Consider the following 144,179-nt stretch of genomic DNA (forward strand, 5'->3'; position numbering starts at 1 on the left):
ACTACGAGATGACAATGCTAGTTCACAGTGCTAGTTAACATTACTACTTTATGCTTTAATACTTCCTAGTGCAGCTTAGCTATGTTAGTTGATAGTATTATTAACACTATTAGATCAATCTTACTAGAAATTGGAACCAAATAAGCCTGAAAACATGTATTTGCACTTGAACTACGATGGAGATCACAACATCATCAGAAAATCTCAAAATGAACTGCTTAGATTGCAAAGATTAACGACGCACAACTGTGTTTGATGAATTGTCGCAACTAGTGTCTCAATAGAACAAGAAAATCCATGCATAAGCATTTCGTCAAGTGTCTCCACATTTTTAAATACATTCAAGGCAATACTCATCTCTTGAGATTCTATCTCAAGCGGGTTGCATGGCAATTTCATCACTCTTCATGAAGTACATTAAGCTATTATTCAGTTCCAATGGTGGAAGGTATCCTCATTCTATTTTGGGCACAATATCAACTCCCAAAGTACAATGACACCTTTGTACGTGTGATCAATCGATCCATTACTTCTATTATGACCCCCATAAACAATGCACTCACACTGATATGAAGGTACATGGAGACTGAAATTGCATGAGCACATCTGGTTGAAGGAATCTTTCAAAAGGACAACTGCACGTGGTATATACAACAGTATATATACTTCTTGGCCTCCCTTCCCATGCATGTTGTCCTCTCACGGAAGAACCTAACCATTTCAACACAGATCCTCCAGTTTATCTACTTCTCAACAGCATCAACATTGTGTGTTTTGCTTGCACCTCATTAGTTTTTTCTATGCCAGTTCTTTCTTCTTTGCAATTTCATGCTGGCCTAATGGTGGCACGGGAGTCTAGATCAACCATTGTGTGTTTTTCTTGCACCTCGTTAGTTTTTTCTATGCCAGTTCTTTCTTCTTTGCAATTTCATGCTGGCCTAATAGTGGCACGGGAGTCTAGATGCTTACGGCATAGACCTGTACTATTTTCCATGAGCAACAACAAGCATATTCTAAAATACAAGAAAGCACAAACTGTATATTATAGGAATATAAAAAAATAGTGAACTCGGCTTCATAGCTCTTACAAGCCAAAATAACAAATTGAACCACCTAAATCAAGAATTTCAACAAGGTGAATGCTCTCAAAAAACAACTAGAATGCAATTGAGGGGGAATACTTCTTGTGAGAAGACTATTTCCTCGAAGCTTATAGTGTCTCTTTCATAAAACGTTCAAAAGAAAAAAATGACGATTTTCAAAACACAACTTTTTAGTCAATAGTTAAATCCCAATGTTAATTTATTGGATTTTTAAGTGTTAAAATTTCATTCCTTCCTTTCTTCACATGCAGTGATTCATGTCTATGCATTTTTGTGTGAGAGTACTTCCACATGATCATCGCTACAACTTGAGGATCCTCATCTAACTAATATGTTCATGCATGCGTATCATCTAATGAGATGAATAGTTACCTTTCCATATAGTAATTGGTATTTCCTTTATGTAGTCTTGTGGACTCTTTGTGGTGATCGTATGTCATTTGATGATGGTAAACAAGTGAAGTTGTATCAATATTGAATTACCCTCTACTTAGTTGTGGACCTAATTATATGATCCAACATGTAGATCATATGCTCACCTATCCAATACATCTACGTATGTGGGACCTTTTGTGTCCCATTTGTGTCACCAAGACCTTCAATGGATGGTTTTATGAGGTATGACTGAGGTCATTTAGAATGGTGAGTGTAGTGGCACTGGACTCCAAAATTATTCGAGACAAGTGTCATTTGTCTAAGATAACCATTAGGCACGACACTTTGATCAAACCCTTGTAAACTTATTTTAAACTTATATGGCAACTTTGGATTAACCTTGAGTACCATGGCTTACTATTTTTAGCCCTAGATGTTGAATCAACCCTAAGTTTGCCTTACCTAATTAAAGTGTAAGGATTTTAAAGAATTTGCCCAACCTCTAACTAGTTACGATCTAGTTTAAAGATCCAACCCAACCAATCAAACTACACTTAGGTTACCTTAATCCTACAACCATCTCTACCTAGGTTGATCCTAAGGCTAGGCCACCTAAGCCTTATAGGCTATTTCAAGTTAAAGCTTACTCTTTATATAGCAAAAGATTGTCTTTTCAAGTCAGCTAATGTGCAACTAGTGTGAGGGCTCTTGTAGCTCAATCACAACTTTATGCATTCATTATCTATTGCTTCAATTTTCATGTTGTTTCCTCTAATGTGTGCCTACCATAGAGGCCCAACCTTGTGCATGTAAATGCTTCGAGGATGTTTATTTTGCAACGTTCTAGTTTATCCTACTTCAAAAGCCCTAACTAGAATTGCAATTTGTTCCAAGGGCTCTACGTCTTCACAAGTTCGTCACAACGTTTGAAGACAGCTTTTACGTCACAAAAAAACCTGCATTTCAATGGTAACGAGGCAACAGAGCATAAAAGAAAGGAAAGGAGTGGAAACTTCCATTACACAATTTTCTCTATAAGACCAATTACTGCTTGCCATTTGAAAAGTTGAGTCCAAAAATCAAGCTTATAGAAGATCAAAAGGTCACAAAACGCACCAGTTTTTCAGAATACCTTTTCATAAAAGTACTGAGGGCTATAGCTTAGTACAAACAATACATTGGAATGTCCTGTACAATTGGCTTCTTCACTGCTATAGGTAACCCAAAAATCATCCATTTCCATTCATCCTCACAATTATTCCACTGTGCCCCTTTTCAAAGAAGGTAATTTACTGCCTTGGAACTTAGGAGTTGGACGCTTTGCCTTCGACACAACGTTGTCTGCTCCCTTTGTGCCTTTTCTAGTATGACGAGGTATAACCCTTATGGGAATGCCACCAAGGTTGAAATCTTCACGCAAGGCCGATGCCAAAAAACGTAGATCAGTCTCTTCTACATCTCCTGCTCCGGTTATAAACACAACGAATGTTGGAGGCCGGGCTTTGACTTGGGTAATGTATCTCATCTTTGCCCCATAACCACCTTCACCTTTCCTTGGATGGCGACTCAACACCTGCAAAGGAAAAGATGAGCTTATGACAGTATGTGAAATGAGGAGGTCATGTCTCACGAAAAAGCACAAGAAAAAATAAACCTTTTGAAGCCAATTGTTGAGCCGTGCAGTTGGAAATCTTGCATTCCATCGTTCGTAGCTCTCAAATACCTTCCTCATGATTGCTGAGCGTCCTTTTCCCTCCAAAGCTGACACAAAAACAATAGGAATCCCTTCTACCTACAGTACAGTTACAAAACAAATGTTTCCAGTATTTTCACCCTGAACTAGAAATAATAATCTTGAAGAGTTTACACATCTTGAGACATCAGTCATTGGTCCCTCCAAAGAAAACCATGAGTATCAAAAATTCCTGATGTTTCACACATGCGCCAAACAAAAGGAAAGAAGCAATGCTGAAACCATTAGAACCAAAGCTTGAAGGTAAACTTCCCATTTCTCAGGACTACACTGCCATTGACCAACATATCCACACCTTTTATAAATACAATCTGCTTCTAATGCTGCTACATCTCCAATAAAAACCTCTTTCTCCTTACCTGGAAGAGATTGCAAAGGATGTTTCATCATGAAGGGTGCCTTTTGCACTTTTCTTCTGTAAAATTTTATGGATAGATAAACGTTGAGATATTCTATCAATAGTTGGGAAGGAGATATCTACCTAAGAGAAACATATGATGATCAAGTTCAAGGATGCCAAAACAAGATAAGAGGTCTAAGCAAATAGGATACATTTGAAAGGGACTCCTATCTTCATTAACAAGCACCTCGCACACCTGAAAATAGAACAGTAAAAAGAGAGCCTAAATAAGGTCATGGAAGCCAGGCCTCAGGGCAAATGGGTAGCCTACAGGAATGGAAGAGTCATTATTCAAAAACGGAGGCTCCCTCCCTTTACCAAATAAGGGTATGAGGCCTACATGATCGCCAAAATAGAATACAAACGGAGGCCTCTACTGCATGCCAGGCAACTCCCAGGAGCACTTTGCAAAGGACAGTCATGCACTGATGGAGGGGTACACGGGTCAGGGGGAGCAACAACCTTATTCCACTCACAATTACAGCCATACATCACTGTGCTAAACAGAGATGAGCATGCTGGCTATATGGATCTGCCTCAAGAGACCTTCCACCACAAGGGTCTATAATGCAGCATGTTACTCCGTGCTCCAGTCGTCCAATTATGCCAATGCTTCAATAGGCAAAGTGCAGATATCCCCTTCCTTGGCACTGTATGATATCTGTAAAAACGTCCTGCTCTTTGCAACCACAAAACACTCTCTTGCTCTCCTTCACTCCCTCTCTCTACAAACACACTAGGGCCCAAGACAATCGTCGGGCTGGACCCCCTGAAGGTTTTTATTCATGAGGAGAAACTGAGTACAAGGGTTCAGCGTGGAAGCTGCTGTTACAAATTCAAAACGTGAATAAATTACATGAGCTCTTAGGCTCTCTTTCTTGGCAATAGGCCACTTGTCAAATTCTAAATTACTTTCCTAATTACATGCCACTAAGGGCAACTTTGGAGTCTTCGAAGCACTTGGTCACGCGAATAGCCTCCTAGATGATTGTTAAGCTCCATAGCGCTTCGGAAAAATAACCCTTCCTAGTACCTGCAACAATTAATTAAAGCGCACCACCATGGCACCCATTAATTGTTAGCGCTTTGCATGCAAATAATAAATTGTGGACTAATTCTAGTCACGGTGGGCGTCCCTACTGAACACATGTGCACACATAACAAATATATAAATATATTTATTCTCTGGTTGACTGAAGTCAACACTCTTGATCATGATTAAGGGGCTTTGACCAAGGGTCGAGGAGCCCTAATTATAGTCAAGTCTTGTTGGCACATCTTTGTTAACCGTAGTTAACCTTCTTAGTATAAACCAAGTCTTCCGAACCGAAATCAGGCTTACTTGACCGAAGTCAAGTATCTTTGACTGTTGTCAATTCTTTGACCAATAGAAAAACTCTTTTGACCATAATTAACCTAGATGGAAAATTCTCTAATTATGATCAAATAAATGGTCAATTGTACTTTGACTTAGGATATTTACATTGTGGTGACATCCCCTCGGCTTCTATTCGGTTGACCTCAAGTGAAAAGCTTCCTTGTAAACATCCAAAAGCTGTGGATGATCGGACAACATGTCTTCATCCATCCACTTGGCAATAATTCTTAAATTTTACAAGGTATCTGTAGAATTCATTGCCCTGAGGGTCTTTGCGTACAGTATGATACACAATCTGCTCTGGCTGAAGGACCTCCTCCAGCTCACCCACTTCTAGTGGATCCTATGATATTGGCTCTATAGGCTCTGGCCCCTGGAATTTCTTTAGAAGACTCACATGGAAAGCATTGTGAATTCTTCAATGCTCTGGCAATGCCAACCTGTATGCAACCTCATTTATTCTTTCTGTAACCCTGAAAGGGCCATAGTACTTGGGAGATGACTTTGCATACACTTTCTGTTTGCCTTTAAACTTGCAGAGCCTAGCTTTCTCGAACTTTAAAAGTATCCAATCCCCTTCTTTGAGAGCTAACTGTCTCCTATGCTTATCTACAGCTCTTTTATGCTTTTCTTGAGACCTTTCAATAGCTGTCCGGACTACGCTGAAAGCTGTCTGGAGGTCTCTCACAAACTAATCAGCTGCAAATATTTCATCTTTGGTCCTTAGGATAGGTAGCAAAATCACCTTCCCATAGATGACCTCAAAGGGGGCTTTCCCTGTAGACCTGTGAACTCTATTATTGTAAGCGAACTCTACCAATGGAAGATACTTTACCCAGCCTAAACCTTGGTCACCCACGTAGCATTTCAGCATATCCAATGCTGTAGAATTTGCTACTTCACTTTCACCATCTGTCTGGGAATGGAAAGAAGAAGAAAAATTCAGATTGGTCCCCATATTATCAAATAAATCTCTCTGGTCATTCTCGGATCTCAATCACTAACAATGGACTTAGGCATACCATGGTGCTTAAAGATATGTGCCATGAAAAGCTTAGCCATATGATCTGCCTTTATGGTTTTACGAACCGGAATGAAATGAGCTTGCTTGCTGAATCTATCAATGATAGTCCAAATCCCATCATTCCCTAACTTTGATCTTGGCAAATAAAAAATGAAGTCCATTGCAATACTTTCCCACGGTGCCTAAGGCACAGGAAGAGGCATAAGTAGGCCAGGTGCCTTCCGTCTATCATACTTTACTTTCTGACACGTAAGGCATTCAGTAACAAACTGATGTATACCTTTCCGCATCCCTAGCCAAAAGACATACCTCTCTAGTGCTTGAGTTGTTGCTATAATTAGTGCTTGAGCTGTTGTTGTAATTCCTCTATGTCCAGCATAGGGAGATGCATGGCATTCTTCCAAAATCTTTTTCCTCGTCTCTTGAGTGATGCATAGGCAGTCATCTTTCATTAAATACCCATCTTTCAAGGAATAATGACTAGTGGACTGCCCCTCTTGCATTTGCTGTAAAATTTCACCAAAATCTGCATCATTAGCATATTGCTCCCTCATGCCTTCTAGGTCTTGATGATAAGCAATAGTCGCGTTGTTGACCTGGGGTCTTCGGGACAAGGCATCTGCCACTCTGTTCCGAACTCCTGGAGTATGGACAATCTGAAAATGATACATTGACAGCATATTTGCCCATTTCATATGCTTCTTGGAGAGTTTTGTTTGAGTTAGAAAATATCTCAAACTTTAGCGATCTGTTTTAACAGTAAAATCTGCACCCAAAAGATAATGCTTCCATGTATTCAGAGCATGAACTACAGCCAACAATTCTTTTTCATAGATTCCCAAGTATCTCTCAGCATCACGCAATCTTCGGCTTTCGTATGCTACTACATGTCCATTCTGATGCAATGCAGCCCCAACACACTCTCCACAGGCATCACAATCAACATCAAAAGGTTGATAAAGATCCGGACTACAAGAATAGGCTCTGTAGTCAACGTCTCTTTGAGTGTATTGAATGCTTTCTTCTGTGACATTCCCCATGTGAAGGCTGCATTTTTCTTAGTAAGATCATGTAGTGGAGCTGCAATATCAACAAGATGCCTCATGAATTTCCTGTAATAGGAGCAGAGTCTCAAAAAACTACGGACTTCATGCATAGTTTTCAAGCTGAGGCCATTCTTGGATGGCTCGAATCTTTGCACAATCCATCTGTATCCCATTCTTGGATATTATGTGCCCCAGGTAATGGATCTCTTCCAAAAAGAATTCACTTTTCTTGCTATTGGCAAAAAGCTGATGATTTCGAAGTTCTTGAAACACCAAAGCAAGATGTTCTCTGTGCTCTTCTTCTGCCTTTCAGAAGACTAGGATATCTTCAAAGAAAGTACCCGTGAAGTGCATGTACTTTCAGAAGATGCGATCCATCATTCTATTGAATGTGGCTGAAGCATTTGTCAACCCAAAAGGCATCACTAAGTATTCATACAACCCAAATGTAGTGCGAAAAGTTGTCTTATGCACATCTTATGGTTGTATTCTTACCTGATGATAACCACTCTTTAAGTCTATCTTTAAGTCTATCCTGCTGAAAACTGTTGCTCCTTTGAGCTGGTCAAGCACATCATCTATGCGTGGCATCGAAAATCTATTTTTGATGGTCATCTTATTTAATACACAGTAATTAGCTCCTGTGAGCTTCCCCTCCCTACCGCAGCTCGCTCTACCTCCCCCTAGCTCCTCCCCCCGCCGCGACCACCTCCACTCCCTTCCCTCCCCCTCCGCCCTCGCCCCCCGCCCCCCCTCCCCCTCACCCGCCGGTCACCCCACCCCGCTGCGCCCTCCCCTCGCCTCGCCTCGCTCTCGCCCCCCCCCCTCGCTGCTCTCTCTCGCCCTCCGCTCCGCTCCATCCCGCCCCCCTCACTGCTCTCCCACCCCGCCCCGCCGCTCCATCTCCCCTCACCCCCGCCGCCTCCACTCCCCCCTTCCCCCTCGCTCCTTCTCACCTCACCCTCGCCGCTTCCTCCTCACGCCTCCACTCCCCCCTTCCCCTCGTCTCAGCCGCTCTCTCACCCCCCCTCCGCTCTCATCCACTCCGCCCCCTCCGCCCCACCTCGCTTCACCCCACCCCCCCCCTCGCTTCGCCTCACCCCCTCCCTCCCCCGCTCTCACCCACCAGCCGACCCCTCTCACTTCACCCGCCCCCCCGCCTCCATTCCGCTCTCCCCGCCCCCCGCCTCCATTCCGCTCTCCGCCCCCGCCACCCCCCCCCCCGCCCTCCCGCGCCCCCCCGTTTTTTCCCCGCACCCTGCTCCCTTCACCCCGCCCTCCGTTCCGACCCCCCCGCCCCCTCACCTCGCCTCACCCGCCTCACCCCCAGGCTCCACCTCCCGCTTCGTCCCCCCTTTTTGGGGTGGCAGCCTGTTCATACTCCTCATCGGAAGCTTGCAGTTAGTCTTGGCGGTATGGCGGCCCCTCGCCCGGATCCGGAGGCCCAGTCGGACTCTCCCTCTCCAGATGCCTACCGCGTTATCCTGACAGAGCGACAATCATCTCGTGTTCAGGAGGTTGCCATTGACTTTGCGCGTACCTCTGTTTACGGTAGAGTCATTGGTCACTCCCCCTCCAGGGTAGCCATCAGGGACTGGCTCCAGTCCACTCTCCTGCTAGAGGATGGGCATATTGAGGAGGTGGCCCTTATGGGAAGGGGCATCTTCTGGCTCAAACTCTCCACTGAGAAAGCTGCGAGCAACCTGATTGCCAGTTCCCCCACCTCGGTGGATGGGAAGATTATCATGATAGTCCCGTGGTACCGTGGATTCAGCGCAGCGGAGTTCGATGCTCGGTTCCGCATACCTCGACACCCAGTGACACTTGTTTTTCCAGGGCTTGCTGCAGAGTTGCGCCCGATTGTCAGGGACTTGGGCTCCCATTTTGGCTGGGTTATGCACGACACCTTTGCCGACGCGGTGACCACGGCAGGAGCCCCCCGAGTCCGAGTGGCTGTGGCAGATCCTGCGACTCTCCCTGCTGTGATCGAGATTGTGACAGGTGCCGGCAGCATCACCCAGAGCATGATAGTCACCGGACAGCCAGGTCAGTGCCTGCGGTGCCACGGCTTTGGGCACTTGGCGGCTGCTTGTCCACGTTTCGCCAGCTCGTCTCGACCCCCCCCGACCCCTCCGCCTCCACCCCCACCCCCTGGACAGCCACGCTAGGAGGAGCCGGGACAGCAGGAGTCTGGCCCAGAGGTAGTGGGCGGTTGGACCGAGGTTAAAAGGAAAAGGGGAAAGAACAAGAAGACTTCGGATAAAGGCAAGGAGGCAGAGGTTACCCTTCCTGCAGCAGCACCCCAGAGACCTGTCAGGCAGCCGCCCCAGGGGTCTGGGAGAGCTTCTTCCTCGACGGCAGCCCGCCCTCCACAGCCTCAGTTCCCCCTCTCTCCCGTTCCCCCGCCCCTTTCCTCCCCGCCCCAGCCCCCTCCCCAGTCTCCCCCCCCCCCCCCCGTCGCCTGACCCGCAGCTTCAGTCCCCGCCTCCTCTTCCTCAGTCTTCTCTTCCTCCCTCTCAGCCCCAGTTCCAGTTGCACCCCCATCCCCCCCCCCCCTGGTCCCCCTCGCCTCTCCCGCAGAGTTAGCTGCACCACCGGCTTCCCAGCCGAGTGCAGCCCCCGCTCCACCTCCTCCACCCTCTCCGCCAGTCGCCTCCGTGGAGTCAGAGCTGCCTATCCCTCAGCCTCCTCCCCCTCCCCCCTCGTTGGCAGGACACCCGGAGTCTACACCACCAGTGGAGCAGGTTTCCCTTCCCGCTAGCCCCTCAGTGGCAGACTCAGTTGGGTCTCAGCTCCAGGAGAGAGAGCTTCCTCGAGACTTTTACAGATCTGGCCCCTGGGACTACCTGGATGTGGCCGACCTTGGGACCTTCCCGGCTTGTCTCGACATCAGTATTTTCCTGCTCCGCAAAGGGGCGGATGGGAGGATTGGTGCCTTGGCTCCCAGGGATGGCCCTAGCTTCGCATTCACGTTCCTCAGCGATGGCACCGAGACCTGGACAGACGACTCGGTTTGGGAGGCTCTCAGAGAGCAGACACACGCCCAGGTGTGCTCCTGGATAGGCCCGTCCGGTGGGCAGCTCCTCGAGACTCAGTGGTCCGAGGGCGATGTGCGCTTGCGGTGGCATTGCGCCGCCAAACGCTTCCGACTGATCGTGATCCTCCGACCTCCCCTGTCATGGCCTCTCCCCCAGGATGTCAGAGCTTGGTCCCAGCAGAAACTCCGAACCTTCTATGGGATGACCTCTTCAGAGATCTCGAGCTGGATCGAGAAAGCTTTTGCTCATGGCACCAAAGGCCTCTCGCCTTTGCTGAAGGTGTTGAAGAACGGGCAGGACGACCCCGTCTCCCCCTCCAAACCTTCTCATAAGCGGCAGCGCCTCCTTTCCGATATGTCTGGTTCCTCTTCGACTTCGACCGCGAGCAGACAGCTGTTCGCAGCCCCCCATCCCTCTCCATGAGCTTACACCTCGTATCCTGGAATGTGAACGGGTTTCACTCTTCTGGCACCCGTGGTCCCAGGAAGCTCATGCTGCGGCAGGAACTTCAGCCTGCAGTGATTGGTCGTTTGGATGTACTTTTGCTCCAGGAGCACAAGCTTTCTGCGGCTCATTCCCGTAGCTGCGGGAAGGTTCTCCCTGGACGGTCCTACACTTATTGGGAGCCCTCGATCGGCGCTCAGGGGAGGAGTGGGGGTGTTTGTACTTCCGTGTGCGAGCAGTTAGCCCAGGGAGTTTTCGGTCACGGCACGTTGATTCCTGGCCGAGCCCTTTGGGTAGGCCTGGACTTGGAGGGGTCCAAAATAGGCATCCTCAACATTTATGCCCCCACAGACCTCCGTTGCAGAGCCACCTTTTGGAGGACACTTACAGGGCTTCTTCCAGACATGGATTCCTGGATTGTTGGAGGAGACTTCAACAACCTGGAGACCTTGGAGGACCAGCAGGGCAGAGGTCCGGAGTTCACAGGTATGGCCCAGGCAAAGCAGTCAGCTTGGGACTCTTTCATCTTCGAGACGGGAGGGAGGGACAGTTGGAGAGACCCGTCCTTCCGACGTTGGCACGGGAGCCTGGACTTCTCTTGGGGCTTCCGCAGGGAAGGAGGCAGACTCCTGGAGAGGCTTGATAGATTTTATGTCAGTGATTGGGCCATCAGCAGAGGCGGCCAGGCGGGTATAGTTCCAGGGACGACACTCTCCGATCATGCGCCTGTGCTCCTCTCCTTAGATTCGGCAGCCCAGACCCTCCCCTCCCGATCATGCAGGATTCCCGACTCCATCTTCTCGAGGGTGGACGTGCGCAGCAGCATATGCAGTCTTTGGGACAGAGATTGGGGGGAGGGCGTGGATCTGGTAGACTCAGTCGCACAGGCTCTGCAAGAGTCTAGCCAGATCTGCCAGCTCGCAGCTTTACAGGTTCGACAGGATTGGTGGGGCAGAGAGAGAGCTCTTCGGAGGGACCTCGCCTCCATTCAGCGACTCCAGCAGGCTTCCCCGGGTTCGGAGGAGCTACGGATCCAGGCCCTTCGAGCCAGAGCCCTCCTGGAGGAGATATTCCAGCGTCGTTCCGAGTTTTCCTTTCACGCCTCTCGCTCCTTTTGGGCCCGAAAGGGTGACCGGATGTGCAGGGAGTTCTTCAGGACGCATGGCCAGAGAGCTGCAGGTGATCAGCTTCGGAGTCTCAGGACAGCGGATGGTCACATCGTTACGGATCCGGGGGAGGTCCTGGGGTTGGCCACTGACTTTTACAGGACCCTCTTCCAGCAGGATCCGCTTGCCCCTCGTGCCAGTCGTGCCCGTGAGGAGGTGTGGAGGCACATTCCATCCCTGGTCCAGCCTAGCATGCAGGCGACGTTGATGGCGCCGTTCACCTCGGATGAGATGTTGGAGGCCTTGATGGCTATTGACGGACAGAAGTGCCCAGGTGAGGATGGGCTATCCCGAGCTTTCTTTACCTCCTTCTGGGACCAGATCCATCAGCCCCTCCTTGCAGCTCTGCAGGGGATTTTCAGCAGCGGTCGGATGCCAGAGAGCCTCTCCTCGGGACTGATTTGCCTCATCCCGAAGGGAGGAGATAGACAGGAGATTCGCCAGTGGCGTCCGATCACTCTCCTTACCTCTGCCTACAAAATCCTCGCCAAGATGATCAGTGCCAGAGTTCGGCCTCTACTCCCAGACCTCGTCCATGACACTCAGACAGGCTTTGTCCAGGATCGCAGTATCCTGGATAACGTCTTCACCTTTTCAGAGGCGGCGGAGTGGGCTCAGCACAGCGGATCACACCTTGCCATTCTACTTCTCGATTTCGAGAAGGCCTATGATCGCGTGGATTGGTCCTTTTTGGAGGGGACTCTGGAGCGGCTAGGTTTCCCGGCAGGTTGGATTCAGGGTATCTCAGCTTTGTACAGGACAGCGTCTAGCAGAGTTATCATTGGAGGCAGGTTGGGCGAGCGCTTTAGCTTGGAGAGATCAGTACGTCAGGGCTGCCCCCTGGCTCCTTACTTGTTTCTCTTCTTCGCTGAGGCCATGACTTACTACCTTCGGGCGAGGTCCACAGGGCTCAGGGGTATTCGCCTTCCACTCCGGGAGGACACGGAGCTCTTGGACTCGGAGTACGCAGATGATACAGCCCTTTATGTCCAGGACGACGAGCGGATGCTAGAGAGGGTGCGGATGGCCCTGGAGGTTTTCTGTTCGGCCGCTGGGGCGAAAATCAATTGGAACAAATCCGTTGGTTTTCTCACAGACCCTGGGGCGTGCTCTCAGTGGGGGCGATTTCTGGGCTTCAGATGGATTCCACGTGGACAGGCAGCTAGATACCTTGGCTTCCAGGTTGGCCTAGACATCACACCAGCTCAGCAGTTTCTCCCGGTGTTAGATTCCATCCGACGGAAGCTGGCTTTCTGGAGCACTGCTAAGCTCTCTCTTGCAGGTCGTGCCTTGGTAGTCAACCAGGTCCTCCTAGCCACGGCTTGGTATGTGGCTTCCTGCTGGTGCTTCTCGAGATCCAGCGCGGCACAGCTCAGGAGGTTGGTTCGGAACTTCCTTTGGTCTGGGGAGGATGGTCATAGAGATATCAGAGCCAGGGTTGCGTGGCAGACAGTCATTCTTCCACAGGCTGAGGGTGGCCTGGGGGTCATTGATCCAGAGCTTCAGAGTCAGGCCTTGTTAGGCAAGCTTGTCATTCGCGGTTTGACCCCAGGGGGGCAGACGTGGAAGACGCTACTTCAGCAGGGAGTCGGCTCCTGTGTCCCGCGCCGAGGTGGAGATTGGCTACCGTCCTTCAGGTGGATCTTCACCTCCGCCCCGCTCACTCAGCCCCGCTCCCCTCTCGTTCGTAGCCTCCTCATGGTTTGGAGGCGGCTCCGTCTCAGTCTCATTCAGTCCCCTCCCAGCTGTCAGGAGGAGATCGATCGCCAGCCGCTTATCTGGAACAGTCAGGTCAGAGATGCCGAGGGCCTTCAGTTGGGGGAGAGATCACATATCAGGTGGGACGGTTGGATGAGGGGGCCAGCCCGATCCCTCCGTGTTTGGAGGGATACGTACAGACATCTAGAGATGGCAGATCTTGCAGACGCAGCTGGAGGTGCACGTGGAGCCCAGGCGAGACGCACGGAGATCGACGGGGCGATCCCAGCGGCTTGGTTGGCCCCACCTGAGTCCCAGATCATCATGCCTGGTGACACCCGATGGCTGGGACAGTTCACCCCCCGTGGCATTCCACTGGTGATCGCAGGACGTTTGGATGACTCTTCTATTTCCTTCTTCGCGGTTTCTGGGGAGGGACGACTCAGGACAGAGGGTGCGCTCATCGACCCCCTACTCCCGTGGCAGAGGGTTCGGATCGTAGGCCTCTTGGGGAAGGTCTGGCGTACCGACCCTAGCATCGAGCAGGACCAGGTGCAGCTCTGGCGTCTTTGGCTTTGGGAGGGGCGGGCATTGGCAGAGCTTGATTGGGACCCAGGAGAGTGGTGGTGGCCAGAGATTGTGACAGGTCAGGGGCCGACCTCTTTCTTCGCCTACAGTACGACTTTGGGCAGGCGAGTTCTCGGGAGGATGCAGAGCCGCCCCCCCACCCAGCGACCCAGCTGGTACGCACAGGGTCTCTCCAGGTTCTTTTTACAGGCATTCTGGAAGGCCTTGTGGGAGAGTTGGCGGCCACGGAAGATCTCATACTTCCTGTGGCTTCTCGCCCACAAAGGTCTTCCAGTGGGGAGCTGGTTGAGGCAGATAGGCCAGGACGGATGCTGCCAGATTTGCCATGCGGATGAGGAGACACCAAAGCACTGCCTGTGGAGCTGCACTCGCGCCCAGGAAGTGTGGAGGTGGACTTTTGGGATTCTTACTCGCGCAGCACCAGAGCTAGGATTGATCACTTGGGGCGCGTTCTGTTGGTGCAGCACTGCACCTGGTCTTCATCACCTTTTTGAGGCATGTCAGCAGGACCCCACTTTCCTTATCACACAGGGGACGTGGGGACCGCTCGAGGGTATCCCACAGCACCTAGCAGAGGCTGATACAGGAGTTCGGGAGAGGCAGCCAGTCTGGGAGATTATTAGCAGCATTACAGGGTGGCACATCTGGACCTCGCGCTGCGCGCAGATCCTCGGTGGCACCTCCTTATCGACTGCCCAGATCATGGCGGAGATTTGGAGTGAGATTATTCATACCCTCAGAGGCCAGTGGGACCAGATTCAGGGAGACTCCCGGGCCGGTCAGGAGAAGCGGAGACGCTTCCTCCGGACTTGGGACACACAGGGCCTCTTCTTCGAGCAGACTACGCAGGGCCTTCGGTGGCACTACTCACCACCCCGATGGCTGTTCGCTCATACTCGTTTTCTCCCTCCGTGAGAGGATGGTTTTCTATTTTGCTACTTGTTAGGGCTGTGTCCGATTTGTGAACGCAGCCCGTCAGCTATAAGCTGACCCCTTGTATCTTGTTCTCAAAGTAATATAATTAGCACTGTTTTTTCGGAAAAAAATAATACACAGTAATTAATGCACATTCAAAAAGAACCATCTTTCTTCTGCACTAAAAGTACTGGTGAGCAAAAAGGAGATGAGCTGGGTTGAGTCAACCCTTTGGACAACAAGCCCTGCACCTGAGCCATAATCTCCTCGCACTAACTCTATAAGGTGGTCTATTTGGTGGCTCACTACCAGGCATTAACTCTATCTAATGATCTTCTAGTCTCTCTGGGGATAACTCCCCTGGCAAAGCATCTGAAAAACAATCTTTAAAGTTCACAAGAAACTGAAATTTATCTTTGTCTGCATCATTCATTTCAGCATGCATATCATTTTCTTTTTCTTTTACAAAAACCATGTACACGAAAATTGCAGACTTTATTGCTTTACCACATGTAACATCAGATACAATGGGGATAGTTTCCCCTTTATTCCTAGCAACTAAACGTTAGTTTTTCCCTCTATGAATAAAACTCAGCACCCTCTCAGGGTATTCTATCTTTACTTCCTTTCGATGAAACCACGGTGTACCAAGTACAACATCATGTTGCTTCAGAGGAGAAATTCCTCCTGGTCTACATAACTCTGTACATGGACACGAAGCTTTCCAATCAAAGAAGTAACTTGCACTGGATTCCCATGGAAATTTGATCAGCATCAAGAGCTTTGCCTAGCTCTTCAGTTTTAATCCCTAATCTCAGGGCTAAGTCTTCGGATATGAAATTGTCTATAGACCCTGGATCAAATAGGATTAATGCTTGTTGATCTCTTACCTTTCCCCATGATAGCAAAAGATCTTTTTCCTTTGGGTCTGAGGTACTACCCAAAACATCTGGGACTACTCCCACCATTGGTCTCGGTGATACTTCTGGCTTTTTCTACTCCCTAGAACCCGAAGGCTTCTCATGGCACTGGGCAACCATATGCCCCTCTTTCCCACATCTAAAGCGTTTCCCATCTCTGCGGAATTCAGCTATATGTTCAGGGGTGAATTGGAATTTGCCTTTATATGTCTTTGAAGGCTGAGTACCCCTCCGCTTCTGTGGCTGAAACCCTTTCTTCTCAACCTTGGGATACTCTTTCTTTTCTGATTTTAAAAAATCAAGTTTCTTCCTTTCAGTACCTCCTGCTTGCAAGGATGGCACTGTCACTGGATCTTGCATCTGCACGAGACTAGTTACTGAAGCTGAATGCATAATGTCTTGAATGCTCTTCGCCCTCAAAGCATTCACCACTGCCTGAATTTTTAACCTGAGACCTGCTCTGTACTTTCTCATTTGGGTTCTTTTGGAGATCTTTTTGAAAGGTGCAATGTCATGTGCACGGATTGGTGTCTGACTTGTACTAGGTACACAGAACTAGCTCAGGTTAGCCTGGGGAGGCTTAGAGCTAGGCAGGCTTGATTCTCGGGTTGAGTGGCAAGGGTACGAACTATTTATAGGTCTTCACTATTTTTGGCCCCGGGGCCCGAGTCTATAAAAGGGGCCCAGGGGGTTCAGTTCTCAGTATGCAGTTGGGAGCAAGTCTCGTTCCCAGGTGCAAGGTCTGATCCTGGATTGTGTCGCGGACGTGCGCCTGCATCTTAGCGTAGCCCAAGGCCCAGTGGCAGATCCAGGGCTTCACAGCGCCACCTGGTGGTATGGGACACCAGGCTGGTTGGGATCTGATTGGGAGTTCGTGCCAGTAGCTCAGCTCGTGGCTCGGAGGGGACATCTTCTGATTCGGGATCACATCCCGTAGATGTCACGGTTGGGTGGTGAGCAGCCTGCTCAGTTCTGATGTTGTGTGTGGTTGTTTTGCAGATCAGGGGTTTCAGGAGTGCTGGAACGTGTCAGTTGGTATCAGAGCCAACTCCTGAGGTAGGAACTTCTGATGCGAGAATTTTGACGGATTTCTCTTCCAGGTATACCCTAAAATTCGAAATTTCCTGCTGCGTTTTTGCTGGCTACCTGGGGTAGAAGGGGTGAAGAGATATCTGGAAAAGGTAGGAAGAAGGAGAGACTTGATTTCGAAATTGCTGAAGGGTCTAAGTGAGAGAGGGAGTGAGGTTTTAGCTAGGAGAGTGTGGAGAGAATTGGAAGAGAGGCGAAACAGGGGCTGTTAGGTAGGAGATGGAATCGGGTTGCTGGTCAGGGCTGCGCAGAGGTAGGTGTCGCTGGTAGGAGAGGCTGAGGGGTGCGCCATCAGTTGGCGCAGGATTCGGCCCAGGCAAGGGGTGCGCCAGGCTGAACAGGGTGCGGCTAGTTGCTGCTAGAGGAGGCTGAGGTGCGAAAAAAGCACCATCTTCCAAGTTTGGAAGGTGGGGCAGAAAAAAGCATCGACCCTCCAAGACTGGAGGGTGTGCATGCTAAATTTAGCCTCAAACCTCCAATTTTGGGAGGCAAGCTTTTCTGGAAAGCGTGGCTAAGCTTTCCTAGAAAGCATAGCTTCTAGAATAGCTGCGCTACCTTCTATAAAGTCTGGCGAGATCTCAAGTCCAGCCACAGCCTCAAGCTAGACAGCGCAAGAAAGGCCTGCCCCTACCAGAGATTCGCCATCAAGATACGGCTGCAATAGCAGCACATTTGCGTCCTGCCTCTGCCTGAAATTCGCCACCAAGAAACGGCTGCAATAGCAGCAGATTTGCGTACTGTACGGCCTGCAGCGGACCAGCAGAAGCAAACCATCACCTACGCAAGCTGATCGTCAGCTTACGGCATCTCTTTTCGAGCCAGCTTCTCTGATTTCGTCACATCTTCGAGGGACGGTTTTTTTTCTCTACTCCTCTCCTTCCAGCTTCGATTCTCCCAGTTATTTCTCTCAGTTTGTATTCACATCAGATTTCAGCCATGTCTGATGCTCCAAATCCCGAGTTCACCATGGGAGAGCAGGACTTGGATTACACTCCAGTGGGAGAGGACGATCAGGGTCTCTATGACGACCTGATAACTAAGAAAGCCTTCAGTGAGTTTACGACGGCTCTTGATGGCAAATTCGAGCAGGTCAATGCTAATCAATCGGGGTTGACACAGCAACTCCAAGGGATACAAGCAACTCTGACTCTTCTGGCTAGCACTGTACAGGCACTCACGCACGTGGATGCCATGGCTTCAGTGCTAGGCCCGAATATAACTCCAGATCCTTTTCCGGGTGACCAAAAGTCAAGAACAAAGGAGGTGGTTGACACTTGGTTGCACAAGTGGCAAGTACACTTCCAACTTCACCCCTATCCAGATGAGAAAAAGATTCAGCTTGCAGCAGGGTTTATGTCAGGTAAAGCCTTGCTTTGGTGGAAAGAACTCCAGCCTAAGCCTGATACTTGGACAGATTTTGAGGGCATCTTCAGAAAGGAGTTCCTGAAGAAGGAAGATGACTACGATATCGTCGGCAAACTCAAGGCCCTCGATATGTCAAAATTGAATTTAACTTTTGAAGTTTATCTTAAAAGATTTAGGGATCTGCAAACCAGGGCCACTAAAATGGATCCTGTAACCTTGTTAGGTTTTTTCGTGGATGGTTTGCCAGACTCCTATAAGTTACAGATTAAGAATAACAAGTGCACAACATTGCAGAAGGCCATGACATATGCGCGCATATATGATGATACCATGGCTGGTACCAAGGCAACCACAGTTACCGAGACGAGCGGAAAGAACAAACGCAAGTTCTTTCAGCATGCAACTGGTATTGGGGAGACGAAGTCTACGGACAACGCCTCCAGGAAAAGCTTAACTCCTGCGAAGAATGGTAAGGCCCGTTTCCTTCGCACTCTCAGGCTCAAGAAAGAAGGCCGATGTTTTTATTGCGAGGAGCGGGGCCACACAAAGAATGAGTGTCCTAAGCGGAAGAACCAAAAATTGGTGCTAGGACCGAAGCTCCAGGCGGGTCCACGTACCGCAGCCAAGGGAGCCAACCAAGTCACGATGACAGGTATTTCAGTGAATGTCATTACCTGCCCCCTTTCTTGTAATTATACCTTTAACACTTCGTTGTTTGGTTCCCATGACCTTTTCCGAGTTTATGGAGAAGTTAGGGACCAACAGGTTCACATTCTCTTTGATCCGGGCAGCTCTCACAATTTTGTTAATTACAAATTTATGCAGAAGATGGGGCTGTCCACAGTACCTAGCGACCACACCTACGAGGTGCAGCTTCCAGCTGGGAAGCAGTTTTGGGATCGCAAGGTTGAAGCGCTTCCCATCCGGATTCAAGCCTACACAGGAGCTCTCACATGTTATGTTATGCATCTAGAGCATGTAGACTTGCTGATCGGGATAGAGTGGTTTAAAACCCACAATATTCAAATCGGATGGACGGAGCATACGCTTTCTTTTGTAGATAAGGACACCCAATTTTGTATTCAGTGTGATAAGATTCCCCCTTCTCAGGGGCCTATTGTATCTGCGATGCAGCTTCGGAATATATTAAACAATTCTCATTATGATGTCTATCAGTGTGTTTTGATTCCACTTTCTTCATTTGTTGTTTCGGTAATTAACAAAAATAAATTAAGTGTGTTTGAACACCGGGAATTGAGAATGTTGTTAGATAATTTTAAAGACGTATTCCCAGCTCAACTGCCGGAAGATTTACCTCCAGAACGGGCAGTAGATCATCGCATAGACTTAGTCCCAGGGGCTCAACCTATCTGTGTACCACCTTATAGGATGAGCCAGTTAGAGGAGGATGAGTTAGCTATCCAGCTTCAGGATTACCTGAATATGGGCTATATCCGCCCAAGTAAATCACCTTGGGGTGCACCTGTCCTCTTAAGAAAGAAGAAGGATTCTTCCTGGAGAATGTGTATAGATTATAAACGACTAAATAAAGTTACAATTAAGAACCGCTATCCTTTACCTCGTTCTGATGATTTGATAGACCGTTTGGCCGGAGCGAAGTATTTCACTAAGATTGATTTGCGTACGGGTTATCACCAAATCCGTATCTATGCTAAACACATAGATAGGACCGCATTCCGGACTAGGTATGGCCATTACGAGTTCCTCGTATTACCTTTTGGTTTGACCAATGCTCCTGCTACTTTTCAGCAGATGATGAACGATTTGTTCAGAGATTATCTGGGCAAATTTGTTGTCGTGTTCTTAGATGATATCTTGGTATATAGTAAAACGCTTGAGGATCATATAGGACACCTTCGGGTTGTCTTACTTGTTCTAAGACAGCATAAGCTTTATGCCAAGATGAGTAAATGTGACTTCTTTATGAAGGAGATCATTTACTTAGGACACAAGATTTCTTCTGAAGGTATTAGCATTGATCTGGATCGTATCCAGAAGGTTTTAGAATGGCCTATCCCTCAGACTGTGAAACAACTTCGCTCTTTCCTAGGATTTACGGTATTTCTTCGGAAGTCAGTGCGTGATTATTCACATATCACGGCACCCTTGACCAACATATTGAAAGGTCGTGGACGCAGGTCTATCCAGCCGATCTCTTGGAATGATGCAATGAACAAGGCTTTTGAGACCTTGAAGTTTTCTATCAAGGAAGCACCCGTTCTTGCATTACCCGATCCTACCCGGCCTTATGTTTTAGAGGCCGATGCGAGTGATTATGCGATTGGGGCAGCTCTATTCCAAGAGGGCAGACCTGTAGCTTTCGAGAGTAAGAAGCTAGACGACACTCAGTATCGTTGGCCCACACTTGAGAAGGAACTTTATGCTGTAGTGTATGCTCTCAAGGTTTGGAGACACTACTTATAGTTCAAAGTTCCTTGTATTGACTGATCATCAGTCAATTAAGTATGTGTGTGATGGATCAGAATTGAGAGGAAGGAAAGCTAGATGGGCAGAGCTACTGCAGGATTTTGATTTCGAAATACGTTATCGTAAGGGTTCGTTGAATAGTGTGGCGGATGCCTTAAGTCGAGTTAAGTTTGTAAATGCTTTGTCATTTACGGAAATATCCTCAGACCTATTTCAATCCTTAAGAGGGCTATACGCAACTGATAGTCATTTCAGTTCTTATTGGCAGAGAGTCCAGGATGGGAGCTCCATGGTTGACCAGGACTCAGGGATTGTGCCACCTAGGATACAGGCGGCGGGAGGTCAGTGGATGATTAGGAATGGCTTGCTGTTCCGGAATGAAAGGATTTGTGTGCCTGATGTTCTGGACCTTAAATCCAAGATTCTCTGGGAGTGTCATGATGCTCCTAGTGCTGGACATCCGGGTATACATAGGACTCTGTCTCTTGTGAAGCATACCTTTTATTGGCCTAAGATGCGTGCATTTATAGAGAACTATGTAGTAGGTTGCCGGGTTTGTCAGGTTACTAAGGCTGAATGCCTTAGAAGCGCGGGCTTATTACAGCCATTACAGATTCCAGGTAATAATGGGAAAGTATTTCCATGGATTTTATTACTGGTTTGCCTCGAACGCGCAAGGGTCATGACTCTATTTGGGTCATAGTCGACCGTTTGACAAAAATGGCTAGATTCTTACCTACAAGAACAACTATTTCAGCTGTTCAGTTGGCTCACGAGTTTGTGGACCACTTGTTCAAGCTGTATGGTTTGCCATCTGACATAGTCAGTGACAGGGACTCAAAGTTTACAAGTAACTTCTGGACACTTGTATTTGAGAAGTTAGAAACTACTCTAAGTATGAGTTCCTCGGATCATGCACAATCCGATGGCAGTACAGAGAAGGTCAACCAGTTGGTTGAAGACATGCTTCGGGCATATGTATCTAAGAGACAGTCTTCATGGGAAGATTATCTACCCATGATTGAATTTGCTTACAACAGTGCAAAGCATTCTAGTACAGGTTATAGTCCTTTTATGCTTATGTACGGGTTTCAACCTAAGTCACCAGTTATGGTAGGATTAAAAGGGATTCAAAATGATGCTGCTAAGAACTTCTTGCAAGATATGCAGGAAATGTTGCAGTTTGCCAAGGAGTCTATTAGAAGTGCCCAAGATCGGGACAGATTTTATGCTAATAGACATCGTTCACCCAGAGAGTTCTCTGAAGGAACGATGGTATATTTGAGAATTCCTAAGGAATCCAAGAGCCTAAGTACTGGTTTGGTTCCGAAATTATCCCCCAGATACTGTGGTCCTTTCAAGGTCATTAAAAGAATTGGACCAATTACATATCGACTAGAATTGCCTCCTGATGTTAAAGTACATCCAGTCTTTCATGTCAGTAGACTGAAAGAAGTATTGGGTGCAGATGATCAACTTGTTTCTCCTCATGAGATTATAGAAGTTACAGATTTGACTTTTATTCCTCACGAACCTGAATCTATTCTTGAATTTCGTGAAAGACAGATTCGAAATCGTACTATCACGGAATACAAGATTAAGTGGAAGGATCGTGTTGAGGAGGATGCAACATTGGAGACATTACAAAACCTCCAAAGAACATTTCCAGATTTCTTAGCGAACTCAGGAGTGAGTTCTTAGAGGAGGGGGAGTATGTCATGTGCACGGATTGGTATCTGACGTATACTAGGTACACAGAACTAGCTCAGGTTAGCCTGGGGAGGCTTAGAGCTAGGCAGGCTTGATTCTCGGGTTGAGTGGCAAGAGTACGAACTATTTATAGATCTTCGCTATTTTTGGCGCCGGGGCCCGAGTCTATAAAAGGGGCCCAGGGGGTTCAGTTCTCAGTATGCAGTTGGGAGCAAGTCTCGTTCCCAGGTGCAAGGTCTGATCCTGGATTGTGTCGCGGACGCGCGCCTGCATCTTAGCGTAGCCCAAGGTCCAGTGGCAGATCCAGGGCTTCACAGCGCCACCTGGTGGTATGGGACACCAGGCTGGTTGGGATCTGATTGGGAGTTCGTGCCAGTAGCTCAGCTCGTGGCTCGGAGGGGACATCTTCTGATTCGGGATCACATCCCGTAGATGTCACGGTTGGGTGGTGAGCAGCCTGCTCAGCTCTGATGTTGTGTGTGGTTGTTTTGCAGATCAGGGGTTTCAGGAGTGCTGGGACGTGTCAGGCAACCTGCAAATAAGCATCCTAAAACTTTTGATTGTACACCTCCACTGTATCCCCTACATCCATATGTAAACTATCCCAACCTTGACATGATCTATGAACTGTTTAGGCATGAACTACTGGTAGAAGGCTTTCTTGAAGCTCTTCCACCTCTTTGGGGCTGACCCATCTGTGGTCTGTGCACTCCACCATGCACTAGCTGTCCTTGTCAAGTGCAAGCTGACCATTTTCAACTTGGAGGATTTTGAAAAGTTTTATGTACCAAATGCAGCATCAAACTGCCTAATGAACTGCAGTGCCTTCTCTGTATGACCATATTGTTCATTATAGGTAATTAACCTAACAGATTTACCTCTCTTTGAATTCCTTGGTCCTGGAAGACTTGTTCTTCCTAGACTTCTTGTGTTTCCTCCTTTTCTTGGATGATTTATCTGATGAAGAAGAAGAAGAAGATATAGAAGTTGAGCTTGAAGCAGACGGTGAAGGGCTTGGAGATCGATGATGATGCCTCGATCTCTTCTTGCTATGAGACCGTCCCCTATGAGATCCCTCTCTCGGGCTGTGCACAAGAGTGTGCCTCAAGCTGCATCAGGCATAGTTTCCGCTTGAAACAGATGCCAATCTCTTCTGAGTTTTTCCATCTGCATACGAATGCGTACCATCTGCTCAAATTCTTGCTGAGTTTGCTGCACACTTCTTTGTCTTGGATGTGCATCCCTATCTTGTGAATCCCACTGGATAGGTGATTGAGCCATTTTCCTACAACTTGTCTGAGATCTGCAAGCTCTCATACACACTGTGTATGCAACTGATGCACGCAGCCTTTGCTTTTCAAAGAGAATATTACCTCAGCAAGAGGTGTCTTGCATTCACAACTTGTGCTAGTGCCGGGCTGTCAACTCAAGCCATAAACTCAAAGCTGTATGCCCCTTTTTCTGGCTACTGCAAATGACTTCAAAAAGCATCTGCTTTTCCCCTTTTTCACTGCTCAAAGGCATGCATATCTTTGTTTTCTTCTGCGAATCTCTGATTTTACTGTTTTTCTGCTGCTTTTCTGACAGGAAAAGTCTGACAGGTAGGTGAAAATTGCTGGCAGAAACAGTCTCTGCAATCGTCTTTTTTTTTTGACAGTAACTGGATGAGTAACTGCTGGTTACACTAACCAGATCAGTCCTGTTCTGGTCTGATTAGATTGACAGACTAGTTAGTCTGTAACTTGGCCACTAACTTAACCAAACTGGTTAACTGAACCAGTCTAGTCTAGTTAATTAGACAGTCTGGTTAGACTGTCCTCTGACCAGATCTCTAACCAGGGTCAACTAACTGCAGTTAACTTGACCAAGGCCACACCAGCCATAGGTCTGCCAACTGGCTGCCACGTGTCAATCACCCTGCCACGTCAGCTCTACAAGCCTGCTATGTCATCACACACGTGTGGCCACCATGTCACCTGAACTGGCTGCCACGTGTCCTACCACATCAGCATCTGAACTGGCTGCCACGTGTACTGCCACTTTAGCACCCCTCAGGCCTGCATGCCATGTCAACAACCTACACAGTGTTAGAATTATAGATATAATTCAGCAGTGACCAATGTAATTTAATAAGCTAGTTAGGGGAACTTTTCCCTCTTTAAGAGGTTTTTCCCCCTAACCGCAGTTAGTTCACTAACTATGGTTAGTGACTACTAAGGTTTTGTCACTAGGACAAAACCTTATCTCTAACCTTTTTAGTTGTACACTCTTACACTCTTCTATTGCAACTAAGCTATCAAGCTTTCAGCTCTCAAGCTCACTCTCTCTTGCTCTCTCTCTCACTCCCCAAACACTCACATTTGGTATCAGAGCCAGGTTGAGCTCCTGCCTCCAGCCCACGCCCCTGCTACTACATCCCGTCCGTACAGCTCGAAGCAATCCAAAGACTGTCTGTACGACTATACAGAATCTGTACCCTGCACGTACCGTACCAGCTATGTAATCGCCGTTCGTACATGCCGTACCCTGCATCACTCCGTACCTGCCATACGTGTAGTACCTGCACATTTCGTGATCTGCAGCGCCGTACAGCTCGTACCTGCAATCACGCCGTCGCCGGTAATCATCGCCGTACCAACGTGTACCTGCTGTACCTACTACGCCATCGCCGTACATACTTGCTTCACAGACCTACTTCCGTACAACGTCGTACCTGCTTCCGTACAACGTCATACCTGTTGTCCGTACCTGCTTCCGTACGTCATACCTACTTCCGTACATTGTCCGTACCTGTTACCGTACAAGTCCTGATACCGTACGACCTGCTTATCCATACAATCTGTACTTGGTCGTCTGTATTCATTGTACCAGCAGACATTTGCAGTCCTTTGCAGTTAATAAGGTATTTTCAGGTTCACAATTGCTTGTGAAGCAAACATTGCAGACAGAACTGCAGATTTGGTCTGAAATTTGGGGCTTTCTGCTGAAATTGCAAAATTTGGGGCTTTCTGTGCTTTTGCCCCTTTCTAGTTGCAATTTCAAGCTCGAAATTTGGGGCTTTTGATTCTGCAATACAATTTCTTGAAGAAATTTAGGGATTTTGTAATTACACTGCAATTTCGCAGTGAAATTTGGGGCTTTTGCAGACAGAGCGCAATTCTTGCAACAGTTGGGGCTTTTGATCATTTCGCCCCTTTTCGGTTGCAATTTCGGGCCTATTTTGGGGATTTTGTGTTGGGAGAGCAATTTTGGAGATTTCAATTCATACTGTCTTTCTTGAAGTGTTTTGCAGCACTTTTGGCAGATTCTGGAGAGTTTTTGATGCTTGGACAGATTTCTGACAATGCAAGTGCAGAAATCTGAGTTGCATTTACAGCCAGTGCTTGGCTGTGTTTTTTTGGGAGTTGTGTATTTCATTCCCAGTAAGGGAATTCAGTTTTGTATCTGCTTAAATCTCTTTCTCAGATATGGCCCAGCAAAATCAGAATGCCTTCCAGTTCGGTGGTCTTTCACAGGAAGACAAGTTGGATGGTACCAACTACTCCCTCTGGAGTTTTATGGTACGCAATATTCTGATTTCTCGCAATTTATGGGATTATGTGAGTGGGGGTGAGATCCGACCAGCAGGTATGGCACCTAATACCCCTCCTCAGCAAGGAGGTGGAAGAGGTCGTGCACAGAGTGCAGCTGCAGAACAAGTTGTTGGTGCAGCTATAGCCACTACTCCAGAGCAGAAGAGATGGGATTCACGAGATGCCTTAGCTTTGTCATGCATCTCTCTTTTAGTGAAAAAATTTATCATTCCGCATATCCGGTCGTGTAAGACCTCGAAGGCAGCGTGGGATATCTTAGAAAGCATGTATGGAGCCCGGAATGATGCAAGGGTATCTTTCTTGAAAAGAGAGTTAAGTAATACACATATGGAAGAGGGTGACTCCATGTCACTCCACCTCACAAAGCTACAAGATCTCAGAGAGCAATTATCCTCTCACTTTTCATGAGTTGATAGGACTTCTGCTTCAGGAAGAGCAGACCAGGAAAAACTTGGCTTCACGTGCAGGTGAACAAGCTATGCTCTCAAAGTTTAAGTCAAAAACAAAGGGACAGGCAAAGACATCAGTAAATCAACCTTCCAGTGGGTCAGGACAGCCTTCACAAAAGGCTAAAAATGATGCAAGTAAGCCCAAGAAGAAGGGTTTTTGTCATTACTGCAAAAAGCCAGGTCATCACATTGCAGAATGCAGGAAAAGGCTTGCAAAAGAGAAGAAAAACAGCTCCGGTCTGGCTGTTTCGGATTCAGCTCCTCATGCACCTGACAGCGGGGATGCTACAGCCAACTTTGTTGGATAGGATTATGCCTTTTTATCTTGCATTTCAGACTCTAGGCTGGCTGCTTCAGATGCTCGGGATAGTACAGCCACTTGTAATGATGATACATATGCATTTTTGACTTGCAATTATGACTCTTCTACGGATGCATCTGCTTTCAGTGTCAATGAAACACTAAACACTTGGTATTTTGACAGCGGTGCATCCAAGCATATCACTTCTAGGAAGTGTCTTTTTACTTCCTTGCATCCACCTCCCGTCGGTAAGAAAGTCACTTGTGCCAATAACTCGTCATATTCAGTACGTGGCACAGGAGAAGTTGAGCTTACTGCCATTGATGGCTCAGTTTTCAGACTTTCAGATGTCTTATATGTCCCTGGTATCACCAAGAATCTTCTTTCAGTGTCCACTCTTAACAGAGCTGGATTTCAGGTCATCTTTGAGGATGACAAATGTGCTGTCCGAGACAGGGAAAGTGATTATGCCTTAAGATTATCTGGTACTCTGCTGCGTGGGCTTTTTCAGCTTGACCTTTTTGAGAAAAGAGCAGCCCATGCTCTTGCAGTTTCTACCCCTACTGCTGCCATGCAGAATGCAGAATTATGGCATGCCCGATATGGCCACATGCATTACAACAGCTTGATGACACTTCAAAAGCACTCTATGGTTGATGCATTGCCACCTCTTGAGATACCTCCTCCACATGCCTGTGAAGGGTGCATTTTAGGCAAGATGCATAGATTCCCCTTCAAAAAGGATGGTTCAGTTAAAGCTGTAAGCAAATTACAGCTTATACACAGTGATGTCTGTGGTCCCATCAGGACTCCATCATTGGGTGGTCATCTCTACTTTGTTACCTTTATTGATGATTACTCCAATTTCACTTGGGTCTTTGGGCTAAAGCGCAAATCACAAGTGTTCATGGTGTTTAAACACTTTTCAGCCATGGTTGAAAATAAAACCGGACTCAAGATACAAACATTGCGCACAGATAGAGGTGGGGAATACTTGTCTGCAGATTTTGATGCTTTTCTGAAAGGCAAGGGTATTGTGCATCAACACACAGTGAGACTGACCCCTCAGCAAAATGGCAAAGCTGAGAGGAAAAATAGAACTCTTATGGAGATGGACAAATGTATGCTGAAAAGCAAACACATGCCTCACAAATTCTGGCTTGAAGGTCTGATGTGTGCCAACTACATTTTAAATCGGGCTCCCACTAAGGCTTTGAAAACAAAAACTCCCTATGAGGTCTGGAATGGGAGAAAGCCTTCAGTGGATCATTTCCGAGTCTTTGGATGCCTTACATATGCTCATGTGCCAGTTGAGTTTAGGCACAAGTTGTCAGATAAGGCAATTAAGTGCATATTTGTTGGGTACAGTGCAGAAAGCAAGGGGTACCGTCTCTACAATCCTACTACATGCAAGATCATTGTCAGTAGAGATGTGATATTTGCAGAAAATTCAGCTCACACTCAGGCTGAATTTCATATGCCTTCTTCTTCAGAAGATGTTTTTGAGGGGTTACTACCCATTGCCTTGGGTTCCCCTGCTGATATTTCTGATGCAAATCATAATTTACAGACACCTCCCGATGCTTCAGTTCAGCCACAGAATGTCTTGCCACCTCCACAGGCAGTGAAACAGGTGGTGCAGCAAGAAATTGCAGACATACATGCAGCAAAAACAGTCCCAAACTCGCTGTTACAGACTCTCAGGGAGAGTAAGATTGATGCTCCATTACCTGGCAGGACTCGCAGTGCAGCAAGGCACATGGAAGGTGCTAAATCGGTGGAATCAGCATATGCAGGTACTCTTCTTGATGAGGAGCAGCCTGCAACATTCGAAGAAACAAAGGACAATGTGCATTGGATGAATGCCATGCACGATGAGTTGCAGTCCATTGAAAAAAATCAGACTTGGGATGTTGTAGACTTGCCACCAGGTAAACATGCCATTGGCACACGATGGGTTTTCAAGGTGAAACGGAAGCCAGATGGCTCCATTGACAGATACAAGGCAAGGCTGGTTGCTAAAGGCTATGCTCTGAAAAAAGGCATAGATTATGAGGAGACTTTTGCTCCTACATCCCGGATGACCACCATCCAATCTATTATTGCAATGGCTGCACATTTTGAGTGGAATGTTCATCAGTTGGACATAAAAACAGCCTTCTTAAATGGAGACTTGCTGGAAGAGGTGTATGTCAAGCAACCTCCAGGCTTTGAAATTACAGCAAATGCACTTCAGGTATGCAAGCTAAACAAAGCTTTGTATGGGCTGAAACAGGCCCCTCGTGCATGGTATGCCAAGATTCATGCCTTTTTGACCAGCAAGGGGCTGCACAATAGTCCTACTGAGAGCACCCTCTACATCAAGATGGATGGGGGGGAAATTTTAGTCATCCTTCTTTATGTCGATGACTTACTGCTCACAGGGTCCAATGAAGATAAAATTGCAGATTTCAAAGCTGATTTGCAGACCACCTTTGACATGTCAGATTTGGGGCTGCTTCACTTTTATTTGGGGATCCAATTCTCTCAAGAGATGCGTGGCACTGTTATGTCTCAGTCCAAGTATGTGCAGAAACTCTTGGACAGATTTAACATGCATGATTGTAAGCCCATAGCCACTCCCATGGAGACGGGGCTGAAACTCACAATGCATGATGCAGGAGAATCAGTTGATGCCACATCTTACAGTCAGGCTGTTGGATGTCTCATATATCTCTGCAACACTAGACCTGATATTCAGTTTGCAGTATCTCAGGTGAGCAGGTATATGCACAGCCCAAAAACTATGCATTGGCAAGCAGTTAAGCACATCTTCCGTTATTTGCAGGGCACAAAGTCATTTGGCTTGTTATTTCCCAGGGGGGGTGACTTGCAGATGCATGCCTACAGTGATTCAGATTGGGCTGGTGATTATGACACTAGGCAGTCCACTAGTGGCAATTGTTTCTTTTTGGGTGAATCTTGCATTTCCTGGCTGAGCAAGAAACAATCTACAATGGCTACCTCATCATGTGAAGCTGAGTACAGGGCAGCTTTCACAGCAACAGTTGAATGTGTCTGGCTGCGACGTCTATTTGCTTATCTTCATCTGTTTTTGGAGGGGCCTTCTCCAATTCTCACTGATAGTCTGAGTGCCATTGCAGTGGCAAAGAATCCAGTTTTTCATGCTCGCACGAAGCACATTGAGGTTCACTATCACTACGTCAGAGAGAAGTTGCATGCAGGAGAGATCAATATGATCTTTGTGTCCACACATGACAACGTTGCAGATATTTTCACCAAAGCACTACCATGTGTAAAGTTTGAGGCATTTCGCAGTGCCCTGAACTTATATCCGTTTGGTGATTGATCAGCCTTGTACATGACATTGGCACTGCAAGGGGGTGTTAGAATTATAGATATAATTCAGCAGTGACCAATGTAATTTAATAAACTAGTTAGGGGCACTTTTCCCTCTTTAAGAGGTTTTTTCCCCTAACCGCAGTTAGTTCACTAACTATGGTTAGTGACTACTAAGGTTTTGTCCTAGTGACAAAACCTTATCTCTAACCTTTTTAGTTGTACACTCTTACACTCTTCTACTTGCTCTCTCTCTCACTCCCCAAACACTCACACACAGGCTACGTGTACACCCTGGCCACATCAGCATCTGTGTCCTTGGCTGGCTGACCGACATCGTCCATCGCGCCTTCCGGAGAGCTCTCTACGTGCGCCTATCTTTCCCAAGCATCCACAAGCACTTAGCGCCGTGACACCCTTAGCCTGGATTGGTGAAGGTCTTGAGATCGACTCCTGAGTCCTTACGTAAGAGCGTCAAGCGACTCGCAATGGAGGTCTAGAAAATGTGATTCACTAGAAAATGAGATCGAATCAACGGAAGCAATACACGGGTACAACGAAGATGACAAGGAACTCGGAATTTCTCCTAAACTTTCCGTCCGCTTTTTGAACGCTTCAAAGAGCAAAGCTTAACAGGGTTTTCTGTTGACACAAATTCTGTTGGGTGTTGGAAGCAATGGAAGCTCAAAAATGGAAACACAATGGAGAAAAACGAGATGCTATAATAGATTGCTGCAAAACTGAAGTGTGGAGGCTCAAGGAAGAGCCAACATAACAAAACCCTAGGACTAACTGCCCTAACTGGACTAGTGTCCTAACTGACCTAGATGGTACATAAACTAATTGTACCAATAGTCATAACTGACTATAACTAGGCCTACAAGGCTCATACCAAGGTATAATTGGCATCTATGGATAGCCCATGAGATAGCCTACAAACCCCCCTCCATGGTATGGACTGAAGTATCCTGAACATGGCTCACGATACCTATATATCTAGTGTCATGGTTGCACATGTTCGTCCCGTAGGATATAGCAACCTATGACTGTACAGAGTACAACAGATCAAGTTACAAAAGGTACTAAGGTTAAAGCTTGCCGAAAAGACTCAAACTTAGGTAGAGGTAGAGCCTTCGTAAAAAGATCTGCCAAGCTGTCTTCAATGGGAACATAAGACAACTAAATATCACCTGCTGATAATCGCTCTCTGACATAGTGATAGTGAACCTCAATGTGCTTTGTGCGAGCATGGAAAGCTGGATTCCGTGCCGCAGCTCAAGCACTCTAACTATCAGTGAAGATGACGATAGGAGCAACCTGATATGCACAAAGATCTGCAAGTAGCTTCCGAAGCCAAACACACTCCACTGTAGCTGTAAAAGCCGCTCTATACTCAGCTTCACAGCTAGAAGTAGCAACTGTACTCTGCTTCTTACTAAACCAAGAAACACATGAAGGACCAAGCATAAAACAATTACCACTATGTGACACACGAGTGTCAGAACAACCAGCCCAATCACTATCAGTGAACCCATGCATGACAAGTGAAGTATCAGTCCCATAAAGAAGGCCAAAATGCTGAGTGCCTTTTAGATATCTGAAAACACGCTTCACGGCATGCCATACATGCCAATGGTGCATAGATGGACTGTGCATATATATCATACCTTTAAGATATCTGAAAACACGCTTCACGGAATGTCATACATGCCAATGGTGCATAGATGGGCTGTGCATATATCTACTCAACTGTGAGACAGCATAATGTAGATCACGTCTCGTATGGCATAGGTAAATCAAACAACCAACTGCCTGCTGATAGAGAGTGACATCACATGTACCGCTGCCATCCTCAGAAGAGAAGTGAAAACCAGCCTCTAATGGTGTGGATACTGGCTTGCAATCCTCAAACTGAAAACGCTGTAAAAGCTATCCAATGTACTTGGGTTGTGACATCAAAATGCCCCCCTCACTGCTAGCAAATTGAATGCCCAAATAGTAGTACAGAAGACCAAGAACAGACATAGAAAATGTCTGCTGCAAATCAGTTTTAAAATCTGCAATTTGTTGAGCATGTGTCCCAGTTACAAGCATGTCATCCACATAAAGGACTAAATCAGAAAATCTGTCCCACGCTTGCGCATGTAAAGGGTAGCCTCTATAGGGCTGTTCTGAAAGCCAAGTGTAAGCAAATGAGAATGAATTCTCGAATACCAAGCCCGAGGTGCCTGCTTCAATCCATAGAGGGCCTTTTTTAAGCGGCATACCTTGCTTTCAGAACCTTCAACCTCAAAGCTAGGAGGTTGGGAAACATAGACCTCTTCCTGCAAATGCCCGTGAAGGAAAGCTGTCTTAATATCAAGCTGATATATCTGCCAATGAAAGTGGGCAGCAAAGGCAATAACAATGCCAATGATAGTCATCCTGGAAGTGGGAGCAAAAGTCTCCTCAAAGTCAATGCCATGCTGCTGAGCATAGCCCTTAGCAACAAGACGGGCTTTGTAACGGTCCATTGAACCATCAGCTTTCCATTTGATCTTGTAAACCCACTTAGTTCCAATGGCATTCTTGTCATAACACAACTCCCAAGTGTCATTCTGATGGATAGAATCCAATTCAGCTTGCATGGCCTTCATCCAACAATCATTCTGAAAGGCATCTTGATGACATAATGGCTCTTCATTGCATGCTGTAGCAACAAAACTAGCATGCTCTTTCCGGACAGCTGCTCTCGTACGGGCTGGCAAAGGAGTGTCTTGTTTCCAGTCTTTTAATGTGTCAAGGAGCCAACGGGGTACCTTTTTAGACTCCTGAATTTCTGCTCTTTCCTAGTCAAGAGCCCAGTGCAAATGATCCTGATCAATGATAGGCATATTAGGCTGAATTTATGCATGCACATGTGGCTGCAAATGGCCAATAGATCCTCAGATGCAACATCATCCCAAGCATCGGATGGAAACAAAGGCATCAAGCTGTTAAATATGTCTGGGGCATCAACAACGGGCTGTTTTTGACAGTCCAACAAAGGCATAGTGGAAGATTCATCAAACACAACATCCCGACTGACAAAACACTTGCCCGTGCAGGGCTGATATAGCTTATAGCTCCTGCTCTCTAAACTATACCCAAGAAAAATGCATTGAACAGCTTTATCATCCAACTTCGTGCGTCTCTATGAAGGCACATGAGCATAAGCTAAGCATCCAAAAGTCCTCGTGTGGTAAATGCGAGGCTTACGACCCGTCCAAGCCTCATAAGGTGTGATAGTCTGCAATGCCTTTGTAGGACATCTATTCAAGATGCAATTTGCACACATGACCGCATCCAACCACAACTTATTAGGCAAATGTTTGCCTTTCAAAATGCATCTCGCCATTTCCATCACTGATCTATTGTTCCGCTCAGCCACAGGATTCTGTTGAGTATAAGGCACCATGCATCAATGATTAATGCCACGGGAAGCCAAAAAAACAGCAAAACTCCTTCGGCACCCCCCTTGTCTGTATAAATGTGAGCAATGTGCAGCCCACTCTCATTCTCAACCAAGGCAATAAAGTGCTTGAAGCATGAAGAAACATCAGATTTGGATTTCAATGTGAAAATCCAAGTGTACTTGGTGAAATCAGCAATAAAAGTAACAAAATAGTAGAATCCCCCGAGAGTTGCAACCCTCATGGGTCCACAAACATCACTATGAACCAAGTAAAGCTTGCGTGAAGCACCAACTCTCCCATCCTTGGGAAACGTAGCACGGTGCATCTTACCAAGTAAGCATGGTTCACAAACATGTTTGGTAGTCATATGCATTTTGGGAAGATCCACAACCATATCTTCCTTATATAACTTCACCAAGGCTCCAAAATTGAGGTGTCCAAACATCTCATGCCACAAATGAGTATCTGCCATGGTAGAATCAATAGCAAAGGCATGTGCATCAACAAGTGCAGCATCATCATCTAAACATCTGTCATAAGCATCAAGTCTATAAAGACCGCTAGACAATGTGCCAATCAAAACCAAGGTAAAGGCATGTGTAACATCATACACTGCACACCTCACACCATCAAAAATAACCTGAAAGCCACATGTAGCAAAGGCTGAAATAGAAATGAGGTTCTTACGAATGTCTAGAACATAAAGCACATGCTCTAGAGTGACAATACCACTAGAGACAGAAGTAGAGCAACTTGCCCAATACCTTTCACGGTATATGATGCATTATTGGCACATGTGACACTGCTCCCCTTTGTTGTAAGCTCCAATGAGCTGAATAACTTCCTGTAGGAAGTAATGTGCTTGCTAGCACCACTATCAAAGAACCAGGCATCACGAACATCTGAAGCTACCATACAAGCATCATGAACATCAAGATTATACTAACATGCAACCAAGAAAGCCCAATGGTGGTCTTGTGTGAAATTAGCGGACCCATGTCGATCTTCTGCACTAGAAGAACCAGATACTGCAAGACCAAACTCTTTCTTTTTCTTTTCAAATGCTATGCGCTTCCTGCATTAAAAAATATCATGCCCAGGTTTCCTACAATAATTACATCTCTTCTTCTTTTTGTTATCCCCTGAAGAAGAGGCACCATGTGAATGATCAGCATGGGAATGAGAGGGCTTTCCAGTTGAAACCTTGCCTTTACCTTTTTGTTTGTGATGGGCAGCAAATGCTTGATCACTAGCCATAGTAGCATTGCGATTCACACGACTTTGCTCCTCCTGAAGAAGATGAGAAATAAGCTGGTCAAATGAGAAATGACTGGCATCACCCCATGCAACCAACCTCAATGTAGTAGCAAAGCCTTGATATGAATCAGGCAACCCATCAAGGGTATTAGAAACCAGCTGAGAATCAGGCATAATCTCATCAATGTTGGCCAACTACTTCAAATCCTTCACATTAGAGAGATAGGCATCCATGTTACCACCCTCACCAAGCTTTAAATCTTTCAACTGCCTGCGGAGATAGGCACTCATTCCGCACCTGATACAAAGATACAAGCTGATCCCATGCTTGCTTAGCTGTCTTGTAAGACCGAATATGAGGGATAATAACCCGTTTTACTGAAAGAGCAATCAAGGCATGTGCTTTGGCATCACGACCATCCCATTGTATTTGCTCCTGTGAAAGAGGCAAAGCACCTGGAGCAGGAGCTGCAGGAGTCCTAGCTGTAGCACTAGAACCATCACCTGAAGACCCATCACCTGAAGAAGCACAGGCTGCAGGCGTAGCACCAGTAACAATGCATGTAGGCCTGGCCTCAAAACTTGAAACAATATGCCATAGATACTTGGCAACCAAAACATGTCCCATCATGTATGACCACATGGGGTAATTGGTGCCACCAAGCTTGTCATCGGCCCCAATCAGTCCAAACAAATCATCTTTGTGGCTACCCATTGATGCATATAGGGGAGCAATAGCTCAACAGAGGAAGTCAAAGTAGTAACTCTACTCTCAACTGCAAGGACTGATGATTGCACAAGCCTCAAGGCTTTCACTGCAAAAGTGCAATAAGCAGTCCCAAACAAAGCCCAAACACCAAGGTAGGCAAAAAAAGTTGTCCCCAAATGCTATGGCAGGCTCCAAACTGCTGCAAAAGCTGGCACGCTTCATGAGGCAACACCAATCTGCTCCAAAATGAAGAAAAATGCAGAAAAACAGCTCCAAAAACTGACACGCAGTTCGAGGCAAACTGAACTGACTTCAAAGCCTGCGGCAAATCCCGTACAGGGCCGTACAGCAATGAATGCACCTGTCAGAAATCCATACTGCAATTAATGACTCTAACACAGGCCGTACAGCAATGAATGACTGTCAGAGATCCGTACTACAATTAATGACTCTGACACAAATCCGTACACAGGCCGTACAGCAATGAATGACTGTCAGAGATTCGTACAGCAATAAATGCATGTCAGAAATCCCCGTACTGCACCATACATGAGTAAATGCACCACCAGCAGGTCCGTACAGTACTGTACAGCAATAAATGCTTTCGTACAACAGTCCGTACTGCTGTACGGACCACACGTGCGAGCTTGGAAGGAGTAAATGCAGCCGTACAGACCTGCGACAGCCTTTAAATGCGTCCGTACAGGGCCATACAATTGTACGGATTCAGTACAACAGTATTAATTCCACACGTGTGACGCCATACAAATGTAGAAGAGCTCGGGGCTGGTGCTGCAGGTCCGAAATGCTCCCAAAAGCTCCGGAATAGATCTTCCTTTGTAGCAGGCACTCCAAAATGCAAGCTTCCCACGACGGAAATGCTTGGAGAGGCCACAAATGGTCACAGGTATATGGAAAACCAGCAAACCAGCAAGAAACAGGCTGCCAAACAGCTCCCAATGGCTCCAGAAGGGTTCCAGGTTGCTGGAAATGGCTAGAGGGTGGATCCCTAACCTGCTCTGATACCACTGTTGGGTGTTAGAAGCAATGGAAGCTCAAAAATGGAAACACAATGGAGAAAAAAGAGATGCTGTAATAGATTGCTGCAAAACTGAAGTGTGAAGGCTCAAGGGAGAGCCAACATAACAAAACCCTAGAGCTAACTGCCCTAACTGGACTAAGTGTCCTAACTAACCTAGATGGTACATAAACTAACAATACCAATAGTCCTAACTGACTATAACTAGGCCTACAAGGCTCATACCAAGGTAAAAGTGGCATCTATGGATAGCCCATGAGATAGCCTACAAATTCTTCAGCCAGCTATTCAAGCATCCTTCACCGCTTGCAAGTAGCTCCAAGAACTTTGAATTATTCACGTATGTAATCAGCTTCGACCTGCAAACCTTGACTCTCCGTAAAATCTTTTAACTGTGAAATACAGTACCTATGGGGGGGTCCAGCCCAATTTGGCTCTGGGCCCTAATGTGTGCACGGAGAGAGAGAGAGAGAGAGAGAGAGAGAGAGGCTGAAGAAAATTTCGTCGTCTGGTTTCTCACGAAAGATAATCATCGTCTGAATTGCCTTCACATCGTTGTATTGGTATCAGAGCTAGCTTCAACATCTTTTGTGGTGGTGACGGTCCAAAAAAGGAAGGCTCATAATTGCTATAAGTCCCAGGAGCAAACTGAGCTCACCCTAACTCAACCTAGTCCTCAACTATATATATGTCCATGATACATGAATACAATCACTTCTTCTTGGAGCAATCTTGTGTCTCACTCCTCTCTCCCTCTTCTTCCAGAATGGTATCAAAGCCCGGATGCTTGTGTTTCCCAGATGATCCTTATTCCCGGTTGTTCTGCACTTCCGGATGCCTGGATGCTTGTGTTTCCCGGATGATCCTTATTCCCGGTTGTTCTGTACTTCCGGATGCCTGGATGCTTGTGTTTCCCGGATGATCATCGGATGTCCGGATGCTTTTGTTTCCCAGATGATCCTTATTCCCGATTGTTCTGCACTTCCGGATGCCCGGATGCTTGTGTTTCTCGGATGCCCGAATGTTTGTGTTTTCAAAAATTCCTTTAGAGGATCTCTCCTATTCTTTTGCTTACTCTTAGTTTCTCGATTGCTTTACATTCTTGACAACATGTTTTTGTTATCTCCTGTTTACTGATTGTTCATCGATTGTTTTATATTTTTTACGATAGATTTCCGTCATCCTCTACAATAATCTATAATTCGTGACGACGGATCTTGTTAGAGAACTTGTTAGATGGCAAGATGGAAGAACATGGCACTATGAAGAAGGAAGAAGATGGCGATGTGTAGCTGGAAGGAGATCGTGAATCTTCAACAAGAGAAGAAGAAAGAAGTGCAGCGAATTTTACTGTAGAAGAAGAATGGCAATCTTGAAAAAGATAATTGATCAAAGCCTGGGGTTGAGAAAGATAGCTAGGCATGCTATCTTTGGCTCACTTTTCCTCTTCATAAAGCTAGGCATGCTATCTTTGGCTCACTTTTCCTCTTTATAAAGCTAGGCATGCTATCTTTGGCTCGCTCTTCCTCTTCATAAGGCTAGGCATGCTATCTTTGGCTCGCTTTTTCCTCTTCATCAAGCCTGTTTTTCCTTCTTTTAGAGCCTCAGCTCTCTTTGGCTCGCTTTTCCTCTTCTAAAGCCTCCTTCCTTTTTCGGAGCCTCCAAGCCAAAATTGCACCCCTCTCTCCCCATATGGTGCCAAAATTCGCCCTTTCTCTTGTCCCTTGCAAAGGCTTGCAAAGTCCTCCACCTCCTTCCCATCTCTTGTAAATGGCGCCCTCTTCTTCCGGAGTCCCTTTCCATCCTTGCCCTTCCTCCTATCTCTTGCAAAGTCTGCAACTGGCACCCTGCTCCTCCTCCTTCGATCATCGCCATGCTTATGAAATTTGCCTCTCCTCCTCCTTAGCCTACTCTTGCATCCTCTAAATCAACGACAAGTCAACAATACTCTCTCATGAACTGAAGCCCCAGCCTTAAGGGCACTCAATTTTCACATCGGTTATCAACTATCTCAAGAAAATATGGCCAACGCCGTTCTTGTAAATGGTTATCCCTCCAATCAACGATCCATCCCCACTTTCCAAGGATCTTACTTCTTAGGATGGAAGGCCAAGCTAAGCATGATTCTGGAAGGGGGTGATCTCTAGAAAATTGTTCAAGGCACGACTCCTTGTCCTGCCTTGCCAGTAGATGGCTCCTGTAAACATTACTTAAGGACCCGCGCTTCAATATTGGCAGATAATGTTCCCTTATGATGGATTTCTTTCATTTGACAACTTCACAAGAGATATGAAACCAGCTCCTATCTACTTTCGAGAAAAAGTCAATCACTGAGCTTCTATATCTCTGCACTACCCTCCACAATCTTCAGTACAGGTCTTCTACTTCGATGATGGCTCACATAGCATCCTTCAAGGAGATTCTTAATCAACCGATTGCTACTGGGACGCCCATACCTCAATCTCAACTTGTGGCTCAACTTCTTCACACTATCAAAGACGACAAATATGATAATATTATCATTATTATTTCTGACAAAGATGGTGTCACTTTTGACAGTGCATGCCTGTCAGTCATCGAGTACTCACAGAGGCATGAGAGGCGATCCAAGTCTTCCAGTTCGGCACTGCCTGCTAATACTTCTCAAGATTCTGCTCACCTGGTTTCAAAGAATCAGCTGATAGCTCCTCGCTACCAGAATTTTCAGAACTTCTCTCGCAACAATTCACTAGGTCAAGGAAGCAAATTTTGTGATTATTGTCAAAAGTCTAAACATGTAGAATCTGATTGTTTTGCTAAACAATACAATCAAGAATCTTCTTTACCAAGGACACACCTCCGGACCGCTCAATCATTGAAATGTGATTATTGTGGACATTCTCGTCATTCTTCTTCCAGGTGCTACAAGAAGCTTTATAATGATCAACGTAATCAGGCAGATGACGTTTCAGATACCACTCAAGAACAACTCAAAAGATTGCAGATATACTCACAAGGTAATCAACATAATCAGGCAGATGATGTTTCAAATACCACTCAAGAACTACTCAAATGATTGTAGATATTCTCACAAAGTTTTTACCACAGGCTGGGTTCTCAGCTCTCTGCGATGAACTTGGCATTTTGAAGATCGGATCTCCTTCCTTTATGTTATTCTTTTGATAGAACATCACGACGTGCACTCACAAATTGCACTATTTTGGCTAAGGCCATCTTTGTATGTTTTCTTCTTTTGACACTATATCACGATGTGCACTCACGATTTGCATTGCACTTAGCCTACAGTCCACCCTTTACATACTTCATCACACACCACCACTGTAACTTTTATTTTTCCTAGGCATCTATGTAGTGGCTCGGGTTTTTCCCTTAAACTCCCCAAGGGATTTTTCATCCGTAGCCAAAGGGCTTGGTTTGAGCAAGGGCGTTACAGCTATATATAACTCGCCCTAACTCAACCTAGTCTTCAACTATATATGTGTCCATGATACATGAATACACTCACTTCTTCTCGGAGCAATCTTGTGTCTCTCTCCTCTCTTCTTTTTTTCCAACACAAACGACTAGGTGACAAGTGAAGAAGTTATACCAAGTCACAAGTGAGACATAGAAGCGGCTAACGGAATTGGGCGTGCAGGAAATTGCAATCAACTGAAAACCATGACACACCGAGGTCAAGAAGAGGGCACCGTTCAACGTGAACAGTTCGCATCCTCACCACGAGCCTTGACGATTTCTTCGAGTGATCCGAGGAGAGAGAAAGTCTTAGAGTGGGGTAATGGTGTAGGAAGAGGGTGTTATAGCTGCTCCAAGATAGGGGGAAGAGAGAGAGATGTGGCTGCTGATCTAGGGATGAGAAGAAAGAGAAATTTCTGTAGGAAGAGAGGGCTGACACTGTAGAGAGAGAAATTTTGCACAGTAGAGAGAGAAATATTGGCAAAGGAGGGAGAATGCTACTGCTGCTCTCCATGGTTCAGAGAAAAGGCTGGAATTGTAGAGAGAGAAGCATGCACTGTAAAGAAACAACAATGCAAAGTAGAGAGAGAAAAATTGGAAGAGGAGGAAGAAGGCCTGTTGGAGGGAGCTTGTCTGCACCAAGAGGAGGAGGGGAGGTTGTTGCACCAAGAGGAGGGGAGGAGCTGCAAAATGCATGGTGTGTAGCAATGGGGTGAGGAGCCTCTCCTTTATATATGTAGGAGGGCCACCTTCCCTTTCTGGTAAGGGAGAAAAGTTGTGCCCCTTTAGGTAAGGGAGAAAGAGCTATGCCCAGTTTTAGAAAACAAGAAAAAGTGTTGGCCTCATTTGGAATGCATGGAAAAGTCCATGCCACCTCATAGATGGCCAAGTCAGCTTGCCACATCAGCCTACCACGTCAGCATGATTCACCCTAAGACTAGAATCGAAAAATTGCGATAACTTCATTAACATAACTCTGATTTCACTTGGGATTTCACCGTTGGAAATCCTGATAACTAGCTCTACAACATAACATAGTCCAAAGTCAGTTTGGTTGGCTTTCTCAGACAACCTATAAGCCATTAGTTTGTCGTCTTATCTTGTATCTGTTGGAAATTAATTGCAATATTTTCACCTCACCTCCCTAAAGAACTAAGGAAGGGGAGCTATGGATGGAATTGCATGACTATCCTCACAGATTGCAAAGGAATCACCAACCTCCGTATTGCAAATAGCTACACCTGTGACTCTAGTTATAAGGGTACTCCCTCTTGCTAGGCCTTACACTAGTCTGGCAAACTCCTACGACGCCCTCTCTTACTGAGCAAGTCCAAAGTCAGTTTGGTTGGCTTTCTCAGACAACCTATAAGCCATTACTTTGTCGTCTTATCTTGTATCTGTTGGAAATTAATTGCAATATTTTCACCTCACCTCCCTAAAGAACTAAGGAAGGGGAGCTATGGATGGAATTGCATGACTATCCTCACAGATTGCAAAGGAATCACCAACCTCCGTATTGCAGATAGCTACACCTGTGACTCTAGTTATAAGGGTACTCCCTCTTGCTAGGCCTGACACTAGTCTGGCAAACTCCTATGACGCCCTCTCTTACTAAGCATCACAGCCAGTGGGACAGGAAACTGAGTCATCCTAGTCCTGAACACTCCTGATGAGAAGGTGAAATGTGAGCCATGACGACTAAAACTGATGTGGCCAACTGAGCTTCAAGGGTGGAAGCCATATAGGAACTGACCAAAGCTAATGAAGAGGCTTGATGGGTGGAAGACCCATCACACCTATCTAATGCATCTAGGGTGTCCCCTTGGGTGGAAGCCCCAAGAGAACTAACTATGGAGAATAGACAACTCCCTCGGGCGGTGGACCAAGAGGCTCATCTAGGGCAACTGCTGATGGGACTAAGATATCTCCAAGGATGGAAGACCCATCACTCATAGCTGTGAAAACCATATGCTCCCCTGCTAAAGCTGATCCAACTGATGGAGCTCCGGGGGTGGAAGACCCAAAGAAACTAACTGGACATGGTAAAGTTGCTGGACAAGTAAAAGACCCATCCGACGCAACTGCACAAACTGACTAATCCCCTCGGGTGGGAACTCCAAGAGAATAAGCTGCTGAAGCTAGATGATCCCCGTGGGTGGTAGACCCAAGAGTCTCATCATCTAGGCGTGCGGAATGAGCTGAGCTGGCCTCAGGGATGGAAGACCCCTAAGAGCTGGCTGTGGGAATGGCTGCACTACCCCCATGGGTGTAAGACCCAGAGGCACTGCATGTAGCTATTGTGGAAACTGAATGGTCTCCTGGATTGGTAGACCCAAGGGAAACCGCTCTCTGAGCTACTGCAAAATAGTCCACTAAACTGGCTCGGAGATGGAAGATTCCTGAGCAGATAAAGGACTGCCTGCCGCGGTCTGTGAGTAATGCGGAAGAATAGTCCACCATACTATGCTCTAGGGTGGAAGACCCCTTGAGCGGATGACGGACTCACACGGTAATTGCGGATTGGGAGAGGAACTGTGAGCAGGCCATGAGAAACCATTGCTGCTATGAAAGCATCTGCTCTCAGTCTCGCCTGCGCTGGGACCTGTTTGCATCGATGCGCGGCCGCCTCAATGCGTTCTTATTCCAACAGAAGCCGAAATGGTCCAATGTCGTTGCATCTGCATTTGTCTTCTTTTTTTTCTCAAGCTGCTCAGAAAAGAGCCTATTCTGCTCAAGGATATGATCCTACTCCCTGAACACTTGCTTGAGAGCTGGTTTACCGGACGGGTCCAAACTAGTAGACCCATCAATTGCTGCCACAATGACTGTCAGGGAAAAAAATTCAAGGTGTAAACGCCATACGGGTGAAGACGGCCGATGCGCAATGAAGGTTGGGAGAGAGAGGCTAATCGAGTATGGTACTACCACGTAGGTTCAAAAACACAAAATTAGATTAATAACCAAGACATGCTCCCTCCTCTGCTCGCTAAGTCCCCATAACTAAGCTCTGCTGCCAGGACTGACTCCAACCTACTTCAGATCAGGGCAGAGAATCCAGTTGGAGGGCTGCTGCAGACAAGTAAAGAGAGCAGGGCTAAAATGCGTCAACAGGGTGCCTCTGTTGGGGCCATTTATATGCCTTTGTCAGGTCGGTTGGCTGCAAGGAAGTCATAGACTGAGTCAGCCCAGTCTGTGAGAAAGTCGGGCCATTTCCAGGCCGTCCAGTCCTATAAAAAGGGCCCCCAAGGGAGGCATTCTTCATTCCATTCTATAAAGACTTTGATGCCTCGGTCTGAGCTGCCACCACTTCAGCAGGGATGTCCAAAAGACTTGCAGAAGATCCTCACCATTGGCTGCCTACACAGCCGCAAGGAAGACAGGATTCATGGGAGACTTGTGCCTCACCATTGGCTGCCTACATAGCAGCAAGGAGGTCTCTGGTGGAGGATGTTTTTTGTGCAAAAGCAGCTCACTCCTGAGTTTTGAAACATGAGGCCATCATAATTGATTATTGAAATGTTTTCTTCTTTCTTGAGCGTTCTTGGTGCCATTAGTGCATGAAATCTTGCATTTTAGAACCTAAGCATGTGCATTTTTATACTAGGCATAAAAAAATTCATAACACAGGCACTTGGAAAAAGTTTTGATTCGAAACACGTTTGGAAATTTAATTTCCAAACGTTTGCAAACATTTTAAAATGTGTTTTCCCAAACGCCACATTTCCAAATGTCTGGCAACTATGTCATATATTCCTGGGTCCTGCAGGTCATTAAGAAAGCAAACCTGTGGCAAATTTGTTTTAATTTCTTCTGGCACTGCCTTCATAACTTTAATCCTCAGCTCAGCTTGATCTTTCCCTTTCAAGCGGTCCATTTTGTTCACCACCACTACAAGACCACGGCCTTCTTGTGTAACCCAACGTGCAAGCCCTATCTCTGAGTGCAGCATACTTTTCCTTGATTTAGCAACCTGAAATTTCCATTCATCATTAGTGTTTACATGGTTATATCGAATCTTTTGAATTGATGAATTTTTCGAAAGGTAAAGGAAGAAAGCACACACACACACACACAGAGAAATTTTATTAACATCTACAAAAGACCAAAGTGTCTATGAGACTAAAAAGAATCCAGATACAATAAAACCTAAGGGTGGGGCCACTAAAATGGACACCCCTACCCAAGGCTGATCCCTGTGACGAGAAATAAAAGTAGAGATGGCAAAGTGATTATTCGAGAAAGACTCGACAAAGGTGACAAGGGAGAAGGGGAGAAAGGAGAGAAAGAAGAGGGTGAACTATGATGGTGCCAGAGCCGGGAGAAGAGTGCACAAAACAAGCTGAGTATGGCTGTATGGAACTGTAATGGCACACTTTGGTCTGACCCAGGTGGCTTCTCGGAGACATACACAGGCAGAGACATCATCTTCTACACTCAGACACATGAGAGCCCAGAGAAAGGGCTGCCCATAGTGACACGATAGACCTGGGAGTCTGCTCATAGGAAAGAAATGAGGAGAGATAGTGGGGTACGAGGCTCTGGAGGTGTAGCTGCCCTTTTCAAAACACACTTGAGGCCACTCATATCTGTGGTACGAAGAGAGGAACATGCACGTCACATGTGGATACGAGTGCAACCACTAGATGCCCGACCTATCTTCGTTGCAGTATGCTATTTCCCTCAGCACACGTCATCATATGCCCATGATGTCACCACAGAGGGGCACAGCCCTTATGAGACGATACATGAGGATATCATAGAGTTCTCCAGACAGGGAGACACCCTCCTTCTGGGGGATTTCAATGCAAGGACAAGGGACAGGCAAGTGGGCTTACTTGACTTCACATATGAGAGAGATCCCCACATGATGCCAGAGTTAGATGCAGTAGAACTTGGGATTCATAGACTCTCTACACATACTTCGCATGTGACAGCATACAGGCAACACCTACTTGAGTTGGGAGCTGTCCACGAACTCATCATCTACAATGGCCTTCAGAGATGGCCATCATCTGAGGGATTCACATGCTTCCCACATGGAGGTGGGACTAGCACAGTGGACTACCTACTGGGCCCACTAGCTTTTGTCTCACGGATACATGACCTCACCATCCCCCCCCCCACTTGGAGCTGATCACTCATACCTAGCCTTCGATGTTCTTGTTACCACACCAGGCATAGGGAGAGTTCCTACCGCTACCCGTACCCAGATCCACTTTGACCATGCTCTTGATCCAGTGTATGTGTGCCACTTAGCCAGAGAGCTTGCGGCCTTATTGGAGGCTGATCTAGACCTCGCCCACGCCTCAGCTACCATTGTCACAGTGATAGCCACCAGATCCTTTCCTACAATCCAATCTTCACGGGTACGAGATGGGAAGATGCCTCAGAACCCCTGGTTTGATGATGAGTGCAGAGAGATGCGAGCCCACCTCACACGAGAGCGAGCCTTGGGTCAATTGACGCCACACGAGGCACACAGGATATTTCAGCGGCTGACATGCCGCAAGAGACGAGCCTTCCTCACACACAGGATGGATGAGATCATCAAATCATTTTGCGAAGGAGACCCAACCACTGGGTGGGGAAGCCACCCATCCCCATCACCGATCCGGGCGTGTGGCACACCTATGCATGCTCCTTATATGATGTCCCAAGGCAGACACCGCCAGACATGTCCACTATGCCCAGGCCCACTACTTGTCATCTATTTACTACGCAGAATGTGCGGGCTGCACTTCGCCGGCTCCACAACCGGAAAGCACAAGCTCAACGAAGGACTTCGGACAGAGCACTTCACACATGGGCAAGAGGTCCTAGCACCGATCCTTGCACATATGTTTAACCTTGCAGTTTGCCACGGCTTCCCACCAGCATGGAGCACCACTACTATCGTACCGATACACAAAGCAAGAGACTCCATGGACACCGGGAACTATCGTACCCTCATGATTGGCCACACACTGGCCAAGATCTATGGATCGGTGCTAGAGAGAGAGAGATCCAACAGTCACACAGAGACACGGGGGCAACGAGCACTAGGGCAAGCAGGATTCAGGAGGTAGCACTCTACTCTCGACCACATTTTTACTCTGAGGGCTATCATTGAGGAGGCGAGGTCCAGACATTAGAAAGTCTACACATGCTTCGTAGACTTTCGAAAGGCCTTCGACACTGTTCCACGATCCCGCATGATCAAGAGACTACAGGAGATGCAGATCCCAGAGATATTGATTTGGGGTGTGATGAGCTTATATGAGTCAGTCAGAGGCAGGGTCCGTGCCCCTGGCGGCCTATCAAAGTGGATCGAGAGCACCATTGGGGTAAAGCAGGGCTGCCCTCTCTCACCGACTCCTTTTGGACTCTACATTGATGAGATCACATCTTTCATAGATCGCATAGGTGGTGAGGGCTCATTTGAAACGTCATGTGTCACAGGGACGTGATGGTGAAGTGATTAAACTAACTGTCACTGAATTTGGCCTAGGGGAGATAAGCTAGGAGCATTAGTTAATGTCCAAAGGGCACCTATGATTTTATGTGCAACAAGTGCAACTCCTAGTGCTATTAGAGTAGTTCTATTCTCTAAGGTCAATGGTTTAGTTCACTGGGGTCATGCTTTAAAAATTGACCCACTAGAGGTCCTATATACTAGCATTAGGATCATGGTTTGCCAAGTGACCCCTCCTAGGGGCATTAAAATCCCACGCCTTTTTTGCCATGTGTTTGTGTGTGAGCATGTGTGGTCTCTCTCCTTGACTTGTAGCACCTGTGTGTCACAACTGGAAGAACCTGGAAGGCCTTGGAGCCCTTCCCTAGTCTTCCCTGCTGTTCTAAGTCTTCTCCCCTACCAAAGGAGTCTTCAAAGGAAGATGGGTGGATTTTTGCAGCTCTCTCTTGGCTGGCTGAGGTCATTTTTGAAGCTTTCTCCACGACAGTTCTTCTCCCCTTGGTGTTTCCTGCTGCTAGCATGCTCCCTGGACCTGGGCCCTTTCTGAATCTTTTCTCGACTTTCTTCGAGATAGAAGTTCTCCTTTTCTTCATCTGATGTCATATTCTTGGACGCCTCACTCCTAGCTCCTGTCTAGTGCAAGGCGCACTGTTTTCTGAGGTTTCTGTGGGCTGGAATCTTAATTTTGGTGGACAAATTCATGACGTATTTGCTGCAGTTTGCTGTACGCTCTCTCTCATGACCTTTTCTGGTGCTGGAAGGCAGTCAAGGACAGCTCCCTCCTACCAAAGTCTGCTATCTGCTATTCAACCATCTTCTGAGGCTGTTTCTAACTGAAACAGGCTCCTTTTGTTGGCCGAATTCTTGTCTTCTCCTTCTACTTTGTGCTACTGTCATTCTTGCTGAGTTTTTGGAAGGTTGGATGCCCTGCCGTTGGCCCAGGACAGGATTGGGGCACTGGATGTGATACTCTCTTCCTCGGAAGAAGTGGCGAGCCTTGGGCTCAATGATGGCTTTGATGTATGTGGATGCATTGCTTGGCTTGACGTTGGGTTCTTCTGCTTGTGATATGCTTGGCTACTGAAGGGAACCAAGAGGATAGCACTGGGAGTTGGTCACTTACACAGCCACGGGTTGGCATTGTACTGGGTTGCACCTGCAGGAAGGGAGTCCCTTGTATTTGAACTAACCAATGAATAAATAAATACTGCAAGGGGTGCCAACTCTTGGGGCCAACAAGTGGTCACTATGTATGCTATTGAGTAGGGGCATTCTAGCCTCCCTTGTTTTGTTTGGCTCACTGATGCTATGCTGTGGAATTGTATGCTCTAAGGTATGTCACGGTGACATGATGGTGAAGTGATTAAACTAACTGTCACTGAATTTGACATAGGGGTGTTAGGCTAGGGGCATTAGTTAATGTCCAAAGGGTACCTATGATTTTATGTGCAACAAGTGCAACTCCTAGTGCTAGTAGAGTGGTTCTATTCTCTAAGTTCATTGGTTTAGTTCACTGGGGCTTTAAAAATTGACCCACTAGAGGTCCTGTATACTAGGGTTATTGGTTCCAAGGGTCATGGTTTGCAAAGTGACCCCCCCTAGGGGCATTAGAATCCCACGCCTTTTTTGCCATGTGTCTGTGTGTGAGCATGTGTGGCCTCTCTCCTTGACTTGTGGCACCTGTGTGTCACAACTAGAAGCACCTGGAAGGATTTGGAGCCCTTCTTTAGTCTTCCCTGTTGTTCTACGTCTTCTCCCCTACCAGAGGAGTCTTTAGAGGAACATGGCAGATTTTTGCAGCTCTCTCTTGGCTGGCTGAGGTCGTTTTTGAAGCTTTCTCCGTGACAGTTCTTCTCCCCTTGGTGTTTCCTGCTGCTGGCATGCTCCTTGGACCTGGGCGTCTTCATTCTTGGGCTTTTCTGAAGCTTCTCTCGACTTTCTTCATGACAAAAGTTCTCCTTTTCTTCATTTGATGCCATATTCTTGGATGCCTCACTCCTAGCTCCTGTCTGGTGCAAGGCGCACTGATTTCTAAGGTTTCCATGGGCCGGAATCTTCATTCTGGGGGACAAATTCATGGCGGATTTGCTGCAGCTTGCTGGACGCTCTCTCTCACGACCTTTCCTGGAGCTGGAAGGCAGTCAAGGACAGCTGCCTCCTACTAGAGTCTACTATCTCTTATTCAACCATCTTCCGAGGCTGTTTCTAGCTGAAACAGGCTCCTTTTGTTGGCCGAATTCTTGTCTTCTCCTTCTTCTTTGTGCTACTGTCATTCTTGCTCAATTTTTCGAAGGTTGGATTCCCTGCAGTTCGCCCGGGACAGGATTGGGGCACTGGATGTGATACTCTCTTCCTAGGGAAGCAGTGGCAAGCCTTGGGCTTAGTGATGGCTTTCATGTATGTGGATGCATTGCTTGGCTTGACGCTGGGTTATTCTGCTTGTGATATGCTTGGCTACTGAAGGGAACCAAGAGGATAGCACTGGGGGTTGGTCACTTGCACAACCACAGGTTGGCATTGTAACTAGGTTGCACCTACGAGTGAGTTCAAGAAGGGGGTCCCTTGTATTTGAGCTAACCAGTGAATAAATAAATACCGCAAGGCGCGCCAAGTCTTGGGGCCAACAGGTGTCACTATGTATGGTATTGAGTAGGGGCATTCTAGCCTCCCTTGTTTTGTTTGGCTCAGTGATGCTTTGCTATAAAATTGTATACCCTAAGTTTTGTGTTTGGGTAATGGCAATGGTACTGTAAACTACTCGGTGCTTTCTATCAATTCAAACAACGGATTTTGCAGAGGCATTTGAATGAGATGATTGCGAGTTGCCAAACACATATACTTAAACTTAAGAGTTTGCAATTAAGCTGGAATTAAGACTTATACAGCTTAAACACAAAGTGACATCATTGGAGAATGCAATATGATTGAGGGGCCAAGACGGGGCCCCCCCCTTATCCAGGCTCACTTTATTCTTGAAAATGGAGATACAAGACCAAGGTGCAATGCACCTTCCAAACTGATGAACTCAGTGAAAACCTAGGACCTAGATACAAGACTCAAGAGCATATGTACAAGGTAGACAACAAAAGGAGGACTCCAAGCTCAGGTTTCAGCTCTTGGCTTGCCCAATCCACAAGGAAGAAGCCTGCAACAATCACCACTTACATCCAACATTAGAGACAAACACTAGTTTCTAGAAAGATAGTAGAAACAACATGAAATAGTGCTGTAAATGAGATAAACTTGACAATACAGGCTCCCTTCGTGACTTGGCCCTTTTGTAGATGAAGTCCTTGATGCCTCTGAAGCTACCTTGGGTGAGGAGAGTGTGGAAATGGGGCTGGAATGAGAACAGCTTAGAAAAACAGCCTGTGGCTAGAGAGAGAAAGCTTTTATGGAGTGATAGCTGTAGAGAGAGAGTGCCAATGCTGATCCCAAGGGAGGAGATGTAAGAGAGGAGCTGCTGCTGTTCCAGAGGTGCACAGAAAGGCAGATTTCTGCAAGGGAAATGGGCTGGAACAGTAGAGAGAGAAATTCTGCAGTAGAGAGAGAAAGACTGCAGCAGGAGAGAGAAAGGGGCTGTGGCTGCTCCAGGCTAGGTGAAGGAGAGAGGATGCTGCTGCTGTTCCAGAAGAGCTGAGAGGGGGCAGATTTCTGGAGAGGAGGGGCTGGAACTGTAGAGAGAGAATGTGCTGTTGTAGAGAGAGAAAGTGCTGCTGAGGTGAGAGAATGGCCTGTGGAGAAGCTGGCTGCACCCAAGGAGCTGGAGAGGTTCTGCTGCATCATCTAAAAGGAGGGAGAAGAAAAGTGACGAAATTTTCATGTGTGGAATGAAGGGGAGAGGCCTTCTTTTATAGGCTCAGCCCCCCTCCTAGGCCTAGAGTGGAAGGTGGACACTTGTCCCAGATTTTTGGTGGGCTGCAGTCCCAAAGAGGACAGCCCACCACTTGCCCTAAATCTACCAGATTTGGGGCCAAACACTTGTCCTGCATGCCCTGCCACTTGCCATGCATGCTGCCACATGTGTGGGACAGGTGGACTGACCTGCCAGCTCAGATTCCATGTGGCAGTCTGCCACGTGTCAGCTGCCACGTCACTCCCAAAAACCCTAAAATTTCAAAGTTGTCAGAATTTAATTCTGATCGCACACACGGGTTCCTAACAGCTTAGACTATCTATTGACGTACTCTAAGGTCATAATTGAGCCATACTGAGCTCATTTGTTTGTCGTCTTATCTTGTATCTCCATTACTCTTGGCATGCTGCCAGGCCCACACCCAAAGCTCAGGGAACATTCTCTTGAATGGTTCCTAGGTCGGCATGCAATCTGTGCATTTGATTGGTCCCATGTTTGGGTACTCAGGTGGGGTGTGGTTTCTAGATGTCCCTCTCAAAGAGAGGCCATCACTCTTGTGGGTCACTAATGCCCATAACCCCAAGCAAGGGGGTCCACCCTCAAATGCTAGACCTAGTCCCCATTGTCCGTAACTGAACAGAAGGAAAACATTTCATTTCTTAATAAGCATACTATTGAAAAACAAAAAGAAATAGTACCAAGCAAGTGGATACATGTTGAAGCAGGATGACAGGTACATGGTGGTTGCATTTTGGTGTTGTGAGAAAATAGAATAAGATATGCTAGCCGTTGTCAATCAAAGGCCGGTTACAGTGGTTCTATTGCCAGGACCCTCATCTAATCATCCACATGAGTCCCTGGGCAGCTTGGGCAGAGAGAGTATCTACTGATTTTTCTTGGTACAACCACCCATTGCCTTTAAAATGGAGCATATAAAATTTGGTTATGATGCAAACTCAAGAGTCTGGGCCAGAGCAGCACATAAGGGGAGCACACCCTGGAATAAGAGTGCAAGATGCAGCCCATGAAAGGCAGAATACTCAGGTTGATGCATCGGAACGGCCAGCTCCACAAGTACATAACCCTACTAGTATAGTTGCATTGGGTGCAGACCCAAGTGTACAGCCAAATGCTATGGCCATGATGCAAACTCAAATGGCTTCTGTGTTGCAAGTTTTAACTGAGCTCACTCAGAGCTTTGCTGAGATTGTACATAATCCAGCTCTATTGCCAAGGGTAGAGACCCAGCCCATACAGAATCCACAAATGCATGTGGGACAGCCACTACCAGAGCCACAGAAACCAGTGGTACAGCCACTTACAGTGCCACCAAGGCAGGGACCAAATGGGAATGAGCATGGTAGCAATGCTGAGAATGTGCAGCAAGGGCAGCAAGCCCAACCACAACATGTCATTCAGCCAACTCACTTTGGAGGAGGATCTATATTTCAGGCCATGACTACACAGCCAGCCCTAAATCCTTTGTATGCTAATGTGGGGATACATCCTGGAATGCAAGGAGGCAGTCCCATGGTGTCTCACACTCAAGCGGTACCACCTGTGCCACCAAATCCAGCTGTGGGGAGTGCTATACAAGCTCCAGAAGGACCCCAAGGACAGCAGCCTCTTTATTTGCAGCCCCCTGGCTATGATCATCTGCAGCCCAGGCTTAAGATGAAAGATTACAAGGAGGGAGGGGCAGCAGTGAAGTTTGAGACCTTCAATGGACATGGCCTATGCTGGAGGTTATTTCACAAAGTCCTCGAAAATCAGGAAGGCAGCCACATTCCTCAAAGGTAATGCGATGTAGTGGTGGTCTAGCCGCCTTCTTCAGGGGCAGACACCTGCTACGTGGGTTGATTTCAAATTCTCAGCCACATGGCTCACCACTACATTTGAAGTGGATGTCATGACTCAGTGGCATAACCTGAATGCTAGAGAATGCAAGAATCTAGAAGACTACATAAGAAGTTCTGGGATGCACTTTTGCTTGTGAGCTCCTACAGAACAGTCTCCTTTTCAGAGCAGGTTGAAAAGTATTGTTGTGGTCTTCCTAAAGAGTTGAGGGACTATTGCACAAAGACACACATTTCCAGCATGTCACAGTTGATAGAGAATGCAAACACAGCTTACTCACTCATGCAGGGTAGAGTCTCAGGCTTTAAAAGAAACTTTAAAGAGGAGCACAAGAAACCACAGCAAGCTGGATGAAAGGCCTGAAGGGGGAAGAAGAGCAAGAGGGAGAGAGTGTGAGTCAGAGAGAAGACACAAGTGTGCGGGTGTGAAGTGATGAGCCACACCACAAACTCATTAGTTTTATTAGGATTAGGTTTTATCCTATGACTGTCTTAAGACAGTCATAGATGTCTTAACTTTAATAAAGGGGTGGCAATGTGCCTTTACCCCAACAACCTCCCACCTAAAGGCCAATGTGCCTAAAGGGGAGAAAAGAATAAAAATTACAGCAATATACAGTTACTGTATACAGGACCATAAAATAAGAATGGTCTCATCCTAATCCCATGATGTGGCGGCAATGTGCAAACCGCTCAGTAGGCAAGCTCTTAGTGAGCAAATAGTATGCACCTTCACAAGCTCAAGTCGCTTGTCTTCCAGTACCTCCCTGATGAAATGATATTTCACATCTATGTGCTTGGTCTTCTGATGAAAGACCGGATTCTTTGCCAACATGATAGCACTCTGACTATCACAATGCAAAACTGGCATATCTCCTGTAATGCCCAAGTCTCCCACAAGCCGAGTAAGCCATATTGCTTCCTTGCAAGCCACAGTGGCTGCAACATATTCAGCTTCAGTAGTTGACAGTGCAATGCATTTCTGCAACCGAGACACCCATGATATAGCACCTCCTGCAAATGTGAAAATATAACCGGTAGTAGACTTCCGGTTATCTGCATTCCCTGCATAGTCTGAATCTGTAAAACCATGCACCAATGCATCCTGCCTACCATAGCATATGCACAAGTCTTTGGTACCCTTGAGATACCTCAAGACACCTTTCACTGCTTCCCAGTGCCGCTTGCCTGGATTTGCCATATACCTGCTGATGACTCCCACCGCAAAAGCAATATCCGGACGAGTGGCAACCATGGCATACATCAAAGATCCAACTGCAGATGCATACGGAACCTTGGCCATTTCAGCCTTATCATCATCTGATCTGGGGCTGTCCTTACTGCTGAGTTTTAAATGTGGAGGCAACGGGGTACTAATAGACTTCCCCCCCTCCATTTTAAAGCGCTGCAGTACTTTGTCAATGTACTCTTTCTGTGACAGAAACAAAAGTCCCTTGGACCTGTCACGAGTAATCCGCATGCCAAGAATATGATTTGCATCACCCAAGTCTTTCATGTCAAAAGACTTATGCAGTTGTTTCTTCAAAGCACTAATCTCATGCTGAGATTTACTGGCAATAAGCATGTCATCCACATATAGAATGAGTAGCATCAAACTGCCATCCTTTGCCCGTTTGGTGTACAAGCAATGATCGGTCTCACACCTATGATACCCTTGGGACTGCATGAAGGCATCAAACTTCTTGTACCATTCTCTTGGCGCCTGCTTGAGTCCATACAAGCTCCTCTTGAGCTTACACACAAGCTGCTCTTTCCCTTTAACAGCATATCCCTCTGGCTGACTCATATAGATCTCATCATGGAGATCTCCGTGAAGAAAAGCTGTCTTCACATCCATCTGACATAAATCCATGTCGTCATGAGCAACAAGAGCTAACACTGCTCTCAAAGTAGTCATCTTGACTACAGGGGAAAAGATCTCATCAAAGTCAATGCCCTTCTCCTGCTTAAATCCCTTGGCAACCAATCTGGCCTTATACCTCGGTAAAGCATTTGAATCCACTTTGACTTTGTAAACCCACTTGCATGGCAAAACCTTTCTGCCTGCAGGTAACTGCACCAAGTCCCATGTATCATTTTGAAGTAGGGAGTCCATTTCTGACTGCATGGCTTTCTCCCACTTCTTTTTCTCTGTTCTTCCCATAGCTTCCTTGAAGCTGGAAGGCTCACCACAATCTGTCAGCATGATAAAATCAGCCACATTATTGGCTCTTGGAACAAACTTGGCAGGAGGCCGTTGTACACGGGTGCACCTCCTAACAAAATGTTCCGGATTAGGCTGCTGTCCAGCCTGTTCTTCATGCATGACGGGTGGCTGTACCACCATATCTGGCTGTTCTACAGCCCCATCTGCTGGCATATCCAGTGGTGCATCATTGGCAAAATTATCTGGCTGATTTTCAGCCTGTATACCCTCTTGAACAGGGTTATCTGCAGCAGCCTGCTGCTGCATATAAATGGGCATTCTTTGCTGTCCAACATCATCATAAATAACCCTCCTGTATTCCATAGGTTGCACGAGTTCCTTGTGTACACTATCCTCTTTAAAGATGACATCATTGCTGCGTATAATCTTCCGTTTAACGGGATCCCATAACCTGTACCCCATTTCACCTTCGTCACCATAACCCATAAAGATGCATCTGATAGACTTTGGCTCCAGTTCGATGCGCAGTTCTTTGCGTACATGAGCAAAGCACTCGCAGCCAAATACACGTAAGTGCTTATATGAAGGTGGCTTGCCAGACCACACCTCCTCTGGCACTTTCAACTCCAAAGCCTTGTTTGGCGACCTGTTAATAATGTGAACTGCTGTTTGCACGGCTTCTGCCCAAAAGCCATGGGGTAATGCAGCATAAGACAACATACATCGAACCTTCTCCTGAATAGTTCGATTCATCCACTCACTTGCACCATTTTGAGATGCATTATGAGGGGCTGTGAGTTCCTGTTTGATGCCCTTAGCTTGGCAAAACTGCACAAAAGCATGTGACACATACTCACCCCCATTATCGGATCTGAGGCATTTCAGCCTGCGACCTGTCCGATTCTCAACCTGAGCGACAAACTTCTTGAAAGCATCTAAGGCATCGCCCTTATGCTTCACGAAATAGACCCACACTTTGCGTGTGGCATCATCAATGAAAGTAATAAAATATTTTGCACCCCCTAGTGATAACTGTGGCATCTCACACAAATCAGTGTGCACTAGATCAAGTGGTGCTCTATTCTGGGGAGTTCTCCTCTTATGAGGAGTCACAGAATGCTTGCCAAATATGCAATGATCACAAGTAGGCAAATCTGAAAAAGAAAGAGACGGCAGATAACCCAAACGTGACAGTTCTTGCATTCCTTTAACAGACATGTGTCCCAACCGGCTATGCCACAATGAAACCTTTGGCAGCTCGGTTATGGCAACAACATGATTACCCACACTGGAAACATAAAGAGGGTACAAGGTATCACTCTTAAAACCCTCAGCCACTACAGCCTGGCCATCAGTAATCACCCATTTGGAATCCCCAAATGTGGTGTGGTAACCACTGTCATCCAATAAGCCAGTGCTAATCAGATTTTTCTTGATTTGCGGCACATGGCGGACACCATCAAGCATGAATATGCGTCCATCAGGAATTACTATCTGTACACTGCCAATCCCTGCAATCTGACATGCATAGTTGTTCCCAAGATGAACAACTCCATGAGTACCTGTGTAGGAAGTAAACCACTCCCTATGAGGAGTAACATGAAAAGAAGCACCTGAATCCAAGAGCCAGGTGTGCATGTCATGGCCATCAATAACCAAAGCATGTGCTATTACAGCAGAAGAGCATAAAACATCATGTATGTCACTGTCACTGTCCTCTGTTGCAACATTCACTGCATCCAAGTCATCTGCCTTGGCCTTGCCTTTGCCTTTGCTTCCATTGCCTGCATCCTTTGTTTCAGCCTTCTTGGCTTTCTGATCCCGTATGAACTTGAAGCACTTAGACTTCACATGTCCCTTCTTGCCACAGTAAAAGCATTCAATATCCTTTTTGCCACGGGACTGACTGCGGGATTTGGACTTACTAGCAGATCTCCCCTTCTGCTGAGTCCTGCCTCTATCCTGTACCTGCAAGGCATTTGAAGACTTGCTGCTCGCATTATTCTTCCTGCTCATCTCCTCCATAAGGAGAGAGCTCTCTACATCAGCATAAATAAGAGTGACATTCGAATTTGACAGGGTGGTCTTAAAAGTGTCCCAACTCTCAGGGAGGGTACACAGCAAGAAAGTAGCCTTGAACTCCTCATCAAGATTCAATCCCTGTGCAATCAGCTGTGTAAAGATGGCATTGAACTCACTCAAGTGTGAGGTCATAGCTGTACCTTCCTTCATGCGAAGATCAACCAGCTTCTTCAACCAATAAACCTTACTGGCTGAGCTCTTTTGGGCATACAATTCTTCTAGCCTTTGCCATAGACCATAAGAGGTCTTTTCAGCCTGAACATTGAACACAAGAGTGTCAGAAATAGTGAGCATGATAGCTGCCCTAGCGGACAAATCAAGCTCTTCCCAGTCATCACCTGCCATGTCAGATGGCTTGACACCCTTCACCCTTATGGGCTTAGAAATCTTCTTTAATAGAAGTACATTCAAGCACTGTTCTGCCCATAATGCATAATTGTGTGCTCCTTCCAGTTTCTTTATGTTCAGAATTGAAGAATCACTTCCCCCTGATGCCATATCAGATAAGGAAAGTATCTGTCTCACTAGAAGTAAAAAAGACTGAAAAAAAAATTCTGATTTCTCAAAAAAAAAAACCTGCTCTATCAAGAGCCAGGAGCACTCACAATAGTGCTGTTTTTTACTGTCAGGAAAATCTGCAGCAAAACAGTAAATGTCCCTGCAAATACTGTACCTTCTGACACACTGTACCGTGCTCAAAGAGGCATAAACAGTAATTTCAGAATGCTGCAGCTGCTCAACAAGTGCTTAACAGTGCATAATCAGCTGACAAGGCACAAACACTGCTGTAAACACTGCTGTACTGGCTGTACTGATCACTTCTCCCACCTCAGATGAGGTATTGCACTGAGTTAATATGCATAAACCACTTGGCAAACACCCAAAAAAAAATGACACTTCAGCCTGTCACAAAACCTGCAACAGAAAATGGGATAAATCCCAAGCAATCACCCTTCTGCCAAGGGGATAAAATGCATCTGAAGATCTCTGTCGGTGACCCAAGTGCTATCAAACAAAATCTGGGCAAAAGCCCCTTGATCTGACACCTGAACCAAGTGAAAAACACCTCAACACTGAGGTAGTATGCAATATGAAAGTCTCTCTGACAAAATCAACCAACAGTGTAATGCATATATTGTCCTGTGTAGAAATGACATACACAGATCCCAACGTACAAACACTCAATGAGGAACCTTTTGAGCACTGTCAACGATGGACAGTTAGGGACCGAGTAAACTCAATGCGCCCTGGCCAAGCGTGGCTCAACTGAGGTTCTCTGAGTGTTGCACAAGAAATGTGACCTGCAAGAAAATGTCACCTCGACACTGCGGAAATCGAGGCAAATGTGTGCTCTCTGGCACCACACTACCTCAAGGCATACAAAGCATCAACTGCCAGGCAAAAGCCCTATGATCTGCTCACCCGGAAATTGAGATTCAAGCCCAGTAAAAGCATAAAAGTCCTCTGCAAAATCAAGGCATTTCCTTCACGAAAAACAGATAACTGTGCAATCAACCACACACTGTGGTTCTCTTCTCCTCAAGCACGAGGTAGATGAAGGTACTTGCTGTACTTTCAAGAAAACACAGTTCTGTGAACTGAAAGATGATCCTGAATCAAGAGCAGAGAGCTCTTTCTCCTTCTTTTCCTCCCACAAAAAAAAACTGTCTGCTGTACTTGATGTACCTTCACAGTGTACGGAATCCCAGAAGAGAGAAGAGAAAAAAAAATCTCGACGATCTCCCTGATGCAGCTCCATGTACCTGCGGGGTGTAGATCCGTACGGACGTACGGCTCCTGTACGGAGTCCGTACAGCAGGTATGGATGTCCGTACCTGAGCGCGCGCTGCGCGCTCTGGTTCCGCGCAGCCTGGTGCAGTGCACAGGCTGCCCCTGCGCAGGCTAGCAGCTAGCAACTGCTGCCCTGCTCTACGCCCGCGACCGTGCCGTGCCCTGTGCCCTGCTCGATGCCCGCGCCCGCGCCCTGATCCGTGAAAAGCCCGCGCCCGAGCCTGCGCCCGCACCCGCGATGCAATGCCGTCGGTGTGCTCCGCTTGCCGCCGGTGCGACGCCCGTCCGTACGGATGTACGGACGACGTACGTCCGTACGGTGCTGCCGCTTGCTGGCTAGGTAGAGGTCGAGGGGGGTGGGTAGGCAAGGGTAGAGGGGAAAGGTGGCTCTGATACCAGTTGAAAGGCCTGAAGGGGAAAGAAGAGCAAGAGGGAGAGAGTGTGAGTCATAGAGAAGACACAAGTGTGCGGGTGTGAAGTGATGAGCCACACCACAAACTCATTAGTTTTATTAGGATTAGGTTTTATCCTATGACTGTCTTAAGACAGTCATAGATGTCTTAACTTTAATAAAGGGGTGGCAATGTGCCTTTACCCCAACACTGGAAAAGTACCTTTCAAATCAAAGTTTGTGGCAGGTCAAAGAAGAAAACAACAGCCCTCTTCTCTCACCTCTGAAGAGAGGAATAAACTGTTTGCTGAAGGGAAGTGTTTTCTCTGCAAAGAGACTGGTCATAGGGCAACAAATTGTCCTAACAAGAAGAGAAAAGAACCTGCAGCAACAACTCGGGCTGAGTCTAATCAGGGCACAAAAGAGGACCCCAAGGGCAAGAAACCCAAGCCAAGTGCCCGCCACATTCCTGATATCATTGGGGGTGAGCATGATACGAAGAAGACAGAGATGTGCAGAGCATGGGGCAAGCTACGGGATCAGCATTGTTTGTACTTCTTTGACTCAGGGGCCAAAGCAAATTTCATCACTCCTGAACTTGCAGCTCAGTTGGGTCTTCGACCAGAGGAGATTGGCGCTCTTTGTGAGGCCAACATGGCTAATCCGGAGCTCAATACCCCTGTCACTCCTATCATAGGGAAGCTACGGATTCACATCCAAGGCTATGTGGATTATGAGGATTTTTATGTGATGCCTTTACCTAAGTGTGACGTTTTGCGGGGATGCCTTGGATGTACCGTGTTCATGGTATCATTGATACACATGATAAGAAGCTTACCTTGACTTACACGGGTAAAACCCAAGACATAGATGTAAACATGAAAGGGAAATCAATCCCAGTTGTGTCCGCTTCGGCGATTTCCTCCATAATGAAAAAGCATCTTTCAGCGTATTTGATATTTGTAAAAGAAAAGGAACCAGTAGAGGATGAATCTAATTTCTCCAAGCTGGGAAAACAGCAAACTGAGTTTTTATTTCAGTTTCAAGATTGTTTCTCAAATGAACTCCCATAGGAGTTACCTCCTGAAAGGCCAAAAGATTGTACCATTGACATCATTCCTAGCAGCTCTCCACCGAACCAACCCCCGAACAGAGTTAGTGCAGCACAACAAGAGGAGATCATGTGCCATGTGAATGGATTGCTACAGAAGGGGCTGATTCAGCCAAGCTCTTCTCCATCTTGTTCCCCCATCCTACTAGTGCAGAAGAAGGATGGATCTTGGAAAATGTGTATTGACTACAGGGCTTTGAATAAGATCTCTATCAAGAATCAATTCCCCATCCCACACATTGATGACATCTTGGATCGATTAGAGGGATCAGCCATCTTCAGTCGCATTAACTTAAAGAGTGGTTACCATCAGATACGAATCAGGCCCGAAGATGTACACAAGACTGCCTTCAGGACTACTTTTGGGCTTTATGAGTTTCTTGTTATGCCATTTGGTCTGACTAATGCTCCTGCTACCTTCAATAGCATAATGGATCGCATTTTCAAAGAGCACAAAAAGTTTGTGGGAACATTCTTTGATGACGTTATTGTGCACTCGAAAGATGAAGAGGAGCATAGGCAACACTTGGCAGTTGTATTTGCAAAGCTCAGGAGACGCAAGTTGCTCGTCAACACTAAAAAGAGTGAGTTCTTCATGCCAGAGATCCATTTCCTGGGACACATCATCTCACAGGATGGAGTAAGGATGGACCCTGCCAAGATAGAGGCAATCAAGAATTGGCCTCCATTGAAGAACCTACATGAAGTCCATAGCTTTCTTGGCTTGTGTTCATATTACAGGCGTTTCATACACCATTTTGCTGAGATAGCTTCACCTTTACATGCTTTGCACAAGGAGGCAGTGCCTTTCCATTGGGGGAATAAAGAAATTGCAGCATTCAATGAGCTGAAGGAAAAGTTATGCTCTTATCCTGTTATCATTCTTTTAGGTGCTGATTTTTATGTGCAAACCTCTGTCACCAGAAAACACGTTTCTAGCAGTAGAAACGTGAAGAAACGTTTCTGCCCGAAACGTTTCTAAGAAACGTGCGAAACGTGAAAGTTTTTTTGAATTTTTTTAAATAAAAAATACACTATTTTTATTATTTATATAAAATACACTAACTTTACACGTTTCTTGACAAAACGTCTGTCAAAATCTCGAAACGTTTCTCAAAACGCGTTTCTAGAAACGTTTCTTGTGACTATGGTGCAAACTGATCACCAATCGCTGCGGTACTTTCTCACTCAAAGAAAGTTGTCAAAGAAGCACATGAGATGGGCAAACTTCCTTTCCATTTTTCATTTTCAGATTGTTCATGTGGTTGGAAAGAAGAATGTAGTGGCTGATGCACTTTCCAGAAGGCCACATACAGAAGCTATGTCCAAGAAACCACAGGTATCTGCAATTACTATTGCTTATCACAATGAGCTAGATGCCATGAAGGAGCAGTATGCTACAGATGATGCTTTTGCACATATTTATGATCAGCTTATGGAGGGCAATCGGCATAATCATTATACACTCAAGGAAGGATTCATGATGATGCATGGTAAGCTGTGTGTGACGCAACCATTGAGGCATAAGGTGCTCACTGAAAGTCATGCCCCACCGTATGCAAGGCATAGGGGTATTGAAGCTACAATCAAAGCAGTGGAGCACTACTTTTATTGGCCTTCTCTACGGAAGGATGTTGAGGCTTATGTCAGTGAGGTCCCCATGTTATCAAACAAACCTCTCCAAAACATATTGGTCATCCGTGGATCTCTATCGCTCATGATAGACTCATGCATCCCACGGTACTTGAGAATAAACTTAAAGAATTCCTTTGCCATCTGCTCGGCTGTTATCTTCTTCCTCACTGGAATGAAGTGAGCCATCTTGCTAAATCTGCAAAGTATAGTCCATATGCCATCATGACCAAAAGGAGTGCGAGGGAGATTTTTAAAAAAATCATAGCGATGCTCTGCCATGGTCTATCTATAGGCAAAGGCTGAAGTAAACCGGGCTGCTTTTGCCTGTCATACTTCACCTTCTCGAAAATGATGCATGTCCTGCTATTTTCATCTTCATATCATCCACAGTCTGATGACCAATCAGAAGAGGCAAATTCTACAGGATTGGATTCGCTGTGTTGTTATGTGTCTGAGCACAAAGCTAAATGGGAGGAGTATTTGCCGCTGATTGAGTATGCATACAACAACACAGTGCATTCTTCCACTGGTAAGGCACCGTTTGAAATAGTGGAAAGTGCGAGAAAGGTTCCTCCTATTTTGCATACAAAAGAGAAGATATTTGTGGCTGATCAATATGTAGAAGACTTGCGGAGGACAGCGTATGAAAAGGTTGAGCATGCCCTTCAACACAGTCAGGGCAAGCAGAAAAGAGTTGCAGATAAGCATCACAGGAACCTGGTCTTCATGGAAGGTGATTGGGTATTGCTGCGTTTTCTAAAGGCACGCCTCAAGAGCAAGAAAGGGAAGGTAAAGCTGTACACCAAGCTGAATATGAGGTACTACGGGCCCTTTCAAGTTCTTGAGAAGATCAATGAGGTAGCTTACAAGCTGAAGTTACCAGAGAAGTCGACCATCCACAATGCTTTCCATGTTAGCTTGTTGAAGCCTTTTCATAGAGAAGTGCCACAGAATATGCCAGTTGAAGAGGAACCTGAAGTTGATGAGCAAAATGAGGCCTTGATTCCTGAGCAGATTGTGGCACATAAGGATCGAAAGGTTAACGGTAGAGTTGCCAAGCGCTATCAAGTGAAGTGCAAGAATTATCACGCAAACGATGTGATCTGGATGGAAGAGAATGAATTGGCAGATTCACCACAGGTTTTGCAGCTCTACCTTGAGTCATTTGGTCTCCAGCCTACTGCGGTGGCGGCTCATTCCCGTTCAGCGGAGCACAGGTCTGAAGCATTACCAGATGTTCATGGGGGGTAGCACCTCCGCTCCGGCAGTGCGGACAGGCTCACAGGATATCTAGAGGTTGCTTGGTGACACTGCAGTTCACCCAAGGCATTGATGCTGACAGTATGATGAGTGGTCATGACCCTCCAGACGGTTGATACACTACCATATGGATGGATCTGCAATCCTGCCGTATGTGCATTGTATTTTTTTTTGGTACTCCATGTGATGTACTACTATGCTATTTATGCCTAATGTAATACCCTTTTTTATTTGCTGTAAGTTTGGGACAACAAACAGGATAGTTTGTTGTTTCAAGAGGGCGGTATGTCATGGGGACATGATGGTGAAGTGATTAAACTAACTCTCATTGAATTTGGCCTGGGGTGCCAAGCTAGGGGCATTAGTTAATGTCCAAAGGGTACCTATGATTTTATGTGCAACAAGTGCAAGTCCTAGTGCTATTAGAGTGGTTCTATTCTCTAAGGTCATTGGTTTAGTTCACCGGGGTCATGCTTTAAAAATTGACCCACTAGACGTCCTATATACTAGGATTATTGGTTCTAAGCATTAGGATCATGGTTTGCAAAGTGACCCCCCCTAGGGGCATTAAAATCCCACGCCTTTTTGCCATGTGTCTGTGTGTGAGCATGTGTGGCCTCTCTCCTTGAATTGTGACACCTATGTGTCACAACTGGAAGCACCTGGAAGGCCTTGGAGCCCTTCACTAGTCTTCCCTACTATTCTCAATCTTCTCCCCTACTTGAGGAGTCTTTAGAGGAAGATGGCGGATTTTTGCAGCTCTCTCTTGGCTGGCTGAGGTCGTTTTTGAAGCTTTCTCCATGACAGTTCTTCTCCCCTTGGTGTTTCCTGCTGCTGGCATGCTCCTTGGACCTGGGTGTCTTCATTCTCGGCCATCTGAAGCTTTTCTCGACTTTCTTCACGACAGAAGTTCTCCTTTTCTTCATCTAATGCCATATTCTTGGACGCCTCACTCCTAGCTCTTGTCTGGTGCAAGGCACACTGATTTCTGAGTATTCTGTGGGCTGGAATCTTCATTCTGGTGGACGAAATCATGGCAGATTTGCTGCAGCTTGCTGGACGCTCTCTCTCATGACCTTTTTTGGTGCTGGAAGGAAGTCAAGGACAGCTCCCTCCTACCAAAGTCTGCTATCTGCTGTTCAACCATCTTCTGAGGCTGTTTCGAGCTGAAATAGGCTCCTTTTGTTGGCCGAATTCTTGTCTGCTTCTTCTACTTTGTGCTATTGTCATTCTTGCTGAGTTTTTGGAAGGTTGGATGCCCTGCCGTTGGCCTGGGACAGGATTGGGGCACTGGATGTGATACTCTCTTCCTGGGGAAGCAGTGGCAAGCCTTGGGCTCAGTGATATGTGGATGCATTGCTGGCTTGACGCTAGGTTATTCTGCTTGTGATATGCTTGGCTACTGAAGGGAACCAAGAGGATAGTACTGGGAGTTGGTCACTTGCATAGCCACGGGTTGGCATTGTACTGGGTTGCATCTGCGGGTGAGTTCAAGAAGGGAGTCCCTTGTACTTCTTGAATCCCTTGTATTTAAACTAACCAGTGAATAAATAAATACCGCAAGGGGCGCCAAGTCCTGGGGCAGGTGTCACTGTATATGCTATTGAGTAGGGGCATTCTAGCCTCCCTTGTTTTGTTTGGCTCAGTGATGCTATGCTGTGGAATTGTATGCTCTAAGTTTTGTGTTTGGGCAATGGCAATGGTACATGGCGGTTGTACTTTGGTGTCGTGAGAGAATAGAATAAGATATACTACTCTTTGTCAGTCAAAGGCCAGTTACATCAGGCATGTGCAAACATATTCTTCAACATCACGACGCAGTGTAGGCCAATAAAAGAAATGCTCCACCGCCTTAACTGTAGCATCAATACCTCCATGTCCTGCATACAGTGGATCATGACATTCACTCATGACCTTCCGCCTCAACTGCTGAGTGACACACAGCCTACCATGCATCATCATATAGCCATTCTTAAGCACATAATGCTCGTGCCTCTATCCATTATTAAGCTGGTCATATATTTCAGCAAATTGCTCATCTTCCACATAGTAATCCTTCATTACATCCAACTCATTGTGATAAGCAATTGTCACATCTAAAACTTGTGGCTTCCTGGACAAAGCATCTACAACCACATTCTTCTTGCCTTCAACATGTACAATCTGAAAATGAAACATTGACAAGAAGTTTGCCCACCTCATATGCTTCTCGGATAAGTTAGATTGCATCAGAAAGTAGCGCAAAGATTGATGATCCGTCTGTAGTGTAAAATCAGCTCCCAATAGATAATGTTTCCAAGTGGATAAAGCATGAAATACAGCCAACATCTACTTCTCCTAAATCTGTAAATGTAACTCAGCTAGATGTAAAATGTGACTCTCATAAGCTACAGGATGCCCATCCTGTGTGAGGACAGCTCCATTACCATTTTTGCCACAAGCGTCCGCATGCACATGAAAAGACTTCCTCAAGTCACACAAAATCAGCACCGGATCTGTTGTAAGCTTGTGCTTCAGGTCCTCAAAAGAGTCATTCTCCACTTGTGTCCACTACAAAGGTCTTTCCTTCTTGAAAAGAGCATGCATAGGGGCTGCAATTTCTGCAAAGTGACACATAAAACCACGGTAGTAGGAACACAACCCCAAGAAACTACGAACCTCGTGCAAATTCTTTGGTTGTGGCTGACTCCGTATTGCTTTAAATCAATGCGGCTGAAAACAGCTCCCCATCCCGAATGTCATCAATCCTGGGTATAGGGAAGCGATTCTTAATGGTGATCTTATTCAAGGCGCAGTAATCAAAACACATACGCCAAGAACCATCCTGCTTCTGAACCAACACAACTGGAGAGCAATAAGGCGATGAACTTGGCTGAATCAACCACTTCTCCAAAAGTTTAATTACCTAGCTCATGATTTCCTGCTATGCCGCACTAACTCTGTAAGGTAGTTTATTGGGTAGACTACTGCCAGTTATGATGTCAATCTCATGGTCATCCAGCCCTTCTGGTGGAAGCTCACTAGGCAACTCATTAGAAAAGCAATCTGAAAATTCAGTTAGAAAAACAGTCCTTTGCTTTTCCAAACGGAAAACAATATGCTCTTCATTTTCAAGGGGTTCTCTCTAGCAAAAACCATGTCCGCAAAAATACAGCTTTTCATTACAGAATTAATGGCAGAAGCCGTTACAACTGGGACAAACTCCCCTTTTAATTTCACATCAATTACATGGGTCTTCCCCTTATGTGAAACTGTAACTCTTCTCTTCTTGGCTTCTATCACAGCATCCTAGCGATGCATCCATGGCATACCCAACAAAACGTCACAACCTGCAAGGGGCATAATGTAAAAGTCTTCGCTGTCCACGAAAGACTGAATATGCAAGCACAACTTCCCTATGATAGATGTGACAGGAGTGGTGAACTCCGGGCTAGCCATACTAGCTTCATAGCTCGCTCCCATCTCTTCGGCTCGAATGCCCAATCTCGCTGCCATCTCTAGAGAAATAAAGTTTGCCTTTACACCTGGATCAAAGAAAATAAGGGTTGTTTGATCCCGAACCTTACCCCAAGCTCTGCATAACTCAGTTTCCTCACCCTGGGACTATTCACTTATCACATCAGGCATCAAACCAGCCATGGTCTTCTCTTTCTTCCCCTTCTGATCACCTTTGCCTGCATCAACCTTCTCCTCATTCCACTTTTGGCAATCCCGAGACACATAACTTGGTTCTTTGAACATCTCTTTCCTTCATAGAAAGTTTTCAGCTCTTCTGTACTCAAATACGCAGCTGCCTTTTTATTGTTTTGTTGACTCCCTGCAACAAACGCAGCCTTCTGATGATTAGCCTTCTTCTCTATTTTTAAAAATCGGAACCCAGATCTCTTGTCTATGCCAACCTTCTTAGATTCCTGCTTCTATCCACCTTTGAACCCAGAAGTCTTCCCCTACATCAAAGCATTGGCCATGTTAGCATTCTCAATAAGCTGAGACATATTTGAGACTTTAGTCTTCGTGCAATAGTCTCTCAACTCCTTAGGCAGCCCGTAGCAATATTTCTCAACTTACTCAGTGAAAGGAACAATCCAGTAGGAGCTAACAGGCCGCAAAGCCGCCCAAAACTTGCTGTTATACTCCTCTAAATTACAGCAATTATTGGAATTCAGCTCATGCCAAGCAGTCATGATATCCACCTCAAAAGTCCTGGTAAGCCACGCAACTGAAAACACCTGTTTAAAACCTACCCACGTGTTTGGTGCGGTGTTTTGCATGAGCATAGTGGTCCACCACTGAAGTCCATTCCCCTTTAGAAAACTTGCAGCCCGGCGTATTTTGGATGACTCTGTGAAATTCCCTCCTGTGTAGGCTGCATCAAACTGCTGCAAAAAAGTCAAGGCCTTAAGTTTATCCTGCACCCCACTGAATGTCTCAAATTTTACTGCTGCGCCAGCCTCTTTAAAGTCCTTCATCTTCCCTTGAGGAGCCAAATTATCGTATACAGGTGCCTGGGCAAAAGGGACAGCAGCACTCACTCTATCTCCCACACCACCAGCCTAGGGAAAAGCTGTATTATTCAGACCAGCACCCATATTTTGCATATTTCCCAAACCAAGGTAACCTGCTGTTGCATTAGGCATACATGTTTGCATCCCTGGGGCTGCTCCAACATTTGCATACATCAAATTCTGTCCCATGGTCTGTAAACTACTGTTTGACTAGCGGGCATACCCAAAAAATTGGGCTTGTGGGCTGACCATGGCCTAAAACACTAAACCACCACCAAAATAACCTGGTTGCAGTGGTTGTGCCATAACTCCTTGCTGTCCGGAAACCATGCTCCAACATTTGCATACATCATATTCTGTCCCATGGTCTGTAAACTAGGCTGAAACCCAACTGTTTGACTAGCAGGAATACCCAAAAATTGGGCTTGTGGGCTGACCATGGCCTGAAACACTGAACCACCACCAAAATAACCTGGTTGTAGTGGGTGTGCCATAACTCCTTGCTGTCCGGAAACCATGCTCCAACATTTGCATACATCATATTCTGTCCCATGGTCTGTAAACTAGGCTGAAACCCAACTGTTTGACTAGCAGGCATACCCAAAAATTGGGCTTGTGGGCTGACCATGGCCTGAAACACTGAACCACCACCAAAATAACATGGTTGTAGTGGGTGTGCCATAACTCCTTGCTGTCCGGAAACCATGGACTGAAAATTATTACCTTGAGTTGGCCCCGGAATAAGAGGTTTTGAGAGGGCTGATCCTGAAAGATAACATGCGGTCTCTTGTTAGCTTCAACATCCTTATCCCCATCATAGGGCTTCCTTTTCTTCGGCTGCACATCAGAATTCAGCATTTTCTGGAAGCGAGGATCCTGAGTAAATTGCGTGAAAGCACTCGTGAAACTCTGCATCTGTGCCCTCAATAAATCCACATCCTCCTCATCAGTCCGATCATCCTGATACTCGGTAACATGCTGGGACTCCTCTCTTGCACCTTGATCATCATCATGAGTCTGAGATCTTCCTCTTCCTCTTCCTCACTCAGAGATCTCTCCCTGTGAGACATTTTTACTGAATAGTTTGTTGTCTTCTTCGCCTAGGTTGTTGGACTTGCACCAAGCCAACCACAAGCTCCCCTCTTTAAGAAGTTAGGTGGATCCCGGCAATGGAACCACTGAAACCAGCCTTAACAATGTAAAGGATGGTAGGATCCACTTAATTATAGCATACACCATAAATTAACAAATAATTATGCACCACAAATTAAATCACAAGGGAGCTAGAGCGCTTCTACTCAAATACAAGGACACAGAGTGGCCCCAAGCGTTGGCGCCCCTTGAGGTATTTATTTAACATTCATTTGAAGCCAAGCGGCTGATTACAAACGTCTCTGGTAAGCTGCACCATAGGCAAACCAACGCATGCAGACTCTCTGTCAGGCCCACCCTATAATTCCCTGCTTAACTCCAAATGGTGAAATGGCATCCAATTACTAGACAACCCTGTGTCCTCTGCCAACCAAAGCATGCAACAGAGACCCCAAAAGCATCCACTGTATGTGCCACACCTACAATTGCACAGCCAAGTGCCCAACCAGCCAAACACGGCTGTAGAATTGCAAGACAACTCCCACACAGCTAGATTCTAGTGCAATCAAACCAAATCGCTATTCCAAAAGAGGTCGAAATCAACCTGGAGCCTTCCTGGCCACAAACCACTGCATAAATCCACCTTCCCCACAAGGAATCAATTCCAAACGCAATAACCAGCCAGCAACAAGTCCAAGAACGACAAAAGCAAGCAAAGAGAAGCCTTCCTTCACCAAGAATCCTCTAAAAACAGGTCACCGGGACTGGAAAACCCTAAATCCAACAAGCAACAGTAGATTCAGCTCTGGCTTGGCCTAGAAACAGCTTAGGAGAAGTCTTCCAAGCCGGGAGAACAAAAAAACGAGCAACAACAGCCCAAATAACAAGTAGAAAAGAGGTCAAAATCCCCGGCACCTGGTAGCAGCTCCAGGACAGCCCATAAACCAATCGCAACTCTTGGAACAACCATTGATCAACTGCAACATTCCCAGACAGGCCCCTGGGCAAATTGTGATTTCTCTTGCAACTCCCTGAACCTCCTGGCAGATTGCGAATTCTCCTAGCAATTGGCCATTTGGATCTGGCAACACTTGGCAACTCCTACAGGTCATGACTGAATCTGGCTCCTCTGGGCTGATTCTCGCCTCCTATCCCCAAAAACAAGGCTCTCACCTCTTTTTGGAATCCTGTGCTAAAATTAGCAATTTTTAATTGCACCACTCTTTTGACACCTTGTTGCACACTTTGGCCCTAGGAATTAATTGCCTAGTAACTGGGCACATTGTTGCACACTTTGGCTCTAGGAATTAATTGCCTAGTAACTAGGCACACATTCACAATTCCCAAGGGCCCACTAGGAAATTTTAATTCCCCAAGTCCCGCACACATGGCCACACCCTCGCGCCCCAGAGGCTCAAGGCAATCACGCACAAATTACGGGAGTCACAAATCAAAAGTCCCATAATTTCACATCCTCGTGACAACTAACACATGAAGGACTCAAGCTCATAGATATACAGGACAAACAAGGTCGATGATAACAGACAACCTTGCTTGACTCTGATCGTGCAGTGAAGCTGAGTTTCTACAGAGATTACTATCTTCATATTTCGGAGGACACACCACCGGGGTACACTGAGCTTCATATGCCTCACTCACTACGGATCTCCATCAGAGAGTTTCGGGTATCATCACACCGCCTCTGCATAGAGAGGAGGTTGAGTCGGAGGAGCATTTTATTTTCAGGTGCCCAGTGTACTACGAGATCCGAGGTCGCTACCACTGTCTCTCCAGAGACGGCTCCGGGCTCCTTTCCAGATTCCTCGCCTACCCAGATCAGAGATGCCTCGCGGCCTTCATTCACGAGGGGGTCCGACACAGAGAGGACTTACCCAAGCGACAAGGCTTGGCCACACCATCAAACACCTCTCAGAGCAAGATCACAGAGTTCTTCCCATCGAGTGACATTGATCGTCCAGTCTCTAGCCGCAGACGTGACGGAGACCCCTACCCGACGACCGTAGCACCACACACGAGACATCAAGGGGACACACAGATCACTCTAGGGGACCTCCCGTCATTGTTTAGACCCGAGATACGTCCCACAGGAGTTATGGTGACTCTGGTCTTGCGTCGAGCCTGCTCCAGGAGACCGAGACGCACAGCACCCCTTGACGGACGCTAGCGTCCCATCACCGGCTATGCACCAACCAGGGCAACATGACATACGGAGAATTCCGCTCCGCTCCAGTCTTTTTTCTTTTCATTGTCACACCCAGATGTATTTGATTATGTATGATCAGACTTAGGATTCAGCACGGGTGATAATGCTCGTTTTAGTAGCTCCACCCTTACTGTGATTTGTATCGGGTTTTCTTTCAATCTCATAGACCCATCGGTCTTCCGAAGACTCTAATAAAATTTCTTTCTTTCTTTCTATCCACCCTATCGAAGTCCTATCTCTACCTAAAACCCGCTCATATAATGCCCGGACTGCCTAGATAATGTCTTGACTATACCCAAGATCAGGTAGGCATTTGAAAAGTTAGGATTGTAGTGCAGTTTCGAAGGCTTTGCGAAAATCCACAAAGCAACAATAAACCCTCTGCTTCCATGCTCGGGCCTCCTCAATGACAGCCCTCAATGTAAAGATGTGGTCCAATTTAGCATGATGTGCTTGAAAGCTTGTTGCTCTGAGTCCCGCGCACTCTACCTTTGGAGTAATATGAGTGTCAAGTGCTGTTGCATAAACCTTGGACATGACATGTCCAATCATGATGGTCCTGTAGTTTTATGGACTCATGGGATCCCCTGCTTTGTGTATTAGAATAATAGTGTTGAGGGTCCAAGTGTGGGGATAACCAATGCAAATTGCTTCATTGAATAGCTATGCCAAGATCGGGACTAGTGTACTAATACTATGTGCAATGTACTCCGTACAAAATCTTTGGCTTGTCCATTATGTCGCTCGAGGGTAGCATGTTTGATATCACCGGTAGTGAAGACTGCATGGGAAGTAGGGCATGGTAGATGTGGTAGAACAAAACAAAACAAAACATCGAAAACCCTCCCAAAAAAAAGGGGGTGAGGCCCATCTGAAAGTGAACTTTTGGGCAATGCCATTCTATCACAAAACTTCAATAAAAACAAGTGCATCCCACTACACTGTTATCGTGCCAACTGCATCTGCCTTCATATTGCACTTCTAGATTTGTGTTCTATAGCACGATCTCCAATCAAAGTTTATTTTTGGCATCTCAGCTCCTCTTACGCTCTTCTATTGGTCATCACAATCTAACCAAGACCCTTCGGTCCTTTAAATTCTACTCTTGAAAAGTATCATTCTCCCACTCCAACTACAATGGTTCCTCAAATTGATAAACCATATCATTACAAGATCGCACGAGTCATGATTCATCATTCGAATCTACTCAAATGCAGCCGCAAAATCCTTTCATCTCTAAGAATATAAGAACCAAGAGAGAAAATACTTCATGAATACCTTGCGCGAATTTCGTTCACCCGGATCTAAAGAAAGAGGTATAGCAAGAGGCTCAAATGCCTTTCACGTTCATCTTTTGTGGAATATGCAATGCTTGGTTGTCTTTTCTCTTATAAAAGAAAACTTGTGTTTATTAAATGCATGTGGTACTAAATGTCCATATATCACTTGCGGCTCTATAGCTATAGGAATACACATGTTTGCATTGCAAAATGTGTTTATTCATATTACATAGGCATGTTTACTTTCACGTACATACCATAAAGATATGATGCATACAAAACCATAAACAATGTTTTGATCATCTAATGAGGATACATTAAATACGAGAAAAGATATTACTTTCACCCAGATTCCATAGTTATCTTGGATTCCAAGCAAGTTTTGAAATTCCCTAGTCAACAAACATCTTCCAATTTGGATAGCATCAAGCCAAGATTAGATGTTGTAGCAGAACAAACCTAAGCATTGGCCTTGAACTAGGTTTTACTAGCGAGTCGCGACATGAGCACTAGAACTTTGTTTCCTTTCTAGTGAGCTTGTAGAAAAGCGCACCTACTCGAGCAAAGTCTTTGATGAACCAGCTTTTGGAGAAGACTCAAGGACCAGCTCCATAAATGCCTCTATAGAAAACAATGGCTCCTAGGGCAAAACATTGAAGGGGAGGTCAAAGAACTCCTCCTCCTCCCTATCATCCCTATCAAGGACCATAAACTAAGATTATGTCCTAGCGCGATATCAACATGGTGCCACATGTACGTTGCAAGAAAATAATATTGCATTCAACCTATAAACTCTTTCATTGGATTTAGATTCCACATCTCCAAATGTCAAAGGCCTATATAGTAGTACAGCATACGCCTGACAAATGTCTACAATTGTCCAAACTCCACATGGGATTGTTGCCGACATTGATGTGGTGTATTGCTACCTGGCAGCCTAGCGTGTTGATGATATGGCCATGGACTGTGGTATTTGTTGTCCAATCAAATAATCAATGACAAGGCATCCATGCATGCAATGGCTGATGTAAGGCATCACCTAGCCGGTTCCATCTGCAGGCATATACAGCCCCAATTTTGCTTCAACAACTGGCACCTTCACTGGGCACAAGCACTTGGTGGACACAATCCAATGCACACTTCCATACCATCTGGAATCTAGGTTCACAACCAAGTCATACCACCTAATCACACCCTTGATAGTTTCTAGAAGTATGCGAGTTACTTTCAAGAGGAGGCATGTCACACTTGAGGTGGCCTTTCGGTATAACACAAAGGAGAAAATTGAGCACATGTTACGAAAGAGCATCTACGTTCTCAAAGAAAGAAAGAAGAGAAGCTTATTACCAACATAGCCTACAAGACCAAGTACAATACAATGCACGAAAAACCAAAAGAAGGGCATCAATGCTTCCCCCACGCACTAAAGAAAAATAAACATAAGTTTGTTAATGTGTAGGAGGCTAAGTTTGGTGCACCAATAAAACTGCCTTCGAATGCATCTTCCTATGCATATTAAGTAGAAACAAAAGCCCACATTCAATAGGTTCAATGTGGCATGTCTATGTCCCTAGAGAAGGTCTATGATTTGCTGATGTTGGTTGACGATACTATGTCTATGTCATGCTTGTGAAAATTTGACAACTACCAATCTCCTAGACACATTGACTAGGATCACTCTCACTGGACAAGTAGCCACGATGGAGTAGTTCTCTAGCACATTTATCATAGATGAGGTGGTATGTGTGCTAGTAGGTGACGCATTACATGCATGTGGCTTGCCTAGGCTTCTTGTACATGGAATTTACTCGATGGTCAAGCCCTCTAAAGCCCTGCTCCCCTCATAGTTTTCCATCTGATAGGAAGAGTCTACGTGGTATCAGACTCTCTAAATACATGATTCATCTGTCACCTATATCTCCAGAATGAACAGGGCCAAACATTTTGATATGGGCATCCACAGCATGAAAACCTTTCAATGCTCTCTTAACAAGAGTTGGATTACTCAAATCACCAAACTTATATTGTCGAATTTATTTTGCTTGGGATAGAGTAGATGACAATAAAGTACACACGATTAAGGGACAAAGACAGGGGCCTCCTCCCCCCTCCCTTTTCTTTCATCCAAGTACTATAATATAATATGCTACCATCTTGAGATTTAAAAGAACAAGCTTTGAGAATGAGTTTTGTTGAAGTAAAGGGCTCTACTAAGCCCCCAAATTCGGGGATGATAGGAGAGCTGTCATGTGGGCATGAGAGGAGATGCCACAGAGCAGATCCGAGTGGAAAGAAACTTTCACTAAGGTTGCCATATGGTCAGCATATATGCTGACTTGTGGACAACATGAGGATGCTATCTGTGTGAGAACAAAGAGAGCAAGAGTGAGCAAGAGTGAGAGATGAACATAGGTCTACTGAATAGTGGACTGAAATGAAGTACAAAAAAGAGATGAGGGGTTTTGTCTAAGTGACAAAACCCTATCTTATCCACTAACCGTAGTTAAGGATTAGACTGTGGTTAGGGAGGAAAACCTCTAAGAGGGAAAAGTGCCCCTAACCCACTTATTACATTACATTGGCCACTACCTAGAATATAATAATAATTCTAACACCCCTTGCAGTGCCAATGTGGTGTACAAGGTAGTGATCAATCACCAAAAGGAGATAAGTTTAGGGCACTGCGAAATGCCTCAAACTTCTCACGTGGAAGTGCTTTGGTGAAGATGTCTGCAACATTGTCATGTGTTGACACATAGATCATATTGATTTCCCCTGCATGCAACTTCTCTCTGACATAATGATAATGAACCTCAATGTGCTTCGTGCGAGCATGAAACACAGGATTCTTTGCCACTGCTATAGCACTCTGACTATCACTGAGAATTGGAGAAGGACCCTCCAATAAGAGATGAAGATCAGTGAACAAACGTCGCAGCCAAACACATTCAACTGTCGTTGTGAAAGCTGCCCTGTACTCAGCTTCACATGAGGAAGTAGCCACTATAGATTGCTTCTTGCTCAGCCAAGAAATGCAAGCTTTGCCCAAAAAGAAACAATTACCACTAGTGGATTGCCTGGTATCATAGTCTCCAACCCAATCTGAATCATTGTAAGCATGCATCTACAAGTCACCCCCCCTGGGAAACATCAAGCCATAAGACTTTGTGCCTTGCAAATAATGGAAGATGTGTTTTACAGCATGCCAATGTGTTGTCTTTGGGCTGTGCATATATCTGCTCACCTGAGATACTGCATACTGAATATCAAGCTGTGTATTGCACAAATAGATGAGGCATCCGACAGCGTGGCTGTAAAGTGTTACATCCACTGATTCACCTGCATCATACATAGTAAGCTTCAGCCCCGGCTCCATGGGAGTGGCTATAGGCTTACAATCATGCATGTTGAACCTATCCAAGAGCTTCTGCACATACTTGGATTGAGACATAATGATGCCACATTTGTCTTGTATAAACTGGATCCCCAAATAAAAATTTAACATGCCCAAATCTATCATGTCAAATTCAGCTTTCAACCAAGCTTTAAAATCTGCAATTATTTCCTCATTTGGCCCTGTGAGTAGCATGTCATCTACATAAAGAATGATGACCAAAATATCCCCCCCCATCCTTCTTGATGTAGAGGGTGCTTTCCGTGGGACTATTATGTAATCCCTTACTTGACAAGAATGCATCAATTTTGGCATACCATGCACGTGGGGCTTGTTTCAACCCATATAAAGCTTTGTTAAGCTTACAAACCTGAAGTGCATTGCCAGAAAGTTCAAATCCAAGAGGTTGTTTGACATAAACCTCTTCCTATAAGTCTCCATTAAGGAAAGTTATTTTTATGTCCAACTGATGGACATTCCAAACAAAATTTACAACCATGGCAATAGCTGACCGTATGGTGGTCATCTGGGACGTAGGAGTAAAAGTCTCCTCATAATCTATGCCCTTCTTCTGTGCATAGCCTTTGGCAACCAGCCTTGCCTTGTACCTGTCAATGGACCCATTTGGCTTCCTTTTCACCTTCAAAACTCACTTGGTATCAATGGCATGCTCACCTAGTGGCAAATCCACAACATCCCAAGTCTGATTTTTCTCAATGGACTGCAATTCATTGTGCATGGCATGCATCCACAATGCACATTATCATTTTCTTCTTCAAAAGAGTTAGGTTTTTCTTCATGACGAAGAGTACTTGCATAAGTTGTCTCAACTGAAAGAGTCCCCCCTGCGTGCCTTACTGTACTACGAGTTCTACCACTCTCCTTGAGAGTCTGTAGCAACCAATTCGGGACTGTTTTGGCTGCGTGTATCTCTTGAATCTCTTGCCTGACAACTTCATCCACACCCTGTGGAGGTACAAAATCAACCTGTGGCTGAATCGGGGCATGTGGATGAGGAGGTTCCTGTAAATTCTGATTTTCAGTATGACCCTCAAGTGGGGAACCAAATGCTATAGGAAGCATCCCCTCAAAAACATCATCTAAAGAAGCTGGAATTGCAAATTCAGCATGTGTATGTGCTGAATTTTCAGAAAATATAACATCTCTACTCACAAAAATCTTGCGTGAAACAAGATTGTAGAGACGATAGCCTTTGCTTTGTGCATTGTACCCAATAAAAATGCATTTAAGTGCCTTATCTGACAACTTATGTCGAAACTCCACAGGCACGTGAGCATATGCAACACAACCAAAAACTCTGAAGTGATCCACTTGCACACATAAGGCCTTCAAGCAAAAACCTGTGAGGCAACTTTTTACTGATAAGCATGCATCTATCCATCTCCATAAGAGTGCGATTCTTGCGCTTAGCTTTACCATTTTGCTGATGTGTAAGCCTCACTGTAAGCTGATGCGTGATGCCTTTCTCCTTCAAAAATGCCTCAAACTCATGAGACATGTACTCCCCCCCTTCATCTGTGCAAAGTGTCTGCACCTTGAAACATGTCTCATTCTCAACCATCGCCACAAAGTGTTTGAAATGCATAAACACTTCTGATTTTGCCTTAAGACCATAGACCAAACTGTAGATGAAGTCATCTATGAATGTAACATAATAGAGATAACCCCCAAAAGCAAGTGTCCTTATGGGACCGCTGACATCACAGTGAATGAGCTGTAATTTATGTGTAGCTCTCACTGCACCATCCTTCTTGAAAGGAAATCCATGCATCTTTCCAAGGATGCAACCCTCACATGCATGAGGAGGAACTGACTCCAAAGGAGGCAATGCATAAACCATAGCATTGTGACATGAAGTTGGGGCTAATAAACTTCACACACCTCTTCACTTCCCGCTGCTTTCGAATTGAGTGATAGAGATATTCATCACTCAGAAATGGACATTAAAAAGAAGCTTTTATACCAAGAGACCACACCATACTATCCTCCCTTATATAAGAATGAAGATGCTAACATCCCAAGTGATGTTGTACTCAAGCATAGGGAGAAGAAAAGGATCAACGGAGGCCATAATCTCAGCAAGCCGATCTACGCTAAAGAGAAGAGCAATACGTTGTTGAAAGAAGATCTTGCAACTCAACATGACATGAATTGATATATATCAAGGAGTTTGAAGAGGCTGATTAGGTCGGATGGGTAGGTTCCAGGGAAACATTGCACCTCCTTCATAGATACCTTTACAATTAGCACAAAACACTCTGCAAACTGTCATTAGGCACAGAGGCCTATAACTTTCAGTAGAGACATGATATCAAATATTCAAATCCATATTGAGATGCGCCTTGAAATAGGCTTCGCTCTGATATAAGTTTTGTAAGAAATAGAGAAGCGGTCGGAAAGATATGGGCAATTTACTCGATGGGTAAAAACTCTCTGAAAAAGAAACAATCACATACAAAGAGTCATAGATTTTTCATTTAACATCTAATACAATAACTGAAGACATAGGATGATTGTCATGTGCACGGATTGGTATCTGACGTGTACTAGTTACACAGAACTAGCTCAGGTTAGCCTGGGGAGGCTTAGAGCTAGGCAGGCTTGATTCTCGGGTTGAGTGGCAAGGGTACGAACTATTTATAGGTCTTCGCTATTTTTGGCGCCGGGGCCCGAGTCTATAAAAGAGGCCCAGGGGGTTCAGTTCTCAGTGTGCAGTTGGGAGCAAGTCTCGTTCCCAGGTGCTAGGTCTGATCCTGGATTGTGTCGCGGACGCGCGCCTGCATCTTAGCGTAGCCCAAGGCCCAGTGACAGATCCAGGGCTTCACAGCGCCACCTGGTGGTATGGGACACCAGGCTGGTTGGGATCTGATTGGGAGTTCGTGCCGGTAGCTCAGCTCGTGGCTCGGGGGGACATCTTCTAACTCGGGATCACATCCCGTAGATGTCACGGTTGGGTGGTGAGCAGCCTGCTCAGTTCTGATGTTGTGTGTGGTTATTTTGCAGATCAGGGGTTTCAGGAGTGCTGGGATGTGTCAGTTGGTATCAGAGCCAACTCCTGAGGTAGGAACTTCTGATGCGAGAAATTTGACGGATTTCTCTTCCAGGTATGCCCTAAAATTCGAGATTTCCTGCTGCGTTTTTTGTTGTTTACCTGGGTAGAAGGGGTGAAGAGATATCTGGAAAAGGCAGGAAGAAGGAGAGACTTGATTTCGAAACTGCTGAAGGGTCTAAGTGAGAGAGGGAGTGAAGCATTAGCTAGGAGAGTGTGGAGAGAATTGGAAGAGAGGCGAAACAGGGCTGTTAGGTAGGAGATGGAAACGGGATGCTGGTTAGGGCTGCACAGAGGTAGGTGTCGCTGGTAGGTGAGGCTGAGGAGTGCGCCATCTGTTGGTGCAGGATTCGGCCCAGGCAGGGGGTGCGTCAGGCTGAGCAGGGTGCGGCCAGTAGCATCTAGGGGTGGCTGAGGTGCGAAAAAGCACCACCTTCCAAGCTTGGAAGGTGGGGCAGAAAAAAGCATCGACCCTCCAAGATTGGAGGGTGTGCATGCTAAATTTAGCCTCAAGCCTCCAATTTTGGGAGGCAAGCTTTTCTGGAAAGCGTGGCTAGGCTTTCCTAGAAAGCAAAGCCTCCAGAATAGCTGTGCTACCTTCTAGCCATAATCTCAAGCTAGACAGCGCAAGAACAGCCTGCCCCTACCAGAATTCCGCCATCTAGATACGGCTGCAATAGCAGCAGCTCTGCGTCCTGCCTCTGCCTGAGATTCGCCTCCAAGAAACGGCTGCAACAGCAGCAGATTTTCCGTACTGTACGGCCTGCAGCGGACCAGCAGAAGGACACCATCACCTACGCAAGCTGATCGCCAGTTTACGGCATCTCTTTTCGAGCCAGCTTCTCTGATTTCGTCACATCTTCGAGGGACGGTTTCTTTCCTCTACTCCTCTCCTTCCAGCTTCGATTCTCCCAGTTATTTCTCTCAGTTTGTAATCGAATCAGATTTCAGCCATGTCTGATGCTCCAAATCCCGAGTTCGCTATGGGAGAGCAGGACTTAGATTACACTCCAGTGGGAGAGGATGATCAGGGTCTCTATGATGACCTGATCACTAAGAAAGCCTTCAGTGAGTTCACGACTGCTCTGGATGGTAAATTTGAGCAGGTCAACGCTAATCAATCGGGGTTGACACAGCAACTCCAAGGGATACAAGCTACTTTGACTCTTCTGGCTAGCACGGTTCAGGCACTCACGCATGTGGATGCCATGGCCTCCGTGCTAGGCCCGAATATCACTCCGGATCCCTTTCCAGGTGACCAGAAATCAAGAACAAAGGAGGTGGTTGACACTTGGTTGCACAAGTGGCAAGTACACTTCCAATTTCACCCCTATCCAGACGAGAAAAAGATTCAGCTAGCAGCAGGGTTTATGTCAGGTAAAGCCTTGCTTTGGTGGAAAGAACTTCAGCCTAAGCCTGACACTTGGACAGAATTTGAGGGTATCTTCAGGAAGGAGTTCCTGAAGAAGGAAGATGACTACGATATCGTCGGCAAGCTCAAGGCCCTCGATATGTCAAAATTGAATTTAACTTTTGAAGTTTATATTCAAAGATTTAGGGATCTGCAAACCAGGGCCACCAAAATGGATCCTGTAACCTTGTTAGGTTTTTTCGTGGATGGTTTGCCAGACTCCTATAAGTTACAGATTAAGAATAACAAGTGCACAACATTGCAGGAGGCCATGACATATGCGCGCATATATGATGATACCATGGCCGGTACCAAGGCAACCACAGTTACCGAGACCAGCGAAAAGAACAAACGCAAGTTCTTTCAGCATGCAACTGGTATTGGGGAGACGAAGTCTACGGACAACGCCTCCAGGAAAAGCTTAACTCCTGCGAAGAATGGTAAGGCCCGTTTCCTTCGCACTCTCAGGCTCAAGAAAGAGGGCCGGTGTTTTTATTGCGAGGAGCGGGGCCACACAAAGAATGAGTGTCCTAAGCGGAAGAACCAGAAATTGGTGCTAGGACCGAAGCTCCAGGCAGGTCCACGAACCGCAGCCAAGGGAGCCAACCAGGTTACGATGACAGGTATTTCAGTAAATGTCATTACCTGCCCCCTTTCTTGTAATTGTACCTTTAATACTTCGTTGTTTGGTTCCCATGATCTTTTCCGAGTTTATGGAGAAGTTAGGGACCAACAGGTTCACATTCTCTTTGATCCGGGCAGCTCTCACAATTTTGTTAATTACAAATTTGTGCAGAAGATGGGGCTGCCCACAGTACCTAGCGACCACACCTACGAGGTGCAGCTTCCAGCCGGGAAGCAGTTTTGGGATCGCAAGGTTGAAGCGCTTCCCATCCGGATTCAAGCCTACACGGGAGCTCTCACATGTTATGTTATGCATTTAGAGCATGTAGACTTGCTGATCGGGATAGAGTGGTTTAAAACCCACAATATCCAGATTGGATGGACGGAGCATACACTTTCTTTTGTAGATAAAGGCACCCAATTTTGTATTCAGTGTGATAAGATTATCCCTTCTCAGGGGCCTATTGTATCTGCGATGCAGCTTCGGAATATATTGAACACTTATCATTATGATGTCTATCAGTGTGTTTTGATTCCACTTTCTTCATTTATTGTTTCGGTACTTAACAAAAATGAATTAAGTGTGTTTGAACACCGAGAATTGAGAACGTTGTTAGATAATTTTAAGGACGTATTCCCAGCTCAACTGCCGGAAGGTTTACCTCCAGAAAGGGCAGTAGATCATCGCATAGACTTAGTCCCAGGGGCTCAATCTATCAGTGTACCACCGTATAGGATGAGCCAGGTAGAGGAGGATGAGTTAGCTATCCAGCTTCAGGATTACCTGAATATGGGCTATATCCGCCCAAGTAAATCTCCTTGGGGTGCACCTGTCCTCTTAAGAAAGAAGAAGGATTCTTCCTGGAGGATGTGTATAGATTATAAACGACTAAATAAAGTTACAATTAAGAACCGCTATCCTTTACCTCGTTCTGATGATTTGATAGACCGTTTGGCCGAAGCGAAGTATTTCACTAAGATTGATTTGCGTACGGGTTATCATCAAATCCGTATCTATGCTAAACACATAGATAGGACCGCATTCCGGACTAGGTATGGTCATTACGAGTTCCTCGTATTACCTTTTGGTTTGACCAATGCTCCTGCTACTTTTCAGCAGATGATGAACAATTTGTTCAGAGATTATCTGGGCAAATTTGTTGTAGTGTTCTTAGATGATATCTTGGTATATAGTAAAACGCTTGAGGATCATATAGGACACCTTCGGGTTGTCTTACTTATTCTAAGACAGCATAAGCTTTATGCCAAGATGAGTAAATGTGACTTCTTTATGAAGGAGATCATTTACTTAGGACACAAGATTTCTTCTGAAGGTATTAGCATTGATCTGGATCGTATCCAGAAGGTTTTAGAATGGCCTATCCCTCAGACTGTGAAACAACTTCGCTCTTTCCTAGGATTTACGGTATTTCTTCGGAAGTCAGTCCGTGATTATTCACAAATCACGGTACCCTTGACCAACATATTGAAAGGTCGTGGACGCAGGTCTACTCAACCGATCCCTTGGAATGATGCAATGAACAAGGCTTTTGAAACCTTGAAGTTATCTATCAAGGAAGCACCCGTTCTTGCATTACCCGATCCTACCCGGCCTTATGTTTTAGAGGCTGATGCGAGTGATTATGCGATTGGGGCAGCTCTATTCGAAGAGGGCAGACCTGTAGCTTTTGAGAGTAAGAAGCTAGACGACACTCAGTATCGTTGGCCCACACTTGAGAAGGAACTTTATGCGGTAGTGTATGCTCTCAAGGTTTGGAGACACTACTTGTATGGTTCAAAGTTCCTTGTATTGACTGATCACCAGTCAATTAAGTATGTGTGTGATGGATCAGACTTGAGAGGAAGGAAAGCCAGATGGGCAGAGTTAATGCAGGATTTTGATTTCGAAATACGTTATCGTAAGGGTTCGTTGAATAGTGTGGCGAATGCCTTAAGTCGAGTTAAGTTTGTAAATGCTTTGTCATTTACGGAAATATCCTCAGACCTATTTCAATCCTTGAGAGGGCTATACGCAACTGATAGTCATTTCAGTTCTTATTGGCAAAAAGTCCAGGATGGGAATTCCATGGTTGACCAGGACTCAAGGATTGTGCCACCTAGGATACAGGCGGCGGGAGGTCAGTGGATGATTAGGAACGGCTTGCTGTTCCAGAATGAAAAGATTTGTGTGCCTGATGTTCTCGACCTTAAATCCAAGATTCTCTGGGAGTGTCATGATGCTCCTAGTGCGGGACATCCAGGTATACATAGGACTCTGTCTCTTGTGAAGCATACCTTTTATTGGCCTAAGATGCGTGCATTTGTAGAGAACTATGTGGTAGGTTGCCGAGTTTGTCAGGTTACTAAGGCTGAACGCCTTAGGAGCGCGGGCTTATTACAGCCATTACAGATTCCAGGTAATAAATGGGAAAGTATTTCCATGGATTTTATTACTGGTTTGCCTCGTACGCGCAAGGGTCATGACTCTATTTGGGTCATAGTCGACCGTTTGACAAAAATGGCTAGATTCTTACCTACAAGAACAACTATTTCAGCTGTTCAGTTGGCTCACGAGTTTGTGGACCACTTGTTCAAGCTGTATGGTTTGCCATCTGACATAGTCAGTGACAGGGACTCAAAGTTTACAAGTAACTTCTGGACACTTGTATTTGAGAAGTTGGAAACTACTCTAAGTATGAGTTCCTCAGATCATGCACAATCTGATGGCAGTACAGAAAAGGTCAACCAGTTGGTTGAAGACATGCTTCGGGCATATGTATCTAAGAGACAGTCTTCATGGGAAGATTATCTACCCATGATTGAATTTGCTTACAACAGTGCAAAGCATTCTAGTACAGGTTATAGTCCTTTTATGCTTATGTACGGGTTTCAACCTAAGTCACTAATAATGGTAGGATTAAAAGGAATTCAAAATGATGCTGCTAAGAACTTCTTGCAAGACATGCAGGAAATGTTGCAGTTTGCCAAGGAGTCTATTAGAAGTGCCCAAGATCGGGACAGATTTTATGCTAATAGACATCGTTCACCTAGAGAATTCTCTGAAGGAACGATGGTATATTTGAGAATTCCTAAGGAATCCAAGAGCCTAAGTACTGGTTTGGTTCCGAAATTATCCCCCAGATACTGTGGCCCATTCAAGGTCATTAAAAGAAGCATATCGACTAGAATTGCCTCCTGATGTTAAAGTACATCCAGTCTTTCATGTCAGTAGACTGAAAGAAGTATTGGGTGCAGATGATCAAATTGTTTCTCCTCATGAGATTATAGAAGTTACAGATTTAACTTTTATTCCTCACGAACCTGAATCTATTCTTGAATTTCGTGAAAGACAGATTCGAAATCGTACTATCACGGAATACAAGATTAAGTGGAAGGATCGTGTTGAGGAGGATGCAACATGGGAGACATTACAAAACCTCCAAAGAACATTTCCCGATTTCTTAGCGAACTCAGGAGTGAGTTCTTAGAGGAGGGGGAGTATGTCATGTGCACGGATTGGTATCTGACGTGTACTAGTTACACAGAACTAGCTCAGGTTAGCCTGGGGAGGCTTAGAGCTAGGCAGGCTTGATTCTCGGGTTGAGTGGCAAGGGTACGAACTATTTATAGGTCTTCGCTATTTTTGGCGCCGGGGCCCGAGTCTATAAAAGAGGCCCAGGGGGTTCAGTTCTCAGTGTGCAGTTGGGAGCAAGTCTCGTTCCCAGGTGCTAGGTCTGATCCTGGATTGTGTCGCGGACGCGCGCCTGCATCTTAGCGTAGCCCAAGGCCCAGTGACAGATCCAAGGCTTCACAGCGCCACCTGGTGGTATGGGACACCAGGCTGGTTGGGATCTGATTGGGAGTTCGTGCCGGTAGCTCAGCTCGTGGCTCGGGGGGACATCTTCTGACTCGGGATCACATCCCGTAGATGTCACGGTTGGGTGGTGAGCAGCCTGCTCAGTTCTGATGTTGTGTGTGGTTATTTTGCAGATCAGGGGTTTCAGGAGTGCTGGGATGTGTCAATGATGCTCCTCGAAGAGAGCTTTGCACTGATATAAGTTTCGTTTAAATCGGACCATCGAGCGAAAAGTTATGAGCAAAATACTGACAAGGGGTCAAACTGTCATGAAAAACACATGCTCCTTATACTGGTGCCAACTTCGGAGAATACTACCTCCATGATTAGACTTCATCAACGATCCAAGTCCCATAGAGATCACCTAGGAGGGAAGGAAGAGCTCTCTTCGTGACTTGGAAAATAGATAAACCATGTATGCGCAATAAGCGGCCTAATAGACAACACTTTTGAGCACTTTGGAAGAGAAAACAATGGAAAAAGGGAAGAGACACTCAAGAGAGAGAACCTGAAGTGACCTTCATTACCAATAGAGTAAGACTCCACTTTAATGCAACTCAAAATACTACAAACACAAGGGAGAAGAAGAGGTTTCATACGTACAAGAGGAAGCGGAAGCTCCAAGACTACTCATAGAGAGAGAATGAACTAGAGAGAGATGAACTCAAGAGTCTACATAAGAGAATATCTACAAGAGGGAGAGAAGGCTCATGGAAGAGGCTTGAGGAGAGTAGAGCTACAGCAACATGAGACCTAATGGTGAAAGAGATGATGAACAAAGGAGAGAAGGGCTCCTTTTATAGAGATTTTATCACCCTCATTCACCCATTTACAATTGCTGCCTGTAGATTCCTTTTCCCATGAATCACATAAGCCCATATGTCACCATCCATGTCCTTTTTTGCTATTCTTGCCATGTGTCCCATCAAAAGATGCTCAAGACTCTTAAAGTATTGAGAAAGTCAAGAGTCTCTCCACATAGAGCCCATAGAAACCCTCTCTTTTCCATATATCCACATCCTCCTTATTCCACATAGGAATTCTAGAAGGATTCCTCTTGACTCCACACTCCTCCACATGCCTTCCACACGCTTGGCATGTGGCCTCTCTTATATTATTGGAACACATGGACATGAGCCCACTTCTTTATATGACTCACTCTTCCTATTTTCTAAAAACCCCATAATATTCCATACACAAATAACTCTCACCCTATACCAAGGTATTTATCATTCATACACATGGTATTTACAATGATCCATTCCACTCATCCTCTCAATCCCATACAATATCTTAGAAAATAAAAATAAGTGAGGGCCGCTAAGCTATCACTTGATACTCAAACTCTTATCAAACATAGAAGAAAACAATACCAATGCCAAATAAAAAATATCAACTTTTGGCGTCACAGCATGCTTCTAAAGTGTCATTAAGCTGCCATAGCTAGAGTGCCCATACCTGGCATGCCATAACTACGCATTCTGCATCGCAACAATGGGAGTACTCACTGAAAATGCAAGATCGGATCTTTTCTCATATATATCAAGCTGAAAAAGACCCCGATACAAAGTGCCACACAACATCAAAGCATAGTCATTCTCTTTGTCTCTGACTGCACACTTAGCATCATCGAATACAACCTGAAATCCTCCTCTATTAAGAGAGGACGCTGAAAACGAATTATTCTTTATACCTGGCACATAGAGAGCATCTGAAATTCTGAAATCTCTGCCATCAGTGGATGTGAGAATAATGTCCCCCACTCCACATACTCAATAAGAAGAATTATTTGCACAAGTCACCTTCTTTTTAGTAGGTGGAGGATGCAGAGATGTAAAAAGGTTCTTCTTAGAAGTGATGTGCTTAGAAGCACCACTATCAAAATACCAAGTATTCAGTGTCTCATTGACACTGAGAGAGCATGCATCCTTTGAAGGATCATAACTGCAAGTCAAGCAAGCATAAGGGTCATCCTCAATAGTGGCTGTAGCATCTGAACTATCCACTGAAAAATCTGAAATGCAAGACAAAAAGGCATAGTGCTCTTTCACAAAGTTGGCTATAACATCTCCCCCATCATGTGCATGAGGAGCTAATGCATCTGACAGAGCCATACCTGAATCCCTTTTCTTTTCTTTAGCTATGTGTTTCTTGCATTCACCAATATAATGACCTGGCTTCTTGTAGTAATGACAAATGCCCTTCTTTTTAGGCTTATCTGCATCACCCTTAGCCTTATAAGAGGGCTGTCCTGAATCATCTTTATGCTGATGTGTGGCCTGATTGGCATGTTGCTTTGGCTGCCCTTTTCCCTTGGGCTTGAACTTACAAAGAATGGCATGCTCGCTAGCCCGTGTTGCCATATTTCTTCGTGTCTGCTCTTCCTGCAAGAAGTCCTACCAACTCGTGAAAAGAGAGAGGATTACTGCCCCCCTCAATGACAAATTCAGCGAGGTGTGAAAACCAAGATAGGACTCGGGAAGAGAATTCAGAGTGGTGGTAATCATCTCTGAATCCGGAATAACTTCATCAATATTTCGCAATTGCTCCCTCAAATCCTGAAGCTTTGTGAGGTGAGTATTCATGGAATCTCCCTCATCCATATGCGTATGAGAAAGCTCTCTCTTCAGAAAGGAAACTCTGGCATCATTTCTTGCTACAAACATACTCTCCAATATCCCCCGAGCTACCTTTGAGGTCTTGCATGACCAAATGTGAGGAATAATGTACCTCTTGACAGAAAGAGAAATCACTGATAGAGCTTGTGCATCTCTAGAATCCCATTTTTTCTACCCCAATTACTTGTGCTGCATTTTGACCTCTACCCCTGCCTCCAGTTGTAGGAGTGATAGGTGTAGCCACAGAATTTGGCCTTGCTTCATCTCCATTGACATAATCCCAAAGATCTGTACCAACCAAGATGTTGCGAAACATAAAACTTCACAAGGAGTATTTGGTGCCATCCAACTTATCCTCCTGTGTGAGGGCTCCAAACACCTCATTGGGGTTGTTCTGAGCCATTTTTGCCAGATAAACTCAAAAATACAGCAAACTGAACAAGTAAAATCCTTTCCTAGGATGCAAAATGCACAAGTAAAATCTACCAAAGAAAATGTGCCCACAGTGACAAATACTGTCACAGCCTATCAAAGGCTCGAAATGCATCACAATGCTCTGCTAATGCCCAAAAATCTGCAAGAAATCTCTGCAAGAATTCCCAAATATCTGCAATGTGACTCAAACTGAGTCCAAAAAAGGCCTGCAAAACTCCCAAATTGCTTTTTCACTGCAAAATTGCAACCCAAATGCAAAAGCCCCAATTTCTCTGCAAAAATTGCAAGCAAAACCACAAAGCCCCAAATTCTAGAGTGGATCTTGCAAACTGATTGCAATGTCTGCAAAAGAATAAAATGCCCAAGTGCCTGACTCCCGCGAAAGGGCACCTGCAAAGACTTCCTGGCTGTAGTACAGATGACACGTGTCTGTACGGCAGCAGGAACACAAATGTACGGACAACTTGCAACAGGTACGGTACAGACAACTTGCAACGGGTACTCAACTGTACGGACTTACAGGCGCTAGGCAAAAACAGTCGTATGACTATACGGCGCTGGTACGGACAGAAGAGTACGGACGGGAGCAGGCAGCAGTACGGATTTGGTACGGAATGGCCATAGGAGCCTGCTGTACGGTACGGATGACCCGTACTATTGTACAGCAGTATGACAGATGGTGATGCTGCAGGTGTATGGAGCAGACTGTGCATACAGGGTACGGATGGGCTGCAAGCTGTACGGGCACCATACGCTTGTACACACAGAGTTCAGCTCTTGTGTACGGACGACTGTGCACGGAGTTCAGCTCCTGTGTACGGCAGCTGTATGGCACTTGTACGGAATGTGCAGCTCGGGCTGTACGGACGAGAGCTGCATGCGTGGGAGCTGTACGGACGGGAGCTAGCTGAGACCGAGAGCAGGGAGCTGGGAGAAGATCCGGGAGCTAGGAGCAGGTCCAAGAGCTTGAACTGCTCTAATACCAAATGTGAGAACAAAGAGAGCAAGAGTGAGCAAGAGTGAGAGCTGAACATAGGTCTACTGAATAGTGGACTGAAATGAAGTAAGTACAAAAAAGAGATGAGGGGTTTTGTCTAAGTTACAAAACCCTATCTTATCCACTAACCGTAGTTAGGGATTAGACTATGGTTAGGGGAAAAAACCTCTAAGAGGGAAAAGTGCCCCTAACCCACTTATTACATTACATTGGCCACTGCCTAGAATATAATAATAATTCTAACAATCTGTAGGGCAGTAAGGCACAGCTTCTGTGGAAGATGATCTGCCCATAGGGGCTGCTGATGAGGGCCAGTAACAATGGCACAGATTGTAGCAAATGAGGGTCAGGGGGCATATATAGCCCCTGTTCCGCATCAGCCAGCAATCTGCTGGCCGGCCATCTCTTAGACTGCCGATTGAGTTTTATATATTGCATAGTCTGTGGATGTGACGTCAGTTGACCAGATCTCGAATGGGGCACAGACCAGCCCCTCCCCTTTATAAGGGCCATTTGGGGCCCTGCCAAGACAGCCACTGAAGCTCACAGGAGCACACAGCCTAAGGAGTTCAGGGCAGGGTTTTGACAGTAGATGTAGAGCCTCACACTGAGGTACATATGTAGTAAGTTGCTGTAGTACTTATATACCTTCACGTAAGACTAGAATACAAATTAATTGTTTTATAAAACAAGCAAAAGGTCAAGGAAAAAAAGGGAATTGTAAGTGACTTTACATAAAATTCTTTGTATACAAGAAAAATAAAAAATAGAAAAGTTAATTGCTGCAGTACTTGTGTATGAGTTGTCATCTGTCTTAATGCCATATACATTTGGCATAAAGTTGGCTGTTCATAATGGCTCTCATTTACTCCAGAGCGATCTTAATGGCTCTGAGAGTTTATTCTTGTGCACACAATTGTCGATTGCAGTTGGATTTACATCAGGGTTTCTTTTGGTTCAAGATTTTTCCACTGAGGAGTGGTCCAGCTAGGTATCAAGATGGTAGGGCATAACCATAGCTTTCTCCAACAACTTAGCACAATATATTTACATTTGTCCTACTTGCACCTTCATGTGCTTTCCAAAAGCCTTTGAGATGTGCTAGCATTTTGAGAATGCCAAAATGTGCCTTGCAGTAATTGCATATCTGTTTGAGCATTGGAAGTGAAATTGGCTACGGCCTTCATGTAGGTTTTCAGTAAAACGACTGTGTTAGGCGATGTGGACAGCTTAAGTTAACAAGCTCATTTTGTTTCATAGAAGAAAATTGTTTCCACTCCTTTTCCCCCACAATCATACCCATCTTATAATGTTTGAAAAATATTTCAAGCTTTTCTTCTTCAATGTCCACATCCTGACAGATTTAGGGGGGCAAAATAAAAAAATAAAAAAAATATCATAGCTATGATAAGCCTTGAGAGCCACTATTTGTGATTGGATATGGATCCAATACACATCCACAAGCATCTTCCACGACTGACATATAACTTCTCACTTACTCAAGAGATAGGATGTGCTGTCCAATGGGTAATCTCTATCTGTTGCAAAAGATGGTCCATTATTAGCTGCTCCAGAACCGTATAAGAATAATAGAAGTGGAATTCGCAGAAGAAATATCAGTTGATACAAAAGGTCAATCAAAGCTGTTGACGGTTACAACAAAGTTTGGGTAAAAACCAGATCTATTAAAGGGTGATTCAGCCTCCCACCTGAAGAATGGTTCTAATTTACCTGATTTGAAGGACTTCAAAAGTAAACTACAATTGTTGCATCTTGACAAAATGTTTGCCAAAGACTTGTAACGTCTCACAGGCACTTTATGTGCCTAATGAATTTATCACTGGCTATGACCTATATGTAAAATGGACAAATTGGATAGTACAGTTAAAAGCACACATACACAAACAAATTAAAAATGCGCACACACAAACAAGTTCATATCATAGTGATAAACGTCACTGATCAGAATGCATTTTTAATAGTCTAGTGGACCTTGGTAAAGAGATTTATTGCAGGCCCAAGGGCCATGTAAATAGGTTGAATCATCACTAATAACAGAGGGATGCCTTTGATTAAGATTCAAACCAGATTCCTGATTACAAGTTCAATTTCCTGTAGCAATAACCTATATTCTTAATGACTGTGTGGTTCTTATATATGGTGTTGGTTTTTGGTTTGTATGCACACAAACACACACGTTGCCAAGGGAAAGTGCAAACCTCCTCTCCATCTAATACTAGTGCAACAATATTTGCCCTCATGAGACTCCGCCTCGCATGCATGGCACTTAGAGCTGCTGGGCCTTGCTTGTTGAGTTGTGCCCTCTGCATCCACCCTGCTGTATCCACCTGCATATTCACGACAAGCTCATCAACTTCATTGAGCCTGCATGTGCAATCAAGACTACCATGCTGAATGAGGACTTACAAGATATACAGTTTTGTTGTCATATTCAAATTTGACCCTAACAGCATCCCTGGTTAAACCAGGTTCTGGCCCAGTAAGTACACGCTCTTGTCGAAGTAAAGAATTCAGAATTGTTGATTTCCCAACATTCGGGCGGCCTGCTATGGCTAGCTGCAACGATAATGAATCTCCACTTTTATCATCAGAACTCAATTCTGGCTTTCACCACACAAACACATCAATTAGATGCCACAGAATCAATCATCCCCGTAAGTTGCATTAATGACAAACCAAAAGCCACCCAGAGACAATGACAGTAAAATGAGACCAAAGAATTTGAGTTTCCCTAGAACCAAGCAACAGAAGGGATGCTTCAAAAAGGAAGGCAGCAATGCCTATATTTCTTCTTTAAAGGATTTGTGAAGGCAAAATAGAGCACCTTGAGTTGCATTTACATACTCTTGAGCCTCTTCAATCAGTGGCCGTAAAGTTTGATAGAGATCACTCAGGCCTTCCCCAGTTTCAGCAGATACTGCAACTGGATCACCAAACCCCAAAGTATGCGCTTCACCTAGGTTAGCCACAAGCATTCCAGTAGCATCTGCATGCATGCCTTCAGCTTTGTTCATTATCAATACCACAGGAACAGGTGGACTTTGCTTCCGTAACCATTTTCCAACTTCTTTATCCAGTGGCTGCAGACCAGCTCTGGAACATGAAATCAAAAGGTTCAGTGTGACAATCTACAACACAGACTCTATACTAGGATGTATATATATACTAGATGAATCCAGGGACATGCCCAAACTCATCCTCTAAAAACACAACACATAGTGCAGTTTCAATCTCATGATAGTCACTCATAAGGTTAAAAGCCATAAACTCCATCACGCATAGCAAGGACTACCTACTATGACATCCCCACCGACGTCATCAGCACCCAATGGTGGGTGTAGATAATAGTATAGACATATGCTCACACATACAAATCCACACACCCACACATACTTGAGCATCCATTTATACAAAGGTCTTTGTACTGAGTTTCTGTTGGCACTCCAAAGGTGAAGGCAGACTCAGCCGTGACAAAGACTAGCACTAAAGAACAAGGCTAATAAAAAACTAGTCCACATTCTCTTCATTCAAGCTACAACTGCTTGTGAAGACTATATGATTTCATTTAAGGAGCGTCTAAGTGAAAAACGCTCAGAAAATCTAGCTGATACGACAACGCACCACTTAAGACAGATAGAATTTATTGCAATATCAGCAAGCCACAACATGGATGAAAACTTCACAAGCTGAAATTTGCATGTCTGCTAATACGGCGGGAACATATACTAGTGAATCCCAGGACATGCCCAAATAATGAAAATGTAGAAAGACCAAACCTTCCATCAATAAGAAACAGAGCCAGATGGCAACGGGATAGGGCAGTGGATGTTATTCCAGCCGTCCGAACAAGTACACTTTCAGGATCGGCTTCTGTTTCTAGACCTGCAGTGTCGTATATGACAAAGCGTAAGTCTCCAATTTTTGCAACACCCTCTCGGACATCACGAGTGACATGCGCATCTGGTGTGTTATAAACTAAGGCTTCCCTCCTCTTCGTCAACCTGCGAGATTTATAGAAATGGTCAATGCTAACCATCAGAATCCCTGAGGCATTCACAGCTTCAAAAGCACAAATCAAATGCAAGAAATACAATGCTTTGCCACAGACAATCAAACATCATCTGAGCAGAATAAAATTAGAAGCAAGGGTTTCATCAAAGAAGAGATATCTGTTAGTATGGCTCAAATCCACATATTTACATGTATAATTTTCATTACCAGGTTTAAATACGTCATCTGGTAAATCAGATAGGGAAAAGCCCCTAAGTTACCACTTTGTGCTGCTTCATTCATCTGCTCCTCTCCCACTCCCTGTCTGTCCATCTGCAAACTCCACCCCTGTTCGTTCCTTCCTTTGCAGCCTCCCGCCTGCTCTGCTTAGCCCACAAGCACTCTGCTCACGGGAGGTGAGTGTCTGGTGTTCTTCCCCATGCTTCCCTTCTCCCCAGCCCTCCATGCCACCCTTTCCTCCTTTCAGCCTCCACCACGCCTGTCCCTTGCTCCCCTCACAGAGGCACCATACAGTGCAAGCCTTACCTGCAGGTCACCAGACCCCTCAGGCCTTGGTCTGGTGCTCAGTCCCCCTCGTTCCAGCACTGGCTCCCCTTGGGAGTCAAGCTGGGAAGGTTAACATACAGGTAGCCAGGCCAAAATGGGCCAACTGCAAGTCCAACCCCTCAATGGGTTGTTCACCACAGTACGGACTAAAGGCAACTGAAAGAAACCCCCACCTGCTGCAGGGTGTTTCTGGCTATCCACGACACCCCTTACCCATCTTCTCTTCCCTCCTTTGGCCTTCCCCTCTCTTCTTTCCTTCCATTCCCTTCTTCCACTCCCACCTCCCCCTCTTCATTTCTCTCCTTCCTTTCCCTGGAGTCTATTCTCTTTCCCTCCTTCCTTTCGCTCCATTCCCTCTTCCCTTCCCCTCCTTCCTTTCCCTCGAGCCCTTCTATGCACCCTCCATCTCCTTCCTCCTTTCTTTTCTTCCCTTCCCTCCATTCTACTTTCTTTCCCTCATTCCTTTCCCTTCCTCTTTCCCTTCTTCCCTCCCTTACCTCCACCCCTCCATTCCTTTTTCCTTTACTCCTCCTTTTCCCTCCCTCCTTCCCTTCCTTCCCTCCATACTTTCTTCCTTTCCTCTCTTGTGGAGCAGCTTGTACCTTAATGTTAGTGTGGTAGTTAATGTAACCCCTAGGGCTGGCTAGAGGAGCCCAAATGGCAAAATCTTGTCTCCCCCTCTTATACCAAAGGACAAGAAGCAGGTTGAGAACACAGTATAGAAGATCATTAATATAGCAATCATCGGGCGCACCTAGTGGACCTTGCTCCCACTAGGCATCAAGTCCAAGATTGGGTACACGCGAGCCTCGCTCTGGAAGGCGATCAAATCCACAAAGCGGGCAATATAAGCATGTTGGGTCTTTGTGATCAAGATGTCCACACCAATGAAAGCTCGACGACTTCTCCAAAGTTCCCCATCTACCTTGGACTACACTTGGTTTTCTTCATACCTTGGTACTATGGTACAATGGATGACCTTGAGATAGATTGACCGAAGTCAACTCTCCAACCAAAGTCGGTTATGACCATAGTCAACCCTCCTTGGCCATGGCCAAGGTTCTTTGACTAGGATCAATGCAATGCTCCTTGGTGGCAAAAGTTAAAATACTTTTTTCATTATTAGTTGCTTTTAGTACACATTTGGTGACATCCCCTCAGCTGCTAATCAATTATCCATGGAAAAGCCTCTTTATATAGATGAAGGATTGATGGGATAATCAGAAAGTGAATCCTCATCCATCCACTTGGCATTTAAAGCCAAATAATTTTTAAACTGAATAAGATATCGATAAATAACCTTGCCCCTGGGTCCCCTTTTTTCCGTATGATAAACTATCTGCTCAAGTTGAAGGATTTCATCCAACTCATCCACCTCTTGTGGGTCTTCCAAGACAAGCTCTGTAGGTTCGGGTCCATGATTTTTTTTAGAAGACTCACATGAAATGCATTGTGAATCTTCCAGTGCTCTGGCAATTCCAACCTCTAGGCTACCTCATTGATTTCTCCCAAGACACGGAATGGACCATAGTACCTGGTTGACAGCTTGGGATAGACTTTTTCTTTGCCCTTTAATTTCTTGAGCCTAGCCTTCTCAAACTTTAGAAGTACCCAATCACCCATTGGAGATTAAGTGCTCTTCTATGCAGCCCTTTTGTGCTTCTCATGAGATCTATCAATTGTTGTTCGGGCTTGGCTGAATGCTGTCTCACCTGAAACGGAGCCTTTCCTATGGAGCTGTGGACAATGTTGTAAGCAAAATCCACCAATGGGAGATACATTTCCCACTCTGATTTCTGATCAGCCACATAACACTTTAGTAAATCAAGCATTGTGGAGTTCGCTATATCACTTTGCCCATCTGTTGGGGATGAAAAGAAGAAGAAAAGTTCAGCTAAGTTCCCATGTAATGCTCTCCAGAATAAGCTGGTCATCACTCTATCACTGACTAGGGATTTAGGCATACCATGGTGTTTAAAAAATTTGTGCCAAAAATATCTTAGCCATATGCTCTGCTTTGATAGTTTTTCCGTACAAGAATGAAATGTGCCTGCTCGCTGAATCTGTCAATGACAGTCCATATCCCATCATTTCCTGTCTTTGATCTCAGCATATCAAAAATAAAATCCATAGCTATGCCATCCCACGGTGCCTGGGGCACATGAAGAGGCATCATAAGACTAGGTGTCTTTTGTCTATCATACTTGATGTTTTGACACACCAAACACTCCATGACAAATTTATGAATGTCAAAACATATTCCTGGTCAGTAGAATTTCCAGAGCTTGGATAGTAGAAGCAATACCTTGATGTCCTGCGTATAGAGGTGCATGGCATTCCTCCATGATTTTATGTCTCATGTCTCTGGTAATGCATCGGCAGTCATCCCTCATTAGATAATGATCTCTCATGGAGTATTGGCTGGTAGACTCCCCCTCTTGCATATGTTGCAATTTTTTCCTAAAGTCTGCACCATGGCATATTGTTCTTTCATCTCCTCAACGTCACCGTGATAAGCAATAGTTACATTACTGACCCGAGGCCTTCAGGACAAGGCATCTACCACTTGATTCTCGGCTCTTGGTGTATGAACAATCTGAAAATGAAACATAGGCAGCAAATCCGCCCATCTCATATGCTTCTCCAAGAGATTAGTTTGTGTTAAGAAACACCTGAGACTTTGATGATCTGTGAAACCTTTACCAATACCAAGATCAGCCTTCTGGAGCAAAACGTTGGAACTCTAGGGCTCTCGGAAGGTCTGGAAACCATAATCACAGTGAAATCAGGCGGCGGGAACAGGAATCGCAGCAGAATCTCTCTCTGGACACTCACATGTGCAATCTTATGAAACTGGAACAAATCGCAATCAGGCTTGGAAGGAGAAGACACAATTCGCAGCAGTAGAAAGAGCTCTATGAGGGGGAGAGAGAACAAAACACAGCACTAGGGCCCAAAAATAAGGGCTGGACCCCCCCCAAGGTCTTTATTGAAATAGAAAGTACTTTGTACAACTGGCTTTGAGAAAAGCATGAAGCTAAGTACAATTTTGAATACATCTGGGAGGCTAGGGGCCTTTCTTTTATAGATTAGGCTGTTAGAAAATACCCAACAGAGGGTACGCACAGCGGAAGACTAATAGTAATGCCCAAGAGCTCACACAGTGTGGTGTGGGGTGTGGAATCACAAACTTCTTAACTTATGTGCATAAAATAAATGTGCAGACTCATCAATAGACAATGAACCAGCCAGATAAAGAAACCACCAAAATAATACAAAAGAGAGAGATCCAGAGTCCCACCAATGGTGTGGTCCTCTGATCTTACCACAAGGTCCTTCTCCTATCTGCTAGTTATCTCTAGACTCGAGCCCGCGTGCTCCACCTCGAGCTTCTGTAGACTTTCCGTCCAGTGTGTTCTTCTCCACCTTACTGCCTGTGAATCAGCCTAGGTGGGCAGCCCCTGCCAAGCTTTGTCTGCAGCACACAGGTCCCTGTTCCACTGCTCCAACCTGCTTGTGAATGGCTACTCCAGAAGGTATGATGATCTCAGCACCTTGCTGCCCTAGAAGACAGCCAAGGTCCAACCTCTCCCTAGAGCTAAGTCTGCAGCACCTATTGCACTCTCTCACCTCCTGTAGATAGGCCCAGAGAATAGGCTTCCTGCTGCTCCTTTCTGCCCTGGAACTGCTGGCTGCTGGATGATGAATGAGACCAAGAGCCTCTCCTTATATAGGCCCTAAGGCCTGCTGAGAAACCCGACCAGTCTGTCCCAATCTGGGCCGACTGGACACACCAGGTTGGCTGGCCCAACCGACCTGGTTGGCTCAGCCCAACCAGCACCAATAGGGCCCTTTACTGGCCCCACAAAATCGCCCTCCTGGGCTCTCTTTTCAGGGCTTGCTGGCCCACGATTCTATGCAGGGGCTGAGCCCTTGGCCAGCCCTAGATAGGGCCTGGTTGGCTGGCTTTGCCCAGCCCAACCAGCCCTCCATATGGGCTGCCATGTGCTGCCCCATCCCCTGCCATGTCAGTGCCTGTTCTCCCTGCTGGTTCTGCCCTCTGCCAGGCTCTCTCCAGCCACGTATGCAGCGCCGTACTGTTCCGTACATTGCTGATGTCATTGCACCTTTTACCTGGGACACCCCGCCAACCATGAATGCTCCAGATCTGTCCCAGATCCACACATCCAGGTAATCTCTCTTTGGGCACATCTTGCCCTAGGTCTCCCTCCCCCACGCTCTCCTCATTTAGGGCCTTACAGATGGGGAGGTGACCTTTCCAACACCCCCTCTCAGCGACACATCCACGCCCAATGCCAACACGTTGATAAAGATGCTCCAGTAACTCCCTAGTCGTAGTCCTCTGGAACTTTTCGGTGTCAAAATATTTCCTGGCTTTTCATCCAATGGCTCCTGCCCTAGGTCTCCCTCCCCCACGCTCTCCTCATTTAGGGCCTTACAGATGGGGAGGTGACCTTTCCAACACCCCCTCTCAGCGACACATCCACGCCCAATGCCAACACGTTGATAAAGATGCTCCAGTAACTCCCTAGTCGTAGTCCTCTGGAACTTTTCGGTGTCAAAATATTTTCCTGGCTTTTCATCCAATGGCTCCTGCTCCACCAGGTCTGGTTCCGCTTCCGCACACCATCCTGGTACACATGTCCATCTTTGGTGGCACCACCTCCTTCAATTACGTTCTCGCCTTCCAACTCGAGCAATCCAACCGTCATGATCTTCCAGTTGTCCCCCTCATAATGAGTGAACAACCTGGAGTCTTCCAGGCACCATGCTCTGAGGGTCTGTTTCAACCCGTCCTTCCTTTGGCAAGGTCTGCAACAAAAGTACATCTCCAGATAGCCCTCCTTCTCGCAACCTAAGTCACCCTCCTTCTCGCAAGGGCACAATCCTCCAATCGTGGAAGTTGATTCCCTAGAGCTTCTGAATCAAGGTCATCCTTCAACAGGGTCCCTGCCTTCAGACTCCCACACCTGTGAGCCTCCTACTTGGGCTCTGATACCATGTTAGAAATGACCCAACAGAGGGTACACACAGCGGAAGACTTATAGTGGTGTGGGGTGTGGAATCACAAACTTCTTAACTTATGTGCATAAAATAGATGTGCAGACTCATCAATAGACAATGAACCAGCTAGATAGAGAAACCACCAAAATGATATATTTCCGTCCAAAACTATGGACACAATACAAAAGAGAGAGATCCAGAGTCCCACCAATGGTGTGGTCCTCTAATCTTACCACAAGGTCCTTCTCCTATCTGCTAGTTATCTCTAGACTCGAGCCCGCGTGCTCCACCCTCGAGCTTCTGTAGACTTTCCGTCCAGTGTGTTCTTCTCCACCTTACTGCCTGTGAATTAGCCTAGGTGGGCAGCCCCTGCCAAGCTTTGTCTACAGCACACAGGTCCCTGTTCCACTGCTCCAACCTGCTTGTGAATGGCTGCTCCAGAAGGTATGATGATCTCAGCACCTTGCTGCCCTAGAAGACAGCCAAGGTCCAGCCTCTCCCTAAAGCTAAGTCTGCAGCACCTGTTGCACTCTCTCACCTCCTGTAGATAGGCCCAGAGAGTAGGCTTCCTGCTGCTCCTTTCTGCCCTGGAACTGCTGGCTGCTGGATGATGAATGAGGCCAAGAGCCTCTCCTTATATAGGCCCTAAGGCCTGCTGAGAAACCCGACCAGTCTGTCCCAATCTGGGCCGACTGGACACACCAGGTTGGCTGGCCCAACCGACCTGGTTGGCTCAGCCCAACCAGCACCAATAGGGCCCTTTACTGGCCCCACAAAATCGCCCTCCTGGGCTCTCTTTTCAGGGCTTGCTGGCCCACGATTCTGTGCAGGGGCTGAGCCCTTGGCCAGCCCTAGATAGGGCCTGGTTGGCTGCCCAGCCCACCCAGCCCTCAATATGGGCTGCCATGTGCTGCCCCATCCCCTGCCATGTCAGCGCCTGTTCTCCCTGCTGGTTCTGCCCTCTGCCAGGCTCTCTCCAGCCACGTATGCAGCGCCGTACTGTTCCGTACATTGCTGATGTCATCGCAACTTTTACCTGGGACAGCCCACCAACCATGAATGCTCCAGATCTGTCCCAGATCCACACATCCAGGTAATCTCTCTTTGGGCACATCCTGCCCTAGGTCTCGCTCCCCTACGCTCTCCTCATTTGGGGGCTTACAGAAGGGGAGGTGACCTTTCCAACATAGGCCTAGCAAAAAGCTAGGGCCTGCTTTCTAAAAACTGCTTTCTAATAGACATGCAGCCAGTCATGTGGAATAAATCTATATTGGATGAGCATGGCAGATCACTAGCAGTGTCACATTATATGCAGTGGTCTAGATGGGAGAGGGGACCTACTTCCACTGTCGGTGCCTGGAAGGCTTTTAGAAAGCTTCCAGAGGATCAAAGACTCTTATCAGTTGGCCACCTTAGAGGGATTGCAGTCAAGATGCAACAGATAGATGCAGCCATACCAGCAGAGTGGATAGATACAGATGACATGCCAATCACAGAGTCCACTTTTGTGGGAGCTTTCACGGGGACAGGTGTTCCCTTACAGATTATTGCCTTGCGAGATGCACATGAGGAGACCTTGTCTTTGATGTTCAGTCAAAAGGCAGACTTCTCAGATCTTCATATGATATTCTTTTGGAGATTGCCTTCCAGCCTATTAGGATTGCAGGTTACATGGAGTGGGGCACGGACTCACAGTAGTATCTTGATCAAGACCCTGTTCTCCTGGCGCTTGGGTCTTGGAGACTCTAGTTATATGGTGGTTCCCCCATTAGGTTCTTGCAGTGGGACCCAAGGGAGTGGGAATGGGTTGATGAAGGGCACCGAGAGAAGAGCATCCCCTTCTTTCGTTACACAATCAGAAATGTCAGGAGATTTCAGCTTAGCAGTAGAAGTTGGAGGCCCTCCAAAGCTCCTCATTGGGATAGTTTTCAGATTTCTGCAAAGGTGCAAAAAAACTTTTGGAGGAGACTTTGAAAATCCCTCGGAAATAAAAAGATCACTCTCTTCTTTTGGCTTTCTATTCATGGAGGGATTGCAGTGAACCTGTGGAGACGGGCTGACACTACTTGTCCTCGATGCCACGCAGCAGTCGAGTCAGTTCAGCATTGCCTCTGAGAGTGCAGACAGGCGAGGACGATTTGGAAGGGTGTTGCCAAGATTCTTTGCATATTTCATAGAGCACCCTTCTTTATGACTTGGGGATTAGTGGCATGGTTATCTCTTACTGGCCCTCAAGTGTTTTTCGAGGGACAAGACTCAGACTCATCCTTCATTATACAACAACACTTTGTGGAGTCATGCTCTCTCCAAGATGTTCCCTTCATTCCTTTCAGAGCTGCTCATGCCTCGGTAGACACATCTTGGGACTTCTGGCTAGCATTGTAGCTTGGCATATTTGGAAAGCCAGATGTATGGAGGGTTCACAGGTTCACCCTTCCCGGTCTATGGCCAGTATTTGGACTGATACTATGCACACACCGATGGCCATTTGGGCGAGCATGCACGGATCCTCCAGAGCAGCTACAGCTAGGAGAGATACTTTTTTCAGAGTTTGGAGAAGATCTCCGTTCTTCTCTGAGTCTTCTTCTGAGTTGAGGTGGCATTTTCAGCCTCCGCCTTGGATTTTTGTTAGCTCCTTTTGAGCTGGTTCACCCTTCTGATACTATGCACACACCAGAGCAGCTACAGCTAGGAGAGAGACTTTTTTCAGAGTTTGGAGAGCATCTCCGTTCTTCTCTGAGTCTTCTTCTGAGTTGAGGTGGCATTTTCAGCCTCCGCCTTGGATTTTTGTTAGCTCCTTTTGAGCTGTTTTTTCTATCATGCATGACATCATGTACTCCCGCATTTGAGCTTGCTCTTGTGGCTTCCATTCACACTTAATGAAGTAATCTTTTTTTTGGGGGGGGGGGAAAGCTACTTTTACATAAAAGCCAAGCTTTTAGGCTTTTCTTCCTACATTGGAGGCTTTAGGCACGTTTTAGTCTTGTGGGCCCTCTTTTTAAGAGGCGCCCCCTTGTCCTTGCTTTAGAGCCTTGTGAGACCTACTTTTTGTGTTGTTCTCCCCAATCTTGGGTCCTTTTTACACTCTCTTGGATCCTGCACATTGCACAAACAAATTCCAACACTTTAACCCATTAGAGGTTAGCGAAATGCATGCATTCCTAGTTCTTGGACTAATCCTAGTCCCTTGTGGGCGTCCCCACAGTTCTCTTTTACCAATGCAAAGCAAAAGTAAAACAATAAAACTTATTCTTAGTTAACCAAAGTCAATATTCTTTGACCGAAGTCAATTCTAATAACGATTATACTTTATTTCTTGAGAGAAGTACCAAATGGTGACAATCTGTCTTGACTGTTAAATCAGCTCCCAAAAAATACTGCTTCCAAGTGGTTAAGGCATGCACTAAGGCTAAAAACTCTTCTCATAAATCGCCATATGCCTTTCTGCATATTGCTAATAACTCTTTCTCGTAAATCCCCATATGCCTTTCTGCATATCACAATCTCTGGCTTTCATAGGCCACCACGTGACCATCGTGATGAAGAGCAGTCTCAATATACTCCACATGTATCGCAATCCACATCAAAGGACTTATGCAAATCAGGAAGAACCAAAATCAGGTCCGTAGTCAACTTTCCCTTGAGATGGTTAGATGATGTCTTTTGTTGCTCTCCCTATCTGAAGATTGCATTCTTCTTGGTCAACTCATACAGTGGGGCAGCAATATCAGCAAAATGCCAAATAAATCTTTTGTAATAGGAACAAAGACCCAAAAATATGACCAAGATAGTGGATTCTTCCTGATGGATCTCTTTCAGTAAGAATTCACTCTTCTTACTATTTGCATAAAGCTTGTGATTTAGTAACTCCTAAAATACAATGGCCAAATGCTATTTATGCTCTTCTACTAAGTGAGAAAAAAACAATGACACCATAGAAGGTGTCCACAAAGTGTTGATGGGACCTAAATATTCGATCCATCATGCTATTAAAGATGGTTGGTGCATTGGTTAGGCCAAAAAGCATTACCGAAAACTCATAAAACCAAGATGGCCCGAAAAGCTATTTTGGCACATCTTATGGGTGTATGCAACTCTGGTGATACCCACTTTCAAGATCTATCATGCTAAAGTCCTCCTCCTCCTCAACCCTGTTCATCTTTCTCAACCTTAAACCCCATGAATATGTGGAGACAATCTCTCCACTCCTCAACCCTACAACTCTTTCTCAACCTTAAACTCCTTCTAAACCCTGGAGCCCTAGTTAGCTTCCTCAACCCTTCCCTCTTTCTAAACGTTGCAACCCTTTTCTAAACCCTTGAATTCCCATGGAGGTGAGAGGCTATCCATCATTGTGACCAAGCCTTCTTTCTCACTTAAGCGTGCACGAGAGATGTTTTCCATGCTTAAGCTACACCTCTCACTGAAACATGACTTGAGGACCTATGCTAGACTTGTGGACACCTACATGAATGTGGGTGACGAACACCCAAGGAACCTGGACTTGGGAGAGAGGCTGACAACAATCATCAAACCATGTATCTCTACCATTGAATCAAAAAAGTAAGGCATCCAAGGCTGCTCTCTCTAAAGAGTGAATGCCACCCCCAATACATGACTTGAGGACCTATGCTAGACTTGTGGACACCTACATGAATGTGGGTGATCAACACCCAAAGAACCTGGACTTGGGAGAGACACTGACAACAATCATCAAACCATGTATCTCTGCCATTGAATCAAAAAAGTAAGGCATCCAAGGCTGCTCTCTCTAAAGAGTGAATGCCACCCCCAATACATCATCAACACGTGGGATGGGAAACCTGTTCTTAATAGTCATCTTATTCAATGCACCACATGCTGTCACATGCACCCCTGCACTTGGGTGCAACGTGACACACTCAAGTGCGTAATAGTTTCCTAATAGGAGATTTTGTCGTATGTTGTGACCCCTTTGTGAGCCCTTGTCCAAGGACAGCCAGGCACAAGCTACGTAAGTCAATCTCTAAACCTTAGGTCAAGTCAGAAAGTCAGTGGCTCTCTTGGCTTCTCAGGGCTCATATATATTGTTCCTTGTGATGTTTTAACCACCTTCATAGCCACCTCTTCCAACATCATGCCTATGTGTGTATACTTTTTGGAGCATGTTGACTTTTTTTTCCACAAGAAAAATCTGCTCTTTTGGTGGCCTTCCTTGCCATAGAGGTAGCATGCCGTGTTGGTGATTTTTGGTTTGTCCCCTTGGTAAGGTATTTAGTTATCCTTTTCCACTTGGTGAGTATCTGCCATTCGTTTGTATTTATACAGCCAGCACTCTCCAGTCGTGTGGGCCCAAGTGATTGCAAATGTTGCAATTTTTGCTTGACCAACACTCATTCATTGTGTAGCCATCCACTTTGCATTCGTGGCACCATGCTTCACCTTTTTTAAGGGTGCCTCTGATGCCCATCTCATTTAAATAGTTTTTCAACTCTTGTGTTTAGAGAACAAGGACATAGAAACAGGAAATTGAACAATGCAGTACCCATGGTGCAATTAGGGCTAGGAGGACGCCATAGCCAACCTAGGACGCAATGAAAGTCTTCACCAAAGTTTCTCTATGAGCTTGAGTTACTGGCTTGACGTTGTCTCTGCATGAGAACGAACTTGACCAACCTTCAGTCCGTCTTAAAGTCCCCACCAAAGCAAATCTCCAATTACTAGTGACACTATGCTTTTCAAAAAAATTGCACTATCTATCTCCTTTCTTCGAACGAATACTTGCAACGACACAGCTATCTAGGGAACGCAGACACAGCTTTCTCATAACTCAACAAAAAGTTACCTTTGTGCAGACAACCCTAATCGCAACCCAGAGTATCACTCCAACTATCAACAACACTATCATTCGAGATGGGAGCTCGACAGCTCAATGTTTGAGTCGAATATCAAAATGTTTAGAGTATATAACCTCACTCGTTCACCAATGACAGGTTAAAAGCAAGAACACAAAGCACAACGCATGCACTAGAACTAAAAGTTACTGTCCAAAATGTTCAAGCGCCCGACATGCATTCCCTGCTTGAAGTATAAGCATGGGGGAAGCTCTGTCTTCGCTCATTACTTAAACTACCTATTCATACCCGGAAGTTTAGAGAGAGACACAGAGAGAGAGAGAGAGAGATCACAAAAACGCACACAATAAATAGCAAAAATAGGTCGGCAGGGTACTGGATAACATCACCAGTCCCCGACGATCCTCCAGGTTTTCCTGATTGAGTATCACAATGCAGGTTGCAAACAAAAAGGGATCCCGACCGTAGATTAACACAGAAGTGACCACCTGTTAAACAAAGCTGATTTTCCCACGTTTGGTCTTCCTACGATCATAACTCTCGGTAACATTTCAATCTTCGTATCGATTCCAGGTTCCCTTTTACCGACCGCTTTTTTGACGCGTCCCTTCTTTTTCACTCGATCCTGGCCTTCTAATGGCACCAAATTCTCCTCCTCGGAAGCTTCTTCCAGCTCGCAACTGCCGTCGGTTGCTTCTGTCCCATCCGTTCTGTCGTTTGCCAATCTTTCAGTTTCCTCGACAGCCTCTGTACCTCCAGATGTTCTTGAATCGTCATCGTGCCAACCTCCAGTCGAATACTCGTTCTCAGAAGTTTCCGTTTTCTCTGCCAGAAGCACCACTTTCCCGACATGTTGAAAGGCCTCCTGCTGCAGTGTACTCTCTCCATCGGCCGGAAGTCTAAAGGTTTCCAGCTGCAATTCTGCAAAAGCCTTGGCATAAAAAGGTGCAGGATTGTCATTCGCGCAAGAAGCAAATGTTTACAAGTCTAATGATTCTGCGATAAAGGCGCGGTAAATAAAATGCAGCTAGTACCGTGGAGAGTCCTCCGAAATCGCAGAAAGGGGTGGGAGAGGTAAACGAAAGCTCCCATAGGTGTCCGGCACGCAGAGGAGGTCGGGGTGGTATCCGATTCTAGCCAAAAGGCAGGTGAAGGAATTCAAAAACTGAGCTATGATACAGATTGAAGCAAGAAAGCAAACGATGAGGGCAACTACTTACGATTTGAGAGGTGAGAAATTTGGAAAGCAAGCACACCAGAGCTCCTCGCATGACAGCTTCACCACCACGAAGAACAACACCAGGAACAGAATTTACTCAGGGTATAAGGAGAGTAGGGAATCCGGTACCTCCCGATGGCCGGGAGCCGGTTGCCCCGGTTTCTAACCCGGATCCCGGCCGCGACCGGAGACGATTCCCGGCCGTCATCCACTCGGAAAGGCTACTTAGTGACATGACTCATGGCGAGCATCTGCAAATGGACTTGGTGATATCTACGGTTGAGAAAAGGTGCACCGCGATGGGCTTTTGGCGAGCTGGCACAATTTATGTGCACCTTTAGATCGAGTTGTTGATCTAAGGTTGAGATTAGACGCCGCTCGCGATAACGGCGATAAGTAAAGCTCGCGGATCGGACGGTGAGGATTTATCCTCCGTCGACCCAAGCCATAAGCCATTGACGGCGACCGTCCACGGCTACGGATCACGGCGGCGCCGCATGGCGATCGACGATTCGTGCCTGTCAAGAGCTCGTTCGACACATTGCGTGCATTAAGATCGAAGACCTGATCGGACGGCACGCACGAAGCGTCGATTTTCGAGCATAGGATCAAATCCAAGATCAATAGTTTTCTAAGCTATTAGATCTTGATTTCATCCAATGGATGATATTTGTGTGGACTGCCATCTATACTAGGCTTCTAAATCATCATAAAGAGTGCATTGCTAGGATATAGCAATCACCAGGGAAGCTCGTTCCCATGCTTTGCTCAATGGCAAATCTACAAACCTCTACACTATTTTTCTTGGACATACATGAGTGACTACTTTCATTTCAAACTCAAAAAGGATCCAGCCCCATAATGCCCGGGTAGAGAGGAGAAAAATATGTCTCCACTGGGGTACCTACAATGCTAGAAGATGGCACCTACAAAGTCGAAGCTATATGAAGGAACGCTGCAAACGTAAGCATTTCTAAGCATATCCGCTGGCTTGGCAAAACATGGGAACGACCTCTAATTGAGCAGATTTGAGGGAGGGCAAGGGAGATGGGCGTGAGTATATCATTTTTTCAACGTGGTGTGGCGCCAGTGGTTTGCAGGCAAGTGTTCGATGTCAGCAAAACTAGTGGTTGGCACATGATGTGTGCTGCACTGACATACAATGGGTGCCATTAGAGCTAATGGCTAGGAAGAGGACGTTAGATCAAAGTGGTTTTCATCTACAATCAAGAAGAGGCAGCTTGCATGATCCATTAGGACTGATGTAGTCTACTTTCGCACCACATCCAAAAGCCTTGCCATTTCTGCATTGTTGGGTGCGGATTTTAAATTGATGGCTATAATCAAGTGCTTCTCATAAGCCTTGATTATGAAGGATTTAATGCCTGCCATTAGTTATCGTATTAGCCAATTGAATTCGTAATGTAGGTAGTTATGATATGGTGCACGCATTATGATTACGAAGGTCAGCGGATCGAGCAGTCTCCTTTGTTGACCCCTGCAATTGACGAAGGAACTGCCTACATATGGAAAGGGCTTTTAGCTTGCAGAAACTCTCCCACCCTGGCTCTTCGATGAGACATTATTGATGCTTATGCCCATGGAGAGTGTTTATGCTTGAGGCATTTGCCTCTTATTGGCATTGGGTTTGCCATTGTTTTGTCATTGCAGGATGACATTTTCTTTTGGGCTAGATTTGCTCATATAGATGCATAGTATATGCACACGAGTCAGATGCATTTTGATGCCTTGAGCTTTGAGTTTTTGGTGATACTACCTTCCATCATGGCATACATATTTGGGTGCACCCGGTATTTGGTATGATTCCTCTCTTGTAAGCACTAGCATTTGGGATTTTGCTTTATTTGCATCATGGCATCCTCTTCCATGTCTAAAAAGGCATTTTTCAAATGGGACAAACTTTTCTATATGGAAAGAATAGATAAGGGATGTGCTTATTCAAAAGAAGCAGATTAAACCCTCGGCAGGGATTGCAGCTACGCTTGCACATATGTATGAGGATGATTGGAATGAGTTGGATGCGTTAGCATAGTCTACTGTTAGACTTCATCTTGCAGAGTCAGTTTATTTTTTAGTAGAAAATGATCAGACTACAGAAGATTTATGAAAGAAATTATGTGCCACTAATGAGAAGGAAACTGCCTCTAATAAAGTTTACCTCATGAAGAGGTTGTTTGAGCTGTAGATAAAGGAAGGGGTCTCCATTGCTTTTCACTTGAATGAATTCAATATTATTTTCAGCCAGCTTCAAGCTCAAAAGATGAATTTTGATGAGGAGACTAAGGCAATATTCCTCGTGTTCATTGAATATTGAATGAATTCAATATTATTTTCAGCCAGCTTCAGGCTCAAAAGATGAATTTTGACGAGGAGACTAAGGCAATATATGTATAATCCAAGAAAGAGCCATTGGGAGGTAGTTAAATGCATCATGAGGTACATTAAGGGTACCAAGGTGATGTGCATCTACTTTGGTAGAGGAGAGATGTGTGTACTTGGGTACACAGATTCAGACTATGCAGGGCATATGGATAGCAGGAGATCCACTTCTAGTTATGTGTTCACCTTTGCAAGTGGTGCAGTGTCGTGGATGTCTCACGCATAGAATTGTCTTTGTCTACCATAGAGGCCAAGTATGTTGCAGCCACAGAGGGTTGCAAGAAGGCTATATGGCTTGATCGGTTAGTGGAAAACTTGGGAATTCATACTGATGTACCGAGTCCCGACATTGCATGGTGATTCCATGGATGCTATTCAAGTAGCACGGAATCCGGTCTTTCATGCAAAGACCAAACACATTGAGGTCAAGTACCATTTCATTAGGGAGGTACTTGAGGACAAGCGCATAGAGCTTGTCAAGGTTCATATCGATGATAACCTTGCAGATATGCTAACAAAGAGTCTATCTAGTCAGCGGTTTGAGTATTGTCATGTATTAATAGGCATTGGATAGTATGCTCACTAGTTGTTCTCCCTTAAAGGCACATTGGCCTTTAAGTGGGAGGTTGTGGGAATTAAAGGCCACTATGCCTTAACCCCGGTTGTACAATACTCAAACACATATATATATGGATGATATAGAAGATTAGGGTGTTATGCACCCACCAAATAAGTGTCCACTCCCTCCTGTGTGCTCTCCTCCTCTCACCATTGTCCATTCCTCTTTTGTTATTAAGATCTCTCAGGGTCTGACCTCCCAAAGCCACGTGCGCCACACTACTCTCTCTTGGGTCAATAAGACTATGGTGGGTTCCATGTACCAAGTCTTGCCCAAGCGACCCACTATCCTAACCCTCTACCACTCTAGGGACACCTTTGTCTCCTCATCTAGCTATGTATCTACTTACAATGAGCCTCCCGGTCCTACCCTATGAAACTGACAATGGCAGGATCCAAGAGACTCTCGAAAGAAGCGTATCCTGAGAGGTACCCTCATCCACAATGAGAACTGGCCTAACCAGTAGTGCAAGGTCCAAGGACTCCATAATCCCTCCCACCACAAATCAGGGATTGCTGCCTCAATCTCCACCATCGGGGTGCCTATCCCCTCAAAGTTGAGAGTGGGCATGCACATTGTCCCGTTATGCCCATCCAATGTGAGTCCGCTAACCTAGCATGTGTCCCTCTGAATCCTTGACCTCCAGGTGCCATATGAGTGACTTCCTCTCAAACTCCTGCTTGCATGACGGGCTGTCAAATGAGTCCTCTTGCTAATATCTGCTACACTTTGTAGAGACTCCTCATCAATGGAGAGCCCTTCCTTCTCAAGGAGCCATGTAAGATTGCTGCCACTGACCTCCTGTGTAAGGAGTCTTTCCAAGAAGCCCCTGCTGAAGGAGGAGCTTCTAAGGTTCTGTTCCTGGGGTTCCACTGGCTTAGGCTGTGCTCTGCATCTCAGGATCAATGATGCCCAATCCACCTTGCGCCTGTGGCATAATCACCATCTGGCAAGCCACCCTAGCTTTGGTGTTACGCATCCAATCCCATCTTGCCCACAAAAAGTTTTGCACTAAGCAACATAGTTACCCTATGCAACCTCTATGGAAACAACACTAGCAGAAGGCGATATATCAGATGTGGCGAGAAGGACCTGGTTAACCACCAACGCTCTGCCTACTAGTGAGAATTTGTCTAAGCTCCAATACAAGAGCTTGCACTAAACACTCTCTAGGACTGGTGCTACTCTGCCAAACTGCCAATGCCAACTTGGTAGCCCAAGTACCTTGCCATCTCCCCCCTTGGGATCCATTGAAAGCCAAAATTAGCCCCCTAGTCTCGGACCTCCTAGATCTCCTTTAGCCTTATGAAGAAACCATCAGATTTGGTCCAATTTATGCAAGCTCCAGAAGCCTTGGTAATAAATGGATAAGGCCCCCTTGACCCTCTTTAGACTGGATGTTGAGCCCTCCACATTAAGGTATGAGGCGAAGTGTGTGAGAGCACACAAAGCAACCTAGGGCCTCTGCTATTGAGAAGAACAGGTAGGGGGCAAGAGGGGAGCTACCCCTCTGATCCATCCTTCTAATATATCAAGTCTCTGCAGGGTATCCTCCAAAAAAGACCACCTCTACCAAAAGGTCCAAGTACCATTCCAAGGCTTCCTCAATTAAGGCCATGAGAAACTAGGCGACTTTAGTTTCATTTGATTAGTCGCCTCTAGCACAAGATGCTACATTGAAGAGTTGAAGGAATCTTATATGATCCCCTCATCCATTATAATTTGGCATTTCCAATTTACTAAAGTGTATTCTCCCATTGTTGTTGTTGCATTATTGATTGAACAAATCTTCAGGATAAGCTACATCATCTAGTACTTCTTCATCAGGCCTTCAGTCCTCCATGTTGCTTTGTCAATGGGAAGAGGTTCAATTATTAGAGAGTGTCAAGGGTAGAAGAAAGTTATTGGTAGAAGAAAGATAGCCTTTGTCCTAATCTCAGGTGTATACACAATGCTTGATTGTGGTTTTCAATGTGAGTGTATATGACTCCGAAGTCCACAATTGATTTCGACCTTCATAACTCAAAAATGACAAAAAATATGCAATCGATGGGTTGAAATTAGTGCCTACATGGTGGCCATTGGCCCTGTGCATCAACTTTAGGTTCAATCGAGGTGTGATTTTGTCTCCAAACGACCAGTGGGCATTTTTTAAACAAAGGCCATTTTCTCTCTCTCTTTTTCTTCTTCTTTGTGGGGTGATGTGCAACTTCTTCTTCTTCTTCTTCTCTCTCTCTCTCTCTCTCTCTCTCTCTCTCTCTCTCTCTCTCTCTCTCTCTCACCCCCTCCCACACACTCTCTACATCCCCTCGAACCTCCCCCACCCCCTCCTATCTACCTCCCTTAACACATAAGGCCCCCCTACCGACCTAAGCTACCTAGGATAGTGGTAGCCACGTAGGTTGTGCTAGCGGTGCTAGACCCACTAGCAACAATGACACCCACCCGTCAGTTGCACAGTGCGATGTGACACCGCGGTGGCGGTGCCTGCATGCACCTACCCACTCACGCTTGACCTATCACCATGCCACCCGCATCGGGCAGCCCTCCTGTGACAATTGCCTTTGTGCTTGTCGGCTCAAAAACCACCCCTCGTGCATCGATTTGTGCCTTCACCTGCCATGCGAATGCAGCCACCTCCCAAAGTCTAAGAGGAGGGAGAGAAGTAAGAGAGAGAGAGAGTAGAGAGGGAGAGAGGAGAGTGAGAGGAAGAAAAGAGAGAGGAGAGAAAGCAAAGAGAGAGAGAGAGAGAGAGAGAGAGAGAGGGGGGGGGTGGAGAGAGAGTGGAGGGAAGAGAGAAATTGTAGGAGAGATGGAGGGGGTGGGGTGGAGAGAGAGGGTTGCGTGAGGCAAGGGGTGGGGTAGAGAGAGAGTGGGGGAGTGTAGTGAGCGATTGTGTGCATGAGGGGTGAGGCAAGCAATGAGACAGTAGAGAGTGGAGCTATGTAGAGGATGGAGGGGGGGGAATGGATGAGTGTTACTCGAGTGAGGAAGGGGTGGAAATGGAGGGAGAATGGTGGAAAGGGGATTGCGGATGTGGAATGGAAGAGGGGTAGTGGAGAGAGGAGGGGGGAGATGGGGGTGGATAGATGAAGGGGGAGGTGGTGGTGGAAGGGAAGGGAGTGGGAATGGGTGAAAGAGTTTATACCTTGTGTGGTGGAGATGGGGGGGGTTGGAGGAGCTTAATGGAAAGAGTGGTGGCGAAGGGGATGGAGAAGGTGTACGGAAGGTGGGGGATGGAGGTGGATGCAAAAAGGGGTGGTGGTGGAGGGGGTAGAGATGAAGGTGGTGGAGATGTGGGGTTGGAGATTTGAAGGAAAAGTGGAGGTGGAGGGATGGGGAAGGTGGATGAAGAAAGTGGGGGTGGAGGGGATGGGAAAGGTGGACGAAGAAAGTGGGGGTGGAGGGGATGGGAAAGATGGAGAAAAAAAGTGGTGGCAAAGGGGATGGAAAGGTGGACGAAAAAAGTGGTGGCAGAGGGGATGGAACACGCGGAGATGGTGGATAGAACGTGGAGGAGGTAGGGGAGGATCTTGACAGAAAAAGTGGTGATGGAGGGGATGGAGATGGTGGATAGAAGGTGGAAGATGGAAAATGGAGGTGGATAGAGAATTTGGAGGCTTGATGGAACTTGGAGATGTAGGAGAGATGGAAGTGGCTTGCAAAAGTGAGGGGAAAGAAATGAGGGGGTGGTGGTGTTGCTTTTATAGGATGTGGGGGGTTTAAAGTTATTTTTTATGATGATTGGATTAATATGTTTATGTAAGTCAACCTTGTCAAGGATGTAAATCTCATCCTTTTGCACCAATAGGAAGCATTTTTACATTCCTATGTCTTGAGGGATCTCTCTCAAATGCTTTTTTGAAGAGGGTTCTTTTTTTATAGTTAATTTTTGTGATTAGGGGATTTATATCCTTATGTACGTCAACATATTTTAGGATGTAAATCTCATCCTTTTGCACCAATTGGAAGTAATTTTTGCACTCCTATGCCTTGAGGGATGTGTCTTGGATCGTTTTCGAAGGGGTTCTTTTTCACACATTCAAATTGTTGAGGATGGTGTAAATTACACCATACTTTAAGGGCATTAGGGGCAAACACTAACCCTAACCCTAAGGGGTTCCCATGTATATATTTGTGTTTATGTTCAATACAACATAGTGTACAAGTAACTATATCATGTGCACTCCTCTCTCTCTCTCTCTCTCTCTCTCTCTCTCTCTCTCTCTCTCTCTCTCTCTCTCTCCACTTCATCATGGTATTAGAGCTGATGGTGCTCCCACTTCCTTCATGAGTGTTAAGACTTCCTTCTACGAGGCATCCTCTGTCTCTCGCAATTTCGTGAGCGAGCATTTCCATGAGAGAGAACAAGTCCTTACTTCCATCAATGTGTCAATTCCTCCATTTGAGGCATCTTCTTCTCTTTGCAAGTTCATTTTATTCTCTTTGGTGAGAGAATTGTTATCCATTGGTGAGAGAATTCCATCCACTCTTTTAGCTCCTTAAGAAATTTCCATGTGAGAGGTTGTGAGGATCTCTATTCATTCCACTTCAGAGGTTTTGATGTGAGCGATTTATTGCTCAAAAATTGATTTGAGGGAAGTTACCATCAGGCGCATAACAACTGCAGTTGACTAAGATGAGAATTTGGATTTGCCATCCTTGCAATCCTTCATATTAGTCATCATGCTCTTGGAGATCGCCTTTGAGAAAGAGACTGTACATCCGATCAATTGCTCTACTGTTGCTTGAACATGTCAAATCTTCATGATTCCTCTCGCATTAAACACTTATTTCATTAATTTTGGACTTGTCAATGTACAAATTCATTTTAATAAACACTTTTGGACTAGTTTATGGATAAAATTTAAGGAAAAACTCATGCTTCAAAACACAAATAAAAACATAAAAACAATGAATTTTTAAGAGTGTTTTGAAGGAAATAAAATCAAAATTATAAAAATGTAACAAAGATAAGCTACACCAAAAGATAAGAAACAGTAGCAAATAAAACTAAAATTATGAAAATTAACGTAACTTCTTACATAGACTGATACACGGTCCTGATTCATTTTTATACTTAAGCCTATCCACAAAACTGAGTCTACATCCTATCTACAAAACCTTCAGCCACCTTAGCCAGGTATGGAGAATTTATATTCATGTTTTCTTTTCTTAAGGATTTAAGAAACTGAAATTGAGAGAAAGGAGAGAGAAACAAATCTTTTAATTGACGAAAAAAGGAAGAGAAGAGAGAGAAAGGATGAATAGAAGGGAGGGAACGGGAAAGGGATGGGACGAGAATGGAAACGAACATGTGAGGAAGTAGGAAAGATCGCGACATAAAGATCTAGCAAGAAAGATCGCGATGGAAATATGCAACAAGAAAGATCGCAACGTAAGGGTATAGATCGTGACGATGGAAGGGTATGAGGATCCTTTCCTTTATTCCCTGTTAACCATGGCCACCAGGGAATAAGGGAAGGGGTTATCCTTCCCTTTACAAAGGGAGTTGTGCACGGTGCATAGGCGGGGTGCAGGGCGGTGCACAGGCGGGCAAGCAATGCACGGTGCTATGCGCAAGGCGAGGGTGGTCCGCAGGTGGGTATTGCATCAACAGGCGGGGCACGGGTGGGTGGCGATTGCGTCGGGCACTAGCAATGGAATTTTTGGTGATGTGGAGCGATGGCGGAATTTTCGGCGATGGTGGGCTATGACGATGGCAATGGCAGGCTGGCGATGGGGAACGATGGAATTTTTGAACATAAATCGATGCAGTAACGAGGACTACAAGAAATTGATGTTGTGGCGATCGATGGACATTAACGTCGATGAAAATTTTGATTGACAAATATTCTAGAGTGGGATGGAGGGGAGAGAAAGAGGTTGGAAGAAATTGGGATGGAAAACCAAGTAGAAGTAGCAGAGAAGGGAGTGAGAAGAAATTAGGAGGAGACAACTAGAAGTGTCGTACTCTTAAAAAATACAACAAAGAAAAAGTGTCGGAAAGATCTCTAACTCCTGTACTATTGTCGGTAAAAGATCTTGGGAAAGAGAATGTCGTGCATTTTCGATGAGGAAAGGATGAAAGAATGTTTAGGAGACTGTCGGGTTTTTTTGTTAGGAGAATGTCAGGCCTTGGCTCTTTTGTTTGTATTTTAAATTCAAATCCTCCCCCACTTTTAGTTTATATTTTAAATTTGAATCTCCCGAGCAAATTTTCTCCTGAACTCTCTCGAAATTTGAATCTCTTCATTTCTATTCTCACTTTCCTCACCTCTTCTTTTCCTAATCTCCTCCTCCCCTAATTCATCGTCTTTGACACCAACGATCCTAATAGATAGAGATTTTACTCTCTCCTCCTCTTTCTTCCCACCCCCTAATCTCCACCACCGTGCCTTAATCCCTTTCTTCCCACCCCTTAATCTCTCCAAACTTCCGTTTTCTTCCAACCCTTTAATTCCCACCCCTTATTCTCTCTCCAAACTTTTGTCGCTCCGTCCGAATCTTCATCACAACGTGTTGCGATGGAAGAGAAGGGATGGTACGATGAAAAAAGGAGAGGGGATGGGCGTTGGAAGAGAGGCGATGGGATGGGGAAGGTTCACTACCCCTCCCCCTTATTCCCTAGGGGCTGCAGCCAGGGAATAAGGGGGAGGGGGTTATAAGGGAGGGGTAGGGGATTATAAATAATAGGGGATTATAACCCCCCCTTATTCCCTGGCAGCCACGTATTACCCCTCCCCCTTATTCCCTGGCGGCCACAACCGCCAGGGAATAAGGGGGAGAGGGTTATAAGGGAGGGGTAGGGGATTATACCCCTCCCCCGACTACCAGGGAATAAGGGGGAGGGGGTTATAAGGGAGGGGTAGGGGATTATACCCCCCCTTATTCCCTAGCAGCTGCCAAGGGATTATAAGGGAGGGGTAGGGCATTATAAATAAAGGGTTAGTTAAGGGGAAGGAGGTTAGGCTGCTAAGGAATAAGGGGGTTATAAGGGAGGGGTAGGGGATTATAAGTAAAGGGTTAGTTAAGGGGAAGGGGTTTATAAGGTAGGGGGTTATAAGGAATGGGGTTAGTTAAAGGGAGGGGTTATAGGGAAGGGGGGTTAGTAAATTAATTAGTTAAGGGAAGGGGATTATAAATTAATTAGTTAATTAATAAAGGGAGGGTTACAAGGGAGGGGTTAGTAAATTAATACATTAATTAATTAGTGATTAATTAATTTGTTATTAGTTGATTAATTAATTAGTTAATCTAGCATAAAGTGGAGAGGGAAGTCTACCATTTCATAATTTTAATTTCATTAGTTTGTATATCATTTTTTATTTAAATCAAAATTAATGAATTTAATATATAATTTTTTTGTATTTTTAAATTCAAGTTTAGCTTAGATAATGTATTTATATTTTTAATTCATTTTACATTAAATGTATATTTAATTTAGTTCAAAATGTTTTGATATATATATATATATATATACATATAAGAGGAAAAAAATGTAGGATTTTTTTAATGTCTATCATTTTGTCATTTTATTTTTATTTATTTTACCTTAGTTTATAATTTATGTGTTTACATACTCTCTATTTCATGTGTTTGTAATTTTTATTTAATCTTTAATTTTTAATTCATTTTACATTAAATGTATATTTAAAGTATATTTAATTTAGTTTAAAATATTTTGCTAAATTGAATATACTTAAATTATATGTGAAAAGAATCAAATTTGCATTATATATATATGCATATATATATATATGTGTGTGTGTGTGTGTGTATGTATGTATGTATGTATGTATGTATGTATGTATGTATGTATATATGTATATATATACTATTATTCTAAAATCTTTGACCTTGCCTTTCCAAGAGGCCATACATATATTATTCAATCATGATTTCTTCCTCCTCGTTGGCTACATTAGCACCCAATTGCCTTTTAATACAACCATCTTTTGCCAATGACCATTTGCATTCACCATATTGTTGAACTCTATAGATGATATGCATGTTCTAGGTTGCCAAGAAACAACTCTCACCTCTATGTCAAGGTCTTTTACATTTTCATTTACACACCGCTTCGCATGGGGATGTCGTGGGTTGCCAGTTGCCATGGATGATTCATGAAAGAGAACCAAACTTGCAAACGGGAGAAATGCAAGCAAGAGGACTAGGAGGAAAAGTGGTAATGCAAGCAACAAAACCCATTTAGGTAAGAAAGCCTCCCTAGGTTGCCTATGGCCATGGATGGAAAGCACAAGCACGAGCACTAGGAGGAGAAACAGGAGAATCCTAAACTCAAGAAAGCATATTTTGATTCCTACAAGTGGGAAAACTAGTTTAGGATGGAAATCACATTTGAGTCCATGATCTTTTTTAAAAATGACTCCTTGTCAAGTTTATATAGTTGTACATCCATAAAGTTTTGATTCTTTCTCTTATTATGGGAAATTTTCTTAATTTTCCCAATGTTATGTTGGCCCTCTTGTGATTGGTGGAGAAGGATTTTTCATTTTGGCCAAAAGTTCCCAAATACGTTCCTTTTTTCCTAATGAGACCATGCACTTCTTACCCTACTGTTTTGGAAGAGGATAGTCATCTACTTTAACTATTGCAGTTGTCAATACCATAGTCTGACCTTGTGCATTAGCAAGCTATTTCTTGATTCCTTCTTGCTTCATCCTAAGGGTGCAAACGTTCTCTTACAAAACCTCCACTTGATGCTCACTCGCTAAAATAGCTCTATCTAATTCTATCAACTGGTTGCCACTACTACTATTGAACCTGATGAATTGTCTAGCAGCTTCTTTGTATGCCTCTTTTAAAAGATCCACTCTATGTTGGGTTTCAATCAAGACAGAAGACTGGTTGTCAAAACTTTAAAAGGACATGGCAAGCTCTTATAGAGCCCTAATGTAATCCAATTTCAAGGACGTTTACATATCCTTCCAAACTTGCACATTCTCTTTGTCTCCTCCACCGTGGCTACTCTTTGCCTGATTTGCATCCTTGCTTGACTTGAAGCTCTCTCATAGCTCTTTGCATCAATGCTCTAGTTTCTGCATTCTACCTTTTTAATTGCTCTATCATTTCCACTTTATTGATGTTCAATTTGTTTTGAATTTTGTAGAGCCATTGGTATAAAGCCTCCTTGTCGGCTCTTTGATCTTCAAGAACCCTGCTAGCTCTTGCTTCGCATTGTCCTCATCCATTCTAAAAGTCATCAAGCTACTAATGCAACAGCTTGATGTTCTTCTCTACTTCTTCTCTTCTATGCCTTTCCATCCCAGCCATTTTTTCAATGGCCTCAACTTACCAATCTTCATGGTGAGATAATCTAGGAAAAACTTCTAGAGAGAATGGCGCCATAGACATGCCTTGTGATCACAGCAAGACCACAACCAATGACCACCTTTGCATGCATGCAGCTAGCCATGCTATCCTCTATGTGGAAGAGAGCTTGCCAACCCCCCTTGTCCACTGTATGCTCCATCCATAACTTTAGTTTTCCCATCTTTCAACAATGATGAGACTGTTAAAGCATTATAAGTGCTATGTTATAGGTGAAGCATGTATCTTGAAGAGTATAGGATGTAGCAATTAATTCAAAAAAATCAAAATGTGCTTTTGCACATACATGCAGCCAATTAATCATTCAAAACTACAGAATTTGAGCTTCTCCTCAACCCAAGGACACAACTAATTGTTGGGAACCTTAGGTATGGATTAAGGGCCCTCCAATGTTGTGCTAAATATTTCCACGCCCATTCAAGGGCACGCTCCATAACTTTTTCTTGATTTGTTGAAAACCAAAATGGATTAAAATTTTGGAATCCAAACTAGGGAGACTATGCATGGTGGTCTTAAAACATTGATAGTTGGTGATATTGGTATCTAGATTCACCCTAGAATAGGACAATTTGAGAATGTACAATTTGTGCATGTGCAAAGATCTTTTAATAAATCCAACACTAGTTACAATTTTGTATTGGTTCTTTTTCCATGCACTTGCTTGCTGCATGGCTCATAACTATGTCAAAGGTCATTGCATGCCCTTTGTCCTATTTGTATTTTGAAGCAATTTGGGCCACATTGCACTTGCTTGAGGGCAACCAGTATATTTAATTTTTTTGATGTGTATCACCTCAGGGGGGAAATCACGTGGCTGAAAATTTTGCCATCTCCGTGAAATTTGGGATATTTTCACCTCTCGCCCTACAAACATTTGAATTTTAAAGTGCATGCTTGTGGTGTTCCCTTGTGAAGTACATTCTCCTCCTACCAACTTGAAGCCTACCCTGTGCAGAGTTAGCTCAACATGACCTCATTCTTTTGGTTTAAAATTATCTTCTTTACTTGGGCAACTCATCTTCTATTCTTTGCTCACCCCACAAGATAGCCGGTGAGTGCCACTTCAATTATCTTCTCCATGGCATCAATGGCAAGATGCAGTTGATCGTGGCTTGCAAGAGAACCAGATAGAGGCTATGAGATAGGAAACCAAAAAATCTTGGTCAAGACACAAGGAACATATTGTGGGGTGAGGAAAGAAATGGCACATTATTGAAACAAAAATAGAAGGCACTTTTGCAATGTTTTGCGAAGGGAGAAACAACAAGATAAAAGGAGACACCTTACAAATATGCATGCATTTAGGCTATTTAGGTGAATACTAGTCTTGAGTCTTCACAACCCTTACCCTACACCCTAAAATTCATAGAGTGACAACCCTACCAACATCTCGAAAGATGCACGCCCAAGAGACGATGATCTCTAACCTGAGAAATGGCTTATAGAAAGTAAAAGGGGTGCACAACTTAGATCAATTAGCTATAAAGAGGGCAACATTGGCTATGTTGCTATCCTCTAAAACAAAGAAGAAATAGATTGGGTGCACAATGTCGAAGATGTTGTCAATAAAAAGGATGTAGAACAAAAGCAATGCAAAATTATCCTGATCTGAGAATCTTTGGGCTTCAATAGAATGCAAGAAAAGGAGAGACATCCTTTAAGTGTGTGGAAGTACACATGCTTGATACAATTTAGATTTGGTTGGCTAAACTAGCCCAATGGTTGTTTGTAAACGAGTTTAATTGTTTAACTTGACTTCTAAATTGGGTTGATTTGGACTTAATGTGATTGTCCTAAGCTAGCCCGGTGGAGAACCTTTAACTCAAACATATAAAAATATAAAAGATTTCATTCATTTTATGCATAGCAAAGCTAGAGAACCCATGAGCCTAAAGTAGCTACTGCACAAGAGTGTGCACATCCTGATGCAAAGAGGTATATCAGTGAAGAACCAGGTGAGGATGCCCTCGAATCATGTGTCAATGAAGGCCATAGGAGCAGCTACCAAGGGAGATCACGTCATCACTCTCAATGTGCTGATCGGAGAGTCACCAAATGCACAAAAGAGGCAATGAGTAGCAGAGATGGCACACTAATCGAAGCAGTCACCGAAGTGTACCGAGATAAGAGAAATGATATTTGACTATTCGGGACAATCAAACACTGCAATATTACAATGTCGGAGATGACAAGGTGTGAAAAGAGTATTCCCTGCTATCGGAAGCCTCAATTCAATGTACTGGAGTGTCAATACAATCGAAATGACTTGTGGGTAAGCTCAGGAAGCTCAAATCATTGGTGGAGGTCACAAGAGTCCAAATCTGAGCAAAAAATGACAAAAAGTAGCCTAAAATTGCTCGGAATCTCCTGGCATTGTTGCACATCCGCCTGCAGAGGTCCGTAAGGACATTCATGCTATACAGACAAAATTTGATTTTTTTTCTTGAAATGGTGCGGGACAGGGTCGTTTATGTTTGGGCAATGCCAAAATGTCAAAAAACATCAAAATCGGATCTCAAAAGGTCAAAAAATAGCCGTTGGACTACTCCAAAACAAGTTTTTGGTGAAAACTGACGAGGAATGTCTGCCAATACTGAGGGAGAACCACGAACTAATGCGGAGTGAGTTGCACTCACAAACTTGAACTCACACTAAAACACACATTTTTGACTCACTTTGGCTTCATATTCCAACAATACTTTGTCAATTTTTTCAAGAGTCATCAATATTTGTATTCCATATTGTGGGGAACACTCGGTGCAGTTGCAACAGGTTTGTCAAACGAGATTTGCCACATCTTTTCTTGTTTTTATGAGGTTGTTGAATGTTCATCAAGCTTTGGTTGAGACAGTTGTTGCTGCTAATAGATGATGGGAGAATTGGATTTAAAAATGAAAGATTATATAGCTGTTGGTAATAGATGTAGCTTCTTTGTCATGCAGTTGAAAATAAATGCATGTTATGTGGGCCTATGCATATTGTGGATCATCTAGTATACATAATCATGACAGCCAACCTTGTCAACTCATGAAGAGTTTTTAAATGAGTCAAGTTTCATATTTTCAAGGCACAAGGGTTCCTCTATTGACTATGTGTACTAGATTAATGTTAGCTCAGTGCCTTGAGTCTCCTTTATTGCTTGGCTGTGTATTATGGCTATCTATATTAGTGAATTGGGTAAAGTTGAACAAGTCAAATGCCTTGTCTATGTCTAAATCCCCAAACATGCTTCCGTTTCTTGCAATCTTAGCCTCTAGGGTCTACTTGCAAGTTCTTACTGTCTGAACCTTTTTAGCTTGGGATGTATTTTGATCTTACATGCCCTCTATGGTGACACCTTACTGACAAAGAGGATTAGTAGCAGTGGCTAGGTCAACCAAGGTGCTATGTGCTTTTGGAGTTAGCACACGGTGCCTTTGAGACCCTATTTTGTGTTCTCGGTTGTTGCTCTCTTGCACTCAGCCAGCCTTCCCTTTCGTATGCCCGAGAGGTGATCTTTGTTCATCCAATAGATGTGACGATGCAATATGTCGTGGATGTACAACCTATTGGATGAAGGTGCTGGTAATTTGCTAGTTGTTTGACATATTCCCTTCCACCTCAAAGAATCTTTGAAGCTGGATTTTTGCCAATGTCTTTTGCTTGAGGTCTACAATCTTGGGTTGCAAGTACCTACTTCTTGCATTACCAATTTGAAGAAGCAATGCATTTCTTACAAAATCTAATGGACAAAGCTTACCCACTTGTATGATGCTAAGTGGATCCCCCATTATAGTGTCATCATCTAGGGGACCTTTAGCAAAGATGCCTAAACTCTCTTTTTTGAGAAGAAGTCTTTGCTCACCTAATATTGCTTGGCATGATTCAACAATGCTACCAAGCTGGGCTCCTGAGGTACAAAGCCAACATTTTTCTCTTGAAGTGTGGAATCGACATTGGGTTGATCCATTGTCTTATCTATTGGGGTTTCTTGAAGAGGATCATCCATAGGGATATTCACCCCCTCTCTTGCCATATTAACATCCATGAAAACAATACACTCAATTAGATTACCAAGGTGTTGAACTCTTTTAAAAAATCATTAACGCCTCAAAATATTTTAAAAATACAAGAGTACATCTTTCATATCTAGTTACATTTCTTAACTTTGAAATTAAAGCACGTTCCTTATAACGTAAAGCATGAGACTTATAGCTTTAAGTGCAAAATGGACTTAAAAATACAAGAATGATTCCCTCATTTTTAATTTACATTGCTTAACTTTGAAATTAATCACATGCCTCATAAGTAAAGCATGAGACTTATAACTTTAAAGCATTCATCAATTTATAAAGTTCCTCATAATTTAAAGCATGAGACTTATAACTTTAAAGCATTCAACGATTTATAAAGTGCCTCATAATGTAAAGCATGCCTCATAATGTAAACCATGAGACTTATAACTTTAAAACATTCAACAATTAATAAAGTTCATGCCTTCTAATTTAAAGAATTCAATTTAGGGAAAAAAGTAATAGCAACCATGTGTGTGAGACTTAAATCCTAGTCGTTGGACATATAAATTAAAGAATATGGTGTAACAATTTATAAGCGTAAAGCATAGGACTCATAATATAAAGTGTAGGACTTGAAATGTAAAGCATGGAACTTATTATATAGATCATAAGAATTTTAAAAGATGACACTAATTAACATTTTAAAATTTAAGTAGTTGCAATAAGATCAGATAAAGTTCTTAGATTCAAAATATACAATCAAAACTTACATTGATGTTGTTTGAAAATTGATGCATTGCATTATAGCACTTCTATTCAATCATCTATAGGAAATAGTCCTTGGTTGGGACTAAGTGGTAATCTACATTTTGGTGCAACATAAAAAATTCTACAAAACTCTATTGTCAGAGGAAGATTACTTGGCTCATCAGACTTTTTAGCCTATGCTAGTCATTGTAGCCTACCTAGTAATAATTACATAATACCGACATAAGTGGGCTATATACAGATATCAACCACCCTTAGGATATGATATGACATAGTGTAAACAAACTTGTGCTAGAGAAAATGGTGGGGGGTCCTTGCATAATTACTCCAGTGCCACATGACAAAATCTTTTGTAGAATGCTTGTATTATGGTGGGTCTATTACTCCTTAATGACATATAATGCTTATCATTTCTTGTCAATTTCATCATCCCCCAATTACAAATTCCCATGTACACTTCTTCAAATGACTTGAAGAAGTAAAGCATAATGTTTTGCGTATGCAAGTCATTATGCAAGAGATTGTGATGGTGCATGTAGTGGACAATGTGCACAAGTGCATTAAAAATATTAAAACATGTGGAGCTCTAATCGGCATATCTGTGCTATCTTGGTGTCATGCTAGAGATGGTCACTGACAGTCATGTGAAAGATATGTCAGCCATCTATCCAATGACTTCCATTCCAATATGGAAATATAATCATTGGATTATTTTCCATTACTATGCCCATGGCCCTAATAATGCCTAAGTGTTGGGCATCCCCCAAACATGCGGCTTTTTGCAAGGCTTTTGTTTGCAAATTATTCAGTCTTTTTCCAGATCTGGAATGGATTTGCTTCAACATAGGCATAAATTTATATAGGGTTAAAAGGGCTAATGTTTATGGTACATTTGCTCAAATTCCCACTTATTCTTGTGCCAACAACTATAGCCATTGTGAATCATACATTCGTCACTCAAAATAGATGAGTTCTGGTTGATCTAGCATTGCAACTTGAGCAAACTATGGAGATGTTGAATATTGAACATGTTCTACTGGTATTGGTGGTGATGGCGAGGCTAGAGGTGTAGGTGCAGGAAAGCGCAAGGGAGAGGGAAAAGAAACTAGATGTGCAATGGAAGGCACTACCAAGTGTGCAATGAGCAGTATGAATCTAGGGTGGTGTGATTATGGTGGGGGATGGTGCAAGGGTGCGACGAATGGGGAGTGTATGTGTGAAGATAGTGGGAGAGAGGGAAGGAGTCTCACTTGTGGCTTTCTCACATGCACAATGGGGGAATACACACAAAGGTGGAGGCTGAAAACAGTTTTCCTCTTCTTAGTTGTGAAAGCCAAAAGAACTCTAGTACGAAGAAATAGAAGAACCCTATATGTGGGTCTCAAACCAAACTCAACTAACTAAGGTGGCCTACTAACTGAGCCACAAACTAGAGTAGATAAGGATAGCTGTCATCCAGCTATTATTCGTGGGCGGTGTACCAACCGCATCTGTAGCTAACAAGTCGGTGACATAAATGCACAATGGTCACCCTGGCATATCGCGAGTAGAGCTCGATATCTCAACACTCCCCCTCGAGCTCAATCCCAATTCCTGCACACCAAGTAGGTCTCTGAACTTGCGTAGCTTCTTTGCACCCAATGCTTTCGTGAATATGTCAGCTACCTGATCCTCTGTGCTAACATAAACTAGATCAATAAGACCTAGTAAAACCTTCTCCTGCACATAGTGATAATGCACCTCAATGTGCTTTGTTCTAGCATGATAGACTGGGTTATTTGCCAAGTGTATGCTGCTCATGTTGTCACAATAAATGACAACTGGACCATTTGTAGATTGATGCATATCATAGAGTAGCTTATGCAACCAAGCTACCTCACATGCAGCCATTGCTGCACCCCTGTACTCAGCCTCTGTGCTCGACAAGGCAACTGTAGGCTGTTTCTTGCTGCTCCAAGTGACTGCAGCACTCCCAAACGAGAACACATATCCACTGGTAGATCGTCTATCAGAAATACTACCAGCCCAATCAGCATCAGTGTATCCATACAACTGTATCTGAACCCCAGCCTCATAAAATAGTCCATACTGCAATGTGGACTTCACATACCTGAGTATGCATCTAGCCGCATCCAAATGCAATTTCCTTCGAGCCTGCATAAACTGACTTACCAATCCAACAGCATAGCTTAGATCTGGCCTGGCAATAGTCATATAAATCAAACTTCCTACTATGCATTTGTACATAGCAGGGTCTTCCAGAAGCTCACCTGCATCTGTACTCAGCTTCACATTCTGCTCCAAAGGAACTGAAATAGGCTTACAGCTTGTCATCCCATATTTGGACAGCATGTCCAATCCATACTGCCTCTACAAAAGTTGTATCCCACTTGGTGATCTAATCACCTCAATGCCCAAGAAATAACGCAGCTCTCCCAAATCCTTCATCTCAAACTTCTACCTCAATATAGCATTTTCACATGAAGGATATCTTCATCACTATCACCTGTGATGATCAAATCATCAACATAAATGACAAGCAGCATAATACCTTTCTCTGTTTTTCTCACATTCATATGAATAAAAGTTATTTGTATGAATAAATAATAATATTAATTGGTTTTAATCATATTAATTCCCAAAATCCACTTTTTAAAATGTTTTTTCTCAGATTTAATCCTCCTTTTAACACTAGTGTGGTAGCAAATACAGGTCAAAAGACTTGTTGTTTTGGCTAAAAATTCACAACTTGATCTAGATATATTTTTTAAGGATTCCCTCTCTTTCGCTTAAACTTAACCCACCACCTAGACTTCAAAGGCAAGATGCAAGGGCTCGAGATTCATTCTTCAAGAAATAAAATTTTAAAGAAAAAAATGATGGACGGATTTTTTATTATCTTTACCACTTCAAACAAGGAATCTATCATAGTTAGAGTGAGAAATCTGCCTTGGAAATCTGAAAGCTAATAGTGACAAGATACTGTCCTATCTTGTTAGACCATGCTCTAGGTGCTTGCTTCAAGCCATACAAGGCTTTCTTCAACCTACAAACAGACTCAGGATGAATAGCATCAACATAACCTGCTGGCTGCTCCATAAAGACCTCTTCTTGCAAATCACTGTGCAAGAAGGCATTCTTTACATCCATTTGATGTAAAGACCATCCCTTTGATGTAGCCATAGCAATGGCTTTACGATTGCCATCCTTGCAACCGGACTGAAAGTTTCTTCATAATCAATGCCATATGTCTGTGCATACCCCTTGACAACTAATCTTGCCTTGTATCTATTCACAAAACCATCTGCATTGTGCTTGATCTTATAAACTTACTTACAGCCAATTGCATTCTTGTCTTTAGGCAAAGGCACCAATTCCCATGTAGCATTTGCTTCCAAGGCATCCATTTCTTCATCCATGGCTTTCTCCCATTTTTCATTTCCCATGGCTTGCTCAAAAGAAGTGGGTTCTGGTTCCTGTATCACTTTGACCATATAGGCATAGTGAATGGCTGTAAATCCATCATATTTTAGCCTATCCACAGGATACCTAACCCTGGTTAAAGTAAAGCCTTTGCAAAGGATCGTACCTTTTGATACACCATGCAGCATGAATGTAAAAAAATATGAATCGGTGTGCTTTTAGCCTATGTGCTTGTCCCTAATCAGTAGGATACTTTGACTAGGTAGACTTATACTTACTTAAAGTAAAGCCTTTGCAATGTATCGTACCTATAAACAAAACACTTTGGAAAGCATATAACATATAGTCTATATATATCTAAACTAAATACTTTAGAATGCATATTTTATATAGTCTATATATCTTAAATCTTACATCCTAAATCTTAAATCCTAAAGTTTCCTAAATCTTAGGTTATATAATCTAAGCTCTTAAACTTATATAATAGTTATAATCCCTAAACCTTAAATCCTAATCCCTATAACTTAAATTCTAAAACCTAATTTTCAATTCTAAACCCTAGATTCTACACTCTAAGCTCATGATCTTATATACTAAACCTTAAAACCTAAATCCTAAACCCTAAAACAATAATCATAAACCCTAAAAGCTAAACCCTAAACCCTATATTTTTAACCCTAAACCCTAAACCCTAAATCCTAAACCCTAAACCCTAAAAATATAATCATAAACACTAAACCCTAAACACTAAATCTTAAATCCTAAGCCCTAAATCCTTAACCCTAAATACTAAACCCTAAACCCTAACCCTAAAATACAATCAAAATTTTATGATTTTTCTCGATTTGTGCAACATGTTAGATATACCCCCAACCTGTTGCTTGAGCAACAGGTTGGGGGGTATATCCTACCTGTTGCACAAAACAGGTTGGGGGGTATATCCTACCTGTTGCACAAATCGAGAAAATTCTCGATTTGTGCAACAGGTCGGATACAACTTGTTGCTCAAGCAACAGGTTGGGGGGTATATCCAACATAGGCTCACTTTCAGGTGCTCTCAAAACATCCTTGGTCTTCCTTACTCTAGGTGTAACAATAGAAGGAATACCCAACTCATCATCAATGCTCCTGTTCTGAGCCACTGGATTCACCATCCACATAATAGTGACCTGCATTCACATTAAACATGGGCTGATCTACCTTCTCTTTTCCTTTTCGTGATACCTATGTACCACTATCTGCATTGCTTTGAGGAGATTCTCCTGATCTCAATCTGCCTGTCCATGGCGAAGTATGTAAACCACTGCTACAGGACACTACAGGTCCACTGATATTTTGTGATTGCTGCTATAAATTCTGTGCAGCATTACCATTTTGTGCATCTACATCAATCATCACATTTACTGGTTTATACTAGCTGCTCATCTCATCAAAAACAACATCTCTGCTCACTGTGAACTTTCGTGTAGAAGGGTTATAGCATCTATACCCTTTCTGCTACAGAGAATAACCAATAAAGATGCACTTCTTAGCTTTTGGATCCAACTTGGACCTCAACTCATCTGGCACATGAACATAGGCAATGCAACCAAAAATTTTCAAATGAGAAATGTCTAGTTTCCTACCAGTATACATCTCCTCTGGTTTCAAATGAGAAATGTCTAGTTTCCTACCAGTATACATGAACATAGGCAATGCAACCAAAAATTTTCAAATGAGAAATGTCTAGTTTCCTACCAGTATACATCATGCCATGTATTGCTACAGTGGGAGTCCTGTTCATTTTATAAGCTACTGTAGCAACTGCTTCAGCCCAATAATAATCTGGTAGATATTTTTCATTTAGCATGGCTCGAGATACCTCTCCAATATGCCTATTTTTCCTTTCTGCAATTCCATTTTGATGTGGGGTATGACTGCATGAATATTGCTGCTTTATACCATGCTCCTGCAAGAACCTTGCAAACTCATTTGAGAGGTACTCTCCCCCTCCATCTGACCTTAGGCATTTTATTTGCAGGCCTATTTCTTTTTCAACCATAGCTTTAAAAGCTTTGAAGTGCCCAAACATTCACTTTTCTTTTTCATAAAATACACCCAAAGTTTTCTGCTGAAGTCATCAATAAATGTGACAAAATAGTGATAGCCTCCAATAGATACAGCTTTAGTAGTCCGCACATCAGAGTGGATTAATTCCAATGGCTTTTTACTCTCTTGAACATGCCTAGGAAAAGGTTTCCTTGCCTGTTTCCCAAATTGACAGGCTTCACAAACCTTGTGCATTTTTGCAACCTTGAATTTAGGCAATCCTGCAACAATATTTTGGGCTTGCATTGATTTAAGTCACTGTATATTAACATGACCAATGCGTTTGTGCCAGATATCAATATCTACAACTACACCGGTCCCATGTGCAAACATTGCTGCACTCAATTCAGGCATGTCCGCATCCAGCATAAACATCTTGCCCTTCTTCTTTCCTTTTACTATCAAGCGACCATTATTTTTCATATCCTCAACAAAGCATCCATGAGGATTAAATCTGACCTGCAAGCCCTGCTCAACCATTTGACCAACAGAAACTAGGATCTTAGTGATGTTCGGGACATGAAATACATTGGACAGGTATTTCTTTTTCCCATCCTGCATAGACAAAGGAATTTTACCAATCTGCACAATAGGATGTGCAGTATCATCACCAGTCTCCACAAATCCTGGCTTTCCCATTTTCCTTGCATCCTGCATCCATTCTGCATGACTTGTCATGTGGTTTGACGCACCTGAGTCAACATACCACACATCATTTCGTTCTTCTGCACTTGTCACAGAATTGGTCATATGCTGCACCATAAATAGATGCTCATTTCTGTCATCACCCTGTCTACTGGAAGATGCATAATTGCCTTGCTGCAATTTTCCATTCATAATGTCATTCTGCTTTTTGTAGCAGTTCTTAGCCATATGACCCATTTTACCACAATAGTAGCATTCAACATTGTTGTTTGCATTTTGGCCTCTCTGCCATCCACCACGGCCTCTTTGGCTCCCCCTGCCTCTAGAGTTACCACGTCCTCCTGCATAAGACTGGTTTTCTTGAGTTTGCTGCATATTCTGATTTCTACCACGACCTGCAGATCGGCCTCCTCTACCTCTGCCTCTACCTCTTCCAGCATTTGAGTAGAAGATAGTTTCTTTTGAAGTTCCTCCTAAAGAAGATGCACCCCCATTTCTCTGCTCTTCAGAAATTAGAAGAGCAAACAACTCTTCAAAATCAGGAAATTTTTTACGGACGGCAATGGATGTCCAGAACTGTGCATAATCCTTTCCTAGACCATTCAAGGTCATAGAAACTAGATCATCATCTTCCACTGGCGACCCAATGGAAGCAAGTGCATCTGCAATTTTCTTCACCTTCATGTGGTAGTCATTTATGCTCAAATTTTCTCTTTGCACATTGTGCAACTCCTGTTTGAGCTGCATTTTCCTGGCTTGCATATTTGTGCTGTACATTTTTGCCAAAGTATCCCATGCCTCCTTTGGCGTACTTGCATCCTGAATATGCACAATCATAGAGTCCAAAATACTGATAGATAGCCAGTACATAACTTTTCTAGCTCTCTCATGCCATCCTTTAAATGCCTGCATTTCTTGTTGATTGGGAACATTAGGAAGAACAGGTTCTTCTTCATTTCCTGTAATGAACTCCCAATAGCCTTTTCCAATAAGAAAATTCATCATTCTAAACTTCCATGCCTGGAAGTTATTCTTGTCAAGCTTTTTAGTGACAATCTACGAAAGAGAATCAGATGCCATTACAGAACACTACAAAATATTCTGTCACTGCAAAAAACACAGCTTTTGCCTCACACGGGCAGATCTGCAAAACTGACAAAAGTGGTATTTCACCACACAGTCACTTCCTAGTGACGATTTTGCATCAACAGGCAATAAGCATGATTCTGTAACTCCCAATATCTCTGCACACAGGCATACGATGCAATTTCTGTGGCAACTTTTCACCGACTAGCCAAGCAGTGGTCGCACAGCCAAAACAGGGCCTTTTTCTGAGTGCCTGCGAAGAAATTCTGCCTTCAAAACGGGCCCCGAAATGGCCTCGAATCAGAAAAATAAAGTCACTGAGGGCTTTGCCTTTTGCCCGCAGCATATACTACGCTCTCGCCACACCGCGAAGGGCATCTCAATCTGAGACAGTGCACTCTTGCACTTCTGGCTGTGCTACCTGTAGAGATTTGCTCCCAAACTCGAAATAGGAAAGCAACACTGGTCCTCTTACCAAGACACCGCGAACTTGGTTTGATTTCTTGAGCTCCTTACCACGAACAAGGCTCTGATACCATGTGAAGATAGTGGGAGAGAGGGAAGGAGTCTCACTTGTGGCTTTCTCACATGCACAATGGGGGAATACACACAAAGGTGGAGGCTGAAAATAGTTTTCCTCTTCTTAGTTGTGAAAGCCAAAAGAACTCTAGTACAAAGAAATAGAAGAACCCTATATGTGGGTCTAAACCAAACTCAACTAACTAAGGTGGCATACTAACTGAGCCACAAACTAGAGTAGATAAGGATAGCTATCATCCAGCTATTATTCGTGGGCGGTGTACCAACCGCATCTGCAGCTAACAAGTCGGTGACATAAATGCACAACGGTCACCCTGGCATATCGCGAGTGGAGCTCGATATCTCAATAGTATGGTGGGTATGGATGTAATGGAAGATGTGCAACAAGTGGACTGTGTGGTTGGAGTGGATGGGAATGTGGTGGAGGAGGTGTAGAATGCAGGAACCACTAGAGGATATGGAGTCTAGGAACCTGGATGGAATGGGGGAGGTGGAAAGAGAGGATGTGGTGGGTGCAATTGTGGTTGCAGAGGACATTCGTGCTCTGATGGATGTGGTGAACTTGTGGCTGATGTAGTGGCACCTTTGCCTTTGAAGGCACGCAATGCATTCTCTATGTACACCACTCTTACTTCAACAGTTGGACCCTCCCACAACAATGATGTCTCTATCTATTTGACCAAGACGTCATCGATTCTCAAGCTCAAAATGGTACAAGTACTAGTCTCCAAATTCACTATGGAAGACATCTAGAAATCGTTCTCATAGGGCCCTCAATCCATGCTCTGCCATGGTTTGAGGAAGTTGTTGCATGCCCACATCACCATTGTTTAAGTCCCTCTCAATGATGTCTTGCTTGATAGTCATTAAGAATTGGACATTTTGGTTTTTCAACACTTTTTTCTAAGGTTGTTTGATGCTCCACCTTTCTTACCTGTATGAGCCATCTAGTGCTGGCGGGTGTCAACAATGAAGGTGCAACTGAAATTGGATTCAGTGCCAACTATAAAATATAAAAACGCAAGCAATGTTGTACTTTTACAAATCCTAACTACAACACTTCCTAATTTCAGTGTAAATCTAGGTTATAAACAACTAAAACTCTCAATGTTCCAAATTTTTGAACTCAGGCCATAACACACAACTTGTGTGTGTGTGTGTGTGTGTGTGAGAGAGAGAGAGAGAGAGAGAGAGAGAGAGAGAGAGAGAGAGAGAGAGAGAGAGTGAGTGAGTGAGAGAGAGAGAGAGAGAGAGAGAGAGAGAGAGAGAGAGAGAGAGAGAGAGAGAGAGAGGGAGGGAGGTAGGGAGGGACGGAGGGAGATGAGTGCTAGCTTATGTGTTTGAACACTTAAAATGAAACCATACAAACACTCAAATTGTAACGCACATCTCTCGAGAGATACGAGTTCTAGCTAGTTTTAGAAGAACTTAAAAATAAAACCAGGGAGGGAGGGAGGGAGATGAGTGCTAGCTTATGTGTTTAAACACTAAAAATGAGAGTGAAGGCCAATATGGTGGTTTGGCTCATGCGACAGTGGTTGTTAGAGGTGACTAAACCATAAGTCTTTTTCTACCAAATTAGGTAGAGTTTAGTAGCCATCACGATGGATCCTTGATGGGATTAAGTAAAGTGAAGGCCACTGGGATTAAGTAAAGTGAAGGCCACTATGGTGGTCTAGCTCATGCGACAGTGGTTGTCTGAGGTAGCTAAACCATAAGTCTTTTTCCACTAAATTAAGTAGAGAACAGTTAATTAGCAGCCCTACAGTGGCTATTGGTGGCTCAAATTTTGATCGGTCTTTCATGCTATTTAATTACCACTTAATTGCCAGTCTCACCAGCATGGCAACTGCTTGATGATTATTTGGATGGTACAACTTGATGTGGGCAATCTTGCCTATCCATATGGTGCATCCGCATGCATGCAATTCAATTACCACTAGTGACTGGCATGGCTACTCCTTTATGATTGTTTGGATGTCCCGCTGTTAATTAGCAATCATCGTTGTGGCATGTGATTGGATGCTAGACTTGGATAATTTTCGGCGCAAAAATTTCTTAGTTATTTTTTAGTGTAGTTAATTACCAATCACCGTGGTGGTGGCATGAGATTCAATACCGTCTTATGATTCTATAATTGAATGGGCTTGCATGCAGGTGATTATTTTTGGGGCAAAACAAGCAATCTAGTCTCGGGGGGTTGACCTAACATATACGTAAGTTACCATGTGCATTCAAATAAAGGGGTTTTTTAATTAAAAAATTTAAGGTAAATTTAGAGAAATGCATTTATAGAAGAGGTTTTTGACGCAAATTTAAAAGAAAACCTGTAATTTCATAAAGAAAGAGGGGTCATTTAATTCATGAAAATATTTTAGGAAAGGGTTTTTAAAATACCCTTTAAATGCACGTTATACATAAGGTTTCTTAGTAGGTGCACCCCCCAAGAATCTAGTCCGGCATGTGTGCAATTGAATTACTACTTAATTACCAGTCATAGGCATGAAGACTACTTCATGATTATTGGAAACTCTAGATTACCAGTCACACTGCGGTGGCATGGGATTGTGCGGGCTTGCTTTTGGGGTGAAACAGTTGTCGATTATTTTTAGTGTAGTCATTCCGGGTGTTGGAACTCAAGTTTGGAGCAATTATTTGCAGATCTATCAGTTCCGGTGGACTCAGGAGGTCCTAAAACTTCTATGTTGCTCATCATTCGCACTCCAGTGGAGTTTACAAACAGCTCAGTTTCCAAAAACGTTTTTCAGTCCATGTGTTGGACCCAGTGATTGAGACCACAGTTTCCAAAACCGTCTGTCCCATTGCATTCCAGACGCCCAAAAAGCCCTACCTGTTAGTTCTTACACGATTTGGTGGAGGATTTTCAGAGTTATAGATCTTTATGTATTCGATTTCGTGTCTCTGTTATGCATTTTTCATTCTAAGGTTTTGAAACCTTAGATTTATGCCACATGGCAGTGAATAAGTGTTGACTCCCATTTCTTACTCATCGGTTGGGATTTTGGAGTTCCAACAAAAGAAAGATATTTGCAGATTTTCTTGCTGAGTCCATTATGCAATGGCACCCATGTTTTGAGGCATCTCAGGTTCTATTTTCAGTAGCGGTCATTACCGTGGGACTATGATATCTTGAGCATACCTTATGCAGATCACTCTGGTTGTAGTTTGAGCAGTGTACGCTCATTCGTGGTGTGCATTGGATTGCAGTGGATGATTTATAGGCCATTTGGATGCATTGCGGTCCTTATTGGATGCGCTGATAGGCCCAAATTGCCTTGTGGGATGCTATTTTTATGGACGCTTTGCACATGGATGCTATTTTATGCTGAGGGATAGCTTTGACATATTGCAGGTGATGCACTGATAGTGCTATGCTCTCTTGGATGAGATATTATTAATGCATATGCCAGTGGATGGTGTTTATGCTTGAGTCATTTGGCACTTATTGGCATTTTGGATTGCCATTGTAGTTGGCATTTTCTTTTGGGCTAGATTTGCTCATATGGATGCATAGCATATGCACATAAGTCAGATGCTTTGAGACATGAGTTTTGGTGATATTTCACTCTATTGTGGCATACACATTTGGGTGCACCTGGTATTTAGTGCGATTCTCTCTTGTAGGCACTAGCATTTGGGATTTTTGTTTCATTTGCATCATGGCATCCTCTTCCATGTCTGAAAAGGAGTTTTTTAGCATTAAAAAGTTTGATGGGACAAACTTTTCTTTGTGGAAAGAACAAATAAGGGATGTGCTTATTCAAAAGAAGCAGATTAAACCCTTGGCAGGGATTGAAGCTAAGCCTGCAAATATGTCTGAGGATGATTGGAATGAGTTGGATGCATTAGCAAAATTTACTATTAGACTTCATCTTGCAGAGTGAGTTTATTTCACAGTATTAAATGAGCAAACTATGGAAGATTTGTGGAAGAAACTGTGTGCCACTTATGAAAAGGAAACTGCCTCTAATAAAGTTTACCTCATGAAGAGGTTGTTTGAGCTGCAGATGAAGGAAGGGGTCTCCATTGCTTCTCACTTGAATGAATTCAATATTATTTTCAGCTAGCTTCAGGCTCAGAAGATGAATTTTGATGCGGAGACTAAGGCAATATTTCTCTTATGTTCATTGCCATCCTCATGGGATACCTTTCGTACAGCTGTTAGTAACTCTGCACCTAGTGGAGTACTGAAATTCGATGATGTTGTGGGTAGCTTGTTGGCTGAGGAGATTAGACGGAAGTCTATGAACGGCAACAAGCAGGATGCAACCTTAAATGTGCAAAGGGGTAGATCACAGTTTAGGGGGAAGTCCCAAGAAAGAGGGAAGTCTCATAGCAAATCCAGGGCACGGAACATTGAGTGTTACCACTGTGGCAAGAAGGGCCATATGAAAAAGGATTGCTACAAGTTGAAAAGAGAGCAAAAGGATAAGAAAAAGAATGCAAATTGGGGTGCAAATCAAAAGGAAGAGAGTCCAAGGGAGGACAAAGGAAAAGTGAAGATCGAGGAGATCAATGCAATCACACATGATAGTGACAATGACGTTCTCTTCATGTCTAGTTTATCTGCAGAGTTGCTTACCACTTCAGATGATGCATATTCCCAGGATTGGATTTTGGATTATGGTGCTTCATTCCATATTACTCCCCATAGGGAATGGTTCTCCACTTATGACAGTGGAAAGATAGGTTGTGTGCATCTTGGAAATGACTATGCATGTGACATAGTGGGAGTAGGTGACATAAAGTTTTCATTTGCAAATGGGTCTGCATTTATTTTGAAACATGTGAGAGATGTGCCTAAGTTGACCAAGAGTCTTATTTTAGTGGGTCAGCTAGATGATGCTGGTTTTCACACCACTTTTGGCTTTCAGAGTTGGAAAATTCAGAAGGGCTCTATGCTTTTGGCCAGGGGTGCCAAGTGTGGGACTTTGTATCCCTTACATGTATCAGGGGTATTTGATCATGTTGTTGCAATAACCGAGCAGCCAAGCACTTCTTTGTGGCATTGCAGGTTGGGGCACATGAGCCAGAATGGAATGAAACTCTTATGCCATTTGGGTTATGTACCACATTTGAGTTTCTCTGATTTTGAATTTTGTGAGCACTGTCTCTATGGGAAGCAGACTAAATCAGCCCATAAAAGAAGGTGAAAGAAAGAGTTTAAGAAGCTTGATTTGGTGCATTCAGACATATGTGTCCCATGCCTACATGGTCATTAGGCGGGGCTGAATACTATGTGACATTCATTGATGATGCAACTAGGAAAGTGTGGGCTTATGCTATAGCTCAAAAGAGTGATGTGTTCCAGGTATTTCAGAAATGGCTGGCCTTGGTTGAGAATCAGTTAGGTAGAACGCTTAAATGCATATGGACTGACAATGGTGGAGAGTATCTCTCTCATGACTTTTAGCATTTCTGTGATACACATGGGATTAAGAGGGAGCTCACATCCCCTCTTACTCCAGAGCAAGATTTAGTATCAGAAAAGATGAACCGTACCATTCAAGAAAGGTTGCAATGCATGCTTTCCAATGCAAGCCTTTTTGGTGGTTTTTGGGCTGAGGCAATGAAGACTATAGTGCATGTGATCAATAGATCACCTAGTAAGAGTTTGGATGGTGGTATTCCTGAAGAGGCATGGAGTGGAAAGAAGCCCTCTTACTCTCATTTGCGTATATTTGGGTATGAGGCATATGCACATGTGCCAAAAGAGCTTCGAAAGAAGCTAGATCCTAAGTCTAGGAAATGCATCTTTCTGGGGGTGTGGACTTTGATGAGATATTCTCTCCAGTTGTGAAGATGACCACACTTAGATGCATGCTTGGACTAGTGGCATCAGAGGATATGGAGCTTATGCAGATGGATGTTAAGACAGCTTTCTTACATGGGGATTTGCATGAGGAAATTTACATGGTGCAGCCGGAAGGCTTTGAAGAAAAGGGCAAAGAGCATTTAGTTTGCAAGCTGAAGAAGAGTCTCTATGGTCTTAAGCAAGCGCCTAGAGTATGGTATCAGAAGTTTGATGCTTTCATTCAGTCCCAGGGTTTTAGAAGGAGTGAAATTGATCACTGCCTCTACACTAAAAGGGCTAAGGATAATAGCCTGATAATCTTGGCACTATATGTGGATGATATGCTATTGGCTAGCAAGAATACTTATGAGCTAGATGCATTAAAGGCCAAGTTGCATGAGGCCTTTGATATGAAGGATTTGGGACTTGCAGGTCATATTCTTGGTATGCACATCATGCATGATCGGAGTAGGAAACTCCTTTCGCTTTCACAAAAAGAGTATGTTACAAAAGTATTACAGCGTTTCAATATGGAGGGGGGGAAGGCAGTGAATACTCCATTGCCTCCATATGTGAAACTGAGTCATACAGATAGTCCCAAATCAGATGAGGAAAGGGCCATGATGGCCAAGGTTCCTTATGCATCAGCAGTTGGGAGTCTTATGTATGCTATGATAGCTATTAGACCAGACATTGCATTTGCAGTGGGAGTTGTTAGCAGGTATATGGCTAATCCAGGAAAGAGGCATTGGGAAGCAGTTAAGTGCATCATGAGGTACATCAAGGGTACCAAGGAGATGTGCATCTGCTTTAGTAGAGGAGACATGCATGTACTTGGGTACATAGATTCAGACTATGCAGGGCATGTGGATAGTAGGAGATCCACTTCTGGTTATGTGTTCACCTTTGCAGGTGGTGCAGTGTCGTGGATGTCTCGCACACAGAAGTGTGTTGCTTTGTCTACCACAGAGGCTAAGTATGTTGCAGCCACAGAGGGTTGCAAGGAGGCTATATGGCTTGATCGGCTAGTGGGAGATTTGGGGATTCATACAGGTGTACCGACATTGCATAGTGATTCCATGAGTGCTATTCAGCTAGCACGGAATCCTATCTTTCATGCAAAGACCAAACACATTGAGGTCAGGTACCATTTCATCAGGGAGGTACTTGAGGACAAGCGCATAGAGCTTGTCAAGGTTCATACAGATGATAACCCTGTAGATATGCTGACGAAGAGTCTACCTAGTCAGCGGTTTGAGTATTGTTGTGTATTAATGGGCATTGGATAGTATGCTCACTGGTTGTTCTCCCTTAAAGGCACATTGTCCTTTAAGTGGGAGGTTGTGGGGGTTAAAGGACACTGTGCCTTTACCCTGGTTATGTACAATACTCAAACACATATATAAATGAATGAAAAAGAAGATTAGGATGTCCAGCACCCACCAAAACTTGTGTGGCTCTTTGTTTCTCTCTCTCCCTCTTCCGTCCTTGCTTTCGTTGAGAGCACTCTCAGACATGAGTGCCACTCTAACAACAATAAAAAAATGAGGTACTTATACAAACTTATCTATGATGATATATGATCATGAAGTAAATCTTGCTAGTGGCAGAGGACTAGGAATTGAGCAAGGAGGAAGAGAGAACCGAGATCTATTTGTCTGAATAAAAGAAAATAAGTAGATACCTACATGTTGATGGAAGGAGCCAACACATGGCACAAAATAGCAACACAGTCTTTCACCCATGCACGATTCAAAATAGGTTTCACAACAAGTCTCGCTTTTATAGTTTTGAAGTATCCATAATTGTTGTACATATATGTATTTTTTATTGCCATCACTCATTCATGATTAGAGACATAGGCTATAGGCATAATTTAGAACTTTGAAGGTTCCTACTATATCACTTAATCCTTGTATCTTGGGATAAATTGCAACTAACCAACAACCAAAAATAAGGCTTGAAGTTGATTTGAGGTCCCCAAAAAACTCATGCTACTACATAATATCATATCGAAGACATATAAAATGTATGATTGAGTTTCGAATTTATTAGACATGTCAAACCATGTGCAAAAGATCAATTTTGCCTAGTTATCAGCATTCACAAATTTAAATTTGAGTCCATAAATAATAGTAAGTATGATAATCAAACTCCAAAAGCAATCCAAAAATATGTGTTATAAGTTTTATTAGACTATGGGACCTCAAAACCTATGAAAAAGCTCATTCTAATCAAGAAGTATGGCCATTTTGTCTAAAATTTAAGAAAGCAACTTGAAATTTTTGTTGATAGCTCGACCTTAAAACTTTACATAAAAGTCAAAGACATAGGTGTGAGTTCCAAACTATAATAATTCCAAGTTTTTTTAGCACATAATCTAATATGTTCAATAATCAAAACTCAAAAATACCTTATCAATGCGTTAAAATTATTCTAGAAAGTGGCAAAGTTAATAGGACATAAAAGTGTCCTAGGACACATTAATGTCCTATTACCAAACTAGAGCTAAGTAAACCCTACAAATATCTCTTAAAGCCATTGAATCCCTATGGAGTTGAGAACCTCCATCAAACCTTCTGATCAACACTTTTTTTCACCTAAGCTCATATAAGAACCACTTTCCATGCTTTAGCCTACACAAGTCACTAGAAGTCAACATGAGGACCTACGCAACAAGTGTGAAGACCTATACTACAATGTACATCAACATAATTGTAGGTCACAAAAACCTGAAATGAGAGAAAATTGATAACAGTTTTGCATTGCTTTTATGAGGATGTTAATGCTTGTAGTGAAAGTAAATCATGTGTTTGCTTGCTTGAAAAAGAAAGCCCTATAAAAGCCATCAAGGACAAATCACTCCGAGTAAAGGAGTACAAGAATGCTTCTATTTACTGCTAAAATTTGAAATCTACTTAATTACGTAGTCCAAAATAGTAACTTCCATAGAGCAGTTTAACTACTAATCAGAAAAATTTAACCATCTCCCCTACTCCTCAATCCTTCCCCATTCATTTTTGGACCTTCCCTTCTATTTTTGAATCTCTCAAACTGCCTCTCCTCGACCACTACCTTTTGGTCCACCACCCATCTTCCACCGCCCCTTTCCAACCACCATCTCTCCTCCACTATTTTTCCATCCACCACTTCTTCCACCTCCACCTCTACTAACACTCAAGGTCTCTCCTATTTGCCTTCCTACCCCCGATTTTTTGTCCTTTTTCGCTTTTTCTCTCTTATCCATTAACTTTCCCTCCCCTCCCCCTTCTTCGTTCCTACTTCCTCTGCCCCATTTTCTATCTTTCCCCCCTAAGTTTTTGTATTTTCCTCCCACTTTCCATCTCCTATCCCCTCTTTTCTCTCTTCTCCCTACTTCAGTGTCTCCCACTTTTCTGTCTCCTACCCCTTCTGCCTCCTCCTCCCCATTTTCCATTTCCTACTCTCTCTTTTCTATCTCCTCCCCCCTATTTTTCATTTAATCACCCCACTTGCTATCTCCCCCCTAGTTTTTTTCCTCCCCCCTCCAATCCCTCTTCCTCTTTTTCTCCCCTACATTTTGCTCCTTCCCCTTTCCATTTTTGTCCCCCCCCTTTCATTCTCTTCCTCTTTTTCCCCCTCCCCCCCCCCCCCGCCCAACATCAACATTCCATTCCATCCTCCCCCCCTTTTGTTCTCTTCCTTCCCTCCCCCCCCCCCCCCAAATTATGTCCCTTCCCCTCTTCCATTTTTGTTCCCCCCTTCCAAATCTCTTCTTCTCCATTCCCTCCCCCTTTCCATTTCATTCCCCCACTTCTATTTTCTTCCTCTTTTCCTGCCCTACTCTGTTCCCTCCCGCCTTCCATTCTCTTTCCTCCAACCCCTGTATTTCATTCCCTCCCCCCTTACATTTCCATCCCCCCCCCTTTCCATTCTCTCTTCCTCTCCTCCCTGCCCTTCTGTTCCCTTTTCGTTCTCCTCTCACCCTTCTCCTTTCCCCTCTTTTTTCCCCTTTCCCCCTTTTACGTCTCCCCCCTCAGATTCTTGTCCTTAACTCCAACCCCCAGTTTTTCCATTCATTTCATCTAACCCCCCCGTCTTTAAATCATGACACCCATCCCCCCAAGAGCCTATAATCCTTGTGATCGATCCTATCGGCATGTCCCCATTGGCGAAGCGCCCCCCCTTCGTAGTAGAGATGTGCCACCCCAAGCGATGAACCTCATAATACTGCTCGACACCCACCCTAGCACTATCTAATTCTACCTCTTAGTCACCATGTCAACCCATGCCACTCGTGATCTCAACCACCCACTAGCAATGCAAGAGCCCTCTGCTACACCCCCTCCTGCCCAACCCATTTGTTGCTTGACCCCCCTCTAACCCCCTGTCATCATCTGGCAATACCCCTCACATGCCATAATCCCTCCCCCTCCCTCACCCCCTCCCCTTCCTCAATTGGTTGATGATGACAATGACTCCTCTCAGCCTCTATCGTGCCATGCCACCCAACTCCCCATTGTTGCCTCAATCCCCTCTCCTAGTCCACTATTACCCCACGCCATCCCTTGGCTTCCAAAAGTCATACCCACTATCCGTGTTTTCATCAATGGTGATCCCTACTCTTGCGGCCTAGATGATGCAAACTAGACCCCTCACAAACCTTTGCCCACCCACCCCAACAACCTAGATTTCCCCGCATGTAGACCCCCACCATTGCACAGAAGTTGATGCCAATCATTGCCCCAATTCTCTACTGTACACCCGTTATAGCTCTCTGCCCCTCTCCCCTGACATTACAAATCCTAAGGTTCACCCTAAGCCTAACTAAACACTAACCTAACTTATCCCATGAACTAATGATAGACCTAACCAACCTTCAAACTAACTATAGTTAGATAACAATTGGTTATAGTTAGTTAGCACCTAATCATAGTTATAGCTAAATGAACCAGAATCAATTAGTGCCTAATCATAGTTAGTTAAACTAACCACATTTAGATTAAACAAACTATAGTTAGATAAACTAACTATAGTTTCTCTAACATAACTAAACTAGCCCTGTGTAATGTTAGAACTAATTTATGTACACACCTAGCCTTAAAGACTAAAGCCTAATCTAACTAAACTAACCTTGGTAAGGCTAGAATTCTCTTGGTTTGAGAATTTTATTATAGTTGGCATAATCCAACTAAACTAACCTTGATTAGTTAGTCTAACCACATTAGGTTGAGTCTTCTAAAGTACACACCTAAGTTTAAAGACCAAAGACCTTTAAAAACCTAATTTTCACCCTATGTTTGACTAGCCATAACTTACTCAAATAAAGCCCAAAATGGACCCTGTGAAAACCCAAATTTCACACACTAAAAGATCATGTTTTTTAAAACAAATCCAATACATTTGAAATAATTTTGAAAATTATTTCCAAGTCTAATCATCAGGCTCATTTCAAAGGAAAAATAGCATAACTTTAATAAAATATCTCAGAATTGATGCAACCTTCACCAATTAGTTTAGCCATTCAAAGGAAACATTCCTATAGCAATTTTAAAGATAATTGGGCAATTTGGTCAAAATATTCTCAAACGGCAACAGTTCATCAACAAATTGGCATTGCACAACAAGGATATCATGAATTGGAGAATTTCAACATCAGGACAAGATGAAATCATGAGATCTTCATCAACACGTACCATAAGCTAATTTCGAGTTCAATTGAGCAAGTTATGGTAATAAAGAGTGGTTCCAAAAACTTATGTATATCAGTTGACCGTTAAATTGACACTTCAAGCATTTTGATGATCCACTATGAATAAAATCAATAAATTGCTACCTTCGTTTCACAAATGGGTGGAGGAAATAAAGATGAACCAGTATTAAATTATAGTCCTTGTATTTGCCTGATCTTTCATGATTGTCAAAATTTGTGGATGACACATTCTAGATTAGATATAGCATTGTTCCATCAGTTACTATAAATTGTATTGTTAGAGCATGGGCCATGAGTTTTTTGTTTCCACATCCATTTTGAGGCACCAGCCAAATGGTTCTCCTCTAAGAGGTTGTGGCAATAGGTTTAAATAATCTTTCTCCTCTCCTGGCCATATCTGCTCAAACAAAACAATGAATTCTTTGAGATTACCTCTTCTTGAGAACATGGGCATGTGTGCAAGGGGATCATATTCACGAGCTAATCAAAAGTTTTGTCAAAGGATTGCATGACAAAAACAAGAGCAAATAGACCATTATAGTTGCAAAACTATAACAAGGATATATGAAATTGCAATGATGATGAATTTGCAAAACAATAACAAAGATATATGAACTTGTAAGGGTGATTGAAGAATCAATCAAGAGAGATTGAGGAATGATAGGAGGAGAATTGGAAAGCCGTATTTCTAAACCCAAAGGTGATAGAAGTGGAGCAATTTCTAAATCTATTAATTTCTATAGGTCCAAGCCTATAGAATCATCACATGCACTAAATAGTATGGGGAATATGCTAGTATGTTCAAAAGAATCACCTATCAATAATGTGTGATCGATTGAAGGTTGACAAGCTAGGAGAAAGAAAAAAGAAAGAGAGGAGCTAAAAAAGATCTAGTGAATGTATAGCCAACTGACAACCCCAAAGCAAACATAACAAAAGTAGATTTCATAAAGGAGGATGTAGCCCAAATGATTGCATCGGAAGGCTCTAACACACATCTATCGAATAGGGTTAGAAAAAGATGGGGCATTCAAGAACATCTTTGCCACTTGGGCTCTTTTAGTACAACACTTTTGCATTAAAAAGATGTAGAAAGTATTCTCTCTAGTAAATCTCAAATATGGATGCCAGCCACGAAAGAGGAATAACATCATTCCCGTACACCAAAGGATCCCCCAAGGACATATACAAAGAGAGAACAAGCAAAGCATTTTCTTGTCAAAATCCTAAAGGGCCAATTCTTGACACATTGAAGAAAGGAGAACAAAAAGGAACAAAGCCGCCATTAAATAATGCAAGAATTCATGCATGTTTTCCAAAAGCAAGCACAACTAATGAATGAAATTCTAGGATGCTTGGAAACAACAGCTAGCATAGTTGAGACAACAATGTACAACAGTAGCAAGATCAAAAGAACAAACTTACTTCATGCCATGAAGATGAAAATTGCAAGATACAATAATTAAGAGAAGAGCTCATTAAACTCAAACAAATGCTAGAAATTGACACCAATCCCAACAAAGATCTAGATCAATTTTCAAAATCCAAAATGAAGTGCCAATAACATTAAGATAGCAAGAAGACTCTCAATCCAAGATCCACTCAACAATAAAGGTAAAACAAGACTCTAGAGAAAATCCCTCAGACTAATTGCAACCCCAAGAATTTTCAACATGGACTTATTAACGGAAAGGGCAATGGTCATTCAACAACAATGAGGGTTCCAATCCAGACAATTAGATGTAGCCCGAATAACCAAGGATAAATTCTATCTAGATACAAAAGAAAGATGTGTAACACTTTGTACCCACCCAACATTAGCACTTGGATACAAGAGTAAGCTAGGCAAGGATCCCAAAAAGATGCATTGAAAAAATCAAGAACCCCCTACCCCAACTAAACTTGTAAACAATTGATAGACCATGCAATATGATAAAAGAAATATGGGTGCCTCAACGAGACAGTATGCAAAATTTGAAAGGAGTGAATCTATGTGCACAAAATGGGGACACATACCAAGCATGAAGTCATGTGTTACAATTGTTCCTCAACAAAAGGGGCTACACACCATCCTAATCACTAATGGAAGACTTTTCAACACATGAAAATGATCAAATCCATAGATCCAAAGTATCGAGACACATGCATCAGTAGAGAAACATAAGGAAATAGAGGCATGCTTGGTTGAAGGATGGAACACAATCGAACCATCCATCGTAAAAAATTATGGGATTGCACTTTTCACAAATGCATATCCACATATGAATTCAAGTGTCAACTGTCCATACTAGTCCAGCTTGCCACACTCATGCACAAGGCTAGAAAAGCTCTAGCACAATCAAAAAGACTAAGAAGAAAAATGTTTCTCCATGACATGCTCCAAATAATGATTGTGCTCTTTGAAAGAAACTAGGATTTTTATATATTAAGAAGTAGCATTCAATAAAAATCCATTTGGGGACTGAACCACGAACACACGTACAAATTTTTCCAATTTAGACATGACAAATGCATGAATAAAACCCCATTGAATAGGAAAGTTTTTCCAATTTAGACATGACAGATGCATGAATAAAACCCCATTGAATAGGGAAGGACACAAATACGTTAAGCACTCAATCTTAGAATCATGGCACAAAATCTTCGAGAGTCCTTAAGTGAATAGGCAATCATATTGAATATTTGCTTAAAGCAGCACAAGACGCCCAACAAGCTCCATTGGTGGACTTCACAATCTCTACGTGAAAATAGGAAGCTTTTAGGAGCACAACATATCCCATCGTCCCGCCTTCTCCTCCTCCTGTTCACTCCTCCTCAACCCTTAACCCCATGAATCCGTGAAGGAGACTAGCTCTCCAATCCTCGATTCTCAACCCTAAACTTTGCAACTCTCTGTCAACCTTAAACCCCTAATTAGATTTACCAACATTATCCTCCTTCTAAACCCTACAGACT

General features: G+C 44.4%; 1 protein-coding gene across 3 annotated transcripts; it reads right to left on the minus strand.

The window, feature by feature from the left end:
* Positions 1 to 2,720: 2,720 nt before the first annotated feature.
* LOC147881921 (GTP-binding protein) lies at positions 2,721 to 104,980 on the minus strand. 3 transcript variants are annotated; one of them, XM_087402054.1, is made up of 10 exons: positions 104,801 to 104,978; positions 104,615 to 104,713; positions 104,069 to 104,511; positions 91,941 to 92,165; positions 90,989 to 91,257; positions 90,571 to 90,764; positions 90,363 to 90,491; positions 43,822 to 44,007; positions 3,133 to 3,270; positions 2,721 to 3,051 (listed from the first exon to the last, which is right to left on the minus strand). In XM_087402054.1, exons 1-10 carry the CDS (start codon positions 104,849 to 104,851, stop codon positions 2,734 to 2,736), a joined length of 2,052 nt encoding a protein of 683 aa, XP_087258180.1. In that variant the 5' UTR covers positions 104,852 to 104,978; the 3' UTR covers positions 2,721 to 2,733. The 3 variants fall into 3 exon arrangements, with proteins under 3 accessions (XP_087258180.1, XP_087258181.1, XP_087258182.1); XM_087402055.1 differs by having other exon boundaries at positions 104,069 to 104,501; positions 104,801 to 104,976; XM_087402056.1 differs by lacking the exon at positions 43,822 to 44,007 and having other exon boundaries at positions 104,801 to 104,980.
* Positions 104,981 to 144,179: the final 39,199 nt, after the last annotated feature.

The sequence above is a fragment of the Dipteris shenzhenensis genome, chromosome 30 (assembly GCF_047967505.1).
Source record: "Dipteris shenzhenensis isolate YYH24624 ecotype China chromosome 30, Dip_SZ_1.0, whole genome shotgun sequence".
NCBI lineage: Eukaryota > Viridiplantae > Streptophyta > Polypodiopsida > Gleicheniales > Dipteridaceae > Dipteris > Dipteris shenzhenensis.

Coding starts and splice junctions, on each gene's coding strand:
- LOC147881921 (XM_087402054.1), bottom strand. CDS start 104,851: ATGCGAGGAGCTCTGGTGTGCTTGCTTTCCAAATTTCTCACCTCTCAA. Junction 90,492..90,570: donor ACAACAAAACTGTATATCTT/GTAAGTCCTCAT, acceptor GTGAATATGCAG/GTGGATACAGCAGGGTGGAT. Junction 44,008..90,362: donor TAGTATTAGATGGAGAGGAG/GTTTGCACTTTC, acceptor TGGAAATTTCAG/GTTGCTAAATCAAGGAAAAG.